At 34.0% G+C, this 142,998-nt stretch overlaps 14 protein-coding genes and 1 long non-coding RNA gene across 20 annotated transcripts in view; 9 read left to right on the top strand and 6 right to left on the bottom strand.

Moving 5' to 3' along the window:
• LOC130641737 (4-aminobutyrate aminotransferase, mitochondrial-like) overlaps positions 1–502 on the top strand; it is a 5,502-nt gene extending 5,000 nt beyond the window's left edge. Inside the window, exon 15 of the mRNA XM_057448679.1 lies at positions 61–502. Within this exon, the coding sequence (XP_057304662.1) occupies positions 61–203 (143 nt within the window). The 3' untranslated portion in view covers positions 204–502. The remainder of the gene's footprint in view (positions 1–60) is intronic.
• A 22,840-nt stretch (positions 503–23,342) lies between these two features.
• LOC130632180 (uncharacterized) lies at positions 23,343–24,643 on the top strand. The gene is made up of 2 exons (XR_008982127.1): positions 23,343–24,172; positions 24,310–24,643. It is a non-coding gene; the product is annotated as an uncharacterized LOC130632180 (long non-coding RNA).
• A 3,211-nt stretch (positions 24,644–27,854) lies between these two features.
• On the bottom strand, positions 27,855–34,241 carry LOC130641729 (lectin L6-like). The gene is made up of 8 exons (XM_057448668.1): positions 34,149–34,241; positions 33,268–33,324; positions 32,423–32,605; positions 31,931–32,011; positions 31,610–31,765; positions 29,779–29,904; positions 29,157–29,258; positions 27,855–28,087 (listed from the first exon to the last, which is right to left on the bottom strand). Exons 2-8 carry the CDS (start codon positions 33,311–33,313, stop codon positions 27,942–27,944), a joined length of 840 nt encoding a protein of 279 aa, XP_057304651.1. The 5' UTR covers positions 33,314–33,324; positions 34,149–34,241; the 3' UTR covers positions 27,855–27,941.
• A 5,231-nt stretch (positions 34,242–39,472) lies between these two features.
• On the bottom strand, positions 39,473–44,577 carry LOC130641717 (cyclin-dependent kinases regulatory subunit-like). Its single transcript, XM_057448657.1, has 3 exons — positions 44,358–44,577; positions 40,477–40,604; positions 39,473–40,215 (listed from the first exon to the last, which is right to left on the bottom strand). The coding sequence occupies exons 1-3, from the start codon at positions 44,417–44,419 to the stop codon at positions 40,157–40,159; spliced, it is 249 nt and encodes an 82-aa protein (XP_057304640.1). The 5' UTR covers positions 44,420–44,577; the 3' UTR covers positions 39,473–40,156.
• Positions 44,578–53,655: 9,078 nt separating this feature from the next.
• On the bottom strand, positions 53,656–60,478 carry LOC130641663 (N-acetyl-beta-glucosaminyl-glycoprotein 4-beta-N-acetylgalactosaminyltransferase 1-like). Its single transcript, XM_057448575.1, has 7 exons — positions 59,448–60,478; positions 57,898–58,573; positions 56,215–56,429; positions 55,831–55,991; positions 55,603–55,743; positions 54,950–55,094; positions 53,656–54,803 (listed from the first exon to the last, which is right to left on the bottom strand). Exons 1-7 carry the CDS (start codon positions 60,034–60,036, stop codon positions 54,646–54,648), a joined length of 2,085 nt encoding a protein of 694 aa, XP_057304558.1. The 5' UTR covers positions 60,037–60,478; the 3' UTR covers positions 53,656–54,645.
• A 289-nt stretch (positions 60,479–60,767) lies between these two features.
• On the bottom strand, positions 60,768–76,481 carry LOC130641691 (protein mono-ADP-ribosyltransferase PARP16-like). Of its 5 annotated transcripts, none has more exons than XM_057448644.1 (5): positions 75,705–76,481; positions 70,563–70,700; positions 67,870–68,073; positions 67,101–67,405; positions 60,768–61,241 (listed from the first exon to the last, which is right to left on the bottom strand). In XM_057448644.1, exons 2-5 carry the CDS (start codon positions 70,692–70,694, stop codon positions 61,082–61,084), a joined length of 801 nt encoding a protein of 266 aa, XP_057304627.1. In that variant the 5' UTR covers positions 70,695–70,700; positions 75,705–76,481; the 3' UTR covers positions 60,768–61,081. The 5 variants fall into 5 exon arrangements, with proteins under 5 accessions (XP_057304627.1, XP_057304593.1, XP_057304619.1 ...); XM_057448610.1 differs by lacking the exon at positions 75,705–76,481 and adding an exon at positions 71,733–71,998 and having other exon boundaries at positions 60,788–61,241; XM_057448636.1 differs by lacking the exons at positions 60,768–61,241; positions 75,705–76,481 and adding exons at positions 61,259–61,482; positions 71,733–71,998.
• Positions 76,482–80,111: 3,630 nt separating this feature from the next.
• Positions 80,112–95,361, top strand: LOC130641682 (cellular tumor antigen p53-like). Its single transcript, XM_057448598.1, has 16 exons — positions 80,112–80,228; positions 83,783–83,871; positions 85,671–85,708; positions 86,707–86,759; positions 87,075–87,149; positions 87,976–88,038; positions 88,130–88,186; positions 89,584–89,699; positions 90,070–90,314; positions 90,494–90,710; positions 90,797–90,878; positions 90,987–91,131; positions 91,389–91,459; positions 91,935–92,035; positions 92,747–92,774; positions 94,282–95,361. Exons 2-16 carry the CDS (start codon positions 83,783–83,785, stop codon positions 94,429–94,431), a joined length of 1,530 nt encoding a protein of 509 aa, XP_057304581.1. The 5' UTR covers positions 80,112–80,228; the 3' UTR covers positions 94,432–95,361.
• A 303-nt stretch (positions 95,362–95,664) lies between these two features.
• On the top strand, positions 95,665–103,999 carry LOC130641653 (cellular tumor antigen p53-like). Its single transcript, XM_057448552.1, has 15 exons — positions 95,665–96,036; positions 96,383–96,414; positions 96,990–97,045; positions 97,196–97,261; positions 97,392–97,442; positions 97,944–98,074; positions 98,411–98,655; positions 98,953–99,169; positions 99,551–99,638; positions 99,859–99,946; positions 100,688–100,752; positions 101,398–101,498; positions 101,696–101,723; positions 101,804–103,092; positions 103,820–103,999. Exons 1-14 carry the CDS (start codon positions 95,981–95,983, stop codon positions 101,966–101,968), a joined length of 1,389 nt encoding a protein of 462 aa, XP_057304535.1. The 5' UTR covers positions 95,665–95,980; the 3' UTR covers positions 101,969–103,092; positions 103,820–103,999.
• LOC130654365 (uncharacterized) lies at positions 103,587–105,477 on the top strand. The gene is made up of 5 exons (XM_057456963.1): positions 103,587–103,604; positions 103,958–104,181; positions 104,467–104,597; positions 104,700–104,854; positions 105,307–105,477. Exons 1-5 carry the CDS (start codon positions 103,587–103,589, stop codon positions 105,475–105,477), a joined length of 699 nt encoding a protein of 232 aa, XP_057312946.1.
• Positions 105,478–108,450: 2,973 nt separating this feature from the next.
• On the top strand, positions 108,451–109,597 carry LOC130641642 (TIMELESS-interacting protein-like). The gene has a single exon (XM_057448525.1). It carries the CDS (start codon positions 108,593–108,595, stop codon positions 109,385–109,387), a length of 795 nt encoding a protein of 264 aa, XP_057304508.1. The 5' UTR covers positions 108,451–108,592; the 3' UTR covers positions 109,388–109,597.
• A 757-nt stretch (positions 109,598–110,354) lies between these two features.
• LOC130641627 (probable UDP-sugar transporter protein SLC35A4) lies at positions 110,355–115,008 on the top strand. Of its 2 annotated transcripts, none has more exons than XM_057448508.1 (10): positions 110,355–110,505; positions 110,662–110,767; positions 111,532–111,699; positions 112,135–112,193; positions 112,807–112,869; positions 113,132–113,253; positions 113,514–113,539; positions 113,895–113,985; positions 114,240–114,289; positions 114,636–115,008. In XM_057448508.1, the coding sequence occupies exons 1-10, from the start codon at positions 110,450–110,452 to the stop codon at positions 114,855–114,857; spliced, it is 963 nt and encodes a 320-aa protein (XP_057304491.1). In that variant the 5' UTR covers positions 110,355–110,449; the 3' UTR covers positions 114,858–115,008. The 2 variants fall into 2 exon arrangements, with proteins under 2 accessions (XP_057304491.1, XP_057304498.1); XM_057448515.1 differs by having other exon boundaries at positions 110,443–110,505; positions 110,662–110,714.
• Positions 115,009–116,233: 1,225 nt separating this feature from the next.
• LOC130641650 (F-box only protein 36-like) lies at positions 116,234–117,996 on the top strand. Its single transcript, XM_057448536.1, has 2 exons — positions 116,234–117,034; positions 117,657–117,996. Exons 1-2 carry the CDS (start codon positions 116,603–116,605, stop codon positions 117,831–117,833), a joined length of 609 nt encoding a protein of 202 aa, XP_057304519.1. The 5' UTR covers positions 116,234–116,602; the 3' UTR covers positions 117,834–117,996.
• Positions 117,997–118,934: 938 nt separating this feature from the next.
• Positions 118,935–121,868, top strand: LOC130641609 (uncharacterized). Its single transcript, XM_057448487.1, has one exon. The coding sequence runs from the start codon at positions 119,285–119,287 to the stop codon at positions 121,295–121,297; it is 2,013 nt and encodes a 670-aa protein (XP_057304470.1). The 5' UTR covers positions 118,935–119,284; the 3' UTR covers positions 121,298–121,868.
• A 254-nt stretch (positions 121,869–122,122) lies between these two features.
• On the bottom strand, positions 122,123–127,105 carry LOC130641619 (maspardin-like). Its single transcript, XM_057448497.1, has 8 exons — positions 126,796–127,105; positions 126,483–126,650; positions 126,167–126,247; positions 124,915–125,060; positions 124,244–124,352; positions 123,879–123,986; positions 122,903–123,043; positions 122,123–122,716 (listed from the first exon to the last, which is right to left on the bottom strand). The coding sequence occupies exons 1-8, from the start codon at positions 126,874–126,876 to the stop codon at positions 122,525–122,527; spliced, it is 1,026 nt and encodes a 341-aa protein (XP_057304480.1). The 5' UTR covers positions 126,877–127,105; the 3' UTR covers positions 122,123–122,524.
• An 8,848-nt stretch (positions 127,106–135,953) lies between these two features.
• LOC130641602 (uncharacterized) lies at positions 135,954–142,234 on the bottom strand. Its single transcript, XM_057448474.1, has 10 exons — positions 141,638–142,234; positions 140,765–141,049; positions 139,778–140,026; positions 139,445–139,608; positions 139,193–139,363; positions 138,795–138,937; positions 138,364–138,554; positions 137,908–138,018; positions 137,572–137,776; positions 135,954–136,950 (listed from the first exon to the last, which is right to left on the bottom strand). The coding sequence occupies exons 1-10, from the start codon at positions 141,645–141,647 to the stop codon at positions 136,845–136,847; spliced, it is 1,635 nt and encodes a 544-aa protein (XP_057304457.1). The 5' UTR covers positions 141,648–142,234; the 3' UTR covers positions 135,954–136,844.
• Between the last annotated feature and the right edge of the window lie 764 nt (positions 142,235–142,998).

Here is a 142,998-nt window from a genome sequence, read left to right as displayed (position 1 = left end):
AGTTTGACTAAGGAGAGTATTTTTTAAAAAAGTTTAACTACATTACGCATTTCATGTTAGGTTTACAAATCCATGGTTGTGGTGATTTTGCAGTGCGTTTCCGTCCAGCATTAATTTTTACTGAAAAACATGCTGCATTGAGCGCAGACATCTTTGATACAGCGTTATCGACACTACGGCAAAAAATGCGCTCAAAGGTCTAAATTATCAAAATCTTATATAAATTTTATTTTTCTCTTATATTTCATTGTATGTTTTATAATTTTATTATTAAGCAAATAATTTAAATATTTTAAAATTGAAATAATTTAACCTACGAATAACGGCAAAATCGTTCTGTAGTTCATTTTCATGAGTTCATAATCTACACAGCGAGTAGGATGGAGTGTTTTACTACTATTGTTACAACACGTCCATATTTAGAAATAATAATTACAACTTCCACCTTTTTCTTTTGTGAAAATAACTTTTATGCTGAAATAAATATATATATATTTGTAACCATGTATGTTCCTTGTAAATACTTTGTATATGTGGCTAACTGTTATTTTAGTATTATATATATACATTCATAAATCCTTGTATTTTTCTTAACAATCTTACTATGCCTAGCCCCCCCCCCTCACTTTCGAAATTGTGGCGCTGCCCCTGAATCTTGTGTCCTGATTTGGAACTTTAGCATAAACAACAATTATATGGGATAGGGGGGGGGGGGGGGGGTCATTAGAAATAAAAGGCCAAAACGACAACGTTTAGGAACCTATTTTCATACCCTTTTCTTTTCTCTGAAAGAATGAACACACAATTTATTAGTCTTTATTACAATGTGATAGCTGCTTTATAACAGGCTAAGCAGACAGAAAATAACTGTCTTCATCTTACGTGTGGTTAAATAAATCTTTTTGAAACCTAAATTATACCTCCAAAAGACGTCTATATTTGGTCTATTTTGTCCGCTGTTAAGACATCTTTCACAATGCATGTCAGATGTCTAGGAAAGGACGATTTTTGGAGATCTTGTTTGAACGTTTTTAAACGTCTTGTAATTGAAGTGGTGTAGACATTTAAATAAATGATAAAAAAGACGTGCTTTAGACGTTATAACTCTTTGTTAAGCCGTTTGACAGACATCTTCCAGTGAATGCTCTTTAAACGTCGTTGCGTCTTTTAAACGTTGAAATATAACTTGATTTCTAGCATGTTTTAGATCCATTTTATTCTTAAACTTTTCCCGTTAATTTATGCATGTGTTTCATATCTCGTTTCATTTTGAAATCAATTTGAGATTTTTCGCACTAATGATAAACTAGTTATTACACTAACGCCTCTTACAATATGACATATTTTTCTCGCACTAACATACTTTGTTTTTATTCCTGGCATGAAGGCACGGAATTTAACCAGCCAAAAGTATCTGACTAATACATCTTTGCATATTCTGTATTATCATCTCCACAGCAGCGCAACATTTAAACACTGTGGGAGCATATATAAAAACAAATCAAAGCGTAATCTTGGTACTGAGGGAAATGCTACCCTTAAACTGTTGGAGATTTGTGCACGGCACAGTCCAAAGGTATGCGAGATCGAAGAAACCAGCATGTTCCTTACAATGGGCACAAAAAAGTTTAGGCAATCAAAGTTCAGTCTGTAAATACACCGAATGGCTAAGTCTCTAATTTATATCGTTTCAGCAAAGGGAAAAGCCATGACAGTATGTTAGTTAGCAAAATCTGGTCTGCTACTACATATTCAACAGAATGCTTGTGCTCCTATTGGGTATGTTTTGTGTACATATGAGGATCCTTTTATCCTCTCAAACCTAAATTGCGGACATCTTTTAAAAAAGCATATATTACAAACTTTTAAAATGCAATGAAATAAAACAAAGAATCTAACAAGAGTCGAGGTGGAATGGATTTTTGCGACATGGTAACTGTTATTTATTTTTAGATCTTCACAAAAAACATGCTTCAAATTGTCTATATGGTTCCATTAAGGGGGATTTTAACGAAGCGAATTGAACGGCGAATTGTTTCTGAGCATGCGCGGTTTTGTTTATTTTGATTTTGCATCGAAATATTCGCTTCACTGAAAAGTGGAAATAGTTCCTACTTTTTCACGGCTAAAAGTTTCACTGCTAGTTTTTGACCAATCAGAACGCAGTTAACTAATGTAAACAATGAATTTGGCACATAATTTATTTTGTCGTGAAAATTAAAAAGCGAATTTGCCATCGAATTCGCGGTTCAATTCGCTTCGTGAAAATTATTCAGATCTAGAATTTGCCATCTTCCGCATAATATCTTGTCCTCATAGAAGCGTACTAAAAACCTGAGAGTGTAAGGCACCGGTTTATAAGACTTTCCTCCCGGTAATTTCTACTAGCTAGGACACCAGATGTGATAGACATGATTCTGTAGATCCTTCCTGGGCCGAAAGGTATGCCCCTCATTTTTTTACCAAATTTGACGACCGAACAGACAAAATATTACTGAAACTACTCGTTAGCCTTTATAATATTCACGGCTTCACCCGTCGTAAAACTTCCCTGCATTACTTGCATACTGAGACAAAATGAATTATCTTGTTGAGCTCCAAAATTTCGTTTTTTATAGAGATTATTATGTGGTTTTAGTCGATGCGTACTTTGAAGAACAAAGAGAAACTCGATATGGCGTAACATTAACGTTTGTCTTCCATTTTAGTTATTTTTGAACATCATCTATTCCTTAAACAAAATTTAAGTAACTTCAATCCTGTTTATAATATTTTAAAAAATGGTAGATTTTTGACCATTTCTTGAAATGGAAAAACCACATCACCCGACGAAAGCAACTGAAAGGCTTCGAGATTTCTGCTTTGTATAGGGCGAGTTTCAGCGATGCCAATTTTATGAAACAATTAACGCAACGACCCGCATAGGTCAAAAAAAAGGAGAAAATGAGCCATGCTAACTTTAGCAAGGATTATCACAAATTGCAGTTTCGGATCTGACTAAATATTTTCTTGTGAACATTAACAAGTGAATTTTGACAGGTTTAAAGTACATAGGTCTAATCTGAAAAATCCTAAATCATTGCTTGTCGGTATTATATTTGATTATAAGTATTTATTTCAATAATTTTTAAACAGAATTGTAGATTGGAAGTAAACAAACTGTAGTAGTTAAATTTTATGTTTTTTATTTTATACCAGTTCTTGAATAATTAAAATCGTTACTAGTCACCGACCCTCACCCCATCCCCAATCCAACACATCCAGTTTTGCGTTTGAGTGATGGAATAAACATTAATGCTTAAAGAAAATTCTACACACTTACGCTACACTATCATAAACCAGGTAGATAGGAATAAAGTTTCTTAACTATTAAAAGTCGTAGCGAATCAGAATCAAGTGAGAATGAATTTATTTCAACATATATCAGGAATTAAAAGTTTTGAAAGTGGGGGAAAATTAACCATTAAAAAAACAAGAAAACACGTCTATTTGAACACGCAATCAAATCTTATAAATCGACCAAAGCATGTTTATAAAAATTTGTCATACAAAAAAAACGATTGTACAAAAATATGAAACAGACTTCATAAAATGAAAAATAATACACGATAAATACAATATTTTATTCTTGCTAGCTATAACTATGAATTTTATATTAGAAATAAACAAACGACAAAAACTTAGAGATCTAGAAACCATGTAAAGTTTCGAAAGGCAACGTAGAAAATGTGAGAATGAATGAACTTTTTAACATAGCCTAAATTCTAGAAATTTGCATGGGGAAAATCTATAAAAAGTAATTCGGGGGAGCGCAAAAATGCAGATGTAACCAAGCACAACTTGTTTATATGTACAAGATAAAAATGTATACACATGAATGGTTCCAAACATAGCTAAAATGCACGCTGTTTTTTTATAAGAGACACTTTCAAGTTTGACTGTTGAACCATCACCTTTCTTATCAAAAAAAAGATGTGCAAATCAGCAGGTTTCTTAGAATTTATTTTCAGTGTAGACAGTATCACGTTATCACGTGATTTTTAAGCAAAGGGCGGATTTTTCAGAAATTTAATCACACATTGATTAGCTTTCAAGTATTCAAGGTCATGCAATTACATTAAAAATGAACAAAACTGCTGATAATAACATGGAAGTAACTGTTATCAACAGCCAACCTGTCCCACTAACATTAAACGGAATGGAACAGTTTGACCTAATCAGAAGCTACCTGGACAAAAAATTTATCGAACAGAAACATGAAATCGAAACAAAACTGCAACAACAAAGTACATCGAAAAACATGAAAGCACTATTTAAGTTTAAAGGTAATTAAATCCAATTTAAATTTAACCAAAAAATAGCAGAAGCTATGGGAGACGTTATCGACATTATCAATGAAGGCTCTACTTCAAGATCAACAAAACGTTTAGCAGGAATAAAACTCGAAATCACGAAGTGAAATAAGCTAATAAAAATGACGGGTAGATCACCAGTAGGATGGCCTACTGTAGAAGAGTACTTATCTGATGAATTGGCAGGGGATTCAGATGACGAAAAACGGATAAAATCGGCTGAGTCAAAAGCGCTGGCAAAAATGAAAGCAAAAGTAAAGCCAAAGTTCTTCCACCCTCCACGTTTCAGCCCTATGCACACTCAACTAATGTCCTCGTCGCTACCCATGTCAAACCATTTCCAATCACAAAGATTCACATCTCAACCGTCTGGAGAATCGGCAACCACAACACACCATATTCTGTCCAATCAGCGTACAGATTCCTTATATGGAATGGGGACAAAATCTTTCTTTGTACAGGATAAAATCTCGACCTTGTAGGCTAAGAACGGACTGAAAAAATAAAAAATAGAAAATATTTTATCTCAACGATTTAAAACGGGGGCAAACCAACATTTCATCCAACATGCAATTTTTGTGATGTAGGATGAAATGTTGGACTCGAACGTTTTTTGGTCTCTTCGGGTATTTTCTCTCTATAACTCGGACCTCACAACATGATTCATATCTACATGTTTGGATTTCTTTTCTTCCAAGAGGAAAAGGCGGGGGCAAACCAAAATCCAACATTTCATCTAACATTTTTTCCCATGTTGGATGAAAAAATGCATGTTGGGTGAATCAAAATTTTAGGTTTGTTAGACTGTTTTAAAAACATTCAAACGATAAAGAGTTCATTGAAAAACAAAATGGCGGACGGAAGGAATTGTGCAGTGCTGCTTATATTGCTGAACGTTTCAATTCAGACGATAAAAAACCAACCCGCGGAAAAACAAGAGAGTTGATAAAGAGGAGGGAACAAAATAGATATTTTAGTAATATCATTAAAGAAATGAAGATCGCAGACAGATTCGGATTTAGGGAAATGTTTTGGATGGATGTGGGGGATTTCGATTACCTCCTTAATGAAATATCCCACCAAAGCAATCCAACATAAAAATTCACGCAACTAATTTAGACAATTCTTTTGATCATGTTTGACGGCGATCAGACTTCATCCAGCATCGTCCAACACGATTTCTTTCTTCTTTATTTAAAATTTCAGATTTTTTTAAAATTTTGAAGTGACTCAAACCACTCAATGTAGCAGTTTTCTCCGACGGGATATAAATTTAGTGATAGTGGGGAACATTCGGTTCAGATCTTTAATTGGCATTTAAGCAGGTTTGAAACTTTTTGCGTGAAAAAAGATGAAGAAAAAGAAAAATATTACAATGCGCATTGTCTCGTCAGACGTTTGGAAATATGATGCGAAGTTGTAATAACAACGGTTAATTCGCTTCGCTTAAACGAAATTAACCTTAAGCTTTCTTTCTGATTAAGCTTCGTTCGCTTTTAAAATGGCTGAAAAAAAAATAACGCAATTCGCTAAATAAAGATACTTTTAACCAGGTAGAATTTTGTGACTTGTGACACCCACCCGCACAACAGTCGAGAAGCGTGTGGTTCCAATTATCTTTGTTTAATTAATGATTTTCTTTTGCGTGTAGCTTTATTAGTTGTCGCCTTCAAATAAAGCTCAAATAATCTGCTATTGATGAGCAGTACATCCAATCAGCAGTGTTCACGTTCCCTGACTGATATCTCCAGGTCAATCTTTGTTCGCAGGTCTCCAATAGTGTTATCTTGCATCTCCAACAATAAATGCACAGTTTTTAACAAAGGAAATTTCTTATCTCTCTTCTAACATTCTTTAAAGTCCTTGATTTTCGTTTTTTTAAAATACAGCAATGCTATTTCAACTCTTGCGATTATTGACGTTCAGAGAGTAATCGTCGCGTTCTTACCTGTTTACTCGCACAAAGAAAGTTAACGATGATTTAATGCTCTCGCTTTTTTCGTTCTTTTGTCAAAACTCGCGTAATACACATGCCAGGAACTTTGGTGAATTGTTAAAATAGACAATCCGAAGGTTGAGATGGGACAAATCTTGATATGAGAAACTCCAAACTGAAAGATGTTGTCGACAATTTGATGTGGTATATTATTTTTCGTTTCTTGTGTAAAAGTCATTCAATGAAAATATTAAAAGAGGCTTAACCATGATGTATGCTTAGCGTGAATTAAAAATGCCCTGAGCATGAATATAAAAGCTGAACGTCGGTAAGAAAAACGCAGAAAGAAATATAGCAGAAATTAAACTAATGTTTCATATGGTCATAGTTTATTTTTTATCTACTGTTATTTGGTGGACAGCCAGAAATAAAACAAATTACACCATGTGATACTAATTCTAATAGAATTTGTACCATAAAAATTAAGGCATGCGGGAAAAATGGCAGGGGAAAGTTAGTAAACTTTTTCAAGTTCTAAAATCTCCCCGATTGTTACGACAACGGTAATCGCTGAAAACCATCATCTTCACGATTTCTTTATTGCTTACAAATATACAAATAAGACTATTATTTACGTTTGTCGCTCGCTAAAAACAAAACATTAATCTACATCTACCAGAGCATATTTGTCAAAATCCAATTTGTCAAATTTTGCAAAATGGATTTTCGACAAAATGGAATTTGAATCACCCTCTTCATTGATATAAGTGTCTTTGTACATCTTTTACTCCTGCAAGGTCACTTTGGTTGGCCGAGTCTCAATAATGCGTGTACACGAGGGGGCAGAGTCTCTTAGTACCTTTACTTGACCTTAAACTTTTATCCTCGTGTGTACATTTGATCGACTGTTTGTAGTCAGCCTAATTTTGGAGTTATCCAGTTTCTTCCTAGGCGCGCGTGTTCGACGTCTCTGGCATTCGCTATTCACAAACTATACATTACGTCACTCACTAGAGGCGCAGTGGTTCTCTCAACCGATCGGCATCCCACCATTACAGGTGCAATTCACCTACCAATTACAATTACCAATACAGTCACGTGACTGAAGAAACACACTCTCTTTTCTTATTAACCTCACTTATCACCCCAAATATTTGTTATTGTTCGTGTACCAAATCTGTTAAGCACAGCCAGCAAACAAATCGAGAACGAATTATATTGAGGTAACCTTTTTGTCATAAACAGACCCGCCATAATAACTGACCTCTAACGACAGGTTGGGTAGCTTTGATTTTATCAATTTTAATGCGCCAACAGAGAAAGCAGTATAAGAAACAAGGCCTGTGCCTCTGATCAAGTCCTTATTTCTTAGGTCATCCCTTTACCCACACAACATTCTTTCTCTACATACGATACTCCGAATCCTCCACCGGAGAGTAGAGACACCCAATCAAAACAAGTTGAAACCACTCGCCATCTTAAGAAGAACTCGATACTACAAAAGCTTTACTTTAATCCGCCTTGCAAAAAAGTAGATATAATAAAATATATAATAAAACCCTTGTATTCCTGATAGAGAACAAGGAACTGTTCTTTACAGCAACAATCGTTATCCTAAATAGATTATTCCTACGACACCTCATTGACACACAACGCTCAAAGCAGGGCAATCTAGAAGATTACATTTTGGCACGACTTCGTCAACGGATGGTTAGCGTAGTCATCGTAAAAAGCCATAACATTAAGTTAGTAGTTCGCAGACGCGAGTCCTGCGCAAGATCGTCATTTTTAATACGCATTGGATGTCCTTGGTCTAGTTTATTTCATCAACACTTCACCAATAGAATTGTTTGCCGTCACCGTCGCATTCGTAAAGTGGGCTAGTAACTTAATCGTCAGAGGGAAAAAAGGTCTTGTTGATGTCAGCAACAATTAACATATGTTAACAGTTACATCTAGCCAATTAAGTCTGCTGTAAACATGACAAGTGGACTTAATCACCTGTATGAAAGTTTGCATCATCCTATACTTCTCATAATTTACACTTTAATACACGTTTCCCGAATTACATGTTTTTTAAAAATTTGGAATTTTGATATTTTGACCTTAACATCATTTTCAGCATCAGTAAATTGGTTAATGTATAAATTTCCAACTTAATCCGACATTGGAAAGTGCTGTTTTGGTGGCATCATTGTTACGGTCAAAGCCTTTTTAATTTTCGACTTGTACTAATAAGCCTCATATTCGAGCAAAGGTTAATTAGTACAAAATTAAAAAAACTGTTGTAGCAGGTTGTTTGTTTCATGTATGAATATGAAAATTTCACGATTTATCAATTTTTATGTGAGGATTTCGAAAATTACATTCATTCTCTTTAAAAAAGTTGAGAAAAAGCTGCGGCACATCGAAGAAAATAAATTCTGGAAAGGTGTGTTAAATTATATAAATTATGAAAAATCTTTCTCGCATATCTGACATATTTTCAAAGAGGCTGAATTAGGTTTTATTGCGCTCTAAAAACTTGCACTATTTTAGATCAATTCATAGAAAATAGTCGTTAACCCGTGGATAAATCCACCGGTTTGCCCGTCGTTTATTAGCCGCATGTCTCGCTACTGCGGTTACCATTTTGCGTGACAGACAGACGCATACGGGTATTACTAGCTAATAGTTACCACTAATGCGCCCCAAATTGCTAATAACGGAATCGAATAGACTTGTGGATAAGCTTATTGCCCAGGGGAAAAATTATAAATAAGAAGCCCTGCGGCTTGATAATTTCCGTCTTAGATTTCCGTCTTAAATTTACTCTCTTGTTGAAGATTTTTCGAAAATGCTGATCGTGCATGGTTTGATAACAGTTGAACTGAAAAAGAAAGTACATTTAAAAATAAGAAACAAGAATAAAATTTTACCAGGAACTGAATTGGTTGGGTATTTACCTTCTCACTCGTTGATTTAAAGAGAGAGGATTTAGTAAAAAGATACAAATCAATGCCATGTGATGCACAAGTATACTATATATATATAAATACATATATATAAATTTAATCAAACTGGCTGTGATATCAATGTTAAAAAAGTAACCTATTAAGCAGGCGATACATGATTTTCAAACCTTTATTATCCTTTTTTGATTTTGAGGAAATTGCAAGTTGAAACAAAAAATGTGAAAAATCGGTAATCCTTTTCGTGAGATTTTTAAAAATTAAGTCTTATTTTGTGATACTTTGAGTGAGTTCAAGAAAGTTTTTTAATCAAACTAGGGTGATTTTTTGCAACAAAATATCTGGAAATTAGAAACTTAAGGAGAACTGATAATTAGCCAGTAACAGAATGGTTTTTCGTTTTCGATCTCCCCATCGCCATCAAAGTTGTGCTTCAAATGAAACTAAAAATCGAAACAAGAAACGTTTGTGCCAAGAAGATAATAATTTTATTGTAACATGGAAAAGTGAAGAACACAAAGAAGTCTGTAACGACTAATTATACTGTGGGTAGCGTATACTACAACGGCTAACTATCATGTTACTGGCTAATTATCAGTTAACCTTGATTGTTCGGTGGAAGCAACAATAAATTTTTGCCAGGCTTTAAGAACTTTTAGCCTCGCAAAGGCTCCTTTAGAAGTTATTTTAGCCACATTTTTTTCAAAAGAACAGGAGTCGGGTATCCAGCCCCTCATGATAAAAAAAGGGTGCCGATAAGCTGTAAACGCCCGCATATAAAGGGTGAGTTTGGCGGGTTTTTAAATTAAATTATCGGTTGTCCTATGAAACTGCACGCACTTTCCCGAACTCTCCTTAACTTACCTGGAGCATTCACGAAATGCAATTCCTTGCAATGCAAGGCGCTTTTTTCGGGCATCTTTTTGATTATGCGAGTTTTTTCGAGACAATAATTGAATTTTTTCAAAACTCCAGACTCGCCCTAACTTTTTACGGCGTATGCGGCTTATCAGCACCCTTGTTGATAAAATCATGCAAAGCAGGACAAAGGTTTTTTAAAAGTAATTAAAGCACTATTTTGTGTAGCTAGCTAGCTGGCTAGCTTGATATATTGCTAGCTAGTAAAAGTAATTTTAGAGGAATTTAAAAATAGTATTTAGCTCCCTAGCTACATCAGTAGAGCTACTACGAGAAACCAGATCAGGAAGGCAAGACCAACAAAATGAAGGCAGTTTTAGTCATGGCCGTATATACACGAAATGTTCTGTTCTTAATTGACTTTTTTTTATCGCAGTCAAATCTTTAGAGTTAATTGACATCATAATGTACCTTAACATCAGATAACAACCTTAACATGGAACATATTATTGACATACAGCGTTAATAAAAAGTTCAAAAAATGTATCAACGGCACAAGAAAACTTTCCACTTATAAATTTCGATGCATTCACAAATTGCAATATTTTGATCAACGCCAGGACCCGTCTACGTACTTACCGTTACCGTTAACAGGTTTAGCAACAACGTGGTTCAGACAAAAAAATCTATTCTTGAAGATAAATTCACGTGGGCTGCACCGACATTTAAGCACATTAAACGAGGCTAAGGAAGCTTCATATTACAAAGCATAACAAAAGAATCTCGATTAACATTTTTTATCGCATTCAAATCTTTAGAGACAACAAGGACAATTAGACGAAAAAGGTTTTGCTCGATGAGTGTTTTTTTTTGTCTTGGGGGTACCAAACACATAAGTTGTGTTATATCAGAGCCGAGTTGGAAGATCGAGTAGAAGTCCCTCGCGAGGTACAGAGTGGAAATTTTTTTCTGCCATACACAACACAAAAGCTACCTTAAGCAACAACGGCGGTGGTATTCAAAAACAGTTTCGCCTAAAACCTCTGCCCATTTACTGCCGCCTTACATAGTAACAGTTAAGCAAATTGGACGCGGGAAAAATGTAAACAAAGATGGTAGCAAGGTGAGTATTAACTATAACGTACTTTTGTACGTTATAGTTTATACTTTGAACATGCCAGGACTCGGAGATGTTAGAGAAGCTTTGCTACTTGCTCACAGTAACAATTATAAAAGCGATGAAGATTTTCTCATATTGTACGACATAAAGAAATAAGAAAATCCAGATTTTCCATACTGGAGATATCATGCTTTTGACCTTGACATTCTAGATCAAGATGAATGTGTTGCGAATTTTAGGTTTAAAAAGAACGACATCTCTCAACTAAAGAAACTTTTAAATATACCAGAAGATATTGTTTGCTATAATAGGACAAAAGTAGATGGAATCCAGACTTTGTGCATATTCTTAAAACGACTCGCATATCCAATTAGATATGGTGATATGATCCCGTTATTTGGGAGGTCATTTCCAGAATTAAGCATCATTTCGTACAACATTTTGAATCATATTCATCGATACTATATTAGGCTATTGTCTGGTTTTAATCACCCACGGGTATCTCCTGCATCGTTGGAAGAGTACGCTAATGCTATGCATGCTAAAGGTGCTGCATTGGATTTCTGTTCGGGCTTTGTCGATGGTACAGTAAGATCAGTTTGCCGTCCAGGTAATAACAAAAGGATACTCTACAATGACCATAAACGCACTCATGTTATCAAGTTTCAAAGCGCTGTTGCAGCAAATGGAGTCATAACCCATTTATTTGGTCCTATTGAAGGAACGAGACACGACAGTGCAATGCTAGCTTAGTCTTCCAGAACTGCTGCAACACTCATATCCACCAAATAAAAGCATGAGCCTAGTTCGTGTTTTTGTAGAATGGGTTTTGGAGACGTTATAAACTACTTCAAGTTTATGGATTTTAAGGGCCTTTTTATATGAGAACCGGGAAACTCGCCCATCGAGTTTCCCGGTAGAGCGGGCTAATATCAACTCGGGCTTATATGCAAATTTGTCTTTTCCCATCCCGGGTTTATATGAAGAAAAATTAGCGGGAAACTAAAAGTGGCGGGGTGAATATGTAAGCAAATATGGCTTCCATCAACAGAAAAAAGAAGATAGCGATACTGTTGATGCTTGAAGCAACTGTGTTATCACTATTAATTATTTCTCAAATTTTTTGAAAATTTCAGTTATTCCATCATTTCTGACCAATTTAAATAATATTCATTGAAATCTCCTACACACTTGAAACAGGATTAAATGTTAATCTTAGATCATTCTCAATTATAATTTTAGTGAAACCTGGTGTTTTCAGGATGTTTCATGGCTTTGTTGTCTTTTATTAGAAATACACTATGACACAAAAGCAAATATGTCCATTGATATGCATTAATAGTGATAATTATTTGCTCCTCTAAGGTTAGATAAACTTTTTCCGTACTTTGCCACCAAGTTTTTCTGTTTACATGGACAAATATCCATCCTGTTTGACCGGGATCGCGGCTCACTTGCCCGGGATCTCGGTTGACCGAGTTTCCCGTTGCAACCGGGGCCATCCTCGTCCCCAGGGTTTTGTGGCCCCTGAGCCGTTATTTCGGAGTGGCCAACAATTTTTTTTTTCGCCGCTATCCACTTATCAACAAGGCAAAATGCCCTGGGAACGGGGTTGAACCGGGGCGAGGTGAATATGCACTATGTAAACACGATTTTAATTTTCAGCGTTCTTTCGCAAATATCCAAGATCTCGGTCATGCGGAATATCTCGGTGGACCGAGTTTCCCGGTCTCATATAAAAAACCTGAAAGTCCATTTGAGTTCTGTTGGAAAGATGTATCTTGTGTGTGCACTAATGCAAAATTGTAAAACATGCATGTATGGAAACCAAGTATCCAATTTTTTTGAATTAGAGCCTCCAACACATTCGTCATTGTGCTTATTTTTTTATAACAATTGTTTTCTATAAATATATTGCTCTTATAAAGTATAAATACAATATAAAATAAAAATGTGCCTACACAAGTAAACTTTGAGAAATACAAATAATTTATCTTGCTTGTATAGATTATATACATGTTAAAAAACTGTCAACAAACCCAATATAATCAGGTGAAGTTGTTTGCTTATTTCCTGTAAAAAGAAAGCTACAGTGGTGAATTCAAGCAGGCCTATAATTGTCTGTACATACTCAACATTCTGTACGTTATAAAACAATATATTTATTGGCTAAACTCCAATGCTTGTTAATATTTTAAAGAAATCAAAACAATTTGAAAAAAAAACTCGTCTCAACATTTTTATAACAAAACTATAGCATAAGAAAATAAACAAGACATTTTAATCCAAATCTTTCAAAATCTCTTTCATTATTCTTATCTTCTGTATTTTTTGAGAAAAGATGTTGAACTTCTTCCCATCATGCTGAATGTGGAGTATTTTGAGACATAAAAAAGATTAATTTTATGTAAAGAAACAGCACTCTAAAGTTTGTTCATCTTTAGCCAGTGTTTAATTTCTGTCCTGACCCATTAATATTGCCAGCATTGCCTAATTCTGTTGTTGTTGTTGAAGAAGCATCTGTTGCATCGTTTCTTCCCTTTTTTTAGCTACCTTCAGCTCTCTATCCCTAAATTTCTTGTCAACTTCCATTTTTTCTCGAAGATAAGCAATTGTGTCATCACCAGACCTTCTATTTTCTTTGTTTGAACAGGTAACTTCCTCACCAACCCTTCTTTTTTTAATTTTAGTAAACGTTTCCATACACTGCATTCGCTTTTCACTTACTGTCTCCTTTTCTTTTTCAACCATATTTCTGTTTTCCTCCTTTTCTTGTGCAACATTTAACTCCTTCCTTAATCCTTAAATTTTGCTATATTTCCTCCAACGCGTTTTCCAACTCCGTGGGTTCATCTGGAGCTATTCCAGTTGCATTTTTTTCTTTTCTATTTTTTTGTTTATAGTTTTTCTCAAGTAGAGAATATTTTTCCCCTCACTGATCTATGGGTTGCAGTAAATTTTGGGTTTTGTAATGAATTTAGTGATTCAGAAATGAGTTTCCACGCTTCTTCTCTTTCAGTTGAGCCAGCTTTATAATTCAAGGGCTCGTAGATTAAAATTTCTCTATACAACAATTCTTTATTTATTAAACTCAAAATCATTGGTGGTCTATAAAAAGTAAAAAAGGCTGTATTTTTTGTAGCTACGAAATGGGCAGAAGTTGAAATATGAGTAACTTATACATGTTATAACTTTCGTTTTACTTTTTCAGCAGCCATTTTTTACCACGTTTTCCAGACAACACGAACTTGTGAGTTTTGAGGTCGTGGGTTTTGCAGCTTCGGCTTTTGATGGGGGAATCCTCTCAGTTGGGCATGTGTATTAGATGTTTTTTGCTCCCAGCACCGTCCCGGAATACTGCTGCCGTCTTTGCTTAAGGTTGCGAAATACTGTATACCCGCGGTCCGCTAAATGTGCGATCCTTCAGTGGGGCGCAATAATATAGATTTCCTTTGAAGTCATTTTCCGGCTAAACTAAACGTCCGGTTGATGTCCAGCGTACTCTTTTTGATTGTGTGAGTCATTCCCTACTCCCCTGGGTGTAGGAAATGACTGAAATCAGTCAAGAAAAAGATATAGCTAACAAGCAAACTTTCTGAAGCCCGGGGCAAACCGACCCGAGTTAAAAAGTTACTCTGAATTTATACATTCGAGTAGGCTAGCTAACTTAAACATTTTAAAGGACCTGCGAAACAGGATAAGTAAATCTATACCGTTGGTGTTTCACATTGTGAATAAAATTATGTAATACCCAGACCACTCAGAAAGTCAAGCTGTAAGAAATTATACTCGCTTTATTGCAGCAATATAGACAACCTGTTAATAAAAAATCACACATATTGTGTATATATTTTTCAGTTTTCCTTTTTAGAAATATAATAAATAACAGTGAAATCGAAAGTTTGTTTTTACGGAGAAGCAAAGACAACACTAGGGACTGTATTTGTTAAAAACTAGTCGTTAGCCCGTGGAAAAATTCACGGGTTCGCCCGTCGCAGCTAAGCTACCATTTTGCGTGACAGACAGACGGACGGACGGACAGACGTATACGGGCATTATAATGTAGATGCAATACTAGATAGCCTTAAAAAAATATTTTAAAGTTATCGTTGTTGCCTCAAAGCCATATGCAACAATTTGAAAAGTTTCCGTTTAGAATTACAAAGAAAATAACTAGATAGCTAGGTCAAAAATCTTTCAAATTTCTTTTACCAGAAAGCTTGACTATAAAGCAAGGTAAACGGTTATATTGATTTTATAATTGATTTCAAACTTGTTTCCCAGTACTTTCTTTCTGGCAAAACCGAATCTGTGCTTTTTTTACCACCAGGAAATTTAAATACTTGATGTGGAGAAAATTACGCTGGGTCGCAAACGGTCAAAAAACTGACCGCGTTGTACGATTGGGTACTTCTATTGTTCTTGACTCACGTGATCAAAGTCGGGAAACCTTTTGTTTTGAGCGCTACCTCACTCAACAAAAACAAAGATAATCAATTTAAGAGGACAAGATGTTACCACGCTGGTTGACTCTGGGGACTCCGGACTTAATAATTAGGCTAAAGATCAACATGTTCCCCCTTACTTTAGGACTTTTATTATTTTATATCGTGGGAGAGTAATTGTACAAAATACGATTTATATTGCTGTATGAAGGGCTATAGAACATTACAGCGTGTTTAGTGGATAATCTTTCATTAAACTGTTCTACTGTTATGTGGAGTATTATGCGATATTACGTTGGTTATGGCTTATTTATAGGGAAAATATGCATCTGTTATGTAGCGATAAAGAGCATTGTTAGCGTCAGGTGGAATACTATGTTGGTTATGGTCTATCTACAGAGAAATATGTTTGTGTTGTGAGGATGTCGGATAATGAGGGTTCATGTGTCGGGTCCATTTGGTTGGGGTAATTCAGTGGACGGTTGTTGGACGTTTCATGTCGGTACAGATATCAAGCGGTATTACTTTATGTTGTAGGTTGTGTGTCGGGTGCAGTGGAGCTAGTGTTAACTGGAGTCGATGCCGTAATAGGCTATCTGCGAAACAAACGGAATTAAAGGCAAGGAGCTTGCATGGTTTACCGACTACTTATTTAATCGAAGTCAGTTAGTAGACATTAACAATATTCGATCTAGCTACGAGCCAATTCACTGCGGTGTTCCACAAGGTTCCATTTTGGGACCACTGCTTTTTATAATTTTTTATGATGATTTTGTAGACCATATCTCAAATTCTAAAGTTATGATGTACGCAGATGTCACCGTCATATACGTTGCTCATAAAGATGTTACTAGAATTGAACAACTTCTCAATCAAGACCTTGAGAGACTATCAGTATATTTCCGTGAAAATGAGTTAATTATAAATCTAAAAAAAAGGGAAAACAGAAGTCATGTTGTTCGCAACGGCTAAACGCTTGAAAGCACATGGCAAGGCTCTACAAGTTGTATATCAAGAAAATCCGATAAACTTCGTTTCTCAGTATAAGTATCTGAGAACAGTAATCGACAGCAAGTTAATGCTTAATGACAACCTCGACCGATCGTATAAAAGCGCCAGCAGCCGTTTATGCCTACTACAAAGATTACGACTGTACCTTGCCGCTGAAGCTGCACACAATGTTTTCTCGATGATGATTGTACCTTTAATCACTTATAGTAGTGCATTGAGAATACCTTTCACAAATACACACCTCAACAAATTAAAATCGCTTGAGAACCGTTCTAGATCGATTGTTCGGAGTGATAATATTCCATCCATCACAGGACTCGTCAACTGTAATATTTGTGTACTCGTTATAAAGTGTCTTCTAAATGAACTAACATCTGAGCATTTTGACAATTATTTTGTCAGCCAACAACATGACAATAACACACGAAATAACGGCTGCATTGTCAGGTTACCTCGGGTCAAACTAGAAATCGCCCAGCTGAGTTTCTATTTTGCAGGGGGTAAATAAAATATAATTCACTGCTCAATTGAAATTCGAAAAATCGATAATAATGTAATAATATCTCTTTTTATGAAGGCGTTCAGAGGGTACTTCTCTTAATAGACGATACCAGCTATTGGGCGATGTGTACTCTCAGCGGCTATTTTGTTACTGTGCCGTCCAGTCTGCTTCAAGTTTAGCTAAGTGGGATTAATGTTTTGAACTATGCCTATGTCTTATTTAGCTCTCTCAAATTCTCAAACAGGACGGACATTGATAGCAGTTTTTTTGTATTTATGTATATATTTGCAAATTACTGAAGTCCTCATCCTGTATAAATATTTTTAAATAAATAAATAAATAAAGATTCAACGCTTCCTACCTGCAAAACAAAGCAGATGCTAATAAATCCTGCGAAAACGACGTACAAAGCGCGAACCCTGTGTGCTACCCGGGAGAAGATTTTCTTGCGGGAATGCAAAATCCGCGAACTCCCATCCGCGTGTTGGCGGGACGGTGGAAAAAGCGACGTGTTGGGACGGAATAAATAGATCAGTCGATCGCAGATCTCGACTAACGCTGCCTACGCCCCTGATAGGTGGAAAAAGTATCTGATAAACTGGCAGTTGTTTTTAATTTATTTTCTCATATCATAATGCGCCTATGGATAATTTCGGATGAAATACCAACCTCGTCCCAGTGTCTTTTTAGTTTAACGTAAGCGCAGCACGAATTTCTGTGTTTATGGCGCAGCATCACCGAAAAGGGCTGCGAAAATAATTGCGCATGTTGAACATTGAAAAATATAGCTAGAAAGCAAGCAAAAAATATATGGTATATATTTTGACCTGTGACCTGCGACCTGTGTGACCTGTGAAATACACCAAAAAATCTACATGTTTAAATGAAATATACACGTAAGACTTTACAAATAACATAGAACAATAGAACTGTGGCTGTAGTTTGCAATCACAAATTTTTAATCGTTTTAAATATAAAAGCAAGTTCTATTTTTGGATTATTGCCATGAGCAATGGATTAAACAGAAAACAGCTTGAGTTTGAAAATAATAAACAGAACAAGAAATTAGTGTTTGGATACTAATTCAGTCTGAACAGAAATATTAGTGTGTTTATATAAAAAAGACGTGGAAAGGAAGGCGTTTTTACTTTTATCTATACTCATGGAGGCGTACATTCTCATCTCTACGTCCCTACGTCTCTCTGAGATAAAAGAAAACATCAAGAATAGCTCTGGATATGTCTGGTCATGTGATAAAAATACCCCACTATATGTGCTATTTTTGCGACTTGATTACCCCAGTGTTTGTAAAGTAGCCGTTTTTAATTTGACTTATCGTTTTTAGAGACCTAATTGGATTTGTTATTTAGTGCAGCTTGAGAAAGCTGATCTGATAGCACAGTGGGAAGATCATGAAAAGAAATTTAATATGTTGATGATTCCAAAGCACTTATTTAAATTGTATATGCAACCACAGCATGTTCATGCTTGATCAAATAAATCCATACTTAAATATTTCTAAGCAATTAAACCAGTTTAATAACAAGTACAATATTCTTTTTAGGCTTTAGACAGACGTAAATCTTGCATTTTTTTTAACCAGCTCAAAACATGGTGGGCGCAAAAGTGACTATGGGAAAATTCTTAATAGCGGACAAAATTGGGACTTTAGAAGGTGTCAGCTATTGACAGGTGTCCTCTACATAGAAGTTCTTTCCAAACTAACTTATACTATTTTAGATAGCAGCTCTGTGGCGGTATAGTCAAATTGACCACAAATTGTGAAGAACCTCGTTTTCCAAAAAAGAACCTACAGACAATATATTGTAAGAAAACATTTTCAAGACTACAAAAAACTTTTTGTTATGTTAGGCTATTCCGTGTCTTAAGTAAAATTATAGACAAGATTTATTTTAAGCGAGCCATTATTGTGCGTGTTTACGACAGGGAGATCGAAGTAACGTGAATTTGGGCATTGAAACATTCGCTCTTAAGCGTCTGCTACGTAAAGGTTTTGTTATGAGAGTTTGCCGTCATTTCATCCGTTCCAAAAAGAAAGTGTCCGTTATTGTGGTGTTCATTGCAAAGAATGTCCGCTATAAGGAGATTTTACTGTAAACCGGTTAAACTTATGGCGAAGAAGCGGTTAGGAGACCTAACAAACCAGACCTTAAAATTTTCCCTCCTCTCCTCTTTTTGATTGGAATTTTTGATCTGCATTGCATTCCTTGGAACTCTTTAAACTTTTCATAAATGCTTCTTTTTAAAAAGCAAGAAAATTTTTTACCGCAAATGTCGCATCGTTGACGTCAATTACGTTTAAGAACAAATTTTCCGCTAAATTAATTTAAAACATTAACGCTAAAATGTCAGCTATGCTGTTAGGATGAAATGGAGGGTGTATTTCTCCTTTGCAGGTGTTATAATGCATCATGGTATAGGGTACTTAATTCTCATGCAGATTGTCGGACCTAGTCAAACGTATTCCAATATGCGCCTGTCAGATAAATGCACATAATTAAATTAATTAAATTAATCTATCTGGTCTATAAATAGCGATGCTTTAGTTAAAATGGAACACACTTTACCAGACAGGGAAGTAGTGAAGACCTTTTAAAATGTATACGACAACTTTGTTTGGTTTGCTGGTGCTGTACGTAGTGGCGTTAAACATTGATGAAGGGAGTTGTCAACGAAGAGGTGACTATAAAAATTAGGCTTATTTTGCATCGTATAAACAAAAGTTGAATTATGGCCGATGTCTTCTCCTTATTGGCTGTTATGTGTGAGAATAATGTCAAAAGCATTTTTTTTTGTTAAGGACCTTTCCTCCAAAGGTAAAAAATATGTAATCATTTGCTAACTTTGCAACCATTTTGCGTTTTACAGTTAACGGATTGTGTTGGTATTGTTCTATTTCAGATGTAATGTATGAAGATCAGGGGAAACAACAGAAATGCGGTGGTGGATTGAAATGCAATAGAGGAATGCGTTGCTCCGGTGGAATTTGTTGTAAGTGTGCCACACGATATTATTTAGCACCTGGCTTTTATACTCTATTGTCTTATGACCCTGGTAAAATTTCCAACAATTAACATGATTTTACATACTGTCGCTCCACGTCATAATAGACGTATTACATTAATAATTTTATATTTTTGTCCTTAGTGTGTCCTTTCCAGATATGCCCACGGTGTCGATACGGCAATTTCTATGATCGGAATGGATGCAGGACTTGCAAATGTTTAAGTAAGTAACGCTTTCAAATTTGAGAACAAAAAAGGGGAGAGAATGTGTGATTGGCTTGTTAAATAGAATAGCAATTGTTTCGTATTTGATCAGCAAAATAACTGTACCGTGGATAGCACATTTTTTGATTTCTTAAAATATGCTTTCAAATACATACACATAGAAAGAGCGGCATCTAACAAGAAAAATTAAATTATATTTGCCATTCCAAAACAATGTTCTGTACCCATTTAAAATATATGATCCAAAGCAAATTATTAGCTTTTCTGAAAAAATAATGATTTCTGTATATAGAGTTTTCGCTTTAAGGTGACGGTATACCTTTTGAGCATGTCATAAACAGGCGAGTTTATTCTAGGCTACGGTTCGACAGCTACAGCTGTCATCAATGGCCAATGATCGTCATTATCTTTGACTATTTTTTATTTGAAAATATAATTAGAGGATCGAAATTAACCAATCAGATCACAGCAATTAAAGTAATTAACTTTCAAGGAACCAGATTAGGTTGATTAAAATGCTTCTTTTTTCTAAAAGTTTGCTTTTTGTGACGTTTGTTCTGAACCATTTTCGCACTTTTACTAAATATTCGCTGGGTAACCATAATTCTGGAAGTTGATAGGAACTGCTATTGATATGAAATTTCTGTTTATAATATTTGTGGTTTCTTTCACTTTTTGCTGTGAAAGTGAGTGAAAGAAACCATAAATTTTCTTTATTTTGAAAAACATATTAGATTTGAAATAATATGTTACCAGTCGACTTTAAATAAAATCGTTCATAGTTTTTTCTCATTTTCTACTTTAGGGTCTTGCCCACCACTTTGCAGAATACATTGTCCTTTTGGTAATGAAGTAGATAGGAATGGATGCAAAATTTGCAAGTGCAAGCCAGAACGTAAGATTTGATAACGTGTCTAAATGTTCTGTCACTTTTACAAAAACTTTGTAGATCAAACATTATCCTTCATGTTTGAATAATTTCATACTGTAATTATAGGTGACGAAAACATTGACCAATACATAGCGTAAACACCAACCAAAGTTGCAATAACAGGATTGATGTCGTTGGCTTTAGAAGTTTCTTGCTATTCTGTAGACTGTTTATGTGAATGATTTACTAAAAATATATTTTCACAAGCAAACTTGTATTTTCCTTTTCAACATTACTTGATGCAGAAGATAACTTTGTATGTTTACCTTTCAAGAGTTTAAGATCTGTTCTAGAATGTTAGAGTGTTGGTCTGTTGTTACAGTGTTGACAGCATGCCTTGCTTTTCCGATAGTTTCTGACCTCAGCATGCCTTCGCCTGGATTATCCCGTAATGTAGACATAGAAAAAATGACCAGCAGCGCATGGTCAATGTTGTCTGTAAAACAAAGCATTCCTAGTCTGCAAACTGCGGTGTCTTGGCAAGGTGATTCTGTCTGGTCACTTTGTGAGATTCAGGATAGTACATGTGAAATCAGTTTCGTTTGGCTTAGTATTGCGCTAAGATCCTTCATTAGCAGCTGTTAATATAAAAAAAAATGTGTTGTTGTTGCTAATATATTTGTTTAGTTTCTATATGTGTCGATAAAATGTGCAGGTTATTTTATGTTTACAGGGCTAGTCCAAAATGTTGTTGTTATTCAATCACCTAGTTGATTTCCGCCGCGTAAGGCGGAATCTTTAAAATCGCCTTGGAAGATAGAGAGATAGGGACCACCTATAGCCTGAACGCGCGGTGTCCAGATTAAAGTATTTTACCCTGGGCCTGGAAGTTGTTTAATTTCTTAAAAGCCAATAGAAATGCGTTATTTGATTTTTTAGCCAATAGGGTCTCAGATTGTCAGAACCTGATATCGTGGCTTCCTGTGATGCTTTGTCTCGAAGTTCTTCGAGTTTTAGGTCCCACAGGCCAAAGTTTCTTGCCCAAAACAATCGGTTACCGTTCCTCTTGATATGTTTTAAACTCCAAATCAATGTTTTGCAAAACAGGATGTTTGGTCGATGAGACTTCTCAGGTAAAGAATGCTGTATGTTCTAGCTAGTTTGTTACTTAGCTATGTTAAAGTGATTTACATTTGCGATTCTTCAGAGTGCTTAAAGCTCTTATTTAAGCTACTTTCCCTAGCATTTCTGTTCAACTATAAAATGACCTTCCTTATACGTAGTTAGTGATCAAACCCATTACCTGACTTAATAGTTTTGGAACCAAAACTGGTGATTAATAGCCTAAAAGGTGCAGTAGTTTTCAGGAAAGTTTGACCGATTTAAGCTACATTTGCATGTCATGTAGCTAGCTAGCTACAGACTGTATTGCATATAAAGTTTCACATAAAAAACGTAAAATAAGTGTTGTCTTATATATAACACGACTATCGTTAAAATGCAGCATCAGCAGCAGATCAGAATTACAAACTTTGACAGGCCAATCTACAGTGAATTTTTCTGATAATATTCTTTATGAACTTTATGAAAAGGGCTGTGTACTTTTGTACTAAGATAACAAGTCCTTTATTAATTGCTATTTTGTTTTGTACACAAATATTCAAAAAACATTTTTATAAATTTGAATCCTAAATCGAACATTTTTTCTTATATATTTTGGCCTATGGACTACATTGTGTTACATTGTGTAACAAGCAAAACAATTTGCAAAAAACCTGACATACGAGCTTAAGTTGTATGTAAGTGTGTCGTAACTTACATAAATGAGGTTATGAATAAAAATTCTCCCTGATGTGCACAAAAACATGTGAATGTAGCTTTAAAAAAGCATCAAGTATACTGTACATATTTACTCTATTATCCAGTTTCCCTGTTTTTCAAGTAATCCTGCTTTTTTTTGCCATGGATTGTAAAAAATATTTTCAAAATTAGCATATCTGTGGAAGAAATTTTTGTGGAACTTTTTTTTGCAGAACTTTGGTTCTGAAAAATTATTCCGCAAAATTTTCCATTTCAGCTAGCCGCAACAATTAAAAAAATTTTTATTTCTTCATACTTTGATTTCTTTAGGATCTAAGTTATTGGGTTCTATGTTGCTCATTTGTAAATGCCCTAACTTCTGAATACTATGTTAGACAAAATACTGATTTTGCCTCTGCTGAAATAATTGAACTTTAGGCACCCAAAAATTAATATTGCACATTTCGCATATATTCTGCAAATTAAAGCATTTTTGTGTACCACTCACCCACAAAAATAGGTTTCAGGAAAATTTATTGTGCAAATAATTTGTACCCTTGGCAAGTTTAGGCTCTTACAACAAGTTTGAATGCATATTAAAATTAAAAAAAAAAGTTATCAAGGTATTGCTTATAGCCTGGAAAAGATTTGAGGTAAGTGTTTATACTTCTTATGCTTCATATTTCCAAACTTTGTTAAAAAATTCCTAAGTTTTGCTAAAAACAATACTACACTCAGGTTTTTTACCCAAAAATAATTTAACATATCCGGCCTATATATCCTGCAATATAGGATTCCTGCTAAACCCACCTTTATTTGTAGGTTAAAACACTAATCCAGTGGTGAAGTAATAATAGACTAGAGTAAATATGGTATTCTTGGTCACTGTTGAATATAACATTTTAGGGATGCTTGCTTTTAGGCAAGTTTAGGAACTTTCAAAAAAATTAAATATTTATAAAACTTCCAAAATTTGTCTTTGAACACGCAGGTATTCTTTTTGGAAAGACAGACATCACAAATACTTGGCGTTTCACAGTATCACCTGATTTTTTTATCAAAACTTCATAAAATGGTGAAATATTTTATTTTATCTTGCATTTATACCTGTCATCTTTAAATATATAGGGCACAGAACAATATTACATTAATGTGCTAAGATTATTTTGAGTTCTTCATATATGTTTTTTAGTATTTTTCTTTCTTTTTTAGGTCAGCCATAATCTAACACAGCCATTATCAGCATTTCCAAAAAAATGTTGACAGAGTAAACTGCAAACATTAAATTGTGAAAAATGAATCACTAAAACTAATATATATTTATATAATTTATTATAGTCTTATTTTGGTTAATAGTATTTACTTCACATTATTTTTAAGGGAAACTAGACGTCTATGGTTCTTCTATGATTTTACAGAATTTGTATCATGAAAATTTTTAGAACTTTCTAGGTAGATCCCAAGTTTTTATACTTTTTATAACTGTGTGTAAATCTGTATATTTTTGTTATTTATTCAGGTGTAATTAAATTGAAGTATATCTAAATTGCGTTATTTGTCCCCCATATTTAATACTTTTCAGACCAGGTTACTTTAACCCCTTTTTTATATAAGAACAATGTTATAAGAACATGAACCTTAGACTTACAATTCCAGACTCAAATCATTGTTTTTACAACTAAAACTACTCAAGAAATGGAATAGTCAAAAAGCCTCAAAAAGCGGTTAAGTCAAATAGTTTTGCGCAATTATTCAATCATTTATCCTGTTTTTAAATTGGAAATCTCAGCCTTGGGTCGACCATTGGACGTTTTGCTCTGTGGAAAGTTTCTCTTGACAAGGCGGAAATCTTCAAGCCTTGAGGCTTCTTGTTTTCCGTTGAGAGACTTTACTTAACTCGGTTGTCGAATTTGGCTACTGTCACCTGCCAAATTGCTCAGAGATGCTGTTGCTAGAAATTGTTCATAGCTAGCTAAAGTTGATAGCGCGTGTTTATATGATCTGGTAAGCTCAAGCTCATTTTGCTGGGCGTGAATCAGCAACAACATTTTAATAACGCCTGAAAAGATAGTTGAGTGGAAAAAGTACGTCGTTATAATTTTCGGTCCGATCGTGATATCATCTGACTTATAAACAGAGACGCGACAGTAAGATTGAATGAAGTAAAGAAGTGTGTTGAAGGAGTGTTGAAAATATATTTGACAAATCTGATTTATTTGTTGATGCTGTGTATGTTTGTGATAAACGTTGATGAAGCATACTCTCAAACTGGAGGTAGATGTAGCAACAACATCATCTTTAATTTAAAACTCGCAAGAAAAGACTGACTCTAACTCCAAATGTAAATAAAGTATGTGATATTTCGTTATATCTTTTTTTTCAACTTTAGCATCTTGTCCACCCGTTTGCAGAATATTGTGTCCTTATGGAAATGTACTAGGCCAAAATGGATGCAAAACTTGCAAGTGCAAGCCAAGACGTAAGTTATGATAAAAAAAATTTCAACTTTTTTCATATTAGTAGAAGCATTGTGACTTTTAACCGACATATCTTTTTTAACTTTAGCATCTTGTCCACCCGTTTGCAGAATATTTTGTCCTTATGGAAATGTACTTGACAAAAATGGATGCAAAACTTGCAAGTGCAAGCCAAGACGTAAGTTATGATAAATATTTTTCAGCTTTCTTCCTTCAATAAAAACTTTTACAATTTAATCTGCTTGTGTCTTTTTATAAATACATATGTTACAGAGAATATAACTCAATTAGAAATTATGCGTATTCCCCCAGGTATTATGCATAATAGTTAGAGTAAGGGCTAATGCTATTATGCATAATAACTGATCAATATGCATAATTTCTGAATTCATCACAATTGCCATAACAGATATAGAGAGTATGTCCACCTGTTATTATTTATTCTGCCCTATCGCAAAAAAAATTCAAAGTTTTTATATTTTTGTTTTCTTGGTTTTGTTCTTTTATTTTAGACCACGACGACTTTGAATATTAAAAACCACAAGGTACTGATGTTTTCAGTGTTAGAATTACTCCACCTCACAATTACTCCACCTTTCATGCACACTTTGTATATTATATTAATATTTCCAATATAAACGACGGTTTGGTAAAAAATTATTTTAATGGTTGAGTAAATTTTTTCCGCGCGAAGTATCAAGGCTACTGTCTACACTCTGGTTCGTGTTACCTTGATCCAGAAAATAAAATTGAAGATTAATCTCTCTATTACTTTGGTCCCGTTTTGCCTGTTAATTTTACACATTCTCGTTAAAAACATTAAATCGTTGAATCGCATGCCATTGAAACTTTTGATAGGTAATGATAAAGAAATTGGTGAAATGTTAATATGTATAAAGAAGTGAAATGTTATTATGTATAAAAGCACTATTTCATGTTCAACAAAATTTTTTGATGTAAAAATTTTAATTATAGTTTTTATGTCACGAAGCAGTTCAAACTGTTTACTCTCTTTGCTACCAACACCCTTTTACGCCCTAAGTCGAATTTTTTTCTGAGCGTAAACCATTTGTGTATAAAGCTTTTTCTATTTTTCTGTCTGTTTTAGACTTGGCGCCAATTGATCTTGGAAAAAGAAAAAATGCTATATTTTCTACCAAAAAACTAAATAAAGGAACGCTCCACCCCAGTGTCAACTCTTTCGGATCTTTTGTCTAATTAGTGCGTCAATAAACTGGTGAATTATGGGTAATAGTTAAAACATTAAATCATTTAAATAATATTGACTTTTAGTATTTTTAAAAAAACTAGTCGTTAGCCCGTGGAAGAATCCACGGGTTCGCCCGTCGCAGTTAAGTTACCATTTTGCGTGACAGACAGACGGACGGACGGACAGAAGTATACGGGCATTATAATATAGATGTTGACAAAAATATGTCTTAATTAATGGATCTTGAAAAACCTTTTAATACGGCGTAGCAGGGAACTTTTTTTTCAAGTTATTTATTTGACCAGATTCTCGCTCACGGTTAGGTTCCGAGTACAATTATGTAGGGGTGTGAATATAGACTTGTCCTACAATTTGAGGCTTTGGGTATAACGCAATGCATCGCGCAAAAGAGGCGCGGGCATGAGATGTCTTGTTAAGGATAGCTTACGCCTTAAACTTTAAATGTAACCAAAGTAATAAAAAGGTAAAAGAAGCTAAGCTATGAATAAATTAAAAAAAATAGCAATAGAGGCTATATCATGGATGCCAGAAGAAAGGCTACAAACAAATTTTGTAAAAATAAAAAATACGTATTGAAACAGCAGGTAATTTTCTGTACATACGCCAGACCAATGACGTAACCAAACATGCTAAAAAAATATCGTCAGTTTTAAAATTAATACGTCAATGCATTTTACGGTGTAACTCTTCTTCTCTTTGAAGCTATATTTTCATTCCGTTTTTTGAAATCGACTAAAGCATTTTTCCAAAAGGACAAAATAAACCACAATTTAAGGCTGACCTTACAAAACTCCATCTATATATAATTTCCAGGTTAACTGTTAAGAGTTAACAGTAATCCCTTTTGAATCGTTGACGTATTGTTGAGCAGTAACCGACTCGTGACTGGGCGCACGGTCACCAGAACTGAGAGCTACAAAATAATTCAAGACGGTGCACGCTCACAATACACGCATACTTTTTTTTTTTTGTATTATTAATATTATTATTTTATACACACAAATTCAAATGCATTCACGCTTTCCTTTCAAAATAAAAAAACAAATATATCTAAACAAGCATTTTATATTCTCTTATTAACAAATTAACTGTACTCAGAAGTCATAGCACTCTACCATCTTTTTATTCGGTGCTATTTAGAGCCCAGCGCCTTTTCGATAGTAGATGTTTCCATTCTTGTTGACTCCCCACACACCGTTATCTGCACTGTTTACAGAAACGTATTTTAAACCACCATCGACTTGACTCCAGCCAGTACCAGTAGGGTTTAAGTGACTAATACCTACAAAAAACATATATTATGTGAGATGATCTAAATTGGAGTATGGTAATATATTTACTGTGTTTATTTGTTAGGAGTATTTTTATCCAGGATTGCTTCTTCTGTTTTATCAATGCTGTTTTAATAATGTTATCAACTAAAGTTGACATAATTTTCGATGACAATTAAAGGAATTCGTACGACAATGTGACATGATTGGTCAAAACATCTATGTGTTACTTGATGGATTACTTATAATGAATACAATAATGCAAACTTTTTTTTTAGTAGGCAAATATCAATAGATATCAGGGAAAATACGCATTGTATTCACGCGATACGATTTCATGAAATACCCACTCGGAAAGGAGTTCTCCTTAAACATCACAAAACATATATATTATTGAGTTGAAAAATAAATACGCCTTTAAAGCACACAGGGGTCTATACACATTTGATCGTATAAGTCGAAATTAGATTATTTTTCCAGAATTTTTAATTCCTTTTGGCACTGTTATCAAGATAAAAAGTCGCTGTGATTTCAGATGACCATTTTGAGGTCTCCACAAGACAATTTAGCTTAATCGCTATGTGACTTGATGAATGATTTCGTTTAAATATCAGAATAACCCCAGAATAACCCCCCTTTTGGAAAAACAGCAGGAATATTAACCCCTTTTAAGTCAGAATTTCTGAAGGTTCTAAAAGGCCGGGGGTGTGCACTAAAAAGCATTTCCTTTCACCTCTCCGAAAGTGGTAAAGGAGAGATCTATTGCAGCAAAACATAGCATAGAAGTTTGTTTGCACAGTGGGAAAAAAAAGGAGATAAAAAATTTGGATGACTTAAAAACGATAGAACCTAAGCTTTGGAATAAAGAACATTATAAACATTTGAGATGTGTAAAATGACTTGATAAAAGCGTCCAAGGGTTAAAATATGACTTTAAAAGTGTCAACAAGGATATGCTTCAGAAATCATCATAAAATAATTGGGAGGGGTGGGACTTTCTTGGTCGCCCTTTCGGTCTGATTAGAGTTGTTGCAAACAACAAAGTACATATAGCGTTAAGTGACTTTGAATCTACCTTACCTTCTCTGATGTATATGTTATGATGTTTGTTGACACCCCAGACAATGTTTAGACCACTGTGAATCTGCATAAGACCGCCAGGTATATTTTGCCAGTCGGTTCCTTTAAAAAAGAAAGTGTTGTTTGTTGACAGGTAAATGTTCAATCCTGAACATTCATCCAAAGACTACTTTTAGGCGTTTAAGGCCAGGGCTGGAACGTCGGCGCGCAATATGCTTAATTTTTATTTCATCAAAGATGGTAGCGTTTTCCAAATTTTTTGTGGTTGTTTACCAAATGCTTTGAAGTTAACTGGTCTCAACTTTGAAAGTTGTCAAAATCAGACGTTGCGGCTAGAAAATAAATCTCTAATGTGCATGCTCAAAGATTGAATTTACAGAGGTTCTGTCAAGAACGCTTAAATTGAAACTGATATATTTCATTCATTTTCCACTTTTCAAATTTAATTTAATATGCGCCTGAATTTTTTTCTTATTATTGTTTTGAAACTTCTTACTAAGGTTCTAAAATGGGTTGTGTTTACTTTTATATGGCGATTATAAAACGAGGTGCAATTCATATACAAATCTGCGTGATTGCGCTGCACAAAATAAAATTTTGGACATTATAAAAGAGAACTTACCAGCTCCATATCCACCAAAGGTTCCCTTTCTGTAATATATCTGATCATGTTTATTGACGCCCCAAACACCAGAGCCACCAACAGATACATATTTCAATTTTCCAGAAATGTGCTGCCATCCTGTACCTACGCTCAAAAGAAATTGAAATAAGGACTTCTGTGATTCTCAGACTTCAAAAGAGCACGTTGGCATTAAAATAAAGCGGGAAAGACGGAATCTATTAGCCATAACTTATAGCCACTTAATTTTACGATATCGAAAAAGACCAGTATCGAAGCACCAAAAAAAACACAACTTAACGTTGTGTTTTTTTTTGGTGCTTTCAAAGTTCTTTCATATGAGATCAACTTGATTTTTAGCGGGAGGTAACCTTTAATTTTTCTTTCTGATACTTCTATTTGTATTCTAACAAGATTGCAGTTTCTTTTACTATAGGGTATTTTTTTTTATTTGTTTACATGTTTATTCACCTATACTTTATAGTTAGCTAGCTAGCTAGCTAAGCTACCTATTCAGCCACCTAAAGATTTGTATTAGTTTTATTTGCCTCTTACTGTCACGTTCTCTAGCCATATATTAATCTTAAACAAAATCAATTTTAAGATTCTGGCTACCAACGTAGATGTTAGCTAACATTTCTGATTTTTGTATTAACTTTGCCAATCTGATTTTTACTTGGTTGTGAACTGGGGTTAGATACCTCTAGCTAAAATGTCAAAGTAACCAAATACAGTTGGCTGCAACAGAATTTTTAAGTAACCTTTTTCATACTAAATGCAATTAAGTAGTTAGCTACCACTTTACTGTAATATAAACTTTAGCAAAAGTCAAAAGTTTAATAATGAGACACAGAGTACCTGTGCTATGTGCCTATCCCGTGTTGTTAAACAACGGTCTGTTTCCTGTGTTTTTATTTAAACTGAAGTATTTTGGAAAAGGCTATTAAGCTTATAGGTATGTGCGACACATTTTACCTGTACTAAGTGCTAAGCTCAGTGTTAACAATGAACTGTTTTTCGGATAAGGCTGTTTACGCCTAGAGCTTGTGCGATGTGGTTTACCTGTACTAAGGGGTCAGCCCACTGTGACAATTACTTTTTAAACTTTCTCGGGAATCACGTCTGTACGGGTGTGCAACACTGTTTACCTCTTCAACTCTGTTTAACTGTACTAAACGCTTAGCATGATGTCACGATTAATTTTTTAACATTTACTAAAACTTATTCCGCAAAGTAAAATAATATTGACTATTTGTTTTTGCTATGACGAAGTAACAACGGTTTGTAACGGTGTATGCGCTTTACTTGATTTACGGCATACTGCATACCTGTACTAAAGCACCCACCTGACCGTGTGGCACAGTTTACGACTCTTATTAAGCACTCCTCAGGGCGTTTAACACATGGTCGCACCTTGACTTGTGGCTTACCCCGGCATTTTGACGCCGGGTTTCCCGGCTAGTTCTTATATAATAATACGAAGTGTATGTGACGTTCATAGTGGATGTGTTCGTTTTCGTTTTTGCCGAAATTTTCTTTTCAGTCGCCGAAAAAAGTATGTCTGAAACGCTAAATTTTCTGACGTTACGGCGCGACGTCAATAACACTACTTTAACGTCAATATCCTATATTAAATTAATGAAACCATTACAGTGCACTTAAAATTTTGATTTGGCCTCAACTTGGAAACGAGGTGCTGACGTCAATGGCTTTTCACTGCGCGGGTAACTAGGGACCACCCGGGACCAATTTAAGTAAGTTTCTGTTCTCCAAGGGCCTTATCGACTAGTATAATAATACTCCTCTCAATATTTGAACATAAAGAACTTACCTTCTGGATTGGATAGAGAAGCACCCTTTCGAAAGAATATATCATCGTTCCTGTTAACACCCCAAACGCTGTTAGTTTGCGGGCTGACGCTTACTTGTTTCAATCCTCCCGAAATTTTCTTCCAATGCGTCCCAGAAGGCTGGCTTTCAGAGATACCTAGATGTTTATGTTAATAGATATGATACACTGCATTCATTTTTGCAGGAAACGAAAACAGTATCAGTAAGAAAAGTAGAGAAGATATGTCATGTTTCTGTTTATGTGGTGTTGGTCTCATCATACGACAAATAGGAAAGTAGATGAAAAATGATAAACACTTACCCTTCCTGACGTAAATATTATCATGAGCATTTGCTCCCCAAACAACATTGTGTCCCGAGCTGATTTCTTTTAGTCCGCCAGCTTAAACGAGATAAAAAAAAATATTTGAAAAAGATTGAACAAATGTGTATTGAAAACAGAATAATTAATTCAGGTTGATGATAACTCTATCATGCGCGCAAAAATATACAAATATACACGAATACTTATTGGGTTCATTGTTTCAAATAATAAAATCACGCTCCAAGAGATTTTCTGTTATTTTGGCAGAAATGCTTGCATTCCCAACGTTCAACAAAGAAAATTAGTTTATACGACTGAATGAAGTTAAATCACTTTTACTACAATATTCTCGACATTATTTTCACTAATTTTGACCTCTGAATAACTCGGTTTAAAGTTTTGATGGCAATTTCTTGATTTATTGATTCCAGCGGTATTGAAAAACCCGCGTAGTATTCCATATTTTTTATACATATAACTTTAAATTACCAATTTGTTTCCAGTCAGAACCCAAAGGTGCTGGTTGTTGAACAAAATCTCCCAAATATGTTCCTGATTTATAGTATATGTTATCATGACGGTTCACACCCCACACTCCTGCCTGTCCAGTTGAGACCACTTTCAAACCTCCAGGAACTTGTTTCCAGCTGCAACCTTCGTCCGGATTTTGCCCTTTTTGAAAAAAGAAAATATTTGTACATATTACAGAATTCTCATCCCCAGAGGTCTTCGAGATCGAGAATGTTATTTACATTATGTAAAGCATTCGTATGTGTTACATATTATTCTTATTATAGAGCCTTTTTAAAAGCATTTTAAAAAACTAAAAAGCTGATGAAAAAACAGAGTTAAAAGTGAAGCCGCAAGCAGCACATGTTTTTGTGGGTCCTCATTTTAAAGACAGATAAAAACACAGCTTGTAGAATTCCTATATAATTCAGTTCCAAACAAACTTTTTGCATTGAAACGGATTATTAGGTGATGTATTAAAAAAATAGAGATTACCACCAGACACCACAACTTGGTAAAATACAGACCAAAAATTAATAGGGCAATTTCCAAAAAATGAAAAACTTTATGAAACCAAATTTTGCGGTCATTTTTTTTATCAGTTTGTGCTCATTCCCTACTAGATTCTTGGAGGTGGACATCGTTCCTTTCACCAATCAAAAATAGTTATTAACATTTTTTCCTACAACCATAACGAAATATTTTCCAGGGCATTTAATTTTGGTCAGTCAGAGAGTTGCTGTACCTAAGGATGACATTCAAAACATAATTTGCGACAAGATTATTCGCACAAGACACTGTTATTGACTTTATGTGTATCATACCTGCCATCACGAGGGAGATCCCCAACAATAAAATAAAAATTTTCATTTTCGTTTATTCTAAAGAAAAGAAGAACTGTCAGTCTAAATTTAAAATACCATACTATAAAATCTTTGCAATACAGTTATGACGTGCATTACAAATAAATTATTGCGAAGCCGATGGTCAGTTGAAGTTGTTTTTTGAAATTGTCAACCCTCACAATAAAAGTTTTGCTCAAAGGACTTATGTCTTACTTCAATCAAAAAGAAAAGGTGTTATATAGTGATTTGAAAATGGCTGCGTTACTCATGACATCATTAAAAATATAGTTAGTGCCCGTAGTGATAAAAGTTTAATTTGAAAAAGCGCGGGAAAAGCGCGTTTTGGCAATTTTGCAGTACATAAAACGCAACAAGATTTTTCTGCGTCTTGCAACTTTCTTAACATAATAAACTTTAACACACCAAAACCTAAAGCTGGGATGACGATGTCATAATTTTCTACACGAACTATATAGGGTCGCGCAATTAGCCACCTGAGTGCTATGCAAAGGTACTTAACCCAGTAGTCCTAAAATTCATCATAATGGAAGTTCAGTTGCTATGACAAATTATGTGAAAGAACTGATAAAAAACGCTTGTGCGGTGCATTTTCAAACACGAATTCTGCAGTTAGACTTATTTGAGGGAAACTCAAGTTTTTATGATACGTCATTACTACCCTAACAATTAAAAGAAATGTGACGCCTGACTGCACACGAAATTCGCTATTACAAAGCTTAGTAGAGGGTGACAATGAGATTATATTTTCATAAACTTCAAAAAAATTCAACATACAAAGAAAACAGACATTTCAACTTATTTATAAAAGTAAAAAAAAAAAAAAAAATGAATCAAATTACCTTAATCCGATCACTTTTTTTTTTCCGATTAAATTGTGCACCCAACTGTGTCTGCTCTCTCCTCTGGATATAATTTGAATTTGCACATGATTTAAATACACCAAGCTTCGTTATTATTTACTTGTCATGTCCATTCATAAATTAAACGTCCTGAATTGGTACCACAGTATTACATTCCCACAAACTTCTATTATTGTTGCCAAGGAGAGGACAATCTCCTTCCCATTGCTTTTTTATTTACTACAGTAAACATTAACCCCGAATATTCAAGTCAAAATCACGAAGAAGTTTTCATTATGAACAGTAAGGACGTTTTAGAAGTTCAGATCTAACCAAATAACCTAAGGCCTGATTTAAACATGTGACAAGTGAAAATTGTAACCAAGTTTAAATTATATAAACATGTTACAGAAACAGCGTACATAATTTCTTGCGAGAGACGAACTTTTAAAATAGCTAAGTTATTTCAGTGTATAGGCGGGATAGTAGAAATGCAATTTCATATACATATACGAAATATAAAAGGACGTATTTTAAAACCCAGAATATTTTAGAATTTTCGCCTTGTATAGTCTATATTATAATACCCGTATACGTCTGTCCGTCCGTCCGTCTGTCTGTCACGCAAAATGGTAGCTTAGCTACGCAGGTAGCGAGACGCACGCAATGCGGTATAAAAAGGACGGGCGAACCCGTGGATATAATAGTATATAATAAAGTCGTTGTTAACCCGTGGAAAAATCCACGGAGTCACCCGTCCTTTATATATCGCATTTTTTCTTTTCGTTACAGAACGCGTCTTTCGCTGACAGACAGACAGACGACGGCTATTATTAAAGAGACTAGTCGTTAACCCGTGGAAAAATCCACAGGGTCGCCCGTCGCGTTCGCTCGTCCTTTAAATTTACCCGTTGCAACAAAGTAGATAAAAATATATCGCATTTGATATTCGTGCGCATTTTCAATATTTCGTGTTTCTGTTACGGGACGCCGCTTTCGCGTACACACAGACAGACGACGGCTGTTATTAAAGAGATTCAGACCTTGTTTCAAAAATCTTGGCTTGCTTTTGGCAACCTTGCTAAAAATTGTTATGAACAACATTTTATTAAAGCAACTAGACTAAACTCCCTAAAACGAAACAGATGGCAAGGGATACTCAACCTGAACAAGTTTTTTGTGTATAATAGAGTTTAATGTTTGTCAGTTTTTAACTATATTGAACAGTATGTTAAAATTTGCTCTAGATGGTAATTGAATTTTAAAAAGGTAGTAGTATTTTGGGCAAATTTTTTTTGCTGCCATTTTGTTCCTTATATGGCGTACTATAAGTGTGTCAAGCTTAATTCAACGTGGACAAGCCTATTAAAAGTTATGAATGGGGAGGAAGGCCATAGTATACCCTAGACCGAAAGGGGTTTAAAACAACTATGAACCTCACACAAAAGTAAGTTGTTTAAAAAAAAGCGTGTGTATTAAAAAATAACTACGCGCAAAATTGGATCATCATCTTGTGTTGTGTAAGTACAGTCTCTGTTTCTAATCAACAACATATATTGCCTAAAATATTTTCAAACGCGTGCAAGCAACAAAATATATAGCATGTGTTATTTGGTGTGTCCGCAGCACCAGTATGAAATTGCACAGGGACATTCAACAGCTATTCTCATAGAGACAATATTTTCTCGCGTATAGTTACAATCCTTGTTTTGAAATAGACTATTCCCCTTCTAATAAAACTGTCCAACGGTGGAAAAAGATCTTTCAATGGTAAAACATCTTTTTACAATCACGTGACCTATCACATGATTTATCACATGACCTATCACATTGACCTATCACATGATCATCCTTATCTTATAAAAGAGATGTATATCTCCACAGTGAAACATTAATATCTTTTTTATTATTAAGTTTATACTCTGAGTTGACAACAAGGGCACCAACATCTCCCTCCCTTGCTTAGCACGCCCCAACCACCGCCCCTTTTCCCTTAGCCACGTAGTACGACAAAAGATCCATAAATTTACAATTTTTCTCCTCCAACCCAAAGCCTGCAATTACGATTTCGAAACTCTATCTATCTTATACTGCAAGAAGTGTAGCCGTTCAGATCACAGGCACTTTTTATTTACTTGTTACTTACAATGTATATCGAATTTTTAAAATTAACACAAAAGTATTACATTCCCACCACTGGAAACTAGGTTGTCAAGGTGTTTCTTAAAAGAAACCGTGTTTCCAATAACTCAACGATACTTTAATTTACCAATGAGTTTTATCTTACCTTAAATAGTTTGAAATCCGATTGTTATAGTACTCAAAGGTTATTCTAGCGCTTGATTCTTCGAATGATTTACGTTTCTACCAATGTACTATCACTTTTCACCAGACAACTGAACACTAAAACATCACATTATCATAGAGTTGAAAACACGTTTCTTCTGTTCGAACTTTGTAATTTCATATCTTGTTGATTAAACGATCTCCTGTTGCATATTTTTTTCAAGAATCAATGCGACTGAAAAAAACTATTCCCTTCAAATCATCTTCGTAGTTCAAATAACTTTGGTAAAAGACTTTAGAAGGTCAGCGTGAGATGTAAATGATGAGGATAGATAGGATTTAATGAGAAAAAATAGATTCAAATTTGCACGCAACTGTTTCACCTTCATGTACAACCTAAACGACTACTTTCCACTTGTTAAACTTGCTTGTTAAAAATGGACTTTGTTTTCAGAGAAATACATCAGGCATACAAGAGGGGGATATCGTTCTCTGAGCTTTTTTTATCGCTCTCTGATATGTGGCTAGCGCAAAAGCATTAGCTCTGGTACTGACCGTGACCCATTTGTAGGTATTTCTGAAATAGCTGTTTGCTTTACTTGTGCAGTTAAAGAAGCAAACCTATGATGACTGAAGGCTTTCTAGCTAATCCAAAAGCGGTCTGGCGCGAGTTAATTGCTAAGTAGCTAGCCTATGGTTTATGGAAATTCGCATCCTTTGGCTTCTTTATACGTTTATTGTTGTGTTGTGGAAAAAAATTAACACAGGAAAAAAATATTGTTGTTGGTCATGACAGATATTTCTTAAGGTCCAAGAGACACCTTGTAATGGTTCATTCATTTAAATTTAAGTTATTTACTGTTATGCAAATTTCTAAAAAAAAAAAATTTATAATTTGGTGGGACTTTGCTGACGTCATCAAAATTCAATTGACGGATCTCTTTCCCATTGTTCTCCTGCCTAAGTGGCTTCCTCCGCGGAACTTATCGACCTGTCTCTTATACTAATACGAAAAGTTTTTATGACTGAAAATTCCGAACCAGGCCAAAATTCGACTTTCCAAAGGAGATGTATTTTCCTCTTAAAGAATGCCCAAATTTCAAAAATATAAGTCTATTTTTTTATCGCCTATTTAAACATTACGCAATTACAAAGACTTACGTGAAAGCGTTCTCGAACCCAGAGCTCTTAGATCCCAGCCAGCGCAGCGCCATTACGAAACAAATAGTCCTGGGAATGAGGTTGATGGTCTATAAATGTGCTTTGACGGACCTTTGCTGATGTCAGCAAAATTTTTAAACCCTTATATTTCCTCAACGGTTCATCAAAACACATGATTGTAATAAATTTCCATATAGATATACATTAGAGACAATGACTAACCAAATTTCTTAAAAAATGATATTTTGTTCATGCACAGCTGACGTCATCAAACTCCTAATCTATATTTTTCCATAGTTTTTATACCTTAGTGGGTTTTTCCACGCGTTTTATCGGCTAGGGTAGGTAGATGATGACGTAATTTTGGGAGTGGGGTCAACCAAATGATTACGACTGATTACATGGGGGAGGGGGGATCAGAAAATAGGCAAAAAATTGATTACGTAATATGTGAACGCTCCCTTAGTGGAATTTTCCACCCGCTTTATCGACTATTCGGTATCAATATATGTTTCACAAACGTAACAGTTCAATGCCATCAAAATCAAATAGTTAATATCGTCGAAACATATACAAACCAAATTTTGAACTTTTATATATTACTTGTCAATAACATTTTTATCACCCATATTTTTATATAGGAAATGCTCACGCAATGAAATAGTTCGTTAGGTTTTTTTTAGAGACGTTGCATTGTGTAATGTAAACAAAAATTCATTTGCTTTGAACTATTTTAGAGCAACACTATAGAATAGAATAGCAACATTTATTTAACGTCAATGTATATACAATTACTAACAAATAAAAACCAGATCTCTGATGAAAACTGCGAGATCCACAGGTTCCATCATCAGAGGATGGTTAGCCTTAACATTCGACTAAATAAAATTGACGATAGAAAAATTAAAATAAGATTATGAATTATCGCATTATCAGTTTCTCGTGCACAAAAACGACAATGAAATATTAATTTTACTTCTTTTGTGGATTGCGAGTTTCTTTTGAGGGAAAAAAGTCACAATTACAGTTACATTATAAATTTTTGTAGGATTAAAAAATCCAGAGTCTTAGCATTTTCCTTCCCGAGTCTTTATACCGAGAGTTCTGTATTTCACACAGAAAATGCGGACATTCACAATTTTAACTCCCACATCTTGTTCGCAAACTTAAATCTTTTTTTTCCGCAAACAATTTCTTCCCTTAACCCTGCTAGTGCTGGTCCTGTATATATACGGGATAGCCACGGGCGTTATACAGGCCCGCCCAACTGCGTCACAAGCAATTTTAACAAACTGGTGTTGCTCAGATCTAGTACCAAGAACCAAAACACTGCCTTTTTTTAAAAAAAAAAACAAAGTTTAAAAGCGCTTTTTGGTGAAAATCTACAGTAATAATTCGTTCAAAAATTCTCTTTGCAAATTTCTTCAACTCCATGATTGTTGATCATGTTACGCGCCACTAACGCAGCGCAAAATCACCCAAACACGGTTGTCATCGCGCACCTACTTAGCCTGCGTCCAATGCATTTGCGACACATATAATGCTTGCAATCCTTGCTAAACTCAAGTCAAAAGCCGAGTGGGTTGCCCGACGCAAATTTCTGCATGTCAAAAGGAAAGTTTAGTTCTTTTTCTATCAAATGAGCTTGGATGGAGCTTCTAGTTCGTTTTTGTTATGAGTTATGGTTAATTGAAGTTGGAATAAAAGTTGTGTCAAAATTGGGCTTTTTGACAAACGGACCGCACCACAAGGGTTAAGGTAAATTAAACCCCCTACAGAAAATTTCAGCAGATTGTGTAAATCAGCTATAGGAAATACACACCTGGACAACCTGCTTCTTGTTTATAAAACACTATCAAGAAATCAAAACCGACGTATCAATTATATCTTCGTATTCTTGGAATTTGAACTAGCATATATACATGGTTAGATTACACAAGATTAGCTTCTAAGTGAATCTTCTTCGACATTCCAGAAATTTAAACATGTCTCTTAATTTTTGCAAGTACTCTTGGTAACCTAACATTAGGGAGAATAACATCAAATTTTGGAAAATGTTTCAAGCTATTAACAGCTTCTCCCAACACCCTCTCCTCAACAAGCCTCCACTTACAATTAGTTTACCACGAGCAAATAAGAGTTAAATCTGACACAGTAAATTTCACGTTACACACGAAAGAAATTCTTGTTAAAAGAAGTCAAACATTAATCGAAGTTGTTTAGTACCCGTGGACGTAAAATTTTCGCTTTCGTAAACTCTTAAAACTGTAAAATATAAAAATTCCTTTCTAAAAAATATGTACAAAAAAGAAAAAAAAATGGGAGAAAACACAACAGCATGACAGCGCTGTCTTTTTGCCATTCAATCTAGTTAAAATTTTGAAGGCAAAATCGTGCAAAACTAGACCTTGACTAAAAAATGTCTAAATAAATACAACACCATATGTAAAAGCTTAATAAAATGAAATCTACTGATATTTTTATATGTATATAAAGATAATAAAATTGCAGTTTGCTGTATATAGAAATATTTCACAGGTAGCTAATCTTGACATTTTCTATCAAGACATTTCAACTTCTTTGTCATCTCGAGGTCTTTTAAACATAAGCACGTGAGGTTCTAAAAGAAACGAGGCATGTTAAAATACTTCGCACAGCTTGGTTTACGCGCCACGCAGGCGCCTGAAAATTAGATCGTAATAAAAACTGAATGACTGCACCTAAATTGTATGCCACATAGCGAACCCTAAAATCACTTTAAGGGCCCTCTTGTTGATAACAAAAGGACACAAAGTACTGAATTATACGTCTTTGTGAGACAGACACAAACAGTCCACTAAATTAGCAAGAAAAATTTTACAAGACGTGGGTAAATATTCACCTGGTTTGTGTAGCATATAATGTATCCATCCTTGAGACTGTTGTACTCCCATTCCACGCCATTCTTGTTCAGTAAGTAAACGATCTTTCGGAAGTTTCTTAGCCAGTTCTTTTGGAATAATCACATGCCTAAAGAAAAAAAAATTGCTTTCAAATTTCCTGAACCTTCATCGTACACAACTTCCTAAGTAATCAATGAGACAGTATGGACATATATTTTCACACTATGGTACAGTACGAATGTTTTCAGATGCCATTCCCTTAGATATGATAGTTTTAAGGCTAAAATTGAAGATATTTACAAGAAATTTTTAAATATCTATTGTTTGATGAGATTTGAGAAGACTTTTCGAAATTAAAAATTTAAAGAGTTTTGGAGTGTGGCAACCCACAGCGTATCTATTGGAAGGATTGAATCGTTTAAGTGTATGATATTGTTTATAAGTAACTTTAAAGAATTTTCTTTTTTTCATCCACTAACATACTTTACCAAAAATTACCAAAGTGCCCACTCATTTTAATTGACTGTGACGAAAAGTAGGAGTCTTAAATTAAATTTTGTACCTTAGGAGTACTAATTTTCGTGGGTACATTTTTAGCAAATTTCGCGAAATTAAATGCCCGCGAAATATTTCGCGATGTTAAATTTACGAACATAATACCCGCGAATTTCTTTTTCAATTAATATTTGCGAAAATTAATACCCGCGAAAAAAGCTAAATTTATCAGGTAGAGATGATAAACAAGACAACCTTAAAAATACCACGCAAATATTCCCAAAACCTAATCGACTACAACTTTATCACCACCACCAACTTTACCACGCATATTTTCCCAAATCCTAATTGACTACAACTTTATCACATTGTTTGTTTTCTTCCCAAACATGTCTCAAATGTCTCTTGACCGAACTTTAACCTTTTTATTTCTTGTCCTTCCCGAAGCCACACACAGCGTACAAATCGTTCTCATGGATGACGGATAAGAACGTCCCCATTATCTCTTAATTTTTTGGTTCGAGATAGAGTTCTCCTAAAAACTGTTCATACCAACAATCCATGAATGGTTTGTTATGCTGCTGAACATTGTGATGGTGGCAAGACAAGGAACCTCGAGTCCACCTTGAATAAGAGGGCTACGTCGATAATTCTTTCAGTTACAGTTGCTTGTATGAATTTGGTAATCCTTGATATCTCCATTGGAAGATGTCCCACCACACGTTGTGCATTATTTGATTTGCATGATTTAATAGAAAAAACATCATAGAGATTGTTTTCCTCGTGGACACATTCAAGTATTTCTCCTTCCACGGGTTTCCAGCTCATCTTGTAGACGTGAAATCCTCTTACTGCCGCACTGAAAACTATGCTTTTCTGCGTCATAATTTGAAATGGCAAGAGATAAAATGTTGTTTCCTAGACACATTTTTAATCCTGTTGGAGGAGTTCTGATACAAGTCATCTTTCGAACATTTTTTTCTTTCTGAAGTAGAATATCAAGAGTCCCATTCATTTCTCAAACGTTTGTGACAAAGTAAACAATAGGAACATTCAAACGTTTGTGAAATGATGGAACATAGAAGGCTATTTTTGTTTAGAACATTCTTTATTCGTAAAGTAAAATGTTGAGTTTAGTTGAACAATTCATGAAAATTAATACTCGCTAAAAATCAAAATTTCTCCGATTTGCGAAAATTAATACCTGTGAAGTACACTTTTTTGACTCGCGAAAATAAATACCCGTGAAAATTAGTACTCCTAAGGTAACTACTTACAGGTGACTTGGTGAGATTTTAGGTAGGCGATCGATTTATTGCACGTCTTATTAATTCTGCATGGGAGTTATTGTATGCAGATGATTTAGTTCTCATAGCAGATTCAATGGAAGAATTAGTTGAAAAGTTTGAGAAGTGGAAGAAAGGACTAGAAGAGAAAGGGCTAAGGGTGAACACAGCAAAGTTTAAAGTCATGATTAGTAGCATTGCAGTCAAGTGTGACCTTGTAGTTGCTAAGCGGCCTTGTGAAGTTTGCAGGAAAGGGGTTGGTAGCAAATCAATTTTTTGTCAGACTTGCAAGCATTGGGTACATAAGAAGTGCAGTAGTGTTGGTGGAAGGTTAAGAGCTGACATTCTGTTTGTATGCAAGTGTTGCAAAGGTGAGATTATAGAGAATGAAGTATATCCAGCTTCAATGATGTACAACAGTGGCTTGTTAGAGATACTTCTGTTACTTAGGTGATAAGGTGGGCAGTGAAGGGAGTGTTGGAAGAAGTGTTACTTGCAGGATAGGTTCTGCTTGGAAAAAGTTTAGAAAGTTACTTCCTTTGTTGACTAGCAGAGACTTGTCAATTGAGGTAAAAGGTAGGTTGTATGAGGTCTGTGTAAGAAGTGTTAGGTTGTATGGTAGTGAGACATGGGCAGTGAAGCAGGAAGATATTGACCGTTTAGAAAGGAATGATATGAGAATGGTTAGATGGATGTGTAACGCCAATCTGAGAGACAGAAAGAGTTCAGATGAGCTAAGAAGCAGGCTAAGTATCCGTAGAATTAAAGATGTTATCCAGATAAGAAGATTGAATTGGCTGGGGCACTTGGAAAGAATGGAGAGGGATAATTGGGTAAGAAAGTGTAGAGACTTGATAGTTCCTGGGGCAAAAAACTCATAGGCAGACCGAGAAAGACTTGGAAGGGGGTTAAAAGGACAGACTTGATACAGAGGAAGTTGAGTTTAGATCTAACACAGTCTAGATCAGATTGGAAGAGGGTCATCAATATACCCTGTCCAACCCATGCTAGCATGGAAAACAACCGTTAAGCTGAGAATGATGATGATGATGTGCGGTGATATGAAACTGTTTTAAAAGATCTAGTTCAAGGTTGATATTGATTACTCATTGTCTCAGAGTTTTGGAGGTTTGCTAGCTAGCTGCACTATTGATAAACAATGAATTCCTGGATTGTTTTGCTTGTAGAATGCATGATTGCATGAGTTACCAGTCAACATGACTGTTTGTCTTTGTATACTGAAGATCAAATGTCAAATTGACTGACTGTTATTTTAAGCACTGCACTAGGAAAGGCATGTTTATCCCACATAAACTCTGTTTTTTCTGACAGTTTCTGTAAAGTTCTAAGATAAAACATTGGTGCTTTAAAACACTTAACTTGCCCTAAAAGCCCCTGTAATTTTTGTGCCATAGATAAATTCCTCTGTTTACATTTACAGCAGTGAGAAGAAATCCACAGACCTCTCTTCATTAAAACCTATCATCTTTTGTCCTGCCGCGCCAATGTCAGAGCCTAAGAGCTTACCGCCGAAAGAAATAATAACTTCACACTGGAATTTATCCATTTCCAAGTGAGTTAGCACCCTAGCGGTGTCAAAGGTAGATAGATGTGCATATTTTACATGGCTAGCCTCACAAATATCGAGGGATATACCTTGTCTATTATTTCCAGAAGGGGCCATGGCTTTGATGGGGAGTCCTGGAGTATTTAATGCTCTTTGAGCTACGCAAACTCATTTAGGGTCAGCGCTCTGCCAGACAACTCCCTGCAACATTCAACGGCCCATACAGTGCGCCATCTCCCTAATTTCCCTTACATGGTAATATTCAATTGCCGAATCGAACCCCGGTCTCCTGCACAAAGTACAAGAATGATAACCACTAAACTATGGGCGCCACAAATCGACACGCCAAGTGAAAATATGGGTGCTGTTCCTCTTCATGTTGTGAAAATATATATCATGAAAATTTAACCTTAAAGACAAGGTCAGACTTCAGTAATATAAAACTAAGCTCTTTTTGTTGGCAAAAAGTAGCTAGAGCTAGGTAGCGAGTTAATCTAGTTAGCTAAACAAATAAAAAAAATAAAGTTATTACCTGTATTCATTACTTTCGTCTTTGTAACGTTCTGAGTAGTATATATTTTTGTAAGTAGTCATATTGTAAGTGCAGTAAATTATTGGAAAAAATGAATAAGTAATAAAACAAACGAAGGAAATGAGTCTGTTCAACGCAACCTTAACGTAACACGTCTAAACACTGTTTGAGGAATTTCAAACTGATGGCGCCGGAATCATCGATTGGTTTGCTCTCCTCCTACAATATTAACCTTCAATAGCAAACAAAAAACAATCTTTAATGTAATTTTTTCAAAATTTACACATTTTTTGATTTAAATTTACTTTAAACGTTGTGATTTCCTAGTTTTAACTTTTCACCTTCCAATTATTTTAAATTAAAAAAAGACATGAGTAATTTAATATATCCACCAAGTAGGAGAGTGCTTAGTTTTGGCGCGGAAGCCGGGACCAAGGACCCTAGGCATTGAACCCGAGACCAAGGGCACAGGGTAATTTTTTCATCCTCGTCCCCATATGGTCTGTTGCCTATGTGGTCAAAGCCGCTAGGGAAATTCTTATGTTTGGATACGTATTAAACCTATTTGAAAATTAGGCAAAATCCGATTGTAGGGCGATTTTTTGCTATTTTTATACGAATTATGTTAAAACAGGAACATATGTTAAATTATGATAATCAGCTCAGCATTTCCTTTGCTTTATACGATCGCATACGCATATGATTTAAAGACATCTTACAAAATCTTTAACAGAAGAAACTTTCGCGAGTAGATAAACTTTTAAAAATTTTTGCGAGAAAAGCTTTCGCGATTAACTGAAATTGGTAGATTTTTTCAAAATAAACTTTCACGATTCACTTTTGTTGCTCGCTGAGAAAGAAATTCGTTTTAAACTTTGAAACTAATATCCTGCAGAGGATTACCTTTTTTTTTCTTGTTATCATCGTTTCATAAATAAGCAATGTAACCACTTCTATTTTATATTTTCTAATATTCTATTTCTATACAATTTATTTCCGAGTTTTAAGAGAAATCTAGCGATTCGACGGTAAAACATTTTAATACCGAACTTTTTAAAAGGCAATAGAAGGCGAGGACGACAAAGGACAAAAAACTCCGAATACAGTAGCATTTGAAAGATACTTCGCATTAACACCCCTTTTGAAATTAAAATCTCTGACAACTTTGATTGTTCTTACAACCATAAATTAGTTTGAAGAAATCTTCTGTTCAATGAAATGCCAAATGCTTTAGTTGGTGATCGTTTGTCCGAACTTCTTTAATGCAGTCTCCTTTTTTTTTTTGTTGTAGGTGTTTTCTTACCAACCAGGCATATATTTTAACTGCCTCTGATCGATATTGATGACAGGTGGTATGTTGTTTAACTTTAGATACGATGTCATAAAAGAAGAAATGTATCGAGCACCGTCTAGAATGTCAAATTTTTGTAAACTTCATCCAACATAAAGACGCAACATGGACGCCACCTACAATATGAGGATATTATTTGATAGGACCTTTTGCTGTTGTATTTGTTGGTATTGATAATCCACCACTCAATGCAAGCAGGTATTGTTGCACCACAGCATCAGGGTCACATCAAGGTAAAATATGGTATGAAGTTAGATCGTTGCCAAAATTCGATTCTACAAGTCTTCAGGTCTATCTAGAAGTCTTTTCCGGCAATTTAGCAATATTTGTTAAATGGTGGTCATTTCGTCGAATCGTCGTATGATTTGTCGAGTTTTCGAATGTTTTGTCGTTAAATGATGGTAAAATCGGCAAATTGTTTGTCTAAAAATCGTTTAAAAATGCCCTCGGTCATCTTCCTGATATTTACATGGAAATGCTATATTCGTGTGAATTTAACACGAGTTATAAAAAACACACAGGAATTGGCTTGCGATGACAAAAAATATTCAACGGATCTTGGAGTCGAGAATAGGGTTAAGGGGAAGAGTTGTTTTTATGTACAATCGTTTTCTTTTTTTTCGATTTTTGCTATTTTTTTTACATACCCAGTAGATTTCTTTTAACGCTTTCCACGCCCTGATATTATTTATCTATTTATTATATTTATCTGCAGGATAAATACTGCTAGTGTAAGTGGTAGTGGTCATAACGCTAAAAACTATACTCAAAATACAAAAACAGGATAACAATTGATTCGCCTATTAACCAAGAGTGTAGGAGCTGAGAACAAGGTTGTATGACTTTCAAAAATTCGTCTATAATTTGTTGGTTTTATATGTCAGGGGTTGTGAATTGATTGATTCCGTGTAATGGTTATACAGTGGAACCTCTAATAGCGGCCACTTTGGAGGACCCAGCTTAGTGACCGTTGCATTAGAGGTGACCGATGTATGGAGGTTTTATATGAACATCCTTTATTTTATCAAAATATCTGGTCGTGGGAGGGGCTCAAAGAATGATTCATGATTAAAATAAACACATGTAAATACATGATCTTATCAGTACAATCTACAATCATGTTACAACTTTTTACTAAAATAATCTGTTACTTTTTTTGTGAAACAATTTTTAGCCTAAATGCTTCAGTTCGTAGTGTGACAAGATTCAAAGCACTTATTAAGTCAGCATCGCCTATTGTTTCACAAAAGTTGTTCAAATCATCTACAATAGATAAGGCTGCTTGACTTGACTTTATTTTTAACTCTGGTCGTTTAATATCAAAATCATCCTCGACTTCTCGTGGTGTTTCTATTCTGATTCGAAAGTTCGAATAAACATGTTGCAAAATACTTTCTTGATACAAACATATTGAAGAACTGGTTTACTTCATATCACTGCTGCTGCTGTTATGACCAAAGAAGAAATAAACAAATGACTGACAATAGCGACGAACCTTTGCCGGTTGTCATTGACGAAGCAAATTTTTTTTCCTTCAATTCTCATGCAAGGAGTTACCACGTATATATGAACATCTGGAATCCATTTGATGGAGAAGTATTGGTTTGTACGCGAAAAACTGACAATCCTCATGATACTTACGATGTTTCCATCATGCGTAATTCATATGTTGTAGGGCATGCTCCTCTGGGTTTGAGCAAGGCTTTTTCAAACTTCCTTTTACTGCCTGGATCTACCATATTATGTATTGTTACTGGAATGAAAGTAAATCGTGGGGCTGGTTTAGGACTTGAAACACCCGTAACATATCAAGCAAGGGGACATGTGAAAGCGTTAAAGTGGCTAGAGCAAGTTACGAAAAAATATCCTTTCACATGCTACTGACCTCAGTAGAAAATTTGAAACATGATACATTGTGAAGAAATATACCTATTGTAAATAAAAAAAAACAATTGTTTTTATTTTTCCTTTCATTTGCTTGCATAAAGATTTTGTTTGACCGTTAATAGAGGTGAAATTAGACATTGGGACAATAGAAAGTGGCCGTTTGGCCTTTGATTGGAGGTGACCGATGTATGGAGGGGTTTTTATAAGAGTTTGGCAATGAATTCGGCAGTGATTTTCTTTTTTGGCCGCTTATCAGGAGGTGACCGATGTATGGAGTTGACCGTTAATAGAGGTTCCACTGTAATTTATTCGTATGCTTAATTACTGACTTGCTAGGTATGACTGTCCAACCGTTTGACGATTCTACAAACCATTCAACGACTTAAGAAATCACTAGACGACTCAACAAGACATTCGAGACTCGATCACATAACAAACCATCTCGATGACTCGAAAAATTAGTCAACAAAATGACTACTATCCATTCGATGAATATTGTTTAATTACACAAGAAAAATGATCAACCCGTCAATTTGTCGAATCGGATTTTAGCAGTCATATGACTTCATAGGCGGCTTGTCAGTTCTTTGTGAGTAATTGAGTATGCTTTTTGAATGGTCAAGCTCTGTTTTTGATTTTCTACCCGATTCTTCTTATATTTCTGCTTTGCTTCAAATTAGAAAAGGTTGGGAATTATCCCTAACAGTAGTTATGTCTTCACGTTTTGCCGGTGATGTAACATCTTCTTCCGATTATTTGAATTTATTGCATTTTTTTTTTACTGACTGGTGGAGAAGTAACTTAATTTTTTTTCACTTGCATGTCTATTTTGCTGATATTAAAGTTGGTGCTGCTGGAAGAGGGTCTATAGATGACTTGCCTATGTTTAGTTAAAAAGTTTGCGGTTTTTTTTACGTGTGCAAGCATTTCTGTAGGTAGAAAATATAAGCAACAGACCACAGTAATCAAAGTATTCCATCTAAAAAAAGAAATATTTGCTTAAATTTAAAATTTTTAAGAAGAATTAGAAGAATACTACTCGTTAGCCCGTGGAAAAATCCACAGGTTCGCCCGTCCTTTTTATACCGCATTGTGTGCGTCTCGCTACCTGCGCAGCTAAGCTGTCATTTTGCGTGACAGACAGACGGACGGACGGACGGACAGAGGTATATGGGTATTATAATATAGATAGTTAAAGTTTAATTCCAGTTCTTTTTGGATTTTATGCTACCACAATAAATCCTTAATCTTCAATAGTGGATATTTTACCCTGTGTAAGTCATTTTTTTTAGCTAAACAAAAGTGCGCGCATGCCCAATGTTCTCAAAATGAAATCAAAACACGTCACGCGGAAAGTGGTCATAACTTAATAAACAAAAATAGAAGCCAAAATAAGGCTGAAAATCATCCTGAAAATTTAAAATTTTTAATGTACTGTATTACCAGTGATAACAGTCACAAATTTCTCAGTTATGACTGATGCTAGGTTCTTCATTTCTTAAGTGGAAAACGTTTTAAGGAAAATCCTTACTTTTTGAGTAAAAATACTTTCCCGTTTTTTTACTTGAAAAAATAGTTGGAACTAACTTACGCGTAAAAATAAAAAGAAAATAAAAAAAAACAGGAAAGTCTCTGCTCGTATGATTCGGTAATATCTTGATTGAATAATGAAAAAGCTAATAGACTTTGATAAAAAGGAAAGTTCATTGGAAAGAAAAAGTTCAATAAAACTGACTGTAGCATTCGCATCACCGATAACAATTGCACACACTGCGTCAGTGGAATAAATTTTCGCGAGAATTTATTTTGGCAAGAATTTAATGAGCAATTCCGCGAATTATAATTTTTGCATTTTTTTAGATTTCGCGAGAATTTAATTTTGCGAATGGCAACTACTTCAAAAAATACAAAACTTACATGTTTGATTTTTTTTCAGCACAATTTCTGTAATACCACATGTTGGAAGACATTTCGTCCTTCATCAACACCAAATTCTTTAGTCTTAACCAGATTCATCGGAGAAATCGTCATCATTAACGTAAAGATTCTCAGACCCTGGATAAACGGTCACTGACTATTGTCTCTTTACTTCCACAACTGGCACAATGTCGGCGAAAAAAAAATTACTTCTGTGACGTTATATAAACAAAGTCAGGCGAGGTCAAAAATTTACGCAAACATATTGACTGATTTTCTTTAATTTTCTCTCAAAACAAGGTTTTTACAACATGAATATCGCGAATGACTGAATTGACAGAAATTCGCGAGAACCTGCTTTTGTACAACAGAATGTTGTTAGTGTAGATTTCAAAATTTGGAATACACATCATTTAAAAGGTAAAAAGATTGTTTTTGTTGTTTTATTTTCACTTTGAAAGCAGAACTCGATTTTACACCATTTTAAGGCTTTTATAAAACGAAGAAAGAATAGTAGTGTTGAGCTAATTGTTTTTTTAATTAAAAAACTCTCAGCTGAAAATCTTTTTATTAACTTAAAACTCACCTCCCACTTTGAAAAAACTTATCTTGAGTTACTCATATATATTAATATTTTAGAAAATACAACTACCTTGCCTGATTTGCATTTATAAGTGAGTACTTAGGGTAAATAAACACAGTTAAACAAGCGATTTTCATTCAAATTCAATCGACATCTTGAATAAGAAAGTAAGAAAAGCATTTTTGGCGTCGTTATATTGGTGGTCAGCAAAATGGTCAAAATTTTAATAGGGGACTACAAGGGAATTTTTTTTTTATATTAACAACGTCGGTAAAATGCTGGGGTTTTAATGTTGTATTTGTTGATGGGACCATACACTATAGGGTACAGTGACCATAAAACCACTATAATTCGTCCCATTTACATAAGAAGCCCTGACTAACGTGGCTGATATCAAATCGCGAAAAAAGTTAAGAGTAATAATCATTTTTAATATGGTGGAGAAGAAGTGACTAAAGTAGAGAAAAAATGCATTCTTATTCTTACGATTGTATTTGAGATTAACTTAATGGCAGTGACAGGTAGGCTTTAAAAGGATAGTACGCTTTTCTCTACAAAATTTTATTCCGCTCTATTGTTGCTGACAGGCTTGCACACGATTCTTTTCTTCTGTCATTTTAACTGCACATTAACAACACGATCTCTGATTACAACTGTAAATAATTTGGTTTCCACAACTAGTGTCGGACACCGAATCACCAAATAGTTACAGCAACTAGCATATCTCATATCTTAGGCTGAATATAAAAAAAATATGATTGGGTGATGCGGCGACAAACTTAGAAATCAAATCTACCTTCGATTGGAAGATATTTATTTCACTCGGAACGTTCCTCTTAATGAGAATTTGGTAGTAAAGATTTCACACACATAAGATGCTTTGCTAGTTTTTAAAATTATCGACGTAAGAATAACGAAACTTTACTGACTAATTTTCTTACTTCCTTCAGCTTATACAAACTACTGCTTTCGAAAGCGATAGATGTGTGAAAGTTTTTGTAATTGGATAGGAAGCTTATTAAACTTATAATACGGATCTTTTAGATAGTAATCCCTTTTGCGGTTGGAAGCTTATCTATATTATAATACCCGTATACGTCCGTTTGTTCATCCGTCTGTCTGTCTGTCACGCAAAATGATAGCTTAGCTGCGCAGGTAGCGAGACGCACGCAATGCGGTAAAAAAAAGGACGGGCGAACCCGTGGATTTTTCCACGGGCTAACGACTAGTTTTGTTTAATCTCGACCGGGAAGTGTTTGTCTCCTATTTTTTTTGGACTGTTGACACGTGATGCGAAATCAGCGTACTTCACTTTACACAGTAGGCGAAAGTATTTATTACTTTTTTGTGACGTTGTCGATCACATGCACAATGTGGCACCCTATCGGATTTTAAAAACAGAAAAAAAATTATCAACTCTTTCTTGACTGTATTATCCTAACTTTCGCTCATTCCCCAGAAATACCTTTTGATATCTCCCTACGCATCTTTTTTTGCTTGACGCCTTTTGTCAATCTAAAAAAATCCCGGGTGTTTTTTTTACAAAGAAAAGATCCTAAGCTACAGTTTGGGTTTTGGCTAGCTGTAGCTTAAAAGTAAAAGCAGTCAAATACAGATGGTTTTTCTTTTATGTTGAGTAAAATTTTAAAAATTCTTATACGAGAATTATTCTTTGGTTTGCATGTAATAAATCGTCCTGGTTTCACTAAAGATTAACGTTTGAAGAACTTCTACAGGAACTTATCGCCGCTGGCCAACTGTTTGTTAATATGAGAGAATGACGACATGAGGAAAAATTGACGAGAATGACGAGATGAGGAAATATTCAATTTTTTTTGAAAAATGCATTACACCCGAAATGCTGTAAATATTTTACTGGGTTTGCAACAGACCGTATACGGCCTGTACTAATGTGTTCTGCCTGGATGTTTAACGCCCAGCTAGTCCTGTAATAATAGCCACTTTTTGTCTCTTATACTTTCAAGAGAAAAACACTTTGAGCGACGGTTTCTTCTTTTTAATTAATTTACTTAAAAAGGCGACAGACTAAGCTTTTATTTCGTAGATAGGATATTGTCGACAGAAATTGGTGAAATTAAATTACAAATTACGTGTTTTGTTTCTGAGATGTCGTTACAAAGAAACTGAAAGTGGTTGATTGCATTGTGACGCCTAAGATATTTGAAATGTTATCAGTTATCCTTTCCTCCTTTTTCCAACAAGCTACAAAACAACCTCGAAAGTCTCACTACAAAAGTTGTGAGCCATTTTTAAATTCTACGCTTAATTAAAGGATTACATTTTATATTTTTTATTTCATTAAGGATAGTATTCTTCCACCACAAGTGGGATGAAGTATCAAAGGAAAGAGATTTTATCACGTTTTTTTTTTAATAAGTTCAAATTTTATGCCACGTATTAAAATATGTTATTAAATATTACTGCAAAAAAAAAATCGCTTTTAAAAGTTTGTTTATTGGATACCTAAATTAGAGTAATTTATATAGCCGAAGTCCAACTACAATAACATAGTTATATTCTCACCAGACTTTGTGTGGGACAGAGTGTTCATAGGAGATTGTCGAAAATAAACTTTGTTTTTTTTTTTGTTTTATTCGAGCTGATACAACCCTCGACATGAAAATTTACTTCCTTTAACTATTTCGCAAAACGACCAGACAGAATAGCTTGACCATTGCAACCAATAAGCTGTAAAGATTTTATTTTGCCAGGGATAGAGGAAAAGTAAATGTGCTCCATAATGCCTGCGTTATTGGTCAATCCGCTCCACAACCCGAAAAGGTCAAAAAATCGGAAATTTGGGGCGTAGCGATTAAGGTTTTGGATCTAACTGAGTCTTTTGTGGTCGATTATAAGAAAAGCTTGAGAAGTTCGCAGTGCGTTACTTTACATAGAAACTGCGTTCCTAAATGTTTGTAATTTTGATGCTTTAAATTCTACTCTCCTTTTCACTAATTCATATCACGGTTGTGGCTGTGAGGTTGAGCCAGAGCGCATGATAACGGACCAAGTTCTGTATTTTTTTCGCGTTTTAACGAAGTGATGATAGGAAATTCTGTTGTTTGACTTCTTAATAAAAACAGGATATCGCCTCAATCATAACTCCTTGTAACCAAACATCAATCAGGTTTCCCAGAATCGACTGAGTCGTAATTCAAGGTTTTATCTCCGACGTTTTGGAGACCTATAAACCTAAGTATAGCATTTCATTGACAAATTTTGGACATAGAATCCTCTTCATTGTTAAAATAGGAAAAATGTCCACAGTCACGAGTTTACCAATAGCTACTTGATAAGATGCAAAATTGAGAAATGCATTCCCACACGCCATTTATTAAATTGTCGTAATTTTTAAAAATGCGTGGATCAAAATAACAAAACATGGTAGATACGCAATTAGCAAGAAATAACTTTTAGTCATTATACTAGTTACCAGCCCTCTTTCCAAGTACTAACATCTAAAGCTTATCTGATCATGTAAAACCAGAGATCAGATATAACTTTTAAACCAGAGATGAGTTAATTATTTAATTTGGAAATTAACTGACACAAAATTTTCCATTTTCACGAAACAAACAATAAATACAAAATGAAAAATATATATAGGCATCTTCAAATATTTCAGTCCCTTAAAAAATATTAAATAAATATAAAGAAAAACATATTTGTCAAAAATAATATAAAAAATACATGCACTTGTTTAACTCTCTCGTGAAACACTCATGAACAAGATCGGCAAAAAAATTCCCATCCAAAAATAAGGAGACGAGCAAATACTAAAGCAACAACAAAAAAAAACAATAGGAAACGTACTAATATTATTTTTATATATAATATCCTATAAATAGTTAAAAAGACTTAGAAATTAAACAGGAGGGGGGGGGGGGGTGGCTTTTAACGTAAATGACCTAAGCGCCCAGTGCTTAAATAACCACTCAGTCCGAACGAGCGCCCTTTTTAAACTAGTTAGTGGAATCTAAAATGATTTGAATTCTATTGTAGCTGTAACAAAATCTCTATTATTTCATCTTTTGTTTGTCATAGAAGAAGCGATAAAGACATCGCTAGATTTTTATACTCCTCGATGACAGTGAAAACAAAATGATGACCAGTAGGGCGTAATGGCTTAGTGTTTGTAATATACGTTATAGAAATAGAAACAAATAAATAAATAAATAAACCAACTATTCTTAATAAGCGCCCAGTATTCCATTAAGCGCCTCAAGATCGCAAAATTAAAAAAGCACCCAGGGTGCACTAAAAATTAGAAATTTTATTTTTATTTGCGCCTTGCAGCTACTTCTTATCACAATGTGGACGCCATCTTCGACACATGAAACGCCGATAAAGACTGCCGTAATGGAACCAACATGGAAAGAACAGGCAAAGCTTGCTATAGCTTCAGTGATCCATCAAATGCATCAGCTCCTTTTTTTCTAACATCCGCCATACACGGCTCGATGTGTCCCTCTTTGTACAGCATTGAGCTAGACACTCCTCTTTTCATTTTCTTTTTTTTTCTTACTTAGTTAATACTTGTTATCCCACATCCCCTTCTTCGTGTGAAAATAGTGGAAGAAGTAGGGCACACGCAGTCGTTCAATTTCTATCCCACTCTTAATGACTCGATCGGCAAAATCCCAATCTTCGCCGCCCCACGCGTTTTTAAACTTTTCCATATCCATACCTGCAGAAAAAAAGTAAGTTTCAGGTGATAATCAGCATGAAACCAAGAAATAAAAGTAGAAGAAATCGTAACTTAATATACCACATGAGAATAAGTACATATCCCTGGTGGGTGGACTATTACAAGTGGTGAGCGATTTGACTTACCTCCCATGTCATCCCAATCACTTTTGTAAATACCAAATATACCGTATCCGAAAGCCTCCCAGAAGCCAGCGGGTTTATGGCTGTATCGACCACAAGCAAGACGCATCAACAGCGGTGTGTAACCCATTTTACCTTGAACACAGTGCTAAAAGCAATCAAATCGTGCTCAAATAACACAGGTAAAAAACTGGTGCTGCGGCTGTTATTGTTAGCCTATTTTATGTAAATTAAATCAATACGTTTTTCATACACTTGGTGGTTCATTGTTTTGGGTTTCTTAAATTGCGATTTATTGGCCGTAACTCGTGCCTACTCAATTTTTGAAATGGAGGTCATGAAAAGGGATTAAGCAATGTGAAATTCGGCAGGTTGTAAGAAAAAAGGGATTGACGGTTGGACTTTATAAAAATTTTGCAATAAAAGTCTGTAAAAAAGAAAAAATTAAATTTCGAAACGTGAACAAGCCTAGCATCGGCCCAAACTGTTTTCGGGGTTTTACCTCTTTTTTCTGCCTGTGCCAAAAAAAAATCGTGTGTCATATTTTTATGCTTTTTTGATGTGTATAAAACAAAGTGTTTTGCAAAAAAGCTACACGTTACTTCCCGTCCTATCAAAATAGCAGTAGAAAAATATGTTTAACCTTGTGTTCTTACCTTTCTCGTATCATCAATAAAATTAAGAGGAAACTCTAAATGAAGATCTGTTTGAAGCGCTATACTGTTTGGATCTTTGATTGAATCAACAGCTTCTTGAATGGCAGAAGTTTTATGGAATCTTCCTGTCTTACGAATTACCTACGAAAAAAAACGAGTTATTTATCTAACGGAATAATTATAAAATTTTCTCCACCACAACCACAGGTAATATATTTCCCAGCCTACCTGCCAATGTGGTATCGGACTTTTCTTCAATGTTTCTTCGAGGTTGATATCGAAACTCTCAAAATCGGTGATGATTAAATTAAAGCGGTTATCTCGCGTTTTAACGTAGATCCTCGATAAAGATTCGATATACTGTTGAACCCAGGAGCCTTGGTTTTTCACTGAAAAACAAACAAACACACTGCTTGATAACAAAAAAAGGTTCAATTTAGGCCGTGCCTAAATCGAACTAATTAACCATTTTTTAAATTTAAAGCTATGGCTTTAAATGAAAGTTATATATATATATATATATTCGTTATATATAATGGCAAGCATAACAACAACAACATAACAACAACAAACAACAACAACAACATAACAACAACAACAATAAAATGTTACCTGTTAGTATGAAATGTACCATTACATCTTTTTTCCATTGGAAATTCCTTGGGTAACATAACCTATTTGTTCCATATGGCTTGAATAAATACACAGAGAGTCTACGAATGCTTTTTGTTTGAAAGTCCTCAATTGCTGCTTCAAATAAGTAGCGATCACCCTTTCCTTCGTCTTTCGCTTCTTCCACATTTACCACCGTGTGCAAATCGAAGCGGCTAAAAAGAGAGATGAGATTTTTCTTTTGCATTGTGGTGAAAATTTATACAAGCTGCATTTTTGTATCAATCTACAACCATAAAGTCAGCATTGCTTTTTAGAACTACATTAACCTTCAAGTTAAAGAAGTTACAAAAAAAAATGCGATGTGACAGACATATAAAGAGCTGTACACTCTTTTCACAGGTTAGCCAATATAAAATTTCGCATTTTTTGGAGTTTTTAGGAGAATTTAGGAATACTAAAATCGTATAACAACATATTTTAGATTCTAACAAAATTTAAAAAAGAAACGAACAGCTAATGGGCTGCCACAAATAATCAAGCCTTCTCTAGCAAATCAATATTTCTGGTCCAAAGTTTAGGTTATTTAGCGATTGTTTTAATAAGAAAACTAATGGATTTCTCAATTAATTGACAATTAATGCTGTTCAACGACAGGATTCATTCGAGATGAATAGAACAGAAAATGAATACATTTAATTTGGCCAAAAAGGTGTTATGATAAGGCTCCTATTTCATTGCAAGAATTGTTGCAAGAACTTAATTTATATGGACATTGCGCATTAAAAATTTTATGCATTTTAAAACAGAATAATGCTTAGTGGGTGTTTTTCTACAATTAGGTCAAAAAATAAAGCAACTTATCAAGCAAAGATAAAAGAAATTTTTTCCTCCACAGTAGGATATATTTTTATCATTTAACAACCTCCTACAGAGAAAGACGTGATGAATTTGACAGAGAATTAAGTATGAACCTAAAAGAAGTTTGGTTATACATTCTGGAATCCTGCTAAAGAAAAAGCAGGGACAAACAAACAGCGGTTTGTTTTCGACAGGCAATAGCACATGTTTAGTTAGGTTATGTAAAAAATCCAATTTTCATATTAGTACGGCAAGGTTGTCATGTCGACGACATAAAAAGATGATATATAAAAAGACTTCCTTTTGGATAACAACAGTGATAAAAACGGACAGAACAAACCTATGAAATAGAAGCTAAATAATTGCTGCGCAACGAGACAATAATTCGGTATTTATCTGCGAATACAAAATAATGTTGCCTTGGTTTTGTATTCACGTGACAGTGTCGAGATATGATTGATGGATTTTTAAGTAGTCGATAACTCTGAGGTCATATCGAATTAAGAAAGTCTTGAAAATTTGTTTCATAATCGACTGCGATCAGCTATACGCTAGTTAAGAGTTTTAAAACGTGATCAATTATCATTCTCTAAGAGCTTGGAAAAGGTCTTTGTAGGAATCCTTTTATCTCCGCAGGTTAGACCGTGAAACGTGACAGTTAAAATGGAAGTTTAAATCATGGTTGAATCGTTCTTATTATACAAAACAGAACGATTAAACTTTCGACCTTTAAAAAAGCAAACATGAAAAGCATGTCCGACAGGCTAAATACAGAAACAAAACAGGACGTGAAGTGAAAAAAACAATCGGGCAGCTACTCACTTGGGATAAAATCTTTTCAGAGCACTCATGAACTTATTTGTTACCCATGCTGCAGGAGTGTCGTCCAACGCGTCATTTCCTTGACAATGCATAGGTTTTAGAGACACTCCTACGCAATCTTTAGTATGATTCCAAGTTTGATCCATAGGAAAGACTTTTGTTGAAATGTTGTAATAATGTGGCAAGTGCACTCCTTCGTATTGTCCCAAATTTTTAGCCTTTTCACTGTTGGCTGGTATTAACCAGCTTGGACTGTAATCGCAAAAGGAGACCACGTCTGATATTTCTTTAAAATCGATATGCGGCAAAGATAAAAACTCGGCACTGTCTCTTTGATACGGCGTTTTTCTCGCCTTGAGTAATTTCTCCTGCTGCTTGGTAAACTCCTTGACGTGACTTGGTAAATCAGGCAATCTAAGGTCGCTTTTTAGGTGATCAAGGTAAACGAGACCGTTCTCGATAAAGCTGTCGTCATAGTAACGAGTAAGATACTGCTTTGTGATCTCTTCGTAACGACTGCTGAACGGCTTTCGCCACACTATTTGCAGATGGCCTCGTGCTCGCTCTTGCTTCCACAACACATCGAAAAAATATTTCCGACCTCCTACCAGTTTGATTTCTAGGGAACTTTGTTGCGGATATTTGTCGAATTGATTCTCGTAAGACCATTCTTTGCCTAGAAATAATAAGAGGTAAAGTCGAGTTAACGTCGAGTTAACGTCGAGTTAATGTCTAGTTAACGTCAAAACACCACAAAAAGGTGGGTAGCTACTAATAAATAAACAAATTAATATACTTAAATTTTCAGCAAAAACCTTAAGCTACGCAATTCTATTGTTGTATAATTTGAACAAAAAAGTCAAAGTTTTTTAACCCTCGCACAATTATGGTTTTGAACATAATTGGATGAGTAATCTTATGGCATAGAAATTTAATTTAAAACATCAATCTTTGTTAATCAAATTTCTGATCTTGAAAAATATGTATTTTTTTATCCCCTTTATTCAGTAGAATACAATTTAAGTTGAAAATTGTTAAGCTAACTATTCAATTTTGGAGCGGGTTGCTATAGAAGTTTTATGTGTGTTGGGTACGTGTTACTTAACAACATATTCAACAAAAGCACATCCACCTCCCATTTCGTAAGAAGCAATTATCATAATTGAGTGTTATTAAATTATCATTCTGTGTAGTTAGTGTTTTTGCGTAAGAATGTCTCACAATCAAACTTATAATAAAAACATCCTTTAGTAAAGATTTACGATGAGTAGAATTGACAACGCCACCTTCCTTTCGTTGATATTCACCCTGACAGCTTCGTTCAGAAAAGAGAAACACTGGGACAAAGGCGTTTTTTTTTTTGTTAGGGGGGTAGGTGAGAAGGCAACTCTTAGCATTGGCAGTTAAATAAGAAATTTTAAGGATTTAAAAAAAGGAAAAAATGAAAAAACGAGAGAGTACCAAGGCTTTTTTGCAAGTTTAGTATTCTTATTATAAATAAGAATACTAAATACTGTGTTTGATATAATGACAGAAAAAAAATGACCAACCTGTTTTTCCGGTGACCGAAGCAATTAATTGTGAATTTAAAGGATCTGCATTGGTGCTAAGCCATAACTCAGAACAATCATCGGAACTAACGGCAAACTTATAAAAGCCATCAGCAGGTGGTGTTATATACCCAAAAACACGTGCTCCGAATTGTGTGTCAGATAATTTGATAAACAAAGACTCAGTAACATCCCTCCGAAAAGGCGAATACGGGAATAACGGATGACTCCGCAAGTCTTCCACGTTGTAACCACATACATAATCCCAAAAATGTACATTAGCTGCATATTTTAAATGTTGGTCCGACCTATTTCTTACAATACTTAATATATGACGTTTTGTTTTTAAAAGAGAATTCTCTGACGACTGTTTTGATTGGCTACCAGTCAGGAGTGTATTTTTCTGCGTTACGCTCATCGCGATCCTGTATCTATCATCTACGACACGTACAACCAAAATCAACATTACAAAAACACCCACGACGAATATAAACAACTTCTGAAAGGATTGACTCAACCGAACGTTGAATATACGAATCATCGCTGCGAACTGTTCGAACAATTCTTTTAAGTGAGAAAAAATATTCATAAACTAAGTATACAAATCTTCTTGTTGTGTTTAAAACAATCCTTGTAAGTAATGAGCTCTGTATAAGTTATTTATTTCCACCTCGTTACACCATGTTAAAAGCATTAAAAATTGTTTCCTTGAATCAATCGAGCGAATGAGTAACAAATCCACGACTCGATCAATACTTACTATGTCATCCAATTGGATCTCAATCAATGGTCGAATAGATATTTATAATAGGTCATATTACGTGCATTATATTAACTCAATTAGAACACAATGAAAATCATTGAAAAACTTTCGGCGTTGCTAAGCACCAATAACAATAAATAGTTTTTTTTTAACATGGGAAGGATTATACAAGCATTTGAAACGTGTACAAACTATTGGCTTTTAACACAGCCCCCCAAAACAATCAAAGAAAAAACATAACGTTAATTTTAATATTCATCACGAATATAACATGACGTTTTGTGCGCACGGCTAAAGTATTTTCGCTACACGAGTGTTCAAAATGCCCTAAAAACGGCAAAAAAAGTTGGGTTGCAAAAATCGATAAAACGACGCAGTAACTAACAATGACAAATACTTCTTTTGTTTACCTCGTGTCTCACATGTCAAAAAACAACACATTTTTATATCATCATCATCAAAAATTCCCAACGCTTGGAAATACTTCGAGCGTGGAATTGTCCGAGATCTATTTTTGTACATTTCTGACGCTTTTTACAGTGGAAAAATTATATAAGAAAACGGGTTGGAAATGGCTGGAAATGGCTGAAAAAAGAAGAAGCTGAAATATTATTGATATCTTTCTTTTTCCTGGAAAAAATAACGAAAATACACCTCTTAACGCGAAAATTTCGCAGAATCAACTTTGAGATTTTGCGCAAGTTAGATAGATTAATTGTATCGCAAATGTTTGAAATTACCAAAAAAAAAAAAAATAACGCACAAAATATAAGAAATGATAAAACTGGCCTACCTCAGGCCAAACGCTTCTTATAAAATAAGTGTCGAGAAAAAGCAAATAAAAAACTAACGAAATAGATTAAAAAAAGGCTTAATCATCGTCAAAACTTTTACTTTTAAAGTGTCTCTTTAAATACAGTTGCACTGTTCTACTCTTCCATAGACCAATTAGTAATAATAACAATAAATATAGAATTAAGACGCATGCCACAGGATGTCTGAAGCAAATCCAACTGCTCTGTCCCTTTTTCCTGATATAAAGAAAATATGACAGAATAAACAAATTTAAAACAACAACAACAACAACAACAGCAACAATTTTTTTTATCTGGTAATCAATTTTAAAACCACATACTTTATAACCATCTAAGAAATCTTAAACAGTTCCTATAAGTTCTATAAGTTTACATGTTTGCTATAGATTTTCTTGTCTTGTCTACCACACGTTTTCCAATCAGTATCTGGATTTTTATCCGAAATCATATTATCGCCCTAGTAGGAAGAATATTTTTTTGAGAAGGAATGTTCATTTTTTTTTACCATATCGATTGCTCTAAGAATATTATATTGTTTCCCTAAGATTTATCTTTAGTTTCAACATGAAAGACCTGGAGATTGGAATCGAGGTTGTCGCAGTTAGAAGCAAGATGCAGGGGCTGCATATACTATCTCGCATGTCAATGTCAATTACACATCATTGTAACAAAATATTTTAAATAATATTAACAGGGTTATTTCATAAAACCTAAAAATTGATTTACTGCTGTTCCTGGTGTGAGGGATATGATGCATGGTTATGATACTTACTGACTTTTTATATTTATGTATTAGACACTTGCATGTGAAATTTTTAGCTCCCTTTCCTCTGAGAGCCTATGACCATTTCCTGAAAATACACCTGAAAAAAATTCTTATGAAATCCTTATAATGGGGAAATTTATAAGAATTACTTTTAGAACTTCACAACACAACTTTATTTCGTTGAGAGGAATCATTTCGCAAAAACAATTCTACAATCATTAGGATTATTCTTAGAATTTTCGAGTGTTAAAATAATTTTGAAATGTGTACGACGGAGATTATCGAGGCGAGTTGGCGAAAGAGACAAACAATTGATCGAAACGGAATCATTTATTTTAAACTAATGGAAAATTCGAAACAAAAGCAATCAGAAAATTGATGTGTAAGCGCGTTCTACGTATCTATTAAAAATACAATACCAATATGTATTATCATTGTATTTTAATGGAATCAAACCCACTTTATTAATTTCATGATTTTGTCGTTCGTGGGCATGTAATAATAAAATAGAGGCAGTTAATCTAGATATTTTGTTTCTATGGTCATTCATGGTAACATGGAAAGAATGACGCAATGATTAAAAAGTTAATCTATGAAATAATAAAATTTCCGAAACATAAGCCAACAAAAAAAAAAGAATGTTGTTTCATTTTTCCTTCGATCTTTCGAGTAGGATGAACTTTTAGCGTTCTGTAATATAAAACTAACAAACACGCACCAATCAATAAACAAGGAAGGAATTAAACATTTTTAATTACTGAAACCTCTCTAATTAAATTTTTATATACATTAGAAAAGAAAATTTTTGAACAGAAATTTTGTTGTCCGAAAATTTTGTTGTTTCTAACTTTTTTTAAAAAGGACCAGTGCATAGAAATTATATACCGTAATGATCCGATTAAGTGCTCAGCATTTTTTAGGCGCCCCTCGAATAAGCGCCCAGGTAATTTCCTCAAAGTTCAATAAGCGCCCAGCACTTATTAAGCGCCCCCCTCGAATAAGCGCCATCTGATAAAAGGGGGCGCTTAATCGAAAACTACCTTGAGAAACTTGGCGCTTATTTCAAAAATTTTACTTTCTTATATTGAGAATAAAAAAAACACATTTTCTTTTTGTTTAGAACATCTTTTCTATATTACGTAAATAGGAAATACAAATTTGTACAAATTAGGAAAAATTTATAAGCGCCCAGCATTTTTTAAGCGCCTCCCTCCCTCGATTAAGCGCCCACACAAAAAATCCAAAGATTTAATAAGCGCCCAGGGCGCTTGTTCGAATCATTACGGTATAGAGTAATCAGAAAATCAAAAAACGGCAGTTTTTAAACTTATTATTTTTTTTATTTTCACATTTGGCTGAAGCTTTATCTATAAAGTTGGATCCTGAAAACCCTTTTTTAGATCTTGATTGAATATATTACACTTTAAATACTTTTAGCCTTCTTTTTGTGTCATTTCCCGTAATCATTACTTTTTGAATTTGGTTAAAATTCGTTCAAGAGACTGTCCGAAAATTTTTCCGCTGAAATAAAAAATTGTGTCTGAACGTTTTTCCGCCGAAAATTTTAGTTCTTAATGTAATTACTTTTTTTAATATAGATTCAGATAAAAACCGAAAGAGATTTACTTATTAAGCGAATTAAAAAAATTTGGAAATTGAAAGTTACCAGGAAACTAAAAGGAGGTTTAAACAACTAAAGATATTTCAGCATGATTAGAGATTGTAATTGTGTTCATGAACAACTGAGTCAGAGGAAAGAAACGACTACCAAAAGTTGTTAGCTTGAGAGAGAATTCAAAAATATTTGCTTCCTGGAGTGTTCTCCTTTTTCTGCTAAAATTCAGACTCGAGTTTTAGTTATGAAAACAATAATTTGAAGCTGTTCTTTTTTGTTCTTATTTGTCAATAACATCTGAGGCTAGTGTTCTTATAAAATTGTTTTTTTTTTATAAAAAGCGTGCAATCCCCCATGAATTAAGAAAATTTAAGAGCTACACCAATTTCAAGAACGTTGAAAAAAACTTTAACAGCTTAAGACATTTCAAAAGTCACTTTGAAACAGCTGTCTTCGCAACATGTCTGCAAACATCAACTTCATTGTAGCTACAAAAAAAATACCGGATGCCGAATTTACAATTTTTTGAGTTTTTCCATAGCGTAATAAATAAAAAAAATAAGACGTAATATTTGCAAATGGTAGATTAAATGGAGCATAACCTATAGCGCATGGGCTGCTTTTCTGCTGCTAGTTTTGCCATTTTGACATATTACATAAATAGATAGTGCGGAATAAATATCTGAAAGCTATCGGAAATTGTCGGTAAAGCTTTTAAAAATTGTCGGAAAGTGATCGCAAATTGCCGGCAGCTATCGAAAAATGTCGGAAAGTAATTGCAAATTCTCGGTAAGGCATCGAAAATTCCAACAATTTTCGATGCCTTACCGAGAACTAAAATTACACAGAAGTTCAGGAATCCATGTATCCTGAAGGTAATTGTTCGCTTCCACGTTTAATGATAAAGTTTCAAGTCAGCAGTCGACAACAAAATTCGTCATGTTGATAACTGTCGAGAATTGTAAAAGAAATTCCAGACATTGTAGTCAGGCGAAGCTAATAGGAACAATTTCCTGTCCTTAAAATGAATGACCTTCATAAAAAAATATTCGTCACCAAAATGACAATCCAAAATTTCAACAAAATAAGAAACAGGAAAATATAATAAAGAGACAAATTTATTTCTTTTAAATCGCAACAAAGTCTTTTGAGAAGATAACTATACAACGAACGTCATCTGAGCAACAGACGTCACACGGACTTAAATAGATTAAGAAATGACAAATACAAAATGCTGGCCAGCGTCGCCATGTTTTTTTTAATTCAACTGCCATATAAACGCAAGTATTATTGCAACAAGTGACGCACGCATTGTTTCCAGATGTCATCTTCATTCTGTTAAGTAAGCTACAAAATTGACGACGTAAAAGAAACTTTTGACAGAAGCATATCTTGGATACAAATCTCTTCAAAAATGGCTTTAATGCGATGAAAAAAGTGCTGATCACAGCGTTAAAAATCAGTATAGTCAATTAAAAATTAAAAATATAACATTCTAACACGCCTTTTTCGGAGAGGGGCGTTTCTTTGAAGAAATACAGAATTAGTGTTTCAAATAGGAATCGAGTAAGATATTTCGGACAGATAACGCTGTGTTTACAGGTCACCACTAGGGCGAACATTTTAAGTGACATCACTATGACAACAGTTATGTCATCACAAGAGCGAACATTTTGGATGGTTTGACGAATACCAAGATTAAGGTTAGGCGCCCACAGTGTAAAGGCAAATCTCCAAGAGACGATTTTTACGACGATCGTCATCAATACTCGAATTTGATTGGTCGCGATTCTCGTCACGACGAAAAGTTGAATTTGTTTCTACTTTTTGTCACAAAATCGTCGCGAATATCGTCCAGTGGAGATTCGGCTTAAATACACAATTTTTATGCTTTTAAAAGAAAATTATTCGCCAACATACGAAAGCCACGATTTAACACAAATTTAAATAGAAAACAGGAAATTGTTCAAGCTGACGACAGTACGATATTCGAGTTAACAGGTTGATGTTAAAGGAGTTAAGAATCCTAAGAAAATTATTCTATATTGATTAAAAAGGCGGCTAAGATTTACCTTATCAAATTGTTTTTGTTGTCTTGATGGTTATGGCAGATAAAATATAATAAGACTCTTGTATTATTCATTATAACAACAACAATAACAAAAATTTCTATTTACACCATTTTTGATTACGTCGCCTATCCTAAATCAACACTTTAATACTACAAACCAGATTTACTTTTCTGTGGCGAATAAAATACCGTAATTCGTGCCGAAATGTTCGTGTTTCGTAATTCAAAGCATGCGTGTGGTATTGTCATACTGTAAGACCACTTTAAGAGTTGCGAAGTTTTTTTCAAGTAACAATACGTATTAACATCCAAATCACTAATTACATCTTCTAAATTAATTGACCACACGCTATATCTACATATGACTAATTTTAGGTAAGATTTCTTCCATTTTACAATCTAATACAAGATAGGCGAAAGATAAGAGCCATCTTTCAGTGTGTTTCCGTGTGGCTAAGAATGGCTGAAAACTAAGAAAAAAATAAGAACAATGGCAAGGCTGAAATTTCACTAATTATATTTATTTTACCTGAAAAAAAAAACACAAAAAATGTGAGGGAATACATTTATCAAGCTTGAAATGTTCGCAAAATCAATTGTCGCAATTATGTGCAACTGATACTTAGATTCTGCATCGCAAATATTTGTTATTTGGCGACTGTAATGCACTACGATAAATGGTGCAAAATTAAGAACAGTTTCAGGCTGAACATGTAAAAAAAAATAAGAACACCTCAGGTTAAAGACAAATTTCCTAGTGCTTATAAAAAAGTGTGAATCAAAATTGGTTGAATAATGCCTTTCGCGTTATCGAATTTCTTCTTTTTCCTGGATGTTTCCACTGGGGTACATTAAATTCCGTAGCAGCGAAATTTTTCTTCAAATAACCTATTATAAGTTCTCAATAGAAAATTGATCACTTTATCATCCTGTTCTTAACTAATTTTCAAAGTTCATACAAGAAGGAGTTTATGTTAATATGAAAGTTTGCCCAAGTTGATATGATCACAGTAAAATCGAAATTATTATTATTTAAGCAAGAATACACGCGTTTTTCTTTATAAGAACAATTTCATAACAATACGAACATAATAAGAAAATAATAAGAACAAAATAGAACCAGCTTTAGGCTTAAATCATTGTTTTTAAGAAATTACAAAAAGCCTGGGTATAAATTTTGTAAATTCCCTTCCAATTCTCTCTCAAGCTAACAATGATCTTTTTTTCACAGTAACTGCGTAAAGGTACTCATCTCGGCTCGATTGATCATGAACACAAGTAAAGAAGTCCATTAATAACAAAAACACCCATTTCCCCCCATAAACGGATTAATGTGAGAGATATTTGAGAAAAAAAATGTAAATGGGAAGAAAATGCCGCTAAATAAGTTGTGTTTTTATTATTTAAGAACAAAATAAGAACAAATTAGGCTTAAAAGTCTCAAAAAATAAGAACAGCTAGCCTCAGGTCGGATTTTACTGGTTCTGATACGAAAGGAGTGTACAGGAGATGTTGAGAGACTTGAGAGATTACGACAAGGGTACCTTGAAGAAAGAGAAAACTCGGTAAACTTTGTGTTTCTGTAGTTGGTTTTAAAGAAAAGATAAAATAAAAATTCGGTACCTAGTTTTCGTCGGTTTATCCATAAAGAGTAGCAAATATTTTACTCGCACTAGATCACTGCTTGTCACTACGAAATATTTCTCAGGTACCTCACCCAATTCCGTGTTCTTCGCCGCACACCGCTTTCTATTTTTCGCTGATTTTTCCTGATATTTTACCCCTGGATGATCGAGAATTTCGCAAACGGCCACACAAGAGGCTTGTTGCCCCAGCTTGGAATGCTTCCACAATGTGCCACCGCTAACGTAAGGCATTGTTACGGCTAAGTCTTCGCAAAGATAGACACCATCACCGAACAAGCCATTCTAATAAATACAAAGGTTTTAAAAAAGCTTATTTTTAGGTTTATAGGGTCAGGCAACACCTGGTTCATCACACACAGACAGTACTTAAAAAATTGTTGATTTTCAGTTGTTTCCAAGCAGGAGGTCTTAATAATACATTTCAAAATAAAAAAAGTACATGCATTGATTTAATTGGTAGAAGAGTACATGCTTTGATTTGATTGGTAGAAGAGTACATGCATGGATTGGATTGGTGTTTAAAATTTTGTGTCCAAATGAAAAAAAGTAAATAAAAGCATCAACACTAAGTAACAACTTATAACGCAACGTAACGCAACGTAACGCAACGTAACGCAACGTAACGTAACTCAACGTAACGTGACGCAACGTAACGTAACGCAACGCAACGCAACGCAACGTAACGCAACGTAACGTAACGTTAACGTTAATCAAGAAAATAAACAAGACATAAGACAGAATCACACCTTCATCATATGTACTTGTAACCCGTTTGATGTGATCGAGTAAAAATTATCCATGCGACTGCCATGGTAACCGTATTTGACACCATAATGGCGTGACTGTTGCTCGAACGTTTGAGATGCATTGGTCGTATAACATACTTCGAAGATGTAATCAGGTTGCAGTGAAAAGCTCGACTGGCCTGTTTTTTCCTGCAAATCTTTGAGCTAGAAACAAAGAAAAAAATAAACACCTAAACAATTTCTTTTTGAACCTCGATGTTTCTATATGCTACAGGCTTTACTGTTGCTTGTTGATATCTTCTTGAAGAATCTAAATTCACGTGTTTGCTTGCGTGTCAATCTAAATCAAACTTTAGGTTTATTCATGGTTGTCATCGTATGAAACTCACATGACTTTTCTTGCTCTGTTTTTATTACCTTTTATTACCTTTTCTTCTCCTTTTTTTTCTTTCGTGGCTGTTAGTTACAAGTTTTTTCTTCTTAAAAGATTTAAGAATCATGTTGCTTATAATAAACTTCTTGTGAAAGTGTGTTAGGAGACAGAGGAACAAACGAACAAAATAGAAACAAACAAACATATAAAAACAGTGTTTTCTCGCAAGGACTAAATTGTATTCTCTTTGACAAAAACTTTTAAGATGTCAAAAGGAAAAAAATAAAAGGGAAGAGTGTCTATGAGCAATTTTCTCATCGTCGGATAGCTTAACCTAAGTGACATTCAACTATCGAAGATGTTATCAGCAATATCAGTAGATGGGTGCACACGCCTAAACTCTCAAAGCAAATAATCCTGATGCGACTCCTAATGTCAACATTTGTGTTGATTATGACAGAGTGATTATGAGTGACCTTTGGCTGACTAAATCTGAAATCTTCAAAATACGTCTTTTTCTTGATTCTTAAAAATAATGCACCCTTATTTTAAATTAAAAGGCAGTGTAAATAGTTATCCAAAAAGGGCAAGTAAACACTGAATTTAAGGAAAGCCTTGAAGTTCTTAGACTTTCGCATTTTATAGATAAGTGTTCCAAAATGCAATGAGTAACCACCATAAAAGAAGATTATGTTTTCTCCTACAAAATTAGGTTTTATCTGTGTATGGTGGCAATTAAAAAGAGTCAAGCAGGACAATCGAGTAGGCAAATTATCCCAAAGATATAAACAGATTTACTTTCAGTAATGCGATCAATTATAAGATAATTAATCACATCCATAATTTGATTTTAAGATTAAAAGTGAATTCTTAACGATTATAGATTTTAATTGGGAGATTTTTTATTATAATTCCTGCGGATAATAAATAATTATAAATGATTATTCTAAAACAAGGTGAACACAGATTTAAAGACGTAGAATTTTAGGAGATATTAGGAGAATTTAGGAGGATAAGCTTGTTAAGCTCCCTGTTTAGGAACACACCAAGGTTGTCCTCTTTATGTAAACGTTCACTGATTTCTGCATAAAGTACAGTATTTCTTTATAAATTTTATGTATGCAATCTTTGTGCATATGAATCCAAGCAAAGTACCCTGTTCATTAATTCTAAAAAATTTGTGTCAAAGGCTCACTCTTCACGAATGACTCCATTAAACAAACAAATTTTGTCATGCTATTTCCAGTTACCTATACCGAGATCCTCGTGTGATATACACCAGACGTAATTGTGTTTAATTTCTCTTCCTTATTTTTTGAAATTTCCAGTCCACCCCCAAATAAGGCCAAATTTTAAATCAACTAACCAATCCCAGCTAGTTTTTCTCTTTTGTAGTCCTCTTCCAAAAATGTTTAAGCAAGTCAGTTCAATGTCAGTGACTGCCTCTTAAAATAGATGGGGATAGATCTGATGTTTTAAACTTCTCATTAATGTTTCTTGTACTACAAATAAATATGTAATAAAGGGCTTCGTTTCGTTGGTGTACACTAAACGCTAATAACGCTGGAATGAACATAACATTGCATAAAGGAAAATCAAGTTAACAACAGCTTGATAAACAATCCTAGGTATGATATCATTTGGAAAATGTTTAGAATACTCAAGAAATTAAAAATAAAAATGCATTTTATATACGCAAATTTATACCAAGTTTGAATGATATACTTGATATCAAATTTTTAGTTCTCTTCAAACATAGCATTACATAAGCAATATATTTAGTTTCTTTCAAACCTTTTAAAACTTTATTACTTTATAGCATAAATATATGGTTTTAGTTTTTTAGAATGGCATTTAAGAACGGACGATTCACTGTATATGTGTATATGAAAAGCTTTTTTAAAATATATAGAATATCATTTTATAATGCCTGTTTTCCTGTAAAGTTTTTTTATCATGAGACTTCACATTGCTCTGTTTCTGGTACCACAGATAAATTGCTCAATTTTACCATAAATAAATATACCTGCTCCGTTTTTGAAAAAAAACAAAACATTAGATAAAAAAGTATGCACCATTTTAATTATTTGATGCATAATACAATTTTTCGAAAATTCTTAAAAATAAAAACTGATCTATACTTGACAAAATGCATGACAAATGTCATGGTGGCACAAAGACATTTTATTTTAAAAGTATTTGATACTATGTACACAGCTTTTCTATTTCTATTTCATAAAGAAAAAAGTAATTTCCTATTTACCAATCAATGTCGGCTACTTAAATAGAAAATTTTCTCTTAAAAAATATTTTACCTTACCACTTCCCTATCACAGGTTTTTGCTGAAAATAACCGATTCTTCAGGATCCAATGAAGTAGCTGCCATATTTCTTCACTAAGCACAATGTTTCCCTTCTTTAGTTCGTTTAAAGGTGGAATGGAATTTATCATTGATTCCTAAAAACAAAAAAAACAAACTTAATCCTTAAACTTTGATATTATTGTGAAATAACTCAATTATTACAAAAATTTTCATCTCAATAACATTTTATGACTTGCATCTTTTTTGAAAATTTTGTCTTTACCTGTTGAAGAGGTCACAAATTATGACTAGAAAAGCCACTAAAATGAATAAATGCTGCATAAATTTTGATGTAAGTATCGTATGAGCGTAAAATGTTTTGCAGGGAGTTAACATTCTTAATTCAATTTCACATGTTTTAACTAACTTTTGAATCTGTTTTCCCCAATTTTTTCAAGATATTTGCAAAATATATTCTATATTTTACAAACGAAGAAAATCAAAATTAAATGCCATAGCGTCTGTAATAGGTAATTTGTATATATATACATATATATACGTTATACTGAAAATACCAAACCAGGCAAAAATCAACTTTTTAAAATAGACGTTTTGTCCTCCAAAAAATGCCTAAATTTAAAAAATAAACATATGTGTTTATAAGGCTATCTAAACATAACGTATATGTAATTACACAGTAAGTTTGAGGCTAAATAACTTAAAAACAAGAGGAAATAAGAGCAGTCAGGTTGATGACATGATCAAAATACCTTTAAATCCCAATATCTCTTCAATCGTTCATCAAAAGTACATGATCTTTTATACAGCGTTTCAAGCTCTACACAATAGGCAACAGGTAAATAAATTTCTAATAAAATTTATTTTTGTGTATTGACCGGTCATTTCTCACGTCATCAACATAAATGACTGGATCTTTTTTATGTTCTTCTGCCTAAGTGGATTTTTTCTTGAGCTTATCAACTAGTGTTAAACAAACTAAGTATATATACCCGAATAAAAAAATAGGCACATGATGATAGTAAAATGATTTTTGTTGGTTGGCTTTGTTTCCAAATAGCAACTATAGTTTTAAAATTAAAGTTATACATAGTTCTTTCTTAAACTTTTATATATTACAAGAATAATCTTTATAAATTCTACCGACAAAACTTTCCTCCTTTGCTTACCAGTTTTTCCATGTTCTTCACGGAATTAGAAGCACTTCCTTCTTGCAAAAATTCTGGAAATGGTCTCAAGCAGGAATCTTTTCGGTAGCTTAAAAGAGCTGCTGAAAAAAGTGCAATTTGGAACTCTGATCCCAAGGCATCTTCTTCGATGGCTTTTAAAACAGCTTCACAATAGCTATTGCTCATCTCTGTTTACATCTACAAATTCCTTTTTTAATTGCATATCTTTGTTTGCAATGTCCTTAAAAAACATTTATTTTTTAAAAAAATTTAGGGGGACCCTTCAAGTGATTTGTGGAGTGGGTACATTGGGCATTTAATACACACATTTTGTTTGCCTTACACAACAACAAAATGTGAAGTCACACACACTTTTTGCAGCCTCTTTTGCAAATTTCCTTTTAATCTAAGATATCCTTATGGTAAAGGATATCGATTTCTTCTCTTCCAACTTAATTTATATAACCCTCATCTTAAAAAATTGAAGTTCCTATATATGTTTTGGTCAAAATGTCTCAGCACATACTACATCTACTTTTGAGGAAAAGGCTTTGCAGATAAATTAAACATATATATACTAAAAAAGATTAACGGTTTTATGGACACCCCTAAACTCCAGAGTGATTGAAGTATAATTAATCAGTGGACAAGGGTGAAGGGTCTCTTTAAGAGACAAGAGAAGAGTTGAACTTCCTCCACCATACCTTAGTTTAAAGGGATGATTGTGGAAGTCCCATGAAATGCCACACAGTGATGGTGTCACTTTAAAAAAACACCAAGTCCGGTCTGTGAACAGTTGGCGTTAGGAAGGGCATCCAGCTGTAAAACAATGCCAAAACTCTTTATTAATGGCCGTAAGAGACAGTTGATCAGACAAATCGCGTAAACGGGGCTGGAACTCTAAGGAGTGAAGGTGTCGCGCACGGTAGGTCAGATGTCAGGTGTGAGCATCGTCAGACCATTACCCAGATATCACATCACAAGGTAGATAACACTAAGTTGAGGATGGGTAGTGTAAATGTTGGTACTCTGAGAGGTAGAGCAGGTGAAGTAGTTGAAATGTTACAACGTAGATCTGTTGATATGTGTTGTGTTCAGGAAGTCAGGTGGAGAGGAGCTTCAGTGAGATTTGTGGAAGGTAGGAGGGCAAGGTATAAGCTTTTTTGGACTGGTAATAGTGATTGATATGGAGGAGTTGGCATATTCGTTGCAGAGAAGTGGGTAGAAAAAGTAATAGATGTTACGCATGTTAATAGTCGTATTATAGTGATAAAGTTTTTGATAGGTAATAGGATTGTCACTTTTCTGTCAGTTTATGCTCTACAGTGTGGACTCAGTGAGGAAGATAAAGATAAGTTCTATGATGAGTTAATAGCAGTCACATCAAAGTTTGGAGACACTAAACTTGTCATGGTGGACGGCAACTTTAATGGTCATGTTTGAAGTCATCTGAAGGTTATAGAGGTGCGCATGGAGGCTATGGATTTGGAAGCAGAAATAAGGAAGGGGAGAGATTGCTTGAGTTTGGAATGGCAACGGACATGGTGGTTTGCAACACATCATTCAGTAAGAGACTGAGTAGGCTGATAACATAACTGGCTGATAACAGGTAACTATAGAGGTTTGAAGTTGGTTGATCAAGTAATGAAAGTTATTGAAAGAGTGATTAATACTTATCAATATATACTTAGAGAAAGAATTGATATAGATAAGATGCAATTTGGTTTTGTTCCAGGGCGTGGCACTACAGATGCAATATTTTCACTCAGACAGCTTCAGGAAAAGTATTTAGGAAAGAGAAAGAATCTCTATTTTGCCTTTGTAGATTTAGAGAAAGCTTTTTATAGAGTGCCACGTAAAGTTATTTGGTGGGCTATGAGAAAATTTAAGTGTGGATGAGTGGCTAGTTACGATGGTACAGTCAATGTACAGCAATGCTAAAAGTCGTGTCAGGATTAACGATTCACTTAGTGATGAATTTAGTGTAAATGTTGGTGTACATCAGGGTTCTGTACTTCATCCTTTCTTGTTTGTTCTAGCCTTAGAAGCGCTGTCTATGGACAGGTTGTTCATGGGAGTTATTGTATACAGATGATTTGATTCTCATAGCAGAGTCGATGGAAGAATTAGTTGAAAAGTTTGATAAGTGGAAGAAAGGACTAGAAGAGAAAGGGCTAAGGGTGAACACAGCAAAGTCTAAAGTCATGATTAGTAGCATTGCAGCCAAGTGTGACCTTGTAGTTGGAAAGTGGCCTTGTGGAGTTTGCAGGAAAGGAGTTGGTAGTAACTCAATTTTTTGTCAGACTTGCAAGCATTGGGTATAAGAAGTGCAGTAGTATTGGTGGAAGGTCAAGAGCTGACATTCAGTTTGTATGCAAGCGTTAATTGCTTTGGGTCTTAGAATAATAACACAAATTGATAGAAACAATGTATTTCTGTTGGAATGACTAGATACAACACATTCAGTATGCGTAGACTATTTATGGAAATTTTTGGGGAATGGGTAGGAATGAAGGTGCCTCCTTCATGCTTCGTCATATGCACAAATATATAATGCATAACCTGCACGTCAGGATATGCGGTATAGGCGTTTTCATGCCCTGAGCGTCAGGTGCATGACAGAGATGAGATGCACTGAGCGTCAGATGCATTGACATGTTCTGAGCATTAGGCACATGCTAATTATGGTGTTCTCTTCCAGCTCAGGGCATCTCTAGTGTAGTCATTATGTGAATAGGAAACATGCGCCTTACGCTCAGGGCATGTTGAAGCCCCTGACACTCAGGGCATCTCACATACACCTGACGCTCGGGGTATGGAAGAGAACACTAGAACACCAGTACTTCTTATGAGAATGGTTTGAAGGTCACGAGGAAGGCATTACATGTCAGAGATGACAAATCTGTCAGTGCTGACTCTAGTCAATCTAGCTGATATTGTTTTTACAAAACAATATTTTTGAGCACAATAATATAATAATACTTTTAGACAAAAAACAAGGTACAGCTACTGGGACTAAATATGCTCCTCCATACACTGATCTTTTTATGGAGGATTTAGAAGAAAAGGCTTAAAAAAATTACCATTTTAAGCTGTGAGTTTAGTGGCACTACATTGGTGAAATCTTTTATTTGGGAACATGGCAAAGAACAAATGGAGGAGTTTATTTAATATTTCAATAGCTTTAACCTACAATTAAGTTCACCGATAGGATAGGAACTTAATAGAATTTTTAGATGTTTTAGTTATTGCAGAGGAACAAAACCTCTTTCTTTTTGTTAAGGTAACTGATACGCACCAGTTTTTGCATTTTTCTAGCTGTCATCTATTTCATCCTAAAAAGGAATACCTTTTAGTCAGGCTCTTAGGTTAAGCCAAATTTTTTTAATGAGTTTTTTAAAAATTGAGTTTCAAATGGCTTTACTGTAGGATATGAGAAAAAACTTGTAGATTCCCAAGTTAGTAGAGCATTTACATTGGAGTGAAATAAGATTTTACTGGCAAGTTCAGGGACAGATGGGAGTTTAGGTAAGGAGGTGTTGTCAGGCTAAGACTTTTAAAGATATTTTTAGTAAAGTCTAAGTTACCTAAGTGAGGGAGAAATGGGTTTTTACCAAAGCTACAATAAGCCTAGGTGCCAAGTCTGCGGTATTTCACTTAAGAGTGAAAATTTCTTTAAGGTAATTTTAATTGTGACTTGAATTTGGTTTGTTTGCAAAACATGTAACATGCAATATGTAGGTAGTACAAAGACAGCTTTAACAGTAATAAGAACTTTAGATCTTTCTGTGAAAGATGTGCTGCTGGTACACTTTACATTTAATAAAGAAAAAGTTGTTCCTTGGGCAGGTTTGTTTTCACACTTTGTACAGGATGGCCATAACGGCATGTCAGATTGGAGTTTCGAAATCATTGATAGGTATGTCAACTGAGACAGTCCTTTTGGCAGAACAAACCTAAAACGTTCCTTACAGTTGGACTTAATGAAAGGAGTGTACCAGCATGACTCCTCCTTGATTTCTTTTAGTAGTTTCTTTCCAAGCAATTTTGTGTACTTCAGGTAAAGTGCATGACTAAACTGTTACTTTGTACCATGTATATCGCTTTGTTTAGTGTCTGGGCAATAGCTTATAGTTACGCATTGCATTAGAGGTATTTTTAAAGTGTGTTACTGATTTATTTATTTTTTACTATTTTTTACATATCTTTGGCCTATTAGTTATTTTTCTATGGTCAGTAATTTTTGTTGTTTTTTATTGTATAAAAGGTTTTTTATATATTGTATAAATTTTTATTTCTTGTGTAAAAAGGGTGTATTTTTAAAAAAATTATGATATATATACAGAATTGTATTGTTTTAATCTGTGTAAGTATTTAAAAACAATGAACTGTAACCTTTTTTAAAAATATTTCTGAAACAAGAAGGTTTTTGTACACCTGACAAATAAAAAATAGAAAACATTGTATATAAGGAATACTTGTTTTTTTGACTTCATATTAAAAACCAGTCACAAATGCTGTGAATGTCTTAGTAGTATTCTTCTACAAAACGTTTAATTTTTCTTTTTTTATATATACTTTAAAATATTTTTTGTTTTGACAGGATTCTGGCACATATATATTATCAAAAAAATCTAAAAAATTAACTGCCAATAAAAAAAGGTCAAATTATTGTTAAAAACTTGAAAGTAAATTGTAAAGTTGTAAAGGGAAAAAAAGAGAAGAACTGAGATTGTAGAACTTGGCTAGCAATGTTTATGATGCTCGTCACTGGTAATAGACTAAAAACTGTAGCGCTGATCCTGATCCTTTTTATCTTGGAACGTACCGTTTCGATCAAAGCTTCTGTAATGTACAGAGTCGTGCCATACAGCGTTTGGTTTAGTTATACGGAGTATGCCGAGCATATTGCAATATATAAAAATAAATAGGCAGTTTTTTTATAAAGCATGGAAAGTCTATAAAAAATACGCATAATTCAACAATAATTTTGAGGGGGCAGAAACGCGTTTTTTGCTTTTATTGGCCATTTTCGCGAAAGTATATTACTTTCCTGCCGAATAAACGCACCCTCTTGAGCATAAGAGAAGGCGCTTATTTTGTCGCACAGTAATTCTAGTTCCCCCAAAAGTTTCATATTATTTTTCCCTCTTTGGAAGGATTAATTTGAGACTATTTTGTTTTATATTTTTTTAAATTTTTAGGACATCATTCGCACCCTCCGATCGTCGCTACATCTTCCCTCAACCAAAACTTAGTATATTACTTGCTTAGAGAGAAAAATGTAGTGAATGCCCCCGTAATTAGAAGATGTCAAGCGTCCCCTGTGTGTATTGGATGGCCAAAATAAGTAGTAAGCACCATGGGCGGTTATTCCATCATTTACAGTTTTATAAGACTTCAAGAAGGGAAGGATCACTCGTGGATATGAATAACAACTTCCTCCTCTTTCACTAACAAGAAAAGTGAATATAAAGGTGGATTTAACCTGCGCGTTTTTTATTATATCCGCCTACTCGGAGTAGACACAGCGCCATGCAAAGTTATACCCTGTGTGGGCATACGAACCTGAATTATAATCACGTGACCCCTTTCACTTGTGCATGCCAGGCCTAGGCAGGCCTAATTTCAACTTCTCAGAAGAGCGCGTGGCTGTACTGTCCTTTTTATTGTAAGTAGCTAGCTAGCCTAGCTATTATGCTTTAGCATATAGCTTTAGTATATTCCCCAGTAAATAACCGAGTTACGGTGTAAAGAAACATAGCTATTGTTTTGCGTTAGCCATAAGGACGTTGGAGTGTCTGGAGAGAGTGAGAATCGATTATATTCTAAATAACCTCAGAACCAAAGTATAGTAAAACGATTGGGCTTTCTCTATGATTTTGTACGACACCAAGTTTTGCCCTCCAAATTTAGTGTGTGACAAAAAATTAGAAGTAGGCAGTGTTAAAAACGGCAATATTGAAAATTCAGGGTGGGAAAATTTTATTTTTAATTTTCATATGAAACCCTAAATTTATATTCCAGACAAGAAAGAAAGATAGCCCATTGGTCTAGCTTATTACCCAATGTGGGTAAATAAAGCATCATATTAAGGCTAAGAAATGTTTTGCATAACTTGCCATCAATAGGGGTTGCTGAGCAGGGACATGTCTCCTATATTCGCAAGTGAATAATTGTACTCTGCGGTGTCATCATCATCATCATCATTCCCGGCTTAACGTCCGTTTTCCATGCTAGCATGGGTTGGACGGGGTATATTAACGACCCTCTTCCAATCTGATCTAGACTGTGTTAGAAACTCAACTTCCTCTCTATCAAGTCTGTCCTTATAACCTCCTGCCAAGTCTTTCTCGGTCTGCCTCTGGGCTTTGCCCCAGGAACTATTAAGTCTTTACACTTTCTTACCCAATTATCCTCCTCCATTCTTTCCAAGTGCCCCAGCTAATTCAATCTTCTTATCTGGATAACATCTTTAATTCTACGGAGACTTAGCCTGCTTCTTAGCTCATCTGAACTCTTTCTGTCTCTCAGACTGGCATTACACATCCACCTAACCATTCTCATATCATTCCTTTTTAAACGGTCAAGATCTTCCTGCTTCACTGCCCATGTCTCACTACCGTACAACATAACACTTCTTACACAGGCCTCATACAACCTACCTTTTACCTCAATTGACAGGACTCTGCTAGTCAATAAAGGAAGCAACTCTCTAAACTTTTTCCAAGCAGAACCTATCCTGCAAGTAACACTTCTTCCAACACCCCTTCACTACCCAACATATCACCTAAGTAACAGAAGTTCTTAACTATCTCTAACGAGCCACTGTTGTACATCATTAAAGCTGGAAATACTTCATTCTCTATAATCTCACCTTTGCAACGCTTGCATACAAACTGTATGCCAGCTCTTAACCTTCCACTAATACTACTGCACTTCTTATGTACCCAATGCTTGCAAGTCTGACAAAAAATTGAGTTACTACCAACCCCTTTCCTGCAAACTCCACAAGGCCACTTTCCAACTACAAGGTCACACTTGGCTGCAATGCTACTTCTCATGACTTTAGACTTTGCTGTGTTTACCTTCAGCCCTTTCTCTTCTAGTCCTTTCTTCCACTTCTCAAACTTTTCAACTAATTCTTCCATCGACTCTGCTATGAGAACCAAATCATCTGCATACAATAACTCCCATGGACAACCTGTTCTGAACTCCATCGACAGCGCTTCTAAGACTAGAATAAACAACAAAGGACTAAGTACAGAACCCTGATGTACACCAACATTTACACTAAATTCATCACTAAGTGAATCGTTAATCCTGACACGACTTCTAGCATTGCTGTACATAGACTGAACCATCGTAACTAGCCACTCATCCACACCTAATTTTCTCATAGCCCACCAAATAACTTTACGTGGCACTCTATCAAAAGCTTTCTCTAAATCTACAAAGGCAAAATAGAGATTCTTTCCCTTTCCTAAATACTTTTCCTGAAGCTGTCTGAGTAAAAATATTGCATCTGTAGTGCCACGCCCTGGAACAAAACCAAATTGCATCTTATCTATATCAATTCTTTCTCTAAGTAACTTATCAATCACTCTTTCAATAACTTTCATTACTTGATCAACCAACTTCAAACCTCTATAGTTACCCCTTTCTAATGCATCACCCTTGCCCTTGAAACAATTCACTATTACACTCGACTGCCACTCACTCGGAATAGCACCATCCTTTATTATCTGGTTAGCAAGACTTGTAATAAGCTCAACTCCAATATATCCAGATGCTTTTACCATCTCTGCAACAATACCTGATACTCCTGCAGCCTTGCCAATCTTCAATTTCCTAATAGCCTCCACTACCCATTCTGTCTTGATCTGCATAGCTGGCCCTTCTACGACATCATCATCAGACAAATTATCCTCGTCCCAATCAAACTCAGTGTTAAGCAACCTCTGATAATGATTCTTCCAACCTACCCTTTTCTCCTCCTCTGTGATAGCCAAAACACCTTCATCATTACGTATACACTTCTCACCTACAATATCTTGATTAGTCTTCTTCATTTGCTTTGCTATCTTGAATACCTCATTGCGCTGGTTCTCCCTTCTTAAGAAGGTGTAATATGCTTTTGTAATATGCTTTTAGTATATAGTTTCAGTTTATTACCCAATTTAATAACTGATTCACTGTGTAAAGAGACATAGCTTTGCGTTAGCCATATGGACATTTGAATATCTTGTTGTCCTGACGATTATATTTTCAATAATTTTGAGAACCAAAGTATAAGTAAATCAATTACCGCGCAGGAGATGACATCAGTTATTTTTACCCGTTTCCAAGTATGAGGCCCCAAACTGATAATTTGTCCTTATTTTGTTGTTAATAGTAAAGTCTATCGAGAATATTGTATTATGGCACATTTTTGGTATACAACATCATACGCATGGAACACAATTTGTAAATTTGGGGAATGGATCGGGATGCCGGGTAAGAAAATAATTAGTAAGGCGGGACAGATAACGTATGCTGCTAGTAATCATAACAAGGTAATCACACCAAAATGCTTGCCCAGGGCAAAATTTAATTATTTAGTTTATTAATTATATACTTATTTAATAATTTATTCTTATGCATGAAGGATATTTGTTTCTCTTCCACTTTAATCATGAAGGTACACTGCACTTCACTATAAATCGATAATCACATATGGTGTCTTCTGCACCCAATAAACGTGTGTTATCAATAATCATGAGCTAAAGGTGGAATGCACAAGCTGGTCCAGTATTGGCCCAGCGTGTGTTACCACATAATAATAATATCAGGATTCATAAAAGGGTGTGCCTCACTGTAATGATAATAAGTGTTAATAACATCAAGTAATAATAAGATACACAAGCCTCACACATGCATCTGTCCAAATGTTATATGGCTGATGTAGGAAGCCCGACATCCCAATTTTCCCCAAATTAGTGTGGGTATTTGTAGGAAAAAGTCAGTCATTAAGAGTACCGGCTTATATGCGTCAACGACATACATACAAAGGAGGCTAGATACAGTAAAACTTTACAATAGCTATAGAAAGCAAATAACAGTCTATAGCCAAAATAACACAAAGTCATAATACATGACATATATAAAGTCCATATTACGACATGAATTGTGTACGTAACCACAGGACCTAGTCTAGCAATTATAATTACAATAAATAACAAAGATCACTCTGTAAATTTAAATGGATTAAATGTCCCACAACTTAGGCACGTCATTGAGGTTGGCCATTTTAGAACACCACTGTGTTAACACTTTATTGGGAAGATGGATATATCGGCGATAACAGTCGTTGGACCACCTGCCTAAGATCTTAATGGCAGAGTCTGGAATACCGCAAGATGCTGCGGCAGAGGCCCCACCAATCCTAAAGCTATGCGTATTGAGATCAGGCCCATTTACACTAATTTTTACAAAGGCAGAAACTAACTTCCTAGTAACAAATTCGCCGTTGGAGAGAACAAACCAAGGACCCTGAGGAGTACCTCGGTACGCAAGAAATTGCGAGAAAGCTTTGACAAGACACAAATCACCATTAATCCTCCCAAACCTAATTTAAAATGTTTTCCTAAAGGGATCTGTTTTAGAACTTTTGATAGTCATGTAAAGAGTATTGTTGCAAGGTGAAAAGTTAAACTTTGTCACAAAATAAAAAACATGAATTGTTGATAAATCTAAGCATGTTGTGTAGGTGAGAGGGCGTGATTGGCAGTCTCTGGCGGCTTATGACATTCTCAGTTTGCCGAATACCCCTTATTACATAGTACAATTTTCCCATGTCAGATATCCTTTCGGAAAATCCACAGATTAGACTTTGGTACTGTATCCCTCACAAGTACACCTTAATAGTTGCATATTTGACTCGCGTTGACATAAAAGTGACATAGAGCTGAAGGTTGGATTCAATCAGCGGAAAATCCGGATAGAGGCGTAGTGGCAAAACATTCTGTAGGATGTCCAGAACGGTAGGTAAGTCGCCTGTTTGGCGATAGAGCAGCATCGAAGAGGTAATTCATTGTCACACTAAGCATACGGGGATTGACGAGGGGATAGGAGTAGGAAGCTCTTCGGCGTATGGGCACTGCTCCTTGAACTTTTCGACCTGTAAACGCAAGAGTAGGTCGTAGGTATAAATATTAGAAGTGCCACAAATATGGCGCATTAGCACATTTATGTTGTGATTTGCTGTAAAATAAAACAACAAGCGAACTAGTTTCATGATTTGCTCACATTTGCACGAACCAGTACTCCATATGCGGACAATGGCCTCTTGTCTATAAAAATGATAACCTGGGTATCAGACCACTTCTCGCCCCACGAATGCACTGCTATAACAACCGCAAGCAATTCAAGAAAGGTAATGCTGTAATTGTTGGTGTTGTGAAAAGGGATGGGAAACCATTTCCCATTGTAAAAACCGCCTAAACCACTCATGGAAGTATCCATAAACATGTTTAAACTTTTTGATTTGAAGAATGTTGTTTGGATGACCACCATTCCGTTCCAACTGGGTAAAAAATTCAGCCACCACTAAATGTCCTTGCGGGATTCCGATGTAACGGAGATGTGATAGTAAAGGCTACTTACAGTAGTAGAAAGGTCAATGAACCTGCGCAAAAAAATGCGACCACATTTGACAACTTTGCATGCAAAGGACAACAATCCTATGAGTGATAGTAGCTCCTTTTTTGTGCATTTTTTCTTCCCTTTCCACACTCTTAGCAAGGACAAAATAGCATCAAATTTGTCTTCAGGTAAACGTATAACGAATTCAGTGGTATCAATTTCAATGCCTAAATAGGTCAGGACACGGGATGGACCAACAATTTTTTTCGGGGCTAAAGGAACTCCAAGGCAGTTAAAGACCTGTTGAATTAAATTGATGATATTTTGGCGGCAGCTTTTGAGGAATTACCTGTAATAAAGTCATCTAAATAATGAAGTAGCTGCCGAATGGCAGCAAGGTACTGAAGAATCCAGAAAGCAGTCTCAGCCAAGTTCACGTACCATATCAATGGCATCGTCAAATGAGAATTATGTAACAGTATAAGTGTCCTTAGAAATGCCATCGTTAACCGAGAATCCTTGTGGTGATGAGAGGTCTAAAATTACCCGGATGGAACCATCTTTTTTAGGCGCTGCACCCAATGGGGAGCAATGAAAACTAGGAAGAGGAGGGCGATCAAAAGGGCAAACTGTATGCCCTCTATTTAACTCTTTTAAAATAGCCTCATTGACTTTGCTTGCATGTTCCATAGAGGATTTGTTGTTAGACGTTGATGGAAAAAGTTGTCCATGTTGGTACCCAAGTTTAAACTCATGGCTAAAGCCAGAAAGGATAAAGTTGACTAAGACCTGATTGGGATGTGAAACTAATAATTTGTCCAATAATAAGACATTTACAGGGGTGAAAACAAAGGACTTAATCGGAAAAAAGTTATTGGGTACTTGGCTGAGAGAGCCTAAATGAGCAACGATGCCCTGGGTGGTTTTCAGAGCAATGGGGGCACTTGGAAAGGGACATGTATTGGAACATGACATGCCTCTATTGAACTGCCAGAACACCCTGGGAGTTAATGGAAATCTGACCTGGTGGAAGTTGCTTGCGGTAAGATGCTGGGAAGCATTCCGAAACGCGGGGCCTAACCCACCTGCACTGGAAGACCAGGGGCAATTTGTAGCAAAATGTCCTTGCTGACCACAATTGAAACATGTGGGAGAAGTTCTTGTGGAGGTCTAACAACCTCAGTTCTTTATGGCTAAAATTGGACTGACCCATGTGTCATGTATTTATTGACTAAATATTCATTTAGCTCCATTTATATTATGCAAAAAATTAGACTGTTTTTTTTTTCTAGTGATCTAATTTTGTTATCATTTTATTGCAAAGTATGAATCTTTTGTTCTTATAAAATCTTTCTTTTAAAAAATAGTGAATTCTCTATCTAACTTTGTAAAACCGTTTTGGCCTAAAGTAATATGTTTTTATTTAGATGGATGATGAAGATACTGAGACAGAAATGCCCCTCAGCCAGGGTGAGCATGAGCTCATTAGGGAATTACAACCTGGCATGAGCCAAGAGTAAGTGTTGTTATGCTTTTCATACATTTAGACAAGATTCTAAAAATTTACATTGAAGAATATATACTTGTGCTGTATGAATGTCTGTTATAATATTTAATAAGAATTTTAATAGCCCTTCCTATGGGGTGGTGTTCATGTATTGAGTGCAAGCCTGTCATTTTGAAAGAAAAATGGGGATATACTGGAGGGACCTGAAAAACAACACCCTATTCTTGGGAAACAATGATGAACGCACGCTCATGTTAATGCAGGCAGTTACAAAAGTTCCTCTATTTAGACTTTCTTCATATTTCCATTTATATGTAGCATTTTAACTACTTAAAGTAAAGATAACAACGTAAAGTGTGAATTAAAAGCATGTTGTTGCGCTTTATTTTAATTAGCTTTACTTTCTAAATATGCCAGCCTTTGTAATTTGCATCGGCACTCAGCATTTCATTCAATATAAGGTGAGAATGCTAAAATGAAAACAATAGAGTTCATGTCTTGTTTGCGAAATTTAATTAGCTCATGTGAACTGCGTTTGTTTTTAGCCCGTGTAAAAATCCACGGGTTTGCCCATCCTTTTTATACTGCATTACGTGCGCCTCGCATTTTCCGCGGCTAAGCTACCATTTTGTGTGACAAACAGATGGACAGACGTATACAGGTATTATAATATAGTCGTCAAGAGATCAACGGAAGAAAATATAATTTAACAAGGATTTAAGTATTTATTGTTTTTACTCACGGGCAGCAATGTCAAACCATTCGTTTATTAATGCTTTTCGCTGATGCTCATGTTTTACGAATGCGTGCGTGCAATTTTATTTTATTTCACACAAAGCTAAATGTTATATTTCACACACAAAATATACAGAAGATATGTGAAGGTTCTTTATGTAGGCATGAGATCATTACATGAGGTCGTAAAACTCGCGTACTTATAAAGTTACATTCAAGCGGTACTGTACTTGTTGAACATCTCCCAGCTTAAAAAACACTGTATGGTGTTCTTAAACAATTGAAATGCGTACATGTGTGCTTAATTAATGTTTTATTTTGTCCTAAAACCATGAAAGCGCAATCAGAACTTTAAAACTATTAAAGCTTTTATATTATATTTGTTATAATGAAAATATATATACCGTAATGATCCGAACAAGCGCCCTGGGCGGTTATAAAATTTTTGGATATTTTGCATGGGCTCTTAATCATGGGCGCTTTTTCCTTATAGTAATTTTCAATTTTTTTTTTTTTTTTTTTTTGAACAATAAAACTGAAGAAAAAATGTAACAAAATGAAGTTTGGTTTTTTTAGGGTTTTTTAGAAAAATTGTATAGGAAATTGTATAACAAATTTGTGTTTTTTCATTCTCAATATAAGAAATTAATATTTTCAAATAAGCGCCCAGTTTCTCAAGGTAGTTTTTGATTAAGCACCCCCTTTTATCAGGTGGCGCTTATTCAAGAGGGCGCTTAATAAGTGCTGGACGCTTATTAAACTTTGAGGGAATTACCTGGACGCTTATTAAAGGGAGGTGCTTAAAAAATGCTGGGCGCTTAATCGGTATGCCTCTCAATGAAACTTTTTAACCAGTGGAAAACCAGAAGCAGGTGTTTGAATAAAGTTGATAAACTTTTTAATTTTTCTCAAACTTAACCTGCAGTAGTCGTGTATAATTTATAGTCCAATTGAAAATGCATTAATCTTATTTTTGTTCTTGCCAATTACTAATCATTGATTTCCGTTAATAGAGTAATCACTTATAAGTTCTTCCAAGCTTGATTTATCTGATGTTTTTTACTTACCTTTAGATTCAAATACTTGTTGGAGGATGATGTTCCTGATGGTGGTAAGTCATTTAATTTAAAATTATTACTTGAAAAAATAGTGTTAAGAGATCAAAGATTTTGACAATACACAAATCAAAAATATATGTACCAAGGTAGATGCTTTTTTTCAAAGTGTAAATGGCCAACGATATGAAGAGAAAAAAAATTGTGACATATACTTGTAATATTTATTGTGCAGCAGTAGGCAAACAAAGCATTTCTAATGAAATATTTAAAATCTTGTAGTGAATGGACAATAACTAAAAATTTGTAAGCTTTTTATTTATTTCCATAAACACAACATTGTTTATCACGTAGCTACTGAAAATTTTACGCATATAAAAAAACCAAGGGAATAAGATATTACGCTTTTCTTCATTGCAGTAGAGTAAATCACCTCAACGATAAACAACACTGTCAAAAACTTAAAAAAAACTAATTGACCATCTAAACAGTAAACTATAACTTTTAAGCAATAACAAATCCCTCTTCTATATTTCTGACAACAAAATTTTCTACATACACATACACCAAGAATCATTGTGTTTCTGTAGTTACATCACATTAAATTTCTAATGGTCATGACATCAAAATACTTTAAAAATACCAGATTTTTCTCATTGGATCTTCTAATATTTGAAGCAACTAAGTAAATTAAAATAAAAGAACAAACTATTTTAGCTAATTTAATGTCACTGAATCCAAATTTTAGATTTAAAAACCCACTAGACCACTCCTTAAAACAAACAAGCAGTGTGCAGCATGTGATTAAAATGATATATATAAATTGATTAGAATAGCATTCAAATTGAAAAGAAATAATTTCTTAACAATCATTGCTAGGACATGAAAAATTACATCAATATATTTTATTTTATTCACAATGGGAATCATGACTTTAAAGTGAGAAAATCTTCATCAGCGGAAATTAAACAACTCCTTCATCAGGATTTATTATTTTTCTAATTGTGTGTTTTTCTTTGTTTTTCATTGTAATAATAAAAATTTTTTTTAACAGATGTGTTTGCCAATGTGCGAAATCAGGAATTCTTGGTGAAACAAGAAGTTAAAGTATGTTAAATCTTAGTTACTTTTTATTAACTTCTTAGTACTAATACATTTTTATTACTATACCTTTTTACGTGTTTGGATGTTTTCTTAATATTCCAAAACTAGTATTTGGTCCTGTGGAAAAATTCACTATAGATACCGAATAAAAAACAGCGAAATAGTGAGCAAAATTACCCATAAAATTCTTTGTTCTTTTCGTCAAAACGTTTTGTTGTTAATTCAATTAAAGCGGGAATAAATAAAACCAATATGTTTTTCATATAACAGTAGACAATAGACACATGCTAAATTAATTACCCGTGAATTTTTTTTTAGAGTCCAGTTATGATAATGCCTGGACTTAGTTATTCCACTACACAGCAGAATTCAGCTATAACTTCATATACAGAGGTATTTAATATGCTGAACCATTGCCTTTCACATTTCTACCAACGTCTGTATGAGCTGTGAACACTGACCATAAAAAAAAATTGTCAACTTTAGGCTATAAAAAATAATTTCCTGCTAACTGTTTTTTATGATAAATGTTTCTTTTTATGACAGAGCAATGTACAAGTATTTATTGAAACAACAAATATTTCACAGCAAAAGCATAACACATATTTTATACTTTCTTGTGCAAAACAACGTAATTCCCCTTTTTTAGCCCCTCCTTTTATTCAGCCCTCCCTTCTAATAAGCCCCCACCCTCAGCGACTCAAAAAGTTATTTAGAACCCCTCCTTTTATTTAGCCCTCTGTCTAAAACCTCTAGAATTTAATAAGCCCTCCAGGGGCTATAAAGAGGAATTAATTAAATGCTTAATTAGCAGACAATTACCAGAGGTGACATAAATATGAAAAACTTATAGAATTTTTACAAGAAGATATTGTATATCGCTATTTCATTTTAATTCAACTTGTAATCATTTATTTATGCAAGGCAGGCTTTATTTCCTCACATATTCACCTTTTTATTATTAGAAGCCTAAATGTTGATGATGATAATGATGTTATAACTTGGGGAACTAAAACAATATTTCTTACTGCAGACATCCTTACCACCTATTCATTTTGTCATAGAAAAAATAAAGTATTGGCAAACTTAAATTTAATATATACTGTGTAAACAACATTTGGAACGTTATCTCTAGTATCACAACTATATGTGTTGTTTACTAAGGAATTCTAATGACTTTGTATTTCCTGTTTAATCGTATGTATGAATGTTTGATTAGGTGTCCAATGAAGATGTTACAAGCGAACCTCAGAGAAAAAAACAAAAATTCACTTCAAATCAGGTATATTTTTAAAACTTACTTGCTATGAAAAATTTTTTAACCTATTGATCATAAGTTATGTTGCTTAATGCACTAAATTTTAAAATTTTAGGAGCAGAATTATACACAAGTACGTCCTGCCAACAGTAGCAATACCTACAACCAATTAGTATGTATACCTTCACTGTTTTTGATAAAAAAATTGTTAGTTGTTTTGCTTTAAATGTAATTATTATATTAGACATGTCATCGAGAAAAATTACAGTGATGTAAACTCTAAAAATTTTCATATCATTTATGCTTTTTCCAAATCTGACTCAGGTCAAAGAAGTTGATCTTCAGGTTAGTGTGTCATGCAAATTTAGATTTGTAAATTTAACATCTGCTCTCATAGTTTTTAACTATCTTGATGTGCTTACTTCTTCAAACTTAAAACTGTTGTTAAGCTTTCTTTTTGCATTTTATCAAGTATTCTGGATAATTTTGAGTGTCAGTAAAAATTTTTTGAGCATTGACGAGGAATAAGCTTCTTATTAAAATGGTAAAAAACGTCTTTTGAATCACTATCTTTGTGATTTGGTAGATATATTACCTGCCACAAAAAAATATAGATGGCAGCCTCGATTACATGTCAGCAAAAGCTTAGACGCAAACGAATATATCAGATCAAATCTCTAAAATTCAAATCCACCAATTAACACAAAATAATTTCTCAGAGCAAATCCCAAATTAAAATAAAAAATGAGCACAAAGCCAGCGTGGTCATGTCTTACCCTGTTAACTATATTTGTGTAAGTGTGTGAGGCCATTTGCATTCAAAACAAAGGATTTCCCAAAAATGATCATGTGAGTAAAGAATAATAGAAGTAACCAATAAAAAAGCAGGGTCAGTATTTTAGCGACCCAGCATAATTTTTACACCTCAGCTATTTCGATTTCACCGTGGTAGGAAAAATTAGGGTCTCCTGGTGGAAAGTAAGTAAAAAAATAAACAATCTCTGAAAATATTAAACAACTTTTTAAGAGAAAGATTTATATACAGTGAGCCTGCTAAAATACCCCAAGAACACAAAAGTTGTATTGTGTATTGGACAGCCAAATTTTTGTACATAGGAGTATGTAAATTGAGTGTTCTGCATGACATCAAAGGATGTAGTTCACTTATTTCCAACTTGTAACACTTTTTGTCTAGAGCTTTACTTTTTTAGACATTCTTTTGATCTATTTCTTGCTTTACATCCTAAAATAAGCACTGTAAAATTTGCTGGTATGCACAATATTACCCACTGCAAATTGTATATCCACTGTGTCTTACAAATTTACCTCATTTGTTAGCATATGTATTTGTTTCCTCCTCATCATGATCATCATCATCGTCATCATCCATGTGACAATACTATTTTCAAACAAATTTAAAATTTGAATCACTCCTGCCAAGGGGCATTGGTTTAATTTGTAGCACCTTTTTTTCTAGATCAAGGTGAGATAGATTGTAGAAAAAAACTATTTGATGTGAGGCAGGTTAACATGTAGTTTTATTGGCTAAAGAAATTTTTTCTTGTATAGGTAATGGCAAGTTACACTAATCGTACGCTTCAAACACCAATGTCTGTGGTCTATGATTCTTATGTGGCAGCTCATCCCAAAGTGCCGGATTTAGGAACTATACCAAAAACTGGAAAGTATGACAAATTGTCTTTTCCTATATGATTTCTTTTTATCCACATGATCTCTTTTTTTTATAAATTCATACTTACTATACTTCTGTTTATTCCAAGATTAGTCATTAACCTTGGTAACCAACAGGGTCACCTGTCTTTTTTATACCGCATTATGTGCATCTGGCTATTAGTATCATTTTGTGAGACAGACGTATACGGGTTAGATACTGCAAGAAAATGTAAGCTAAGGAAAAGCATTAAGTTTTGGTATTTACTAATTCTTTATGTTCATTGTGTACTATTTCAATTGGTAAAATCATTTTTGTAGTGTTTATTTCTTAGGTTTAATAAAAAGATAGAAGACTTCGTATATTTTTATTACACATTGTAGGTACAACTTTGGTATTGAGTTTGAGGACACTTTAAAACCACCAACCAAAAGCTGTGCTTTCACTTACTCCAAATTATTAAAAAAGTTATTCGTTCGTCATGGTTGTCCTGTTCCTATTCATTTTCACACAAAGATTGACCTTCCTGTAAAAGATACTAAAATACGAGCATTTCTAAAATACAAAGAGGAAAGTCTTAAGCATGATGTTGTACAAAAATGTCCGTGGCATTTAATGCAAGATGAAGGTAATTAAATTTGTTTTTGGAAACATGGTATTTTAATGCTTGCAAAAAGAGGTTTTTAGTGGATTGTGTTGATTTTGTTCTTACATCCGTATGCTTCTGTAATAAGAAGGTATTGGGATGTTGTTTGAATTACTTTTATAATATTTGTGTTATGATATATCTAAAATCTTCTTTTGCAGGCAATACGCACTCTGAACATCTTTTGCAAGTAGTTCAAGGTGACACCTCTTATGAAAAGTGTGATCTCACAGGACACTATGTTGTCTCGTTTCGCCCAGATAGTGGAAAATTGCGTTGCAATAACTTTTGGGAAAATTTTAAACTGACCTGTTCCACCTCATGTAAAGGTGGAATTAACCGAAGATCAGTTGTGTTATACTTCCTGCTTTATGTCAAGTAAGAATTAAAAGCAGTTGTGTCTAGCGTGAGTTGAATTTGATTATTATCTACTCATAAATTGGTAAACTCAACACTTTGTTTAGAGATCAAGTGCAGGGTCATGATTCAGTAGATATACGGATCAGCTCAAGCCCTGGCAGAGACAGAAAAACTGCTGAATCTAAAGTACGTATAGGATTGTCGAAAGCAATTGTCAATGGGATATCAGGTGTTAATATTATGGCGACTTTTATGTTTCTTTCAGAGAAATTTAATAAGCTTTTTTTTGTATAGATGCAAGCTTCGACTTCTGCTGAATCAATGTGCAATGATGCTAGTTTAGCACCACCTCAAAAAAGGGATCCACAAAGTAAAACAAACAAAGAAATGATAGAAAAACCTAGCTCGAGTAGCCTGCATGCTAAACATAAACCCAAAGGTATACATTTGAAAATTGTCTTTTTTTTTGGGAACAAAACATTGTACTGCTAAACAATTACATTCAGACCAATTGAAGACCCTGTATCATGCAGTCCATTTATTGATATAGTGATATTTCAACTCAGAAGTAGTATGACCTTAGTAAAATTATATCTGTCTTTTTTCACAGCTTCATTTCAACTATATTTTACTGTAGATGAAGATTTTCTTAGTGATACACTCACTCTCTAAACATTTTTTTTGCTTTTACTCTAGGAAAACTATTAACAATTTTTGATGATGTTGGAGAAGATGATAAAAACTATTATCGTATCAAACTACCTTTGGTAAGGCTTTTGTAGGAGCTACTACATGGTACAGGTGCAGTTCATAAATGACCAGCTTTTCTTACAATTAGATCATTAGTTTTTTTCTTATTTTTTGCACAAAGATGAGAACAATCAAACCTTAAATGTTACGAAGTCTGTTTTTTAAAGAATTTTCTTCCAGCCCTATAATAGTGGATTTGTGGGCAAAATAAGTGGAAACGGTTCAAAAATACAGATTTTTAAATTTTTCTGACGTTTATATCTAGGTAGATCCATTAAAGTTTTTGTTGTTTTCAGTTAGAATGTTTCCATTTTACTTTTGTTGGAAATAACCTTGTCCTTTTTGGCATTCTTTACTTGCTTCCTGTGAACACTAATGTAAAACCGACATAAGAAGTATCTTATTAGTTAACAATATATTTAGGTCTAGCCTTAACAAACAGAAATATACATGTTAGAGTGTTACAATTAATATCACTGTTTTTGTTTTTAGGTTAAAGGTTTAGCAAATGCACAGTGTCTGTTACACATGGCATCATTAATGGCAACCTCAGGTGAAATTAGTGTAGCTAAGGGACCTTATGCCGAACAAGGGTAAGTTATTTGGGTGTGAACTGTATTTTATGAAATCATTCCTGAAATTGAGCGATTTATTGAAATAGACTCTTTGGGTCATGATAAGAACATTTCGTTGTCTCTTGTGAGCCTTGTTTAGGCACAGTTTCCTTGTAACATGAGTGGTTTCTTGGTCTAAGTGACTGTTTTTAACAAAATTTAGCATAGTAAACAAGAAAGTATGTTGAACATGACAGTGGCTCAGAATGTTTGATTTATGTTTACTTATTTTTTTAAACTAAAATTAGTTCAAGAATTTTGCTTTCTTTGTGATAAATTTGACATAGTGGAGAGATAACGACTATGATTAGATGTTCTTTTTTGTCACCTGAAAATCTATAAGGGGATCAAATTTGGCCCAACATTAAACTAACATGACAAAATTTGACTTAGTAAACAAAGCATTCTATGACAGGGTAATCAAAGTTTCTGTTTGACACTTTGGTCAAAATTAATGCAAAAAATTAAACCAAAAACAATGGTGGACAAAAGAAAGCATGTATAACGTGATCATAAATGTGACAATGATGTTTATTCTTTGTCACTCAAATACAGCTTTACGAAAAATTGTTCTTATTTTTCCACCAAGTGTTTTGCATGCTTTTTGCTATACAAGTATTTTTGAATTTGTTTTGTACCTCTTCAATTAAAAATTGTGATAACTAATTAATACCTGATTTATATTTATAGCTCTTCTTCACGTCAGAAAGAAGAAAAAGTACGTTTTTTAGTGTTCTTGTTTATTCTTTTTCTTGTGCTTGTCAGAAGTGTGTATTAATTATATTAATTGTTGACACAATGTTCAAAATAATTGACACACACTAATATGTCATCCTTGCTGGAGTAAGTTTTCCTGACCATCTTGGATTTTTCTTTGCTGGTACACATGCAGTTCGTTGAGTTTGAAGATCAGACCATGTGCATAAAAGAAAAATGGCTGCATAATGTCTAAATATTTAAGTTACCTAAACAGTTTTTTCCCTTCATTTTTTTCAAATTAGTTTTCTGTATACACTATTTTTTATAGGCATAACATTAAAGGGCATATGCAAGCTCAAGCAAGCATTACCTTAAGCTGGAAAATTTATCTGGTTACTCAATGTTTATGCCAAAAGTAATTTTTACAAAAGGGAACAACATAAGATCAGATCAGAATATCAGATGCTAGAACAGTGTTATTATTTATAAACAACAAAATAAACCCTAACATTATACACATGAACAAGTTTTATGAATACTTGCAAATCAACTTCATTATTGAGAAATAGTAACAAATTATAGGAACAGGTTAGATGGTTGCACATTGACTATACATTAAATTTCAAATACTATCAAAATGAGTTTCACTGTTACCAACGAAATCCTGGACCAAAAGAAATTTTTTACAATACAGCTTTTTTACAATACAAAATCAAAAAAGACAAAAATATATTAGCATACCAATCAGCATAATTTCAGGCTCAACTTTACAGTATTCTAATTATATTGAGGCTAAGCTAAAATCAGCCCTATGCTTATAAAAAAAGGGTGATTAGGTCCAAAAGTAAGAAATTTTTTTTAATTCCTTATTTTGTTCGTCTTTACAATGTAATGATTTAAACACATTTAAAGACATTTTCTTCTAGTTGAATTACTTCTAATTGTATGTTCTTGCTGATTTAAAAATAAAATTACACTTTATCTTTATTTACAATAACAACACATCGTATGGACGATGTGTTGTTATTATACTTATGAATTTTGATAATGAATAAACGACCTGTTGATACACACAAAAAAAAATTCCAGAAATTTGGTTAGCTGTTACCTCTATTATGTAAAGCTTGAAATGCTGATCAAGAAAATGTAAATGTGCTTTTGACGCGCGGTTGTAGAGATTGTAAGGTTTAATAGCTTTTAACGACTTCATTAACCTGTCTGTTCAGAATTGGATAAATTGGCCTGGCTGCCACAGGGGGTCCTTTCATTCGTTTCAAAATCGTTTGGCTTTCATAAGTGCATGGAAATTTAATTTAAGGGATTGACATTTAAATTAATATTATTGACGTGACATTTAATCTGTTGATTAACATTTGAGATATTCATATTTCTGTGACTTTGTAGGAAAATGGAAACATCAACTATGCCTGTCATAGCTTACTGTATTATTTAATAGGATCTCACAGGTACGAGGTGTTTTGATTTAAAATAGTAAAATATTGAATTGTTTGATTTGTTTATTTCAGTTTGCAACTATAAAGACTGAAGAACTTCGCAGCACATCTTCAGTAATAACAAACCAAATTAAGAGAAGTCTTAGTGATCCTTTACATTATGGTAGACAATATAAAGAAGTTACGGTGGAGGCAAACATAGATTTCCAGAATAAAATATAATACTAAATAATTTTTTTCGTTTTAATATTTGGATTTTTTTTTTATTTTAGAGTATTTTTATGTGATACCTTATTTAGTGTTTATATTTTATAAAAGTTTGTATCTCAACTTTTCTTACGTCTTAATATCTGTTTATAATTATGAGTATTTGCATATCTGAAAAATTTTTCACCTTTGTAGGGTGACATTATAGTTTTATAGTAACATATAAATATAGATATATTTAACTAGAAAACGTTTATTGATTAAGACGTAAACATTTCTTTTAGAACATAATCATAGTTTTCATTTATAATTAAAATTTAAGTAAGAAAATATGCTCAAATATGCTTAAAAAAATTAACACTTGTATTTATGATGGTAACCGGTGATGCAGTTACCTTTTAGCAGATCTTCATATTTTGTAGCAGATACAACATGTTTACATGAGACTGGAGTGTATTTAAGGCAAAGTAAATTTTACACAACAATAAAGAATGCCACTTTTTACATAATGTTTTATTTCTGGGGTGGCCTGTTTTTATGACTTTACAGCATGCTCACTGAAAAAAAAACATATCTCACTCCTAGCTCGAAGTTTACTTCCATTAATTTATTCAAAGTGGAACGCCATCCACATTTCAAAAAGTGATAAAGATTCTCATGTAAATTAGCCTAAAACATACATCATGGACCCAAGTGACTTAAACTGGTTTAAGTTTCCTTAGGTCTAGGTAAAAAAATATAGTTTAGTAAGTTTCGCAGTTTCTGTGATTTTGATTTATAATTTTATTACGTATATGAATAGGTTAAAAATTGACTAGATATTAACCTCTTATAGCTGCTATATAAACTGTGGATGTCTTGTCACATGTCAATGTATATATTTTCAACGTTGTTTTTATGCAAAATTGTAATATTTTTTGGAAACAATTTCTTTGTGTTGTTCAAGTATGTATTGTTTCCAAAAAATCCGTTCTTTGGAACACAGTTTAGGTTTTGTATTACAAGTGTGACGATACTTTGCATGCTTGTTTTATGCCAGTAGTTTTTGTGTGCTAAACAAAGGGGAAAAAATATCTTTTAAAAAATTTGATAAGTAAATTGTACATGTTTAACCCTATTCGATCGGGGGGGGGGGGGGGGGGGTGAGGGGCCTCTGCATGCCAAATATTTAGGTCCGATACCTTTCAGAGGCTTTGATATTAGCCATTACTCCAAGCTACCCCTAAAAATCTCTATGAAATCTTTATAATGGTTAAAATTTAATAACTCCTGTTGGGATTATCTTTAGAACCTCAAACTTGCAACACAACTTTATTTTATTAAGAAGAATCATTTTGCATAATTTGGACATTTGATCAAATTGATTTCCCTATTTTGTCAGATTTTACCCGAAAATCAGAAAAAAACGGATTTTCGAGCAATTTTTGGCAATTTTTTATGCGATCAAATAGCAAATCACTAATTAAGAAAGATTCCTAGATTATTCTCCACACACCCACCTGCTCATACTAATATTATCTTCTATATCGCTCTCTACCTCTACTAGATATATTAAAAAGTAAAGATGGATTTTACACATCTCAACAATCTCTTGACTAACAAATTTTATTCTACTCCACGGTAGGTAAATATATTTCATTAAAGTTGATAACCATAAGGTTATTTGTTAATGCTGTAGTTCGCATTACACGATGAATGCTCGTATAGACATCAAGATTCTTATAACTTGCTTCTATATTATATTGCTCGCCTGTGAGGCAGCTGTGAGTACTGACAGGAGAATTCTTGTGAATTCTTTCACAGGCCAACGACTAATAGCTTGATTCTTCCTTGCACCTAGTCTGTACTCTGCCAATTAAGTTATCCACTTTCCTGGAAGGCAAATGATCGAAATTGTTGTAATTTTTTTAAAGATAGTTTCACCATTTTTATTTTCGGTAAGATTTTTGTTTTGTTTTTTCTTTAGTCACTTGCAATTTCAAGAACTTAGAAATGGGGGTAACTACTTAATTTATTTTATTATGATTTTGTTATTGTTGACATATTATCCAGCATATTTTATCGTCCCATATAGTAGAGCATTTGGCATCTGTATAACCACTGTGACTATATTTTGACTCTATGTGGCCACATTTTGACATATGTATGATCAACATCTGTGTGACCACATTTTGACATCTGTGTGGCCACATTTTGACATTTGTGTGGCCACATTTTGACATTTGTGTGATCAACATCTGTGTGGCCACATTTTGACATTTATGTGGCCACATTTTGCATTTTGACATTTGTGTGACCACATTTTGACATTTGTGTGATCAACATCTGTGTGACCACATTTTGACATTTTGACATTTGTGTGACCATTTTGACATATGTATGATCAACATCTGTGTGACCACATTTTGACATCTGTGTGACCACATTTTGACATCTGTGTGACCACATTTTACCATTTTTTTTTTTTTTTGGGGGGGGGGAGGGGTAGGGGCCATATATATTTTCTATCGTTAATTTTAAGCAGTAGATGTATGTATTCTTTAAAATTCTTAATTTGTTTTTTCTACTGACAGAAAACAGAGCGTCTTGTGTCATGAAGGAATGGATGGTGGAGAATGTAAACACATCGGTAGGTACTTTAGGTAGGAACATTGCGTGAATGATTCTTTTTTTATTGTACAGAGAATGGAATTACCAATCATATATTTTACAGTATGATATTGACCTCATATCTCAGTTTTAAAAAGTATCTTTATAAAAAACATCATTTTCGTTACAGGAACCTCTGGTGTTTGGGAGTCCCTATGAAATGGAATATTCGCAAGTTAACCAATTTGCTCTGCCGGTAAGGAACGAATGCTTAAATAGACCTCTGTGGTAAAAAATGTGGTAAAAAATAGCCAGGAAGCTGGAATAGTCACACAAAGTTTATTTAATATTTCGTACTTGTTTACATATCAGTCAATTTGTTATAGTTTGATAAGGTTGAAAATACATGGCAGGAATTGGTCGTGCGTCCGAAGGCGGTAAGTAATGAATAAAAAACATTTCTTCTTACTCCTTTTTTGCAAAATAGTGAGTTCCCTTTAAAAAAAATCTAGTAAAATGTCATAGCGAATTCAACTACCAGCTTTCTATATCTTAAGCAATTTTAACTTTTTTCATGCTATAGTTGTTGCAAGGATGAAAAGCATCCATGTTTGTTTTACTAACTAGACCCGTTTTGCGGACTACTCAGAAAGCTCTGTAAAATCGCCTTGACAATACACTGAATTTTTTTTTCTTTCAAATGAAAGACTCTAGATATGCGAGTTAATTGCACGAAGACAGTACCTACCTTTTGCTCGTATATTTGCATTATGTGTGTTCTTCGCAGCATAAATGCCACGTCTTTCTCCTCCTAAATTTCTGTGTGTGTTTGTGACTGTGTCGTAATTTCGGAAAATCATTACCGAATGCTCTGATGTCACCTTCTTGGTTTTCAACAACGGTTTATATTATTTTTTTGCTTCTTGTTTTAAAAATAGCCTTACCCGACAACCAACATGCAAAACTTGTCTCCTGTGGAGCTCAATCCACCACAAGTCTACGCTGAACCTCCATGCAAACCGAAGGCCGACTTACCTGAAAACCTCAACGATCTGCCAAGAGCAGGAAAGTATGCAATCATTTTGTAAAAGTCCTGTAAGGAATTACATTGTGGATAAGAAAATGCTTGTTTATACCTAGACACACCCAGAGTCACAATCTTGAACGTAATATGGAGACATTTCTAATCAAAATATTTTTCTTGACAACTCACCTTGATTTTCAATATTGGGCAAGACTAGACTTGCCTTTACAGATGTTTTGAAGTCACAACATTGTCATGACTTGAAATTCTGATTTTGTCTCGCAATTTATAATTACAATTGTAGATCTATTTTTAGACCCTAGATATAATGTTTTGACTGTGTTGTGTGTCTCAAAGTTCTGTCAGCTATTGCTATTTTAGGTATAATTTTGAATTGGTTTTTCCGCCAGAACACAAGCCACCCACGAAATCGTGCAAAATGACGTATTCACCACAGTTGACTCGATTGTTTGTACATGTTGACGATCTGATCACATTAAACTTCCGCACTTCTGCTGACATACCTGTGAAATCAGCAGAAATCCGTGCCTTTCTGACATTTAAAGAGGAGCGCCATAAAACGGAAGTCGTTGACAGATGTCCTAACCACTTGCAAGAAGATTCAAGTACGTGTAGTTTTATTTTTTAAAATTACTACCTAAAATGCTTGTCAATTTTTAGAGAAAGTTTAGCTAGTAAGTGAGTTAATACTATAAACGATCTGTCCTTTATGGAGGGTCTGAATTAGAAGAGACCTTAAAATACTATTGCTCGATTGATGCTCATGTTATGTAATAAGTCCTTTTTGAGAATAGAAAAATTTGATTTCATTGGCGAGAGGGCCGCGAAAGGACACCAATCTTTGTGTTCTAAATTTTTCCCTGATAAACAGCTTAACGTTAACTTTTTGATTCTCTTTTTAGCTTCAAAACATTCTGAACATGTGATGCAAATTATCCGTCGCGGCGCGAATTACAAAACGTGTCAAGTGTCAGGGCGACATTATTTCTCGTTCGTACCCAACTCTCGTCAGCCACGCGTTAAAGAATTCAAAGAAGTTATAAAATTCGTTTGTCGCACATCATGCAAAGGGGGCATCAACCGGCGGAGTGTAGTTGCAAACTTTGTGTTATACATCAAGTAAGCTTTTGTTTCGATATATTTTTTTTTTTGTTATAAGTTGTCTTTTCATGATAAACCACTTATTTCGCATGCTGTCTCTGCAAGGCTCATTTAAGCTCCTGTGCGACTAACCTAAATAATGTAGGCTGTCATATACATTGCATTTCACCAGACAAGATGTAAAGAAATTCTGTGGATTTCTATGTTAATTTTTTATCAGAAAAGTATAGTATTTGTGTGGTTACAACATGGTACTGAAACTGTGGAATTGCTAAGAAAATGTTAGTACTTAACCACGTATGCATGTTTGCTATGAATTTTATTAGTCTTGTTGCGAAATGTATAAAAAAGAATTTATGTGTTTTATATATATATATATATATATTTATTTTAATTTAGTGGAAACATCGAAGGGTATATCCCGCTTCATCTGCACATCTCCACGTGTCCAGGGAGAGACCGAAAAAAGGAAGAGAAGCGTACCGAAGTATGATGAAAACATATTCAGAATTATTATTTTTATTTATTGTTTTCATTAATAATTTACATTCACAACAATCTGTCTGACGAGATACACTATAGATGTAAAAGTTATATACCACAGCGCTGTTTTTGTCACAGAGGATGTCAAACTGCATATACCACAGCGCTGTTATTGTCCCAGAAGATTTCTTTTTTTGCGCATGATAAAGTATGTTTGCTTTTAGACGCAGAAATGTCCGCCCGTCGTGTTGCACACAGATGAAAACAACGTCAAATCGGAAAGCGATGATTCTTCCAAGGAGAGAAAATTGGGTAAGTTTGATCAGTATTTTAGTTTTTAAGTATTGTGTTTTAACTAAATGAATTTAGTCAGTCCATTTTTAATATTTTAGTCGGATTAGTTTGGCCATTTTCCGTCACACGCTCGCTTCCCAAGAATATATTTTGATCATGTACATGATGAGGTTATATCCACTAAGTTGTAGAAGTGAGAAGATGAGTTATCTCGCTAGAATGTTTGTATCCTCTTTCTAAATTTCTCCACAACTTACACTTTACTTTTGAGGAATTTTTATTGTAAAGTTTTTTCACGTCGAATTATCATATCCATCGTTTTATTGTCAAAGTACTTGCAATTACTATTTCAAATCTGATTTTGGCGCACGGCTGGTGGCATGCTACGTCTATTTTTGAAACTTCTATCTCGTATTTTTCTAATTTCTTGAGATATTAATGATTTTCTTCATTGCAGTTTTTTTTTTACGTAATAACTAGTTCAAATACTTTACTCCTCTTGCTACAAACACTACACCCCAGGGCGTTAATTTTCCTCGAAGCCATGTTTGTTTACGCCCTACGTTTTTTTTTTGGTTTTTATTTGTTTTAATTTTTCTTAACAATTTTACCTTTCCAATCTACAAGCGCGTTCACCTTTGGTGCGCGAAGTTTTTTTAACCCGCGCTAATTGTAGCGCAATGGAGATGCGTATTTTTTATGCCAACTTTTTATTATGATTTCTTTCCTGTTTTATTTTCTTGGCATTATTATTTTTAGTCAAACGAATACAGTTTTCCGATTCTTCAGAAGATGAAAGATACTATCTCGTGGAGCTTCCACTGGTAAGCATCTATTGAACGTTATACGTTTTTTTTATTTTTATTTGACACTTGTGCGGTTGTCGAGATATCTTCACACTACTAAGAGGGTTTTTTAAGGTTCATAGTGAGTGTAAAATATCCTTGACCAAGTAGTCAGGGAATTTCATTTTTTGGTATTTAATGTTCAGAGAAAATTTAGAGAATGGATTTATATTTTTTTTAAAGTTATTGACGAGCGATAAATTTGTCATAAAGTTATATAAAGTTATCTAATGATGAAGAAGGGATATTCATGTTTAGTTCGGAAATTAAATTGATGCCAGCATATAGATACCAAATTCTAGTTTCATGAAATCAGGGAAAATGATATATTATAAAGCCTGCTCGTCAGAGAATAAGATATTATTTCCGTCTCACTTCACTTCAAATCAGGACTTTTTTTTCAGTAACTTGTGTGAATCGTGTTTGTCGTTTGGGTTGTATTTTTTAAAAATTATGTGCTGTATAAGCTTCTTTTTTTTTTTTAAGGGTGAGAAGAAAGGGGGTGGGGTGATACAGGCATGCATTTAAGGCGCTTCTGAAATTGTTTTAAATCTGTATAATACTGCCCACTACGTGGCTGTGTAACCTCATCCATGGATTCCAAATTTTTCATCTTTATTGCAGATAAGAGGCATTCGAAACGCTAAATGCTTTCTCCATTTTGTTAAACATACCATGAATGCAGAACAGTACAACCATGTGAAAATGGAAGTATTCCCTCCCAAGTAAGTGTAGTTTGAGTTGAATCTTTTATAGTGGTTCTGGTGAGTCCTTTCATAAAGAGTTTGTGTATTTTTTTCTAGCATTTTATTGCGCGTTTTTTAGTCTGTGTACTTTTATTCAGGGGAAAAAAAGTCAGTGAGGAATTATACTATATATGTCTAGATACCCACAAATATATTTCGATTTTTTTTTCTCTTAGTGATGATACAAAGGAAAATGCGACAAGGGTAGGTTGTTATGTCAAACGTCATGAAAAACAAAATGGCTTCATGTGTTCGTTTTAATTAGATTGGTTATTTTATTTCAGCATGTTGAGAAGTTTGAAAAGCTAAAGCTAAAATCTGGCGTGCATTCGACCGACTTAAAAAGACGTGTCACGGAACCTTATTCTTTACCATCGGGTAAACGTTACAAGAAACTTAACTTAGCTGTAGTATCGGATTACGTTGAAGAAGAAGAATCATGCAGTTAATGCTGTGCACACACTAAGAAACATTTTTTTCCCGTTTTTACTTGTAACTGTTGTAAATAATTCTATATATAAAAAAAGTGTAGTGTAGAAGCGTATTTCAAAAAAGAAACTGTTTTCAGAAATCTTGTGCATTTATAAATAAGATATTTTTTAGGAAAAAGTTTTTTATTTTAAACGCCGCCCTCTCATAACCGCCCTCTCATAACTGCCACCCTCCTGTAATAAGTTTTGGCGGAACAGAAGCAGCATCAATGTTTACGTATCTCTTTGTTTTGTTTCATTTTTTAAAGTAGTAATAACTCCTGCTTATTAGTAGTGGCTGTTGAAGGAGAAATTTCTAGTGTTCGTTACATAAAGTAACTTTATATAATCAGTTTACGAAGATATTTATATTCTTTTTTAACACAGTATAAAATTTCATTTGTACTTTTATTTTGTTGTTGCCTGGTGTTTTTTTAGTTGTGTTTTTAGTTACATACGCACAGAGAGATATTTTATCAATTTTATGTATTCGCGAATAATTTTAAACTTACTTGAGTGCCTTGGGCTTAGCGGCATTTGTTAAAAGTTGAATTTAAACAAAATTGTGAGGCAAAAGGAATTTTTGTCCCTACTGTCAGCCAGTCTTAAGTGTATATTTTATCATGGCGCTAAAAGCAAGTGAGATTTATGTTGAATATATTTTCATATTAGCTTATACATTTCTATTAAAGATAAACCATGAAATTACTTAAATGTTTTCATTTACAAGTAAGAAGTTGCATATCAATAAGGGCAGCGCTGATGTTTGACAAACCCTGGGAATGAGGTTGATAGGTGGGTAGTTTGGCGCGAAAAACAATCTGTATTTATTTTCACATAAACTTCTTTTAGAACGTTTAGAATGTATTATTATGTTAAAAAATGAAATATGGGATGGAAGCTATAATTCAATGTTAAAATAAAATATTTAATGCATTAATTATGCATGCTTTTAATCGAAGATTATTCAAGTTTCGAGTCGGTTGATGGAGGAAAGGAAAGAAAACGAATAAGTGAAAACGAAGTTGTTTGACCAAGCACAGATTCATAACTATTCCCCGTGTTCAATGTTTCACAGAGGATTAACATCAATCTCGTCTCGGGTAAGTTTGTCTTGCAAAACGATCATTCATAAAAGTTTTTTCAGTATGAATTTATTTATTTTTTTTATAATTAGCTACGAAATCTAAAACTATGAGTGTGTTATTTGTGTGGTATTTTAAGGTTCATAGCGAGTTCGTTCGGTTACTGTAAATGACTGAATAAGTCCCTAGCGGTATATTTAACCCATTTTTACTGGTATAATTAATGTCTCTGAACAGGATAAATCATTCCGCCCTAAATGTATAACAAGTTTTAATTAGACCCATTGACTTATTTCAAGCATGAAATTGCTTTTAATGTTTTCTGCACATGTACCTTTGTCAAAATTGACATGCTGTCAAAAATGACTTATCGGCATCTACGAAATCGCCTGCATTTAGGAACTCAAATTGTGTTTTTGGATCCATTTCATTAAGCCAGTCTAAAAACCTACCATACTTTAACTTGAAAGACTTTAACTTGAACGAAAAGTATGTTTTTTACCGCCGACAACATGGATGTTTATTTCAGAGTGGGGGCTTATTTAAGTCTTGTTATATAATTTGGTAAAGTCCTATCTAAAAAACGATCTTAATTGGTCGTTTATGTTGTATGATTTGTAGATAGGTAGCTCAGTCAGTAAAGCGTTCGCAGAAGCCCAATAAATAGTGGTTCGATCCCACATAAGGCCATCTTCTAGTCTATATTTCAATAATTTTCGCAATAATAAAAATCTGTTTATTTTAGAATTTTTGTTGATAAAAAAAACAAGACCATTCGAGTGTAATTTGAGCTTCGACAAGGTCGTCAAGAATCATATTACGCTCGCTTTCTTCAATTATATTGTCAATAGATTAAATACACTGGTGCGTTTTCTCTGTGAAGCTACGTTCTTATATTTATGAACGAAAGAAGAATAGACGATCAGTAATGCTGCTCTCTGCATTTCGTGTTACGTCTCGTGGTTTAAAAACTCAAAAACATGGCATTAAATTATGTCGAACGTTTGCAACACACGCCAAACGAAGTCCACAAGAAGAAGAGGATATTGTGAAAGAGAATTGGAAACGGCGAGTAGAATTAGCAACGGCTTATCGTGCATTTGAAAAGTATGTGGGTTTTTTTTCTACGTACAAAAAAATTCTTTTAAAACCTTTTTGCTCAGCTCCTATCCAGTACTAAAAAAAAGCTCCAAAGATCAATATAATTTCTTTACAATTTTTAGAAAGTATGAACTCACTTCCCTGTGAAAACTGCACTATAGAATTTGACGAGAAAATACACAAAAAACATTCTAAGTAGCTAGATTTTACCAGTTCTGATTAAAACAGATAAATTGTAAGATGTGGAAGCAACCATTTTGTTTAACGCAAATGGTGTCCTTATGTTATTAGATATAACATGCACGAAGGAGTGTGCAATCATCTGACCGCCAAAGCTCCCTCTCTCCACCAGAGTGATCCGATTATATTAATTATTCCTTATGGTTTGTATTGGGCGGATGTAACGCCTGAATGTTTAGTAGGTAAGTATAAGATGTTATTATCACTATGACTTATCTATTCCAAAAAAACTTTATATGATCGGGAAAAAGTTTGAGCTTCAGTTGTTTATTTTTATGACATAGGTATAAATATAGACACATCTGAGTTGGTAGAAGGAGTCGAATTACCTGATATCACAGCACATAGTATACACAGAGGGATTTATCGTCACCGCCCAGATGTAAACAGCGTGATGCACACTCATGCTAGATACGCCACCGCCCTCTCCACACTTCAGGTACGTACTAAATTGCTCTGCATAGCTTGCTTATTTTTTCTATCAACAAACAAAAAAAAGTCAATCAAGGGCACGTATTTTTTCTTTAAATTAAATTCAACAATATGTTTTCCTTGGCAAGAAAATCAAAATCGCCTTTAATAAAGCTTAATGGTTTACTGTCCAAATAATTCAGTGGTTGTTTTTTATAAAACAGAGAAACTTTTTTTCATCTATTTGTTGGTACATAGACGCTTTACGTACATTTAATTTCTCATATTTTTTTGTTTTGTTTTTTTCAGTGGATTCTTTATTACTCCTCTCATAATAAAAACCGTAGTTTTCTAGCCCCAACAGTTGAAAAAACCACTTAAAATTTAATGAATGCTTCACCATTTTTTCATTAGTTTCAACAGTTCCTTTTCCAATCTGTTTTGCTGTTAAATTTCAGAGACAAAGTTTACATGTTTTAGGATCCTGAAATCAAAATGGTGCATCAGAACAGTGCAAGGTTTGTCAAGAACGTCGCATACGATGTTGAATATGATGGTATAGCGTTTGATGGCGCTAATGACGTTAGTCCCTTGATTTGTTTTTATTTCTATTTCTTCTATGTTTTAACGAAGGTTTTGACAGAGTTATAATTAACTAGGGAAGTATGTTTAGGTAAAGCTACAACACAAAAATTTGTTTGTATAGCATAGCATCGTATGCTTTATCGTACATCTTTACATTAGGTGAACTAAAAATTAGCAAAATAAAAAATTTTTTTTATAAGCGAAATACTTCTATTTGTTTCTCACATTTTTATTAGCCTGACCTCTTCACTTAATATGTGACACAAAGATATGATTGACCAGAAGACATTAGGCTAAAAGTTATTTTCATTTCTCCAAGGTCTTAGCGAAAGTTTAAATCCGTCAACTTACTGATTATCAGTTTGCTTTTCTTTCAGGAATCAGAGCGTCTTGGTCAAGCCATTGGCGACAAAGATGTCTTACTGATGGGCAACCATGGGTTTGCAACTGCAGGCAAAACAGTTGCACAAGCCTTTGATCTTCACTATTATTTCGAGAAAGCGGCAGAAGTGCAAATGTTGGCATATATGACACAAAAACCAATAAGGTACTGTCTGTATAGAGAATGTTTTCTCATTTGTATGCTGTCCAGTTTGGCCATAAATATTTCTTTACCGTAACTTCATATTTTATCGTCCTAGCCATAACTCATATTCCCCTTAATTTATTTTTAGGCTTTTATCCCCAAAAGCAGTGGAATCCGTGCTAAAAGTGATAGAAGACAACTGTTTGTTTTATGCTCAGGGACATTTAGAAGGAATGACGAAAACGCTAATGAAAGAAGATCCAAATTTTATTAAAAAATAAATTGGGAAATGCGTTTGATAAAACAAAGAGGAAACAGCGAAAACATTGTGTAGCTATATTTCTTATCCCTAAATCCCAAGAATAAACAGTTATGGTGATACGAGATAAAACTCATCAAAGTCTTGTCGAGAGTTGTTCTACAAATCATTATTCTTATATTCTTATTCACAGATGTTCTTTTATAAAAAAGTCTATTTCCGAATGGTTTTTCATTCTTTTTACTAGTGTTATATACAGCTATGTTTTTACAATGAGATAACTCTAACATCATCCAATCGTTGAATTAATCATTATCATCGACTGTGACCATCTGAAAGTATATTTTCTTATTTTTTGAAAAACCACGAACTAAGAACATTTTAAGCACGTCCAGCCATAAAAAACGTGTGTGATATTGCAAAGTTAGTTGCTGTAATTGCTGTGATCTGATTGGTTGATTTCGATCTTCTAATTATCTTCTCAGATAATAAGTAGCCCGTCGATGGCAGCAATGATCATTTTTTATTTCACCGAACGTTTTTAACACGACATACACTAGACTGAACCGCACACAGACTCGTGATTCGTTTCCATATTGATTAGACTTTACCCATTTGTACGTTGTTGGGTTAAAAGAATTATAAAAAGGTTGCGACTGCATTAATTTTAGCCACCAACAAATTGTCAATTCTTATGGTTGTAAAAGCACCCTCGTCCCCAGGAGAAAACATTTCTCACCGTCTTCTCTCTTATTTAAAAAAGCCAAAAATCCCTGGGAACAAGAGTGGCTGTCAATGTTGTTGTTGTTGGTTTGTAATCAGTTCATAGATAGAAAATATATTTCGCTGTTAAAATAGTATATATTTCGCCGGAGCAAGTAGAAGACGCAATTCGTCTTATTATTAAGCCCCGCTAATAGTTAAGCTATTAACAGTGTATTTTGTTAAAAACGTAAAAATATAAAATCAAACTGAGACAAGGTTTAACAAAAATAAATTAAATCATTGTCGGATTCAACTTGGAGTAAGACAGGTTTTAAGGATGAAGTTCTTCACAACCTTCATTTCAAATTCATGGTCTAAAATTCTAGTTTTTATGGAATAGCCACTTAATCTTTGAGTTGGGTAACAAAGTTATCTTTGGAGTACCTTGTGTATTTATGCTCAATATAAGGCTAATTTCTTACGTCACAGTACTCGAGTTGTGTAACAAGAATTTCATGTTGTTGTTGTTTTTTGTTTTGTTTTTTCGTTAAAAAATACAAATAAAAGTTCTACATACACCTAAGTCTAAACATAAGTTTTTAAAGTTGGATATACAGATATATATTGTAGCAGTAAAATGGCAGAAGGAGTAAACATAGAAGACTATACAGTCTTACCTCATCTTACACCTCACGTAGCCGTCATTAAAAGAGCTGGCCAAATAAAATCTGACAATTAAAAATTTATAATAAAAATATTGAATGTTATGTTAAATCAAGGAGGTTTGAAAAAATCGTTTAATTATCACACGTAGCGTTCCTTCTGAAGAAAACTCGTTCTTTATTACTTCGTAACAGCTGACCCCGGGACGGCGATACGAACATGTTCGTATACAAAATGCCCTGGGGACGAGGTTGCTGATTTCTTAATGCAATTTTAAATTGTTTTGTAGATTGGATACTTTTTACAAAGTACAAATATGAGCCTATAGTTTATAATTTGGCATTCACTTCAGCTTTGAAAATAAAAGTGACTTGCGCAATTTTACATTTACTTGGAAATTTACCAGTTTTTAATAAAGGACTGAAAAAACATAATGAAGCGGAGTCTAGGCAATATAAGGGACAGGTACAATATTGCAAAGAGAAATTTTCATTGTGGTTTTAGGCCCAAAATCTTTGCTCCGATGAGAATGGTATTCCTGTTTCCTTGGTTAACTTGCAGCCAAAAATTTGTGTTTTTTTTTTATTTTTGTGGATGGGAACGTGATACTGGTTAAACCAATCACGGGCCAGTATTCACATTAAGTGAAATGGTCGTAAGCATGCCATTTTTGTGGTCAAGCCATCATAAAGACTTTTCTTTCTATCTTCAAATCTTTAATATGTTTTAGATACATTTTAATCTGTGCTATTTAGCTACATTTTAATGCGTGTTTGCTTGTAAGTTTTGTTTAATTAAGATTTCTTCTCTGAAGGTTTAACCGTGAAAATTTTATTTTTGACAAAGGAGAGCACAGAAGGAGAGCATCCGTCTGTAAAAATTGCTCTAGAAAAAGAAAACGTTGTTGATACTGGGTTATCGAGACGCGGAATACGCGGGGAAATCAAAAGCGAAAAGTTGGGGAAAAGTGAAGGATTTGCAACAATACAATCAACAGTAGCCAGCTATAGATTAATTTTCTACGAAATATGCTGGGAAATAGTGACCACGAAGTTTTAGCAGATGAACCTGTGAACGCTGAAGATCTTTTTGGAGAAGCTGATCAACCGCTACTGCCGCCTCTCTCTCCCCTTAACGACTTAGAAGGAGCTGCTTCTGAAGGAAATAATGATAACGAAAACAACGAAAAAACAGAGCCTCAGAAAAAACGAAGACAAATTAACCGCTTACCAAACTTAAATGACGAATGGCTGACCAACCCAAGAATGGAAGGAATTTATAAAGTGAACAATTATTTTGAAAGTCTCAAATACAAAAAAGGAAAAGGCAGAGAGCAGGAAAATTTAAAAATAATATTACAAAGGTATGAATACTGGGCACACCAATGTTATCCAAAGTTGTGTTTTTCAGATTTTGTTCATAAAGTAGAGCTTCTAAGTGGTAAGAGAAAAATAAAGCATGCTTTACAAGAAATTCGTAATAATTTGACGGAAAACAACAACAACAACGGGGGCGATGATGAAGACAGTACCAACAACATGGAAAATGACAACATTGACCCTTTCGCTGGTGATAGTAACAGCACAGGTAACAATATTTTGAAAGAAAACAATGAAGAAGTTGATGCAGGTGTGACTGCACAAAATGTTCTGCATGCACAACCTCCAGAGCAGCAAGTGAGTCCCAAAATTTCCGAGGAAATGAGGGAAATGATAAGAAGAAAAAGAGAGGAAGCTATTGCAAAGCGTAAACGTAAGTTGGAGGAATCAATGACTGATGAAACACATAATATCAATGAAATTGAGGAAACCACAACAACTTAAGATGCTTAAGCCTAAACATCATCATGATAATACATCAAGGAAATAACTTTTTTTATATCTAGCTACTATATATATATATAGCTACATACAGAACTAAATAAAATGTTATTAACTATATATATCTACAATCTGTTTTTGCTTTTTTAATGGACCTGTTACTAAGGGGTCTATTTGTTAGAATAAAATGCATACCTAAATTCAATAATGGAATGGAGTGTAGTTACTAAATTATGCCTATGAAACTTAGGTGCATATTCAAGGTAAACCATCAATGTCATATTTTTGCTAAAATCGGTAACTTTTAAAAAACATGTGTTTAATATATGTAATGTACCTTTTATTGTTTATATGTAATAATTAAACACTTTTGCATTGCTTATACAGTCATTTAAAGGGTAGAGTAATGTTTATCAACCTTATTGTTTTGATTTTTAAAAAGTCTTATAATTTGTACCATTTGCATCTCTTTTGTCAGATGGACCCTAAACTTAAAAGTTTTTAAAGACACGGTAACACCCTTTTGACACACACTCAGTATATATCTAAAATATCTCCAAATCAAGAAAACTTTTTAAAAAAGTATCTTAAGGTTGGCGTATTTCATTTAATATATAAAAGGAATTCAAAGAAGGAGAAAACAACGTGAAATGAAAAATACAGCCATTTAATTTACATTTGATAACTCCCCCAGCAAAATCTTTTATCGTCAAAAGCGTATGGTCAAATTGCTTCGGAAAAAGAGAGTTTCGATACGATAAACAATATTTTAGAAGAAATAAGTTATTTATATACTTATATATACAAAACATTTTACGGATTCAGATGTTTTAATAAAACAAGTTTTCACAAAAAGTTTAAAACCTGTTATACATACACCAAGACATATAACTGCCTTTCCAGTTCAGTTTCCCTTTACCTGTCTTTCTCTCTGATACTTTGGCATTCACATCAGCGTTGAGTACTAACAGTTAGGTCACTTTACATAAAGTGACCTAACTGTTTATTATTAATTTTTAGTGTTTTAAATATAAGAACATTTAAATATGTTGATTCGGTAGAATCATGGCATCGTTAGGAACATTTCCTTACCTGCTGTGGCTGTTACTACTGGCGGTTGGGTAAGACTGCTTTTGTCTGTACATTTTATTCTAATGTTTAACCTGTGTTATAACTGAATAATAACAATAGTATTGAACCCTGAAATAATTTTACTTTTTTATTTCTTCTTATTTAAGTGCTACGTGTCACTGTGCATCATTGATATATATTTTTAGTGTAATAATCTCAAGCCTGCATCCAGTTCTTATAAATCTTGGCAAACAAAATGGTAAAATACCTTTCAGTTCTGCTTCCGTGGCTCTTCTTGTAGAATTCTTTAAGGTATTATTATACATTATTTCTAGGATTTTAATACTTTTCCCTGACACCTGTACCATCTGCAAATACGTTTTAAGGACAGAATACATTGGGATAAATTTTTAACACATTGTTTTTATCCATACTGTTGTACCAGATTACATACCTTAAATGCTTAAACTTTGGTGCAGCATTTATTTGGCAAAATTAGTGATTTAGTCTAAAATCGCTAAAATAATTTCACATCAATGTGTTTTTATTTTTAACATCAAAGGAACTGCAGGCTAAATTTAAATTATTTTTTTTGATGTCAAATTAAATCACACCACAATTTATATGAATCTCCACCTTGAGGGAAGTTCTCGCAAAAACTGGAATGAAATTTGTGAATAGGTCCTTAGAAGTTGTGTCAATTCTGGACTAAAGGGTTGTCATTAAGCAAATTAAATTGTGGCAATGATTGCAAGTTTATTGTGTGTATGTAATGCATTTTCCAAAGTGAATTTTATACTGAACTTACTGGGATATTGCAAAGGAGTTGAAAGTATGGTGAAAATCGAAATAAGAGATGAAAGCATGACTTTAGACAAATTCCAACACATTAATTTTATAATTTTTTTACAATATTTATTTCTTCTCTTACAGTACTCCATTGCATTACGAAATTATCCTTTGTGTCTGCTGATACGTTAAAAAATTTATATAGTTTTGGTGGTGTTTTTATTTAAAGTATGTGTGTTTGAGCTGAACACAATAAAGTATATATTTGCTTATTGTTTCACATTTAGCTTCTCATATCTGCTGGTTTTGTCCTGAAAGACATTTTTACATATGAAAAATTCACCATTCCATCGCCACGTATCATCATGCTGTACTCTGTGCCCGCTATCTTGTATACTGTAAATAACAACCTCATCACACATATTCAATTATATATGGATCCATCTTCATTTCAGGTGAGTCAAGCCTATCAATAAAAAAATAACACCCGAGTAATAAATCGCTGACCTAAGGGTGCAATAATTTAGACTGGGCGAGCAACATGAATAAATAAAGTAAGTTTAAGGCATATTTTATTCCATGATCTTTTTTATCTATTTTATCTTGTCTTTTTTACATATTTTGGTTATTTTTTACTGCAAATAATAAGAAAGATAACATTGATTTCCATGTTAGATGAATTGATATTGCTCAGCCAGACAAAATTTTTGTGGAATTGGGAGAGCTATTAATAGCTCCGCTAGTTCCTCATATCTCAGAATTAGTTGAGTCTTTGCGTGAACAAGAGCGATCGCTCTCCCCTTATTGATAGGCCTGGTGAGTATACATTTAGAAATGTCAATCTTGTTATATTCATCTAAACTAGTATTTTGCTGCATACCTTTTTTTAGCTACTGAATAATTTAAAAATAGCAGCCACTGCAATCTGCTACTTTTTCATAATAAACAGGTATATATACTTAACAATTTTCTCTTTATATCTTTATATTTTTATGCCTTGTATTCTGCTTAGCCATTTATTTACTTTCTCAGCCGTAGCTGAATCATGGCACCGTAGCTTAATGGTTATAACTCTCGCACTTTGTACAGGAGACCGTGGCTCTGGCTTAACCCAAGCCATGTGATCTCTCATGCTAGCTGCTGTCTACAAAGATATTTTTTAATTTTATTTTAAGACCAGTAAGGGAAATTGGGGAGACGGCACATTGTGTGGGCCGTTTGGATGTTGCAGGGAGTTTTCTGGTAGAGCCAGACCCTAATTGTACTCGAGGACTCCCCATCTAAGCCATGGCCCCTCCTGGAAATAATGGACAGGCTATATCCCTCGAAATTTGTGAGGCTAGCCATGTAAAATATGAACATCTTCTCTCTCATGCTAGCTGCTGTCTACAAAGATATTTTTAAGACCACTAGTATTGCAATTTTGAAACTTAGAAAAAGAAAGTATAAAAAAAGTATAGTATCTGTTTTCCTCTTTATTTCCCCCTTAACAAACATGTGTTCAACATGAGAACGGGTTTGTTATTTTGTCTTCTAGCATGTAAGATACTTTATCTTTCCAGACATATATCCAGAAGAAAGTGGTTTGCTGTTTTTCTTCTGTTTGTCTCTGGTGTAGTGAACAGGTAAGCGACCTAAGTGTATAAATCGAAGAAAACGCACAGTGACTTGGGTTTGTCTAAAGTACAATATAAACTGTAAAGCATGTAAACATATTTAATTTTACAACATAAAATTATGGGGAAAGTAGCACTGGATAATATAAGGGCAGTTAAATTTTATGTATTAGAATGTGTATTTTGTACGTGTTGTATAACATGGAGATCCCACCATGTGTTTTAATTTTTAAAGTATGTATTAGGTCAGCTATCTTTGTTATATTTTTAGTATTGGTGGATTACGTTCTGATGATGACACTAAAACAAAAAGCACCCTGTACATAACCTTCACTGGACTGTATCTTGTTATCATTTACTGTGGGATATCTGGACTGGCTGGAGTTTATACAGGTACTGCTTGTCATACGCTGGAATCTAAAACAGTTTCCCAAATCCGGATTAAAAATTTAATCTAGAACCAGCACAGTACAAATATAAAAATATGGAACATAATCTTATAGTAACGAATTTGAGCCATTTTGACCATTTTTGCGAAATTAAATGTCACGAACAAAAAAGTGTTTAGAAAATTGTGAAAATGAGAATCGCAAGAATAAAAATTCTTTTTTATGAACAATTTAACGGCTGTGTTTCTGTCTATTTATTTTTAGAAGCTGTTTTGAAAAGATACAAAACGGTAATTTCATTTTACTGCAAGTTTATTTAATAGACCTTTTCAACCGAACATATTTACGAACCATAACTTCACATTGTTTGGAAAGGCTGACTTTTTTAAACCAATATAAATTTTTTCTATCCCCCAAAAAGGCTTTTATAGGAAATGTATGTTAATGTAGTAAAAGGTAATTTCAAATGTTATGCCTCCAATCGTTTTGAGCATTGAAAGAACGTTTTCGCGATGGATAAGTATCGAGGGTGGTGCAAATTTGCGTCCGACGAGATCAACTTTTTAACACATAAAACAATCCGAGTTTTTTTTATGATTGTTAAACCTGTGATGATGATGTATAAAAGAAATCCCATTTTTTTAGACATCCATACATCTTCAAAATATTATCTTATATGCTTTCGGTATCTTATTAAATGCTGCAACGTTCTTCTTCTCATCGACGCCATCATCTGGTAAGAATTTCGTTTCGTTCATTTGGTCTCGTTTAATATCTTTTTTATAGAATTGACACGTACAATTTTCAAATGCTCGTACTCTTTTTCGAGATGAATAGACAAATTAATTTGGCAAGATAAAAAAATTAAGTTGGCAAGGAAAACCACTGGACGCCTCCCAGGCTTTCTATAGAGAGTGCGTGTACAGTAAAAGTAAGAAGTTGTTAAAGGGTGTGTATTTCAGGATAATATGCGTTGTGTTTTCCATGCAGGATTTCTTGACGGATTCTCTATTTGGACATGGTCGATTGTTGTTACGCAGGTATGTTTGTTCTCACAGTAACCGCGTTGAAAATTCGTAGGCTAATACAGTGTGTATTTTCACATTATTCGCTTTTGTTAAATTCAGCCTCCGTCGTCTGTGTATTTAGCATTTCTGTCTTAAAAGCGTACCAGAACACCAAACAATCTTAGTAAAACTAGTCGAGCCCGTGGATAAATCCACGGGTTCACTCGTTTTTTATTTACTCGTTTCGTGTCTTGCTACTGCGGTTACCATTGTGCGTGACAGACAGACGTATGCAGGTATTATAATATAAATCAAGTTTGCTGACCGTTTATGCTAACAACGCTAGTCAAAACTGAAGTTTGTTTTTATTTTTCTGCAGGCATTGAATGGTATAATAATTTCACTCGTGTTAAAACATTCCAGCAACATCACACGCTTGTTTATGATTGGTGCATCTATGGTCCTCACGTCCGTCTTTACGTACTTTATATTCGGTTATAGTATTCATATTTATTTTTTCATTTCATTTTTAATTGTAATTATTGCGCTATATTTTTATCATGAATTTCGTGTAGATGTAACACGAAAATTGAATATTTAGTTTAGTTTATAATTATTTGTTAAAATTGTCGAGGGAACGTTCAACGCGATAAACTTTTGAGAGCAGATGTTTTTGTTTTAAATTTTTTTTTATATTGTTTGTTTTAAAAAATGAAACTTTTGAAGCTCTTGTCGAAGTTATATTGGCAGAACCTTCATTTGTAACGGTGTGTATTTTAAAGAGAATTCGTTTCAAGGAAAGAACGTTCTATCAGAATAAGATTTTAAATATATAATTTAATTTATCTTTTATTGAGTTTTTGTATTCGTTAATCAAGTATTTATAATAACGCACGCACTTCAACTTTATGTTTTTGTTACATCAAATGTCGAACTGGTGGGAAAATAATAAGCGCCAATGCAATAAAGAGTGAATCTAATTCAAGCAGATAGCAAAACAATTTGCTGAACAGTAAAAGCTTGCGTGTATTCCATAGAACACTTAGAGACGATAGAGTCTTAATGGGTTGTTACAACAGGGAATTAATGTTTAAATACATTGTAAAAGCAAACACTAGCTGCGAAGTGAAAGTTTAAAATTATGATAAATATAGTTTACACGTTTTGCTAAGCTTACAATTGTCTATACTGTAAGAATGTAAGTGTGAAGGAGCATGAAGGCGAGTTTGTTAATAATGGCGAATGTATGGATATATTGTAATCATCACTTATGTATTGTAACCTTAACTGATGCAGATTACGGTTATTTTTTTCGTAATACCCCGTGTGTGTATGGTGACAAACTTGCTCACACTGGAAAATTCGCGAAAGAAAAATATTTGTTCAAGATCGGAGATATTGAAGATGGCGTGTGTGTGTGTGATTGTGGGATCACAACATAATGTGAACAGACAAAAACCAGAACAAAATCGTGTCTTCAAGGTTTTTTTTCTCTTTCTGGCAAGAAGAGGGTTAATATTTTTTTCTTTAGAAAAGTTATAAGAACATAAACTCGAAGGAAGCACGTTTCAGAGATTCTCAGATTTTATACGGGGAACTTATTAAGGAAAAGAAGGGTCGGTAATTTCGTTTAAATTGATAGTTGGTGATAGTGTTAATGAATTGAAGTTGGTGAATTTTTATTTTGGGGCCTAAAATAAAAGACGCAGCAATAGATAGAGAGTAATTTTTTTTCTTCTTTTTGTTCAAATTGCGTTGTCGAACGAACATAATGCCTTAAACTATTTCTGACTTTACCGTCGCTATTGGAAAAATTCGCGAATTTTTTGCATTTTATGAACATAATTGTTTGCGAATGAACCATATTAAGAAATTTTGCAAAAAAAAATTTTCACTGCTGGGGTTCTAATGAAAGAGCGGGATAGGTGGGTTGATAATTTGAAATGGGTGGTAAAAACATGTCGAAATTTGTGTAGCATGCCGTTATTGAACAAAATTATCAAGATTACCTTTATAATCCTTTTTCGTAAGATGATGCATTAAACATTTAGAACTCCAGGCTGGTTCGCACAAATCGTCCTCTCAATAAAAACACGTTTTACAAGAAACTTGTTTCTTATAATGCTATCTGTAAAAACTATATATTTAACCAATCTCGTATTAAGTAACTTTAGAATTAGACCTCTCACCTGGTTTCTTTTAGAAGAACGCATACATGCAACTTGTTGTTAAAAAGAGTTTTTAAGTTTGTGGAAACCAGGGTTAACTCGAACAACTTTTTTTTTGTCATCTCAAATAACCTGTTAAGATTTATTTTCTTAAGTTATCGACAAAGCTCTACAAAGTATGAATTACAACAATAATATATCACGAAAGGGGATCTATGCATCATCGCTTGATAGAACATCGAAGAAAAAAAGCGCGAAAAAACATGTGAGCCAGCAAAGAATTAAACTTTATTCCGCATCAGGACAAGCTCCTGCACCAAGTAAAGATTTTTTTGAAATAGTTGTTTACAATGATGGCGTTGTTTGGCGAAAATGGCGTATACGATATACAAAAAACGGAAAAGTGATTCCATCTGAAGAAAAATACACGATAGAAAAATTTCTGGATAGCGACGTCGTACAGGGCGATGTCGAACGTTACCTTGGTGATGACGTTATTCATTTGGCATTAGGTTATTTGACGGGGTCATGGCTGGCTATGTTACCGCTTCATATACTAGCTAACATAACTTCTCATTTGAAACCGAAAGATATATGCAACCTTCAGCAGGTAAGTTTCATTACAACCTCAATCCCAGACCTTTTTTTGCCTGTACTATGACTCAACATATCAGACGCATGATGACGAGGTTATTTTAAGACGATAAATGTTTTTTTCGTACTACACGCTTTCTAGAACACTTAATTCCTATCGGCTGGAGGCTAGGAACTCTGAAACGAGAATGCAATCGTTTCTTAAAATGAAAACAATTTGTGTTCATTAAAATTCACAGTCAGCCAAAACAATTCACGCAAGGCTCGGCTACAGGACCGGTGAAACTTGTGATGAGGGGGAGATCTGGAGGTGAGGTACCTTTTCTTCCGCAGAGATGACGTCAAAAACACTATTTTTTCGGTATAACAACCTTATTCCCCCAACTAACAACACTGTAAAACTTTAGAATTTGAATAGCGTTGTAGCTGATCTGGCAGTCTTAAATTTAAAAAATATTAAGACACCCGCAACAACAGCTAGGCTTTCTTAGTTACTATATTGGCTTCTTTGCATTCAATATCAATTCGTCAAGCCATGAGCTATTGCTTTTAGAGAGAGCTGACGGACTGTTCAGGTTTTTTTAAAGCTGTACAGAAAAAGACCTTTTCACTGTTGTATTTTAATTTTTTTAACTTAGGTGTCGACTGTAGCCAGCAAGCGGTATCGAAAAGATGAAATATGGAAATTTCATTTGCATGACGAATTTGGTATAGACGCCGATTTAATTGCTGATCGAAAAAAAAGCGTGAAAAAGTATTACATCCAAGAATTAAAAAGGAGGAAGGAGAATGAAATTGATTGGGATAATGTTTGACGCTGGCTTGTGTTGTAACCTCGTCCCCAGGTCCCCTGAGCCTTTTCGCCGCTATCAACTTCAACAAGGCAAAATGCCCTGGGAACGAGGTTGTTTATGTTGTTATTTAACAGACAGTTTTTTTGCATAAGGAATTTCAAAAACATAGGGTCTCCGATTTAAATACGTTCTTTTATTTTATTTAAAAATTCCTCTTGCAACCTTTTCTTCCTGTGTTCCCTGTAAGGTGAAGTAAGTCATTTATAGCTTTACTGACCGTGAATAAATCCAGATTGCTTGTTTTTTGCTGTCTACTTGAAATAACAGGAAAAGAAACACTTCTTGATGACAATTATATATTACTAGTCGTTAGCCCGTGGAAAATCCACGGGTTCGCCCGTCCTTTTTATACCGCATTGCGTGCTTCTCGCTATTGCGCAGCTAAGCTACCATTTTGCGTGACAGACAGACAGAAGTATACGGGTATTATAATACAGACTAGCCTGTAGCCAGTGGAAAAAGCCACGGGGTCGCCCGTCCTTTATATTTACCCGTCGCAACAAAGTGGATAAAAATATATCGCATTTGATATTCGTGTTTCCGTAACATTATTTTCTAACTCGGCGGGGGTTCCGGGTAGAGACAGACAGACGGAATACGGCTATTATTACAGAGATAAAGTTAATTACAGATGCAGGTGATTTATCTAAGTACCGCATAGTTGTTGAATCATTTTGCATCAAGCAATCTTGTTCTCGGGGCGCACCCTAAGTTATTTACAACCAACAGACCCCTAAGAATCTATACGTTACGCCGCCGTGTTTAAAAAACCTATAATTTCCCTGAGGCAAGGTTGGTAAAAGCCATACAATACTTTTTATATGAAAAACATACTTTTTAAGAATGTTAAGGCTAAAATTAGGAACATTTTAAGAACATAATCAGTCTTAATTTCATAGATTGAATTATTTCTAAGAAACCGGATTTTTTTACTAAATCCTTATACAAGAAGAATTTAAAAACAATCTTTTTCAATTCTATAAAATCTTCACCACTATTTGTAAATCTGACCATATATTTCCTTATATTTAAAAGAACTGAAATAAGAACAGCCAAGATTAAAAAAACGTAAATCATAATATCCAGCTTCAGCTGAAGTTTAGACGTTCTTGTGAACAAAATATGCAGTTCAACCATTAACCTCGTTCCCAATGCATTTTTTTTCTTCGATTAATTTCGGTAACAAGGAACCTTGGGGACGAGGATGTTCATCGGTTTTGCCTATCAACTATGGTTTGATTCTAGAATTTAAATTATGTTTTCACGCGGGCAAAATGCGTTTCAATACAGAGTAACTCAACCGTGCATAAATGCCGATGATGAGGATAATTTATGCGGAATGCACACTTTTGATATATTGCAGTATGGCACATCTAACGTTTTATAAGGCGGGCTAAGAAGGTGGAGAAATAATGAGTTCAAAGTTAGCGAATTTAATTTATTTTCTTGGCTCGACGGTATGGTCCCTATCCACGTTTATCGTACTACTACCGGATGTCAAACACTATTTTTATTCGAAATGTGTCTGGAAATTCAATTTCAATGTGTGCGATAGATTTTTGGGGATAGAAGGAGCCTATCGGTTCACAACATCCATTGTAATGTTTTATCTCTTTCTGGCAGTTACAACAATAAATTGCAATTCCAAGATAGCCTCACGGGTGCATCACAGTTTTTGGTTTTTTAAGGTTGTTTTGTTTGTGTTAACCAACTTGGTCGCATTCTCAATCCCGTTTTCAAGATTCCTACTGGAAAAGCTGTACGAAATATTTTTATATTACACTGGATTCTTTATGGTGGCCATGTTTGTACTGGGTGTTGATTCCGCGCATGCGTTCAAACTATTTTGGCTGAGAAAAGCGCGGGAAAGCATGGAAACACCAACTTGTTATTTATGCACGTGGTTGTTTATATTACATTTACTGACATCATTTTTATTTGCTATCTCACTGGATGTGCTTTTGACGTTTGTGTTTTTTAATAACATTCAAAACTGCATCAACACCCTATTATTTGCTGGCATTAATATATGTTTATGTCTTATTTGCTTTTGTTTATCGTATTTTCCAACACTACAAGAGCGGCATTCCTCGTCACATATCATATTTGCTTCAATGTTTACCATAGTAACATACGTAACATGGTTAGCTCTGTCGGATCCGGAAAATGAATTTTGTAATATGTATGGGACCATATTTACTGGATCAATTTTAGAAAGCGCAATAAGCTTTCGTTCTCTTATTTCCATGGCAATTTTGTTCCCGCCATTATGTTTTCTATGTTTCAAAGGAGACACACCTTCGTATATACGTAGTTTAATCAGCAACGCTAACTCCACCGCAGAGTCATTGCATATTTACTCTTCCTTCCATTGGACGATGGCTGGAGCGTCGTGCCACGTGATTATGTCAGTAACAAACTATTATGAACCTGTGTACACCGTTTTAAAACCGGTTTCTTTAACAGACAAGTCAATGCGTACTTCTGTAATTTATTTTGAAGGGTACAATAGAAACCGTTTTATTATGTTATGCATCGTCAGCAGTTTTTTACCATTGTTGTACGGATGTTTACTTACGATTCGTATTATCCGAGATTGCCTTACTCAATCAAAATTAAAAGAAAACGAGAATGTGTCGAAATCAAAGTTAGATGAGACAACGCAAGAATTTATTCACGTTGAAGTGACTCGCGAGGAAGCCTTGGATTTACTTAAAAAGGGATCGAATTTACATGGATTGGAGCAAACGGAGAAATCTTTTGAATATTTACTCGTTCAGTGTTTTTACATTTCAAGTATAAAAATCTCATTTTGGTTGTTTCCAAGAAATATTAGTCAAACTTATTTTAATGGGAGGAATGGTAGTAACGCTTGTACCATTATCTCCCTAATAATCGGAAGGTTCTTCTCGCGATCGGATATTCCGTATCAAAATCGGGGATATTTAGAGGATACATGGATGAATTTATTCTACGCTTCGATCAAAGAAGGGAACATTCTGTATGATAGTATTGTAGAAGAATTGGGCGTTCTGGATCTGAGCATCGAAGAAGTTAATGAACGACTGGGTACTAAGTTAAACATCCTTACGGTTATGCCGTCGTTAGCCGTGTCTTTTGAATCAGATGTTAAGACGGCGACAATATTATACCAACTTCGTCAACTCGTGTTCTTGAAACGTAAACAAGTAGTGTTGTTTATACATAAACGTCGTACGTCGTCCTTCTTAATATACGATGACGGAAATGTTATATACACAGACTCTCATGCCTTTGGTGAAAATGGTTCTTTAATGATTGCAAGTACTGAACATAAATTAGATAACCTAGTTTACTTTTTGAAGGACACACTTGGTTCGAACAATAACAAATTGGCAACATTGACAGCTGTTGTTTACGAAGATAGACGACGGATAGGGAAGTGAAACAGAATCTCTTTCATTGTCGAGTATACCGTAATTATTTCTGGATTAATACTGGTGACAGAATAAAAAACCGGACCTGAAATAACCGGATGTATCTTTTAATAAAATTCGATAAGAAGCAAGTTTAGTCGCTTTTACAAATTTTTGGAACACAGTATCATGTCTATATTGTTTTAACAAGATGTTAGATACATGTTGCATTTTTTGAACACTGTCAAGGCTACTTCGAATGCAGCAGCTTTCCCGAAAGCTTGAGTCGAAATGTTTTGAGAGCATCGACTTAACTACGTCTCGTCTCGTAGTCCTGGATTTTCCATACACCCATTTTATTTTTTGACGAAATATCATACCTCAATGCAAGCTTAATGATCATTGGAAAGGATATTTGCTATATCTATTAGGAATATATATCTATTAGTTCTATAAATTAAATTTCGTAAAATGTGTTGTTGGGTAGTGAGGGGGACGGTGTAAATAAATTCGTTAAAATTTAAATATTTCATACCGCAAAAACACTAATTTGATTAGAGAAGGTATTTTGAACTGATTTGTCGTCTACACGTTAATGGAGCGCACGTTCTTGAGATTCCACGAATTGATGATACATATTATGTAAGAAAAAAATCCAGATTGACGCTCAGCATCTATTTTTAGATTAAGACAAAATTACGATTTAACTTTTGGCGAAATAAGATACTTTAAATCACATAATTCATCCTTTTCCATCAAACGCAGTTAGCGCATGCGCAATTTGGCAATATGAGAGATTTTTTGTCTGGATTCGAATGGAAAAGAGATTTTTCAAAACAAAAACAAACAAAAATCTAAACAAGACGAATCAAATTTTTTCCCGCCAAAAACAGTTTACAAAACAAGTACGAAAAACAAAACAAAAAATTACGTCACTAAACGGAAATACTTTATAAATTGTTTCGCATATTTACATTATAATGGAAGGGGGATTCTGTTGCGCATGCGTTACATAAAACGCCTTTACTTTCAGGGTTTAACAAGCTTTCTACCACTCTCTCTTTCAGCAACATTGTTTTAAACTTGCGTTTTTAAAAAAATATGTTCTTTTTTTAAAATCATTCAACAGGTGTGATGACAAAATGATTACAAAAACGAGTAAAACACTATCTCGTGTTACTATCAAAAAGGATCATTTTTTAACTCTTAAAGATTTTTAAAATATTATTCAGTACAAAAAAAAATTGGTGTGGAAATTCAACTTTCGCTTTCTCCGGGGGTCTCGAGATGTTGTTTGTCAAGATGAGTGTCTTCTTCTTGCCCGATTATCTCGTCGTCACGTGGTTGCTCAGGTAACTCACTTGCTGCTTTTAATTCCTCCTTTTCGTCGGGAAGAAAACGCGGGTCGACTGCACTGAAACGCGTGTGATTGAACTGACGCAAGTGAAGCTAAGAAATGAAACAAAACGTCAGTATTTGTACAGTTGAAATCTCTCTACAGCGCTAAGTTATGATTGAAGTCTTCGATACAAAGAAATTGTGTACATCGCGCTTTTTAAATTGTATAACATAAGTATTGAAGACAAAAAGAGTAAAAAGGTGAAGAAAAAATTTTGTTTACTAAATTTTACTTACTTGTAAATGTAAATTGACTTCAGCACTTCGACATAAGTACGGAAAATTCCCGCCCGTTTTTAGATGGGCGCGTTTTGCGTTTGGGTAGCATTTGTACACTTCTTCCTTCACTTGATCGGATATTGCACATGCGTCAAACACCTGAAGTAACAATCCGATCATTAAGGAATACACTATTTTTTTACAAGCATGGCTTTTATAAGCACACTGAAGCTGGGTACTTTGTAAAAATCAGGCACAAGTGAAGTAAAATCCAAATTTAAAAAAGCATAAAGCAATCAAACCTAAAGTGTATCTTGAAAGACAGAAGGGAATAGAATTCTATATTTACATATTCCACATACACATGCACATACTAAATGTTCGAAAACTTTTCGTAAGAGTTTAAGGGTGCAAACACAAGCAGGAAAGGTCAATATTGTGCTCTGAAACAAGTTTTATAAGCATAACGAGGCTGAAAAAGTATATACATTAACAAAAGAGTGTAATTTGATGTTGTGGTCAGCCAACACATGCGGGAAGACGAAAATACAGCAGCGGTTTATAACTGTTGAAAACAAGAAAGCATCCATCTGTACCTTAATTTCCGTGGGAAATAATTTTCGGTAGTAAAAAGGAAGACTTTGCGGGAATTAATTTAATCGCGGATTGATCAGAAATTAATTTTGTGATGAAACCGCGAAAGTCGAGGGCTTGTAAAAGATAATATTTATTTTTTAGTGTAAATGGCTACTTTCTTTCAAACGCGCCACAGAGAATTATCCTCAAAATCCATAAATTTGTGACTAAAAATAAATCGTGGAAGTTTATCTTTGCGAACTAAGTGCCATGAAATTTGCAGCTTTAAATTAATGTAAATTCGCGAAAAATCTCACAAAAATTAGTTTCGTTAAGGTACACACAGAACCTATTTTAAACATCAATGGAATGCTCAAAGTACATCACAACAAAGAACATCATCGAGAACAACACTTACATCGAGGATAGTAATGGGTATGCCATGCAATTTTTGAGGCTCGATGTACGAATCTCGACAATTCAACGTCAAACGTGAAGCGATCTCTGCACGGCCAAGACCGTCAAGCTAAAACATGAAAAATAAAACAAGCAATTATTATCTAACTTAACTTAAAAATCATGCTTAATGAATGAAAATGAGCATGACAACTCTTGATAGTTAATATTCATATCGCAAAATCTGTATTAGTATTGATGAACATCCTGCTAGCTCAAGCCTGAAGACGATTACTTCTTCATCATATCAAAATTTATTAAAAATAAGTAAGGGAACTGAATGAATGAACTATCATTTAAAACAATCTGAATGAATGAATAAAGTACCCTTTCCACCATAAAGTCAATCGCATCCGCAACGTCAGGGTCGACTTCGTTGATTTGAAGGTTATCCATAATCATTTTTTTTAACAAGAATCCTGGTAGGAGCCAGTAACTGAAAGTAAAGTGGACACAGGACTAATTTCTTTCTAAATTCATATTACACATTAAAACTTTCGGTCCACTCAGGGTTGCAAGTTTGAAAATGCAGAAACCTCCTGAAGGTATCATTTTTTCCATTTATCTATACATCCACTTTAATAACAAAATTTTGTTTATTCAATGAATTTCCACTATGTTGGCATAGTTTTTGATTGCATAAATTATCCAAATGGCAAACACGTTTTATAAGTTGCCTCCTCGTCGTCGCTGTATTGTCTTGCTTGCCCTTTTCACAAGCGCTTATTTTCCAATACATAATTTACTATAATTTATAAATTTTCGTGGAGAGTCGACTTTAAAACAGCGCTTTTACAGTATATACATGACAAATATTTGCGATGCAACTTATTTAAGTAGTGCACGTTTCACAAATCCGCAACAGTCGGTTTCTGACTACGTATTTTATTGTAAGAATATCAGCTAAATTTTATCTTTGCCATTGTTCTCATTTTATATTTATTTTCCAACCTTTTCAAGCCCGATTGTACTTATAAAAAAGCCTAGAAAGCACTTACAATCCAACAGCATTAGTTTGTTGAAAGACAGTAGTGTCGGTGAACGAGTTGCATAATACTAATGAGTGTATACGTGGACTTTTTACTGTATGTTCAGCAAATTTCTGAGCTAAGAAACCGCCCAACGAGGCACCGAAAATATGAACCTAAAAATAAACAAAAAGATGAACTGTGGATACGCTAAAACAAAGAAATACATTGATGTGGTAAGAATCTCCTCAATGCAAGAACATGGATATTTTTTAGTGACAAACCAATAAAAAAAAAATTATTTATGCCGAATCTCAAGGAAGCGCAAAATGCAGAAAACGGTCGTTTTTTTGAAGCAATCTTTTCAGCTACTCATTAGTCTTTTCGTCCGATGTGCTTATTAGTGTCTTCTACAAAATCTTTTGATATATATATTACGAGTCAGCAAAAAGATTTTGATTTTAAACTTCTCTTGTTGTGAAAAAACTTTAATCGTGAAAAGTCCTGGATGGATTGAACGAACTTGAATCAATATTGGCGGCTGGTTTTAACAATACTGATGGCAAATACGATTTTTTTTATTTGATTTTAGTTAATTCGATTAAAAAAATTCGCCTAAGAAAAAGGTTTGTTTACAATTTCTCGCCTGTTACTTGGTTAGATTAGCAGAAAGTAGGAATACTTTTTGGTTAGACCTTTTCCTACTGCTACAAGCATGATGTGAAACAAGCTTAGCTACCCAAAGCGACGCGTTTAGAAAGGAATGATATAAGATTGGTTAGGTGGATGTGTAACGCTATTTGGAGAGACAGAAAATGTTTAGATGAGCCAAGAAGCAGGCTAGGTATCTGTAGCATTAACTATGTTATCCAGATAAGAAGACTGAGTTGATTGGGACACCTAAAAAGAATGGAAGAGGATATTTGGGTAAGAAAGTGTAGAGACTTAATAGTTTCAAGGGCAAAGCTCAGAGGTAGATCGAGAAAGACTTGGTAGGAGATAATAAGCAGACTTGATGGAAAGGAAATTGAGTTTAAATCTAAAACAGTCTAGATCTGATTAGAACAGGGTTATTATTATGCTAGCATGGAAAATGGACATTAAGCCTGAAAAGATGATGATGATGCATATACAGGTTTATATATGTTAAATTAACAAAAACATTGTATGAATATTTCTAAACCAATAGCTATGATGAGTCGAAAAAAGATATTTTAACTGGATGGTCAAGAAATATGTTTAAAATAAATACAACAAGACATCACACCATTAAAAGTCTTACTTTGTCCAGACGAAAGTGATCCAATAAACGACGAAATCCTTCGACCCATTCTTGATATGTCCAATACACTGGATATTCTATCTATATATGTATAAAATAAGGAAAAAACATCAAAAATTGAAATTTTAAACACGATTTGCTGATTGTGCTGTTGAAGTTAAACTTTTCTTTTCTTCTGAATAAGATGGCTGACCTAATTAAAAAAAAATCTGTTTCACTTGTATGTACACAAAATAAACTGCAGGTATTTCCTTTTCTTCCCTATGTAGCCTGATGTGAGTTTAGTTTAAAAAAAGAAATTGGACAAATAACTTACAGACATGACACGGTATCCTATACTTGACAAAGTTAAAATTTGCTTGAAAAACACATCTGCGGTTCCACTGGCTGGTGGAAGAAACACTATAGGACATCGAACAGTCTTTGGACCTGCATCATATACCACCCATACTTTATCTTCTTCCCCATCACAATCAACAACAACCTGTTAACAAAGACAGGGCTTTACATTATTGGCTTGTAATAAATGTAACACTGCTTACGTAAAGTATATATTTTTAACAAAATTCTATGTTCCTGACATATAGCTTGAGCACAACAAAAACAAGAAAAACAACACAGGAAAATACCTTTTGCTGTGGTACCGTACTGCGAAAGCTTTGATACTCTTGTGACCGGCTAATTACAGAGCCAACATCTGGAGCAAACATGATTTCATTCGTAGATGGTCACAACATAAGGTTGCAGTATGCATGCAAATGTGTTTAGATAGCCTAGAGTTTTAATGCTCATTATTGAAAATACTTTAAATGCAACCTTCAAATTATTTGACTGGTCAGATATGTGTGTTACCAGTAACTATGTGTTGAGAACTCCTTTTTTATATATTTCTAAAAAATCTGTTATTCCTCAAAAAGTCCAAATTTTCATCAATATTTTGTAACACCTGTTTTATAGTGGCTGTTGCAATTAAAATAACTATTAACACGGGATCAATGCTAAGTAGTCTATAGTGCGCCTAGACAAAAGCTATATACAGAGAGGTTCTTTGCTATAGTCAACAAATTTCTACAAACTCACTTTATATTTCTAATTTAAACATTGTGTAGCTAAGTCACTATAAGATATGTTAAGTAGACATGTTCAAAAAACATAGGCAAGGATGTGAACATTCAAAAAATGCCAAATTTGATCTTTCAGCTATAACTTAAAAATTATTTCCTTGATTTCCATGAAACTTTGTATAAAAAAGGATAATCATGTAAAAAATCTGATGAAATATTTTTTTTCCAAAACCTAAGCAACGCAAGGAAATTGACAAAAAAGTGAATTTGTTACTTAAATATCTCTTTTGATGTTTTGAAATTATTGGTAGATACATAACAGCAGTCACTGCTTTTTTTTATCTTATTCGAAGCTAAAAATAACATCAGACAAGAAAAGTAACACTATTCCCAGAAAGATATGTGATAACAAAGTAACAAGGGCAATATTATGAGTGTATTACTTTTTGGACCTAAAATTTGTAGTTATAATCTAATAATTAGTCATAATTTGATTAGAAATTTATGGGAAAACTACATTGTAATAATTATTTTAGGTGAATTTCATTCAAATTAGGGATAAAAACATAATATGCATGGTAAAATTTGTTAGAATTTTTAACAAATTAATTTTTGTCATTAAAGGTAAAAACATATTTTAATTCTTTTCCTTGGGCTACCAAATTTTTTTAAATTGAAAAAATAAATCCCAACTAACTTATAATGTGGTCAACATCAACAGACAAAATTGACAAGCAAGTAGACTTAGTCATGTTACTTTTTTATCACACAAGTTTGGAAATGATAAAGGCCATTAACACCCAAGATTGTCGTTTAGGTTCAGCAACGTAGTAAGAAAGAAGATTTTTCCTAAATTTCTTCTATATCAATATACAGTAATAATAAGTAACTGAGAATGCAATCAAGGTTACATTTTTATCAAGTACACATAATGTTACAGGTTTATCACCAATATTTATTCTTACAAACCCTTTTTAAAGCTTACCCAGTTAATTTCTTAAAAGGATGATTTGCTAGAACCATTTCTTCATTAAATTATTGATCAATAAAGTAACATATATTTAATGCAGGGTATAGAACAATAACTTTATTTTAGTTACATACTTATTTCATGTTGTAGCAAAATGTTGAAACTTTTTTTTTTATTGATTTATGTTCTAAATGAAAAAAAAAACAATCGCAATCTTCAGATAAAAACTCTTTAATATGTTTTCTGTTACAGATTTATCATTTTCCCTGCTTGCCTGAACCAAGTTTCCAAGTTTCAAACATTTATAGAGCTTTTTATCATTTTTAAAAGTTACAATTGTTATTTTCTTATCATTTCTCTTGTTTGAGTTTGTAAAGCTAATGTCATAGTTTACACAAACTACAAGGATGGGAACTTCACTGTTACAAAATTTTGTTATTCTATTTTTTAAATATGTATTCAAGATTTTTATTGGAAATACCAAATCAGCTACAGATATGTCACATGGTTACCAATGTTTACAATTGGCCAAAATCCTGCCTATATTTTTTGAACATGTCCATGTCCTTTATTTCTTCCAATACAGCAGGTTATACTTGCACTGTTTCGAAACTTATACAGCAAGTTATTCTTCTCCTACTTAAAATAATAAAACAAACAATTTTAGTGTTTTTTTAATGTTTTTTGCGCAGTTTTATAGGAAAATCTAAATTTAAGTGCAAATTCTTTTTCAGACTATGGTTGTTTAGTTGAGAATATTTAGCGTTAAAATCATTTTTTTTTAAATTCATAATGGAGGAGGGTGTTACGACAAGCATATTCTATCTTGTTTTAATTATTTTTCCTAAAGGGTATCGACCAAACTCTTGCTATATTACAGTTTAGCTAGCGTAATTTTAAACACAATATAATAATCATAGTAACAATGGAGAGTGTTGCGACAATAATCTGTCTTGTTTTTCACTTGTATTATAACTATTTTACTGAACGTAGCTAATTTTTGTTATAAATCACATAAAAATTTATACCTCTGTTTAACCACGTAACTTTTTTTGTGATTACAAAATTAGCGCACCGCGCATTTGAGTTTTATCGCAACAAATTACCATGAACAAAGAATCAACTTCCAGTGGCCTTAGCAATGGTGATTATAAAGTATAACGTTATTGATTCACCTTGTTTAGTATAATTGTAGATGGACATTCAACTAACAAAAAATAACATCATTGATATCTTCTATGCTCATTATATTTTCACGAGAGAATGTTTGTTGTTTTTTTTGCTTGATATTATTTTTTTATTTTCGTTAAAACTAGGGTCAGTCGGGCGGGCCCGTAGAACAACTAATTGAATTGGAGTTGCCTTAGAAACAAATTTACTTTCGCCTATCAAAAAATCCTGGGGACACATCCCACTGGACGGACTGGCTCATTCTTTGCAAGGACTTTAGGCCGAAACCATAAAATATTTTCGATGACAATTTTTTAACAATATTTCTTAAATTTGTTAGTGGCCATAACTAATGGAAGTTGGCATCATTGTGACGCTTAAAGGTTACTCAAAAAACTTTCTTTATATCATAGAGAATATTAAAGTATTATCAAAAGTGTTTTACTCAACCTACCAAAAAATTGGCAAAGTTAACAAAAAAAGTATGCTGAACATAATGGTGACATCAAAATTTTGATTTTTGTCACCTAAATGCTATTTTAGGCCAAAATTGGTCCAAAAATTAAAACCACTTTATTTTCGGCTAAATCTGGCACAGTTAACAAATAAAGTATGCTGAAAATGATGATGGTACAAAAGTTTGATTTTTTGTCACCTAAATGTCATTTCAGGCCAAAATTTATCCAAAAATTAAAACTGCTTTATTTTCGACAAAAATTGACACAGTTAGCTAATAAAAAAAATATGCTGAAAATGATGGTCACATCAAAATTTTGATTTTTTGTCAACTAATGCCGTTTAAGACCATAAACGTTTCAATCGCAAGACTTTCAACCATGAATGATAGGCTGTATTTTTTGTTAGCAATTTCTTTTAAAATGTGAGTTTAATGACACGTTTCGATTTGTTTGCGTTTGTTGTAAGATATAATGTCAGTGGTGTGCTTTATCTTCAGAGGTTCATGCACCGAACCCCTTCAAATGTTTGGCACAATAACACAACGAATTAGCAGGTTTTCATCAAATATTTTGGTAGCGCGCGGAAATTCTTAGAGCCCCCAGGGCTTCTTGTTGTTCAATGAAATCAAAACAACTATGTCATGCTGGTGGTCTATAGAGCTCTCAAAGTATTCACTAGCGCTTTTCACTTATTTGTCCAAGAGGTCGTGGGTTAGATCCTCACACGAGGCTGTGTTTAAAAATTCATCTCCAACCTGGCAACTAACTAGGAGCTTTAAACACTAAAACCTGACAGAAATTAATGAAGATAGGAAATAGGAAGCATAGCTAGCTAGTTACACTCACTGATGAAACTTCTGAAAGAAAACTTTCTGGAGAGATTAAGTCAAATGTTGGTTACAGGAGGGGTTCAAAAGGGGAAGGACACGCGCACGACATGCTTTCGTTTCGTTTCTATTAAACGCTTGCTCCTTTTATTTCCCTGCGACTTACCTGCCATTTTTAAAAATTCAGGTGATCGGCCCTGAAATCAAAAATGCAGAATCAGGTCAACATCGATATTGCATCGATAAAGACTTTTTATTTGCGTATGATCATTATCATAAAAATTTGCCTAAACCTCTGCAAGGCATTTTCACTCTGGTTGCAAATACTCATACCCATAATACTAGAAATGCATCAAACAATAACCTAATACTTCCAAATGTTAGTACCACTCGGTATAGAATTTATAGTATAAAATATCAATCAATCCGTTGCTGGAATACAATTAATAACCAACACAGTGATAAAAAGCTGTCATCAATATCCAAAAACCAGTGCAAAAAAATAATTACAAATCAATTGTTAAGTAAATACTTATAAGGAATATATATAAACTAATAATTTATTTGCTACACTTAAATTTAAATTTAAGTTTAATTAGTTATTCATTTTTTGTATATATATAGCTATATTTTTTTTATTTAATTTTGTTTAATTTTTGTTTATCTTATTTCATTTATTGATTTTTTGTTTGTTTTTCTTGTGTTTTTTTGTTTGTTTTGTCTTTGTCTTCTAATTTATTTCTACCACGTATATATATATATGTCTATCTTATTTTTTTGTTGTTGACAGGGGGGCTAGTTCTTGATTAGATTTATCTATTTGACTAGCTCTCCTGTTAGGTTAGATTATTGCATTATTTATACTCTAGACAATTTTTTTTTTTAAAAAAAAGTTTATTTTTTGTAATCTAACTTAACAAATAAATGTATTTACTTACTTACTGCGCCGTGTTATAAAAAAGACAAGATTTATGTCTATTTTTTTTTATTTTTTTTTTTTGTCAACATCGACTGTCGTTTTTCGGCACAACCTAGTGCCAAGATAATTCATTTTCATGAAAAAATTGATTTTAAAATCAAAACTCTAGACTTTCTACGCGGTGGCTCCCTTTCGGCCATCATCACATCAATTCATAGAAAAGGAAATAATCTGATTGGCTAACTAATTTTCTACTTGTCGTCCGCGCAAAACGCAAAACGCAAAGAAAAAATTGAACTCAATTATACTTTTTCTTGAAAAGAACGGTAAAAAAAAATTCCACTTACGTGGTGTAAATATTTTAAGTACGCAAGCTTTTCTGTTTCCTTTTCGTTCCGTTCCTCTCTGTGGAAAATCTTTTTTCCTGAAGTGGAAAACAGCTTTACTACCGCATTCAAATCAAATATTCTGCCTAGTAGTGTAGATTAGCCTTTAAGTTTATTTTCTAAAAATATGGTTTAAACTAAGTTATTATATATCTCTTACAAGGAACTTATTTTTACATCCTCGCCCCCAGATATTTAGCCTGATGTTAAAGCTGCTAGCGCGTCAAGTAAGCTCTTTTTTCGCCGTGCATCACATTGCTAGGTCTTAACATTTTGTTTAGTTTTGCATTGTAGAAGGAGGAAAACGAGGCAATTCTAGTTATTATTTCAGCTTTAGCTAAAAAACAGTAAACTATCTCACGATCCGTATTTCTATAAAGCCCTATAATTTTTAACTTTTATCACAGAGAATTTTACACTGATTAAATTTCGAAATGGTAGGTGGTGGTGCAAGTCCCATACAACACAACCTCCTCACCAGGGCTCTTTTTCTCTTTCTGACGAGATTATTAAAAGGAGAAAATGACTCTTGGGGACGAGGTTGCCATACGAGAAATAAAAATAACATTTTATTGACTAATTACACTGCCTGTTCTTAAAAAAGTTTTTTATTTTAATTGGGATGGGTCATGAATGATACTGTTGCACTTCCTTCTTAATACGACGGAAATTCACGAAATAAAGACCACAGTGGGTTCTTGGTATAACATACGTCTACGCTAAAGTGTGTTATATTTGACTCGCGGTTTCAAAAATTTTTAAATAAACAGAAAATAGCATTCAACGCAGGGGGCCTATGACGCACTCGCCAAGTTATTAAGAACAAAATTTTTCTTGTCCCATTGGGGTTATAAATTGTTAAAAACAAATTATTACGTACGACATTCTGGGTTAGTGAAAATTGATCGCAGTTTTTAAAAGATCCTTAATCATATAATGGAATCGCAACGCTCAAAAACGTTTACAGAAATTCAAGTAGAACGTGAGAATAGAAGTCGTAAAGTTTCGTTACCGGCCTCACAGTTTTTCACAACAAGTAACGAGGTTGCAAATAGTTACATTTCAAGTAAATTGCGAACGAAGTTACCAAGTTTGGCGAAAGACAGCACGAATCATCTCTCGTACTCGCGATACAGCAGAAACGTTAATTCCTTAGAATTCCGCCATGGACAACCAAAAAAGGACGCTGCTTTTCGTAAAAATAGTTTATCGATCGAAAACATTGACAAAGTAAAGGAAGATAAATCTACAGCTGCGGTGAAAGGAAATACTTATACTAACTCAGTGAAGTCGACACGAAAACTCTCGCTAGACAAATATTACGTTACTCCAAATAATATAAATCTCGAAAATAATTATTCTGGATCAAACAGCTTGAAAGAAAGGATGTGGCGAAACAGTTTTGCGGTACCTGAAAACTCTCGAAAACTAAGGTACGACTACCGAAAAAGATCACTTCCAATTTTACACAAACGGGTAGAACTCGAAGATAAAAAAGCAATCATTGAGGAAACACCCTCCATCACACCTACAGTGTGTTTATCTGTAAAGTCCAGTCCCGAGTTTGAAACGATACTTTTAAACTTTCGTGAAGAAAAACCTGGACTGAATATTTAAAAAAATAATCTTGCTTTATTAAGAGAAAGCATGATCTCATATGAAAGTCGTTACAAGAAACGCGAGCAAAAGTGCTATATAAAAAAACGCGAGTAAGAAAGTTTCATACATTGGACTCTCCATAACTCGAAACCTTTTAACTCGAACTGCTCCTTTAACCCGAACGAATTCGTAGGCACCGTGAAAATTTTCTAATGAACTCTCATAATCAACTTTCTACTACTCGAATCCCCTTAATAACTTGAAAATCTCCTTAGGTCGAACAATATTTTGAAAGGCTATTTTCGCTCTTCATAAGTCGAACAATCTGAAAATTGAAGAGTTTCAGAGTTTTTTTCTGAGATTCGAATATTTTCTACGTGTGTTCGGCCCCTTAGATTATTCGAACGAAGTCATTTTTTTCATTACAGAATAGATTTAGTCAACAGAAATAAACTGTTTACGACTTACTTCTTCCCCATAAGGTAGATAATTACTCGAATTCATCGTTTTCTTTCAAAGAGCTTATGTATAAAGGATAAACGTAGGAAAAATTCCAAACTCTCCAGTACTCGAACCGCTCCATAACTTGAACGATTTATGATTCCCCGTGAGTGTGGGAGTTATGGAGAGTCCACTGTATATTTGCAGCATTTACTATGAATCGCACGAAAAACATCCCAGCTTTTCAGGTTTTTTGCTTCTTAGAAATAACGGCAAACTTTTTATTCGGGTTCTTACGATGAAAAGTGGTTATGTTATTTTGTTATTATTATGCTCTGTAAATATTCGTAAATGAGAATAATAAAAAAAATAATAACCAGTGCAAAAAAACTTTCATAACCCCACACCTGACTTTTCAATAACTTTTGGAGTTTCAAACCAAAAGGTATTCGAGGTACAAATGCATATTTTTAAATGGTGAAATTTAGCATGTAACGATTTGCGATTTAACCATCGTGTGGAAATCTTCGAATAAATCTGGGGTAATGAAATATGAATACAGTAGACTCCCGGTCATTCGAAGCTCAACGAGGGATGGGAATTTACTTGAATAACTGAAAATTTCCTTTTTGGTACAATTTTCACTCAGACGGATTTTTTGGAGGGATTTGAATAAAAAAGTAGTTATATCAAGTTTCTACTCCACAGTTTTAAACGCAACGAGTGTTTTAAACGTTAAAATATACAAATATAATGTTTACTTAAAACAAATATCGACAATAACCATTCTTCATATCTATATTCTTATGAAGTGTTTGTGAAATAGTTTTCAATAAAAGTTTGCTTTCTGCCTTCGGTAAAAAAGCGATCAACTCCAGGGCATCCTCAACCTCCGATAATGTTGGTTTTTGTGGAGGCACATCGTTTACTTCCATTTCTTCATCATTTCCGTCTTCCTCCTCTACGCTGTTGCCATCAGTATCATTAACAATGGATTCAACTATTTCTTCATCGGTCAAAATAGTTCATTGCATCAAAAGTATTCAATGAAATTTTCTACAGCAGTCGAGGAGAAGTAACAAAATCATTATGGATCTTATGTCATTGATAGTAAACAATGAAGATCCGATAGAGATAATTATTAAATTTAATTTCGTATGTATTGCCAAGGCCGGTCACGTAGTTTTTTAAGTGTTTGAAGGGCGTACAAGGCATGGAAGCGCTCACATGTCAATTAGTTCTTGAACCGTACGTTAAAACTGTTTGATTACCTATAAGATAAGCAGTTTTATTTTAAATGGTTTATGTTGTTGTTAATAACAGTGTATTTTTTTAATGATACCTTTAACCTTGGAGGGTTAGTGGCTGTAGCACTCGGGTCTAAGGATACGTTTCCCCATAGAACGGGGTTTTTCGCATCCAGCTTAGCCACGATTTCGGAAACGTTTCGATTGTAAATTAGTGGTTGTAGGAGATATAGATGTATTATATTGAATTATGACTACCGATAGCACACGATTGAGCGCAGCGAATTAGAAAACAATTCTAAGGAACTTGGAAACAACTTCAACAGTTATGGGGTTTCATGTGTACCGAAGCAAGTGGCAACCTGTTATTGGACAAGTTCTTAAAATACGAATGGAGCCTATGAATGAAGTCGACAAATATGCTGTGACTGTCCTTGACAACAAGGAGAATAACGTACTGGGTCACTTACCAAAGGGACAAAGTGGAAAATATACAAAGACTATATTTTACTTCCTAAGATCAGATCCATGGAATAGTTGTTTTGTGAAAGTCACAGGCAACTTCGAATAAACGAATTTTCGAATAACTGAAGTTTGAATAACTGAGAGAGATTTACACTAAAACAAGTTAGAAAATTCAAGTGGACTGAAAATCACTTCTAATAACCGAGAATTTTGAATAAGTGCAGGTTTGAATAACCGGAAGTCGACTGTAATTCTATTTTTCTTAGTGTAATTATGTGCATTTTATTATTTATAATTTATCTACACTACATAGATACAGTCAATATGGAAATACACAATATGATCAAAAAAGATCTTATCATAAAAAATAAAATTCGTGGTTTATAATATTAGGCCCTCAATGTGTAACTATTTTGTTTCAAAATTTCCATTCACTAAACTTCGACCTTTCAAACAAACAAACACTTTTCTTCTACTCACTAATGTATTTTGTAGAATAACATATTTGAAGGAAAAACATATGCAGAGTGGAATACCGCTAAAGCGGAAAACTTTTAAAGCCGCAGCTTTATAAGAATTACAGTGGTATTTTTAACGGGTAGACTAATCTCTGATAAAAAAGCATAATTTTATAACAGGTTCGCGAAATAATCACGACGGCGAATTCCCGTGGATTGTCCCACGGGCGAACGACTAGTCTCTTTAATAATAGCCGTATTTTGTCTGTCTTGCCGCGCGAAAACCGCGTCCTGTTCAGGAAACACGAAATGCGATATATAAAGGACGGGCGACTCCGTGGATTCTTCCACGGGTTAACGGCTAGTCTATGTTATAATACCCGTATACGTCTATCTTTCTGTCTGTCACGCAAAATGGTAGCTTAGCTTCGAAATTAGTGAGACGCACGCGATGCGGTATAAAAAGGACGGGCATACCCGTGGATTTTTCCACGGGCTAACGATTATTTATTGCACCGATATTAGTACAAAAAACAAGTAAACAAACAATACACGTATAGAAAGTTAACAGCAAGATCGCTTAAAACGCACAAGTATTTTATCATTTCAAACAGCATCTGCTTTCATCTAGCTTTCATCATAGCATTCATTCATCTAAGCTTTCATCATAGATTTCATGGGCGAAAACATGAGGAGTCATCCTTTACTCTGCACTTTTTTGACGTGGCGTAAGAAATCGAATCAATATGGGAACATCTTTGAGCGCTGTGCTGTTGCGCCCTAGATGAAAAAAAGAAACGAACTAAAAAAGCAAGCACTGGAATCCATAACCTGCAATATTTACATCAAGTTACGTCCAAGTACGCAATTTGTGTATTACATTAATACAAACATTTTATATAAGAGTCTTATAAGAACAACAAGGCTTCAAATGGTTAAAAAATAAGAACTATGACAAGGTTGAAATTTTACTGGTAATCGTGAAAAATACAAAAAAAAAACATGAGGAAATACATCTTTCAAAGTAGATTTTAAGCAGAACCAATTGTTATAATTTTGTGACATGTGTTATATGCATCGCAAATATTTGTAATGTAAAATAAATGAAGAAGGCTTAAAATGGAAGAACTGAAAATGAAATGAAAATTGGACACCTCGTGTTGACGCCAAATTTTCTGGTTTTCATATAATAAAAAATTATTTAGGTAAAAGACTTAAGTTTTTAAATCCTTTCTAATTTATTTAAAAAGCTCCTTTCGTTCTCAAGATATTCACATTTAAAGAATTTCGGATTTTATTATGTTGCATAAATTATGATATTAAAGCAATAGCAAATTTTGACATTTTCTCTCATTAGTAATTTTAGACCTGTTAAAACATCCCTTTAAGTTATATACTTACATATTCAAATGCGTCTTTTTGCCTTTTTGAAGATACGTCGTCTCATCTGATAAATTGGTGTAGCATCTATTTAAGTCCTCTACCATATTATCATACCCAGCAGCTGAACTTATATACATCTCATCATCTTTGTTCATCGCCAATCGATTCATCTTTAGGTCTTCAATTTCATTGTCAATAATATGACGGGAGGTTATTAAATCACCTAAAAATAAGATTCAGCTCGTGTTTTGAAAAAAGAACAATAATAGCGGTGTTGTAAGGGTAGCGAGAGAGGAAGTTAGAGGAGAAGCGTAGGTTCGCTCCTCTGACATTATTTTAATAACACTGACTTACCTATGTCAGCTGCTTGGCGAGATAAATCAATCGCTTTTGTCATTTTAACACGTGATCTTTCTTTGTTGACAACAACATTGGAGGAAGTTTTGTCGTGTACATTCGTCTTCACTACATGAAACAAAATCAAGCTTCGTTAAAACAATTTAAATTGTTGTTTTAATTATAAGTATTATTTTATATTATATATATTAATTAAATTTTACAAAGTTTACGGTTTTAGACAAAAGAAGACAGCAATCGATCTACAAATAGGTAGCAGGGTTAAGAAAGGCAAATTCGTAACTTTTGAAAATTGAGGAGATTAAGTTGGCAAATTAGGGGGAAATTCAAAAACATTACTTCTTCCTTATTCATGCTACATATTTTGTATGTCTAAAGGTCGCAAAAATAAACAAATTAAAGAAGAAAATAAAAAGACAATTTAAAATTAGAAAAAAAATTATGATACATTACCAGGCCGTAAAACAGTTAATCTTTCAACATCTGATTCAAGTTCATTTGTTATCACATTAAAATAATCAACTCGTGACATAAGCAGTGCTTGTGGGGTGGTATCGTAGGGAGCATGAACACTTTCAATTGTCAACTCTAAAACAATGTCACGATTTTCTTCTGATTGTAAATCCCCCATATTGATTTTCACACTAAAACCGTATACGTAGAATCTCTGAAGTTTAAAGTAAAGAACAAGCACTATATAAAAAATTATTTCGATCCTCAAATATGAAAAGAGACTGTAATATTAAAAAAAACATCAATTTTACGTATAAATTAAAACGTGGACGGGTTTATGCATAATATTGGTCATATCCTAGTATTTATAAATTTCTCATTTTTGTTTCTCCCGGGATTATTATCAGAATTCGTTGGAGGGGAGCACAAACCTTTTATTAACAGTGTTTTCAAATGGTCGACTTGTATGCACATCTTTTACTGTTACACCATCTTCAGTGACAATTTCTAGCTGGATCCCCTGTGCCACTGTACTTAATAATCCACCCAAACAATGACCGAAACACTCAGCTATCTAAAAAATTGTTGTAGATTTAGAAAGAAAAAAAAAACATATCTTCAGTGTTAAGTAGTAACCATTTACAACATTATTTCTCGGCTGCTCCACAAGTAACGTTTTGTGAAGTTAAAGCAAGACTTACCTAAAATGATTTAAAACGTTTTAAGGTCTAAATCAAAGTTAATTAAGTCTTCATGCTATTATACAACTTTTATGAAAGTTTTTAGTATTTTCAATGTTAATATTATTAAAGTCACAATAAGCCAGTACCTGATCAATATCTTCAATGAAATAATACATTCCATTACCAGCATCTGATATTTCTTTTAACATTTCTGGGTCGTGATCAGATCCAAACCCGAAGGTATAAACAGATGCCTGTGCTTCTTTTAATGATGTTGAAGTAGTTGGAAGTGCGGTAACTTCAGCTTGAGTTTGGTTCTAATTAGAAAAGCAACGTAGTTTACAACACATGTGTGAGTAGGCAACCATTACGCCAACAAAAACAAAAAATTAACTCACACTAATTGTGGCATTCCTTTTATGCTTAATATTGTTTAACCATGACTGATGTGGAGCTTGTTGCATTTGCTGTTGTTGTATTCTTGTTTCTGCACCACTTGACGGACCATCATATCTTTTTGGATCCTTCATGGCAGCAACTATTCCTGCTGGACTTGTTATACCTAGAACAAATTAAAATTATTTACGAAAATTTTTTTATATTAAAAGTAGTTCACTAGTAGATAAAATCATAAAATTCATATTAACAAATAAACATCAGTCTAACGTAATTACTTATACTTATAAACCAACAAATAAGCATGCAATATCTGTTATTATAAAAATTGTTACCTGAATTTGCCAGACCATCTGTAAACAGTAACACTGATGCAACTTCGTTTTTTTGATCAGATGGTCGATCAATGATTTGACACAATCCTTTTAATAATCCACCACATAAATTGGTACATGAACCACTTTGGATATTTTTTATTTTATGCAATGCATCTTTTTTATTATCTGCAGTCATAACTCGCAAGCCAAAATCAATATAAACATTTGTATCGTACGTTACAATGGAAAATCTGTCTTTTTCATTTACTAAAATCAATATATTTGGCAAATTATTACAGCAAATTATGTGGTTTCACATTTTTTATGGCGATAAATAAAAAGCAAAACTTTAATGGACCTACTGTACCTGGATTTATTAATTAACAATCCATTTATCAAAAAAAGACAGATTAAATAATGAAAAGTGTCAGAGTAATACCAAAAAGTTTTAAATTAATACAACATAAATCGCAATTCTAAGTTCTAAAATCCATTTTTGAACCATTCTGACTTATTTTGCCCACAAAACCGCTATTATTTGGGCAAAAAAAGTTACAACTTTTACTATGTCACATTCATTGTGTACAATATCAAAAAAAATCAGATAATTCAATCTTCAGAAAAGTTTGGAAATCAATATTTTTAACCCTTTTTTACTAACTTTGCTTAAGTATCTGCCATTATTGGGCTGAATAATTTTTTTTAAAAAAAAACAGACTTAGTTACATTTGAGGGTCAATTGTTACCTGTCAATGTGCCAAAATTCAGAATAAACTAATGATCCCATGCTGAGAAATGTCCTAAAAACCATATTTTGGGACATTATTGCTATTTTACATCAAAAATCAGAAAAAACTAATGATCCAATCCTGAAAAAAGCTGGTAACAGACGGGCAGACACCGGCTAATTTATAGGACTTCACCTGTACCAGGTATCTTTTTTACTTATCCTTATCCTTGTTTTTTGTCAACCATTAAAGAAGTATATATATTTTTTTGACTTACATTGTGTCAATACAAACTCTAAGGTCCGCTTCACAAGGTCAAGTTTGGCACCAGCCATAGATCCAGACTTATCAATAACGGCAATGATATCAATTGGGGCTCTTTTTTCTTCATTCTCTTTTTCTTCCTGAAAAGGAGCTTTAAGTGATACAAGAGCCCATATGTCTTGTTTCTCATTGTAAGTGTAATCTTTATATTCAGGTAAACAGGAAATGTTTACTTTATTCGATGAATTTTCTGCATTATCACAAAATGTTCTTATACCAGCTGCATTATGATTATGAGCTAAAATAAAATATATATTATATATATCTATATATCAATTGTTTTAACATTATAGCAAGTATTTTAAATGGTGCAACATCAGTCATTTTGTTGAGCACCGTAAAAAAATAAGTTATTATGTGACTTTTTAACCAGTTGCATTTGCTCTATGAGCATTATTATGGATGACATAGTCTAGTGGTTATAACTCTTGCGCTTTGTGCGGGAGACCAGATTTGTGATTCGACATGGGTGAGTGAGGAATCAAACCCTGGTGTTGCACAGAGTACGAGAGCTATAACTAATCTACAGCGCCACTTTTTGTAAAATATGCACGTATCTATCATTTTCGGTTTTTCAATTTACCGCCAGTTACAACTCACTTAATCGGGTGGTCGTGAAAAATTGGTGCCGACTCACCTGATGCCGTACTGCCTACAGTTCTCCTGGCCATTACCATCACAGCTGTTACCTTTACATCTTTACAAAAAAGAGGCTAGGTAGCTGGCTAGGTAGCTAGCTAGCCATAGCTAGATGGCTGCTTTGTCCATATAATATCTTGGTCAACTTATTGTAAAACATAATAGAAATAAAGAGCCAATAACTTACCGGAAGCCATTTGAAGTGTGTTTTTCTTTTTTTGAAAAAGGGTCAAAATTTACAGCAAGCTGGGGGAAGCAATTCCTTAAATCGGCTGATTAGGCACATCAAGGAGGAAATGTAGTGACTTGCCTTGTTTGTCTGATTATAACTTTCTTGTTTCTTGTTAAAAGCTCTTGGCAAAAGGAGAAAACGTAAACATTCCATTTACTAAGCAAATGAGATATTGCTACAGAATTACGTAACCGTCCGGCTACCATTATGAAACCGCGTTGGAGAAAAAGACTAGTAACCAGTTTAGGAGAGAAGGAGTACAATCTCAACCTCATCCCCAGGATCTTGTGGTCCCTGAGCCGTTATTACGGAGTGGCCAACAATGCTTTCGCCGCTATCAACTTATCAACAGGCAAAATGCCCTGGGAACTAGGTTGGTACAATCTCAATCCCAGGGCCTATAGCGTTTTTTGATATAATAAGGATGGATATGAAACGCTTCATCCTCTCATATCCAAAAAAAAAACTCTACAGGCCCTGGGATCGAGGTTGAGAAGTAGTACACACGTTTATTTACAATGGAGTTTGATAACAGGATGCAAGTAAAAGAGTTGAAGACATAAAAAATGGGATTTTGGTAGCAAGGGTATTTGTAATACAGTAGACGTCCGTTAATTCGATCGAACACGCAAGAAGGGACTAAATTATTTGTTCGAATTAACAAATGTTCGGATTATCGGAAGTTCAGAAAAACAGGAATTTTAATAAACGTTTAAAGGGGTTATGCTAATATAACTTTATTACAACTGTACTACAACTTTTTATAAAAATCTTTTAACGTTGTTTGCTTGGCGATGGGCAAGGCCTCCAAATTCCATGTAAACTTCATTTTATTGGAAATGCCAATTTAATCGATAAATTCAAAGAAATTTTGCCACGATCGATGCAATAAAAATGAAAAAATGAAAACGTTTTTTTATTTTCCCATAAGATTTTATTTATCGATACACAAATTTTCGAATTAACGAGGATAATGCAGCCTTGGGACTAAAAAAATTGTTCGAATTAGCGAAATGTTCGAATTAGCGGAGTTCGAATTAAGCAGCTCAAAACATAAGACTTTATTAAACCAAACTCAAGAGAGTTAGCAATTTGATCGAAATAACGGAAAGTTCGATTAAGCGGCATTCGAATTAACGGACGTCTACTGTATTCTTTCTTTAAAAATTAGGTTCATCTGCATCTGTAAAAATGGATGTTAAAAATATTAAAGAGAAAATTAGTTAGAAAAAAAAATAAAAGTAACAAAGGAAAATGTCTTGGTTTAGGTTCTACTAGTCGATAAAAAGCCCGTGGAAAATTCCACTGAGGGAGGA

This window comes from Hydractinia symbiolongicarpus, chromosome 1 (assembly GCF_029227915.1).
Source record: "Hydractinia symbiolongicarpus strain clone_291-10 chromosome 1, HSymV2.1, whole genome shotgun sequence".
NCBI classification, from domain to species: Eukaryota; Metazoa; Cnidaria; class Hydrozoa; order Anthoathecata; family Hydractiniidae; genus Hydractinia; species Hydractinia symbiolongicarpus.
This window is presented reverse-complemented; position numbering and strand designations above follow the sequence as displayed.

Coding starts and splice junctions, on each gene's coding strand:
- LOC130641729 (XM_057448668.1), bottom strand. CDS start 33,313: ATGAAAATTTTTATTTTATTGTTGGGGATCTCCCTCGTGATGGCAG. Junction 32,606..33,267: donor GATCTCCCTCGTGATGGCAG/GTATGATACACA, acceptor TTTTTCAAAAAG/GGCAAAATCCGGACGAAGGT. Junction 28,088..29,156: donor TAACATATACATCAGAGAAG/GTAAGGTAGATT, acceptor TGTTTTTTGTAG/GTATTAGTCACTTAAACCCT.
- LOC130641717 (XM_057448657.1), bottom strand. CDS start 44,419: ATGACTACTTACAAAAATATATACTACTCAGAACGTTACAAAGACGAA. Junction 40,605..44,357: donor GACGAAAGTAATGAATACAG/GTAATAACTTTA, acceptor TTTTTTCTTTAG/GCATGTGATTATTCCAAAAG. Junction 40,216..40,476: donor TTATATGCTACACAAACCAG/GTGAATATTTAC, acceptor CGTTTCTTTTAG/AACCTCACGTGCTTATGTTT.
- LOC130641663 (XM_057448575.1), bottom strand. CDS start 60,036: ATGAATATTTTTTCTCACTTAAAAGAATTGTTCGAACAGTTCGCAGCG. Junction 55,992..56,214: donor GGTACATTTCATACTAACAG/GTAACATTTTAT, acceptor TTTGTTTTTCAG/TGAAAAACCAAGGCTCCTGG. Junction 54,804..54,949: donor TGATTGGGATGACATGGGAG/GTAAGTCAAATC, acceptor TTTTTTCTGCAG/GTATGGATATGGAAAAGTTT.
- LOC130641691 (XM_057448610.1), bottom strand. CDS start 71,918: ATGAGCAATAGCTATTGTGAAGCTGTTTTAAAAGCCATCGAAGAAGAT. Junction 70,701..71,732: donor TGAAGAACATGGAAAAACTG/GTAAGCAAAGGA, acceptor TTTTGTTTTTAG/GAATCAATGATAAATTCCAT. Junction 68,074..70,562: donor AAACCTGTGATAGGGAAGTG/GTAAGGTAAAAT, acceptor CTTTGTTTCTAG/CTCAAAGATTTGCAGGAAAA.
- LOC130641682 (XM_057448598.1), top strand. CDS start 83,783: ATGGATGATGAAGATACTGAGACAGAAATGCCCCTCAGCCAGGGTGAG. Junction 90,315..90,493: donor GCATTTAATGCAAGATGAAG/GTAATTAAATTT, acceptor CTTCTTTTGCAG/GCAATACGCACTCTGAACAT. Junction 90,711..90,796: donor TACTTCCTGCTTTATGTCAA/GTAAGAATTAAA, acceptor CACTTTGTTTAG/AGATCAAGTGCAGGGTCATG.
- LOC130641653 (XM_057448552.1), top strand. CDS start 95,981: ATGGATTTTACACATCTCAACAATCTCTTGACTAACAAATTTTATTCT. Junction 97,262..97,391: donor TTAACCAATTTGCTCTGCCG/GTAAGGAACGAA, acceptor AATTTGTTATAG/TTTGATAAGGTTGAAAATAC. Junction 98,656..98,952: donor CCACTTGCAAGAAGATTCAA/GTACGTGTAGTT, acceptor TTCTCTTTTTAG/CTTCAAAACATTCTGAACAT.
- LOC130654365 (XM_057456963.1), top strand. Junction 104,182..104,466: donor GCTTATCGTGCATTTGAAAA/GTATGTGGGTTT, acceptor TTATGTTATTAG/ATATAACATGCACGAAGGAG. Junction 104,598..104,699: donor AACGCCTGAATGTTTAGTAG/GTAAGTATAAGA, acceptor TTTATGACATAG/GTATAAATATAGACACATCT.
- LOC130641642 (XM_057448525.1), top strand. CDS start 108,593: ATGCTGGGAAATAGTGACCACGAAGTTTTAGCAGATGAACCTGTGAAC.
- LOC130641627 (XM_057448508.1), top strand. CDS start 110,450: ATGGCATCGTTAGGAACATTTCCTTACCTGCTGTGGCTGTTACTACTG. Junction 110,768..111,531: donor TTCTTGTAGAATTCTTTAAG/GTATTATTATAC, acceptor TTTCACATTTAG/CTTCTCATATCTGCTGGTTT. Junction 112,194..112,806: donor TACTTTTTCATAATAAACAG/GTATATATACTT, acceptor TTATCTTTCCAG/ACATATATCCAGAAGAAAGT.
- LOC130641650 (XM_057448536.1), top strand. CDS start 116,603: ATGAATTACAACAATAATATATCACGAAAGGGGATCTATGCATCATCG. Junction 117,035..117,656: donor ATATATGCAACCTTCAGCAG/GTAAGTTTCATT, acceptor TTTTTAACTTAG/GTGTCGACTGTAGCCAGCAA.
- LOC130641609 (XM_057448487.1), top strand. CDS start 119,285: ATGAGTTCAAAGTTAGCGAATTTAATTTATTTTCTTGGCTCGACGGTA.
- LOC130641619 (XM_057448497.1), bottom strand. CDS start 126,876: ATGTTTGCTCCAGATGTTGGCTCTGTAATTAGCCGGTCACAAGAGTAT. Junction 125,061..126,166: donor ATCACTTTCGTCTGGACAAA/GTAAGACTTTTA, acceptor GTTTATTTTTAG/GTTCATATTTTCGGTGCCTC. Junction 124,353..124,914: donor CAAACTAATGCTGTTGGATT/GTAAGTGCTTTC, acceptor CTTTACTTTCAG/TTACTGGCTCCTACCAGGAT.
- LOC130641602 (XM_057448474.1), bottom strand. Junction 140,027..140,764: donor AGAGTTTGTATTGACACAAT/GTAAGTCAAAAA, acceptor TATTGATTTTAG/TAAATGAAAAAGACAGATTT. Junction 136,951..137,571: donor AAAAAGACGCATTTGAATAT/GTAAGTATATAA, acceptor TTTTTCATCTAG/GGCGCAACAGCACAGCGCTC.